Source organism: Oncorhynchus kisutch, linkage group LG3 (genome assembly GCF_002021735.2).
Source record: "Oncorhynchus kisutch isolate 150728-3 linkage group LG3, Okis_V2, whole genome shotgun sequence".
In the NCBI taxonomy this organism is placed as follows: Eukaryota; Metazoa; Chordata; class Actinopteri; order Salmoniformes; family Salmonidae; genus Oncorhynchus; species Oncorhynchus kisutch.
In genome coordinates this window covers 38,150,162-38,289,805 of record NC_034176.2, presented here as the reverse complement: position 1 = coordinate 38,289,805, position 139,644 = coordinate 38,150,162, and the positions used below count along the sequence as shown (strand labels likewise).

At 41.8% G+C, this 139,644-nt stretch overlaps 3 protein-coding genes across 5 annotated transcripts; 2 read left to right on the top strand and 1 right to left on the bottom strand.

Annotated features, from left to right (window-relative positions):
- Positions 1 to 5,829: 5,829 nt before the first annotated feature.
- LOC109872299 (tumor necrosis factor receptor superfamily member 10B) lies at positions 5,830 to 14,657 on the top strand. Of its 2 annotated transcripts, none has more exons than XM_020463490.2 (10): positions 5,830 to 6,130; positions 7,621 to 7,786; positions 7,986 to 8,114; positions 8,283 to 8,394; positions 8,615 to 8,718; positions 8,966 to 9,058; positions 9,316 to 9,356; positions 10,050 to 10,304; positions 11,714 to 11,750; positions 11,907 to 14,657. In XM_020463490.2, the coding sequence occupies exons 1-10, from the start codon at positions 6,089 to 6,091 to the stop codon at positions 12,197 to 12,199; spliced, it is 1,272 nt and encodes a 423-aa protein (XP_020319079.1). In that variant the 5' UTR covers positions 5,830 to 6,088; the 3' UTR covers positions 12,200 to 14,657. The 2 variants fall into 2 exon arrangements, with proteins under 2 accessions (XP_020319079.1, XP_020319087.1); XM_020463498.2 differs by having other exon boundaries at positions 8,615 to 8,706; positions 11,907 to 14,651.
- A 15,224-nt stretch (positions 14,658 to 29,881) lies between these two features.
- LOC109882399 (lysyl oxidase homolog 2B) lies at positions 29,882 to 97,122 on the top strand. Of its 2 annotated transcripts, none has more exons than XM_020474504.2 (14): positions 29,882 to 30,040; positions 38,232 to 38,600; positions 39,072 to 39,247; positions 55,699 to 55,910; positions 74,089 to 74,305; positions 83,809 to 83,992; positions 86,855 to 87,006; positions 88,850 to 89,017; positions 90,093 to 90,258; positions 90,570 to 90,810; positions 91,468 to 91,583; positions 91,994 to 92,130; positions 92,453 to 92,564; positions 95,020 to 97,122. In XM_020474504.2, the coding sequence occupies exons 2-14, from the start codon at positions 38,240 to 38,242 to the stop codon at positions 95,088 to 95,090; spliced, it is 2,313 nt and encodes a 770-aa protein (XP_020330093.1). In that variant the 5' UTR covers positions 29,882 to 30,040; positions 38,232 to 38,239; the 3' UTR covers positions 95,091 to 97,122. The 2 variants fall into 2 exon arrangements, with proteins under 2 accessions (XP_020330093.1, XP_020330088.1); XM_020474499.2 differs by having other exon boundaries at positions 38,199 to 38,600.
- Positions 97,123 to 103,822: 6,700 nt separating this feature from the next.
- Positions 103,823 to 138,994, bottom strand: LOC109882388 (golgin subfamily A member 7). Its single transcript, XM_020474490.2, has 6 exons — positions 138,884 to 138,994; positions 128,065 to 128,190; positions 117,298 to 117,450; positions 110,821 to 110,922; positions 109,598 to 109,655; positions 103,823 to 107,844 (listed from the first exon to the last, which is right to left on the bottom strand). The coding sequence occupies exons 1-5, from the start codon at positions 138,890 to 138,892 to the stop codon at positions 109,614 to 109,616; spliced, it is 432 nt and encodes a 143-aa protein (XP_020330079.1). The 5' UTR covers positions 138,893 to 138,994; the 3' UTR covers positions 103,823 to 107,844; positions 109,598 to 109,613.
- Positions 138,995 to 139,644: the final 650 nt, after the last annotated feature.

Below are 139,644 nucleotides of genomic sequence, written 5' to 3'. Positions count from 1 at the left end.
TATATATATATATATATATACAAACATATATATATGTATGTATATATATGTGTATATATTTTTATGTTTATGTATATATATATATATATATGTTTGTATATATATATATATATACAACATATATATATATATACATATATAAATAGATATAAACAAACACACATATATATATACATAAATATATCCACATACACATATATACATACACATACATACATTTTTTTTTCACCTTTATTTAACCAGGTAGGCTAGTTGAGAACAAGTTCTCATTTGCAACTGCGACCTGGCCAAGATAAAGCGTAGCAGTGTGAGCATACAACAAAGAGTTACACATGGAGTAAACAATCAACAAGTCAATAACACAGTAGAAAACAAAGGGGGGGTCTATATACAATGTGTGCAAAAGGCATGAGGAGGTAGGCAAATAATTACAATTTTGCAGATTAACACTGGAGTGATAAAAGATCAGATGGTCATGTACAGGTAGAGATATTGGTGTGCAGAAGAGCAGAAAAGTAAATAAATAAAAACAGTATGGGGATGAGGTAGGTGAAAAGGGTGGGCTATTTACCAATAGACTATGTACAGCTGCAGCGATCGGTTAGCTGCTCAGATAGCTGATGTTTGAAGTTGGTGAGGGAGATAAAAGTCTCCAACTTCAGCGATTTTTGCAATTCGTTCCAGTCACAGGCAGCAGAGTACTGGAACGAAAGGCGGCCAAATGAGGTGTTGGCTTTAGGGATGATCAGTGAGATACACCTGCTGGAGCGCGTGCTACGGATGGGTGTTGCCATCGTGACCAGTGAGCTGAGATAAGGCGGAGCTTTACCTAGCATAGACTTGTAGATGACCTGTAGCCAGTGGGTCTGGCGACGAATATGTAGCGAGGGCCAGCCAACTAGAGCATACAAGTCGCAGTGGTGGGTGGTATAAGGTGCTTTAGTGACAAAACGGATGGCACTGTGATAGACTGCATCCAGTTTGCTGAGTAGAGTGTTGGAAGCCATTTTGTAGATGACATCGCCGAAGTCGAGGATCGGTAGGATAGTCAGTTTTACTAGGGTAAGCTTGGCAGCTTGAGTGAAGGAGGCTTTGTTGCGGAATAGAAAGCCGACTCTTGATTTGATTTTCGATTGGAGATGTTTGATATGAGTCTGGAAGGAGAGTTTGCAGTCTAGCCAGACACCTAGGTACTTATAGACGTCCACATATTCTAGGTCGGAACCATCCAGGGTGGTGATGCTAGTCGGGCATGCAGGTGCAGGCAGCGACCGGTTGAAAAGCATGCATTTGGTTTTACTAGCATTTAAGAGCAGTTGGAGGCCACGGAAGGAGTGTTGTATGGCATTGAAGCTTGTTTGGAGGTTAGATAGCACAGTGTCCAAAGACGGGCCGAAAGTATATAGAATGGTGTCGTCTGCGTAGAGGTGGATCAGGGAATCGCCCGCAGCAAGAGCAACATCATTGATATACACAGAGAAAAGAGTCGGCCCGAGAATTGAACCCTGTGGCACCCCCATAGAGACTGCCAGAGGACCGGACAGCATGCCCTCCGATTTGACACACTGAACTCTGTCTGCAAAGTAATTGGTGAACCAGGCAAGGCAGTCATCCGAAAAACCGAGGCTACTGAGTCTGCCGATTAAGAATATGGTGATTGACAGAGTCGAAAGCCTTGGCAAGGTCGATGAAGACGGCTGCACAGTACTGTCTTTTATCGATGGCGGTTATGATGTCGTTTAGTACCTTGAGTGTGGCTGAGGTGCACCCGTGACCGGCTCGGAAACCAGATTGCACAGCGGAGAAGGTACGGTGGGATTTGAGATGGTCAGTGACCTGTTTGTTGACTTGGCTTTCGAAGACCTTAGATAGGCAGGGCAGGATGGATATAGGTCTGTAACAGTTTGGGTCCAGGGTGTCTCCCCCTTTGAAGAGGGGGATGACTGCGGCAGCTTTCCAATCCTTGGGGATCTCAGACGAGATGAAAGAGAGGTTGAACAGGCTGGTAATAGGGGTTGCGACAATGGTGGCAGATAGTTTCAGAAATAGAGGGTCCAGATTGTCAAGCCCAGCTGATTTGTACGGGTCCAGGTTTTGCAGCTCTTTCAGAACATCTGCTATCTGGATTTGGGTAAAGGAGAACCTGGAGAGGCTTGGGCGAGGAGCTGCGGGGGGGGCGGAGCTGTTGGCCGAGGTTGAAGTAGCCAGGCGGAAGGCATGGCCAGCCGTTGAGAAATGCTTATTGAAGTTTTCGATAATCATGGATTTATCAGTGGTGACCGTGTTACCTAGCCTCAGTGCAGTGGGCAGCTGGGAGGAGGTGCTCTTGTTCTCCATGGACTTCACAGTGTCCCAGAACTTTTTGGAGTTGGAGCTACAGGATGCAAACTTCTGCCTGAAGAAGCTGGCCTTAGCTTTCCTGACTGACTGCGTGTATTGGTTCCGGACTTCCCTGAACAGTTGCATATCACGGGGACTATTCGATGCTATTGCAGTCCGCCACAGGATGTTTTTGTGCTGGTCGCGGGCAGTCAGGTCTGGGGTGAACCAAGGGCTGTATCTGTTCTTAGTTCTGCATTTTTTGAACGGAGCATGCTTATCTAAAATGGTGAGGAAGTTACTTTTAAAGAATGACCAGGCATCCTCAACTGACGGGATGAGGTCAATGTCCTTCCAGGATACCCGGGCCAGGTCGATTTGAAAGGCCTGCTCACAGAAGTGTTTTAGGGAGCGTTTGACAGTGATGAGGGGTGGTCGTTTGACTGCGGCTCCGTAGCGGATACAGGCAATGAGGCAGTGATCGCTGAGATCCTGGTTGAAGACAGCGGAGGTGTATTTGGAGGGCCAGTTGGTCAGGATGACGTCTATGAGGGTGCCCTTGTTTACAGAGTTAGGGTTGTACCTGGTGGGTTCCTTGATGATTTGTGTGAGATTGAGGGCATCTAGCTTAGGTTGTAGGACTGGCGGGGTGTTAAGCATATCCCAGTTTAGGTCACCTAACAGAACAAACTCTGAAGCTAGATGGGGGGCGATCAATTCACAAATGGTGTCCAGGGCACAGCTGGGAGCTGAGGGGGGTCGGTAGCAGGCGGCAACCGTGAGAGACTTATTTCTGGAGAGAGTAATTTTCAAAATTAGTAGTTCGAACTGTTTGGGTATGGACCTGGAAAGTATGACATTACTTTGCAGGCTATCTCTGCAGTAAACTGCAACTCCTCCCCCTTTGGCAGTTCTATCTTGACGGAAGATGTTATAGTTGGGTATGGAAATCTCTGAATTTTTGGTGGCCTTCCTGAGCCAGGATTCAGACACAGCAAGGACATCAGGGTTAGCAGAGTGTGCTAAAGCAGTGAGTAAGACAAACTTAGGGAGGAGGCTTCTGATGTTGACATGCATGAAACCAAGGCTTTTTCGAACACAGAAGTCAACAAATGAGGGTGCCTGGGGACATGCAGGGCCTGGGTTTACCTCCACATCACCCGCGGAACAGAGAAGGAGTAGTATGAGGGTGCGGCTAAAGGCTATCAAAACTGGTCGCCTAGAGCGTTGGGGACAGAGAATAAGAGGAGCAAGTTTCTGGGCATGGTAGAATATATTCAGGGCATAATGCGCAGACAGGGGTATGGTGGGGTGCGGGTACAGCGGAGGTAAGCCCAGGCACTGGGTGATGATGAGAGAGGTTGTATCTCTGGACATGCTGGTAGTAATGGGTGAGGTCACCGCATGTGTGGGAGGTGGGACAAAGGAGTTATCAGGGGTATGAAGAGTGGAACTAGGGGCTCCATTGTGAACTAAAACAATGATAACTAACCTGAACAACAGTATACAAGGCATATTGACATTTGAGAGAGACATACAGCGAGGCATACAGTAATCACAGGTGTTGAATTGGGAAAGCTAGCTAAAACAGTAGGTGAGACAACAGCTAATCAGCTAGCACAACAACAGCAGGTAAAATGGCGTAGACTAGGCAACGGGGCCAACAGATAAAACAAACAAGCAGAATGGAGTACCGTGATTTATGGACAGTCCAGCGTGCATCAGCTATGTAGCCAAGAGATCAGTGTCCAGGGGGCAGCGGTGGATGGGGAAGGGAAGCTGGACTGGCGAGTGTTATCCAGGTAAAAAAAAAAAAAAAATGACTAAATAGCTTGTAGCTAGTTAGCTGGTTAGCTTCTGGAGGTTCTTGAGTGTGTTCTAAAAATAAATAAAAAATAATAGCGATTCCGTATCACATTGGGTGAGGCAGGTTTCCGGAAGGTATAAACAAATTAAAAGTCAAAAGAGATAGAAAGTAAATATGGGTCCGGTGGGCGTTTGGGACGCGGCGATTCAGGCGGTTAGCAGGCCTGTGCTAACAAGCTAACAGTTTGTAGGCCCGGGCTAGACAAGGTAGCAGTTAGCGGACCGGAGCTGGACAAGCTAGCAGTTAGCAGGCCGAATTAGCAAGCAGGGAGATAGCGAGGGCTAGAGAGTTAGCCTTTGGGGGACGTCGCGATGGGGTGAGTCTGTTTATTCCTCTTCATGCGGTGACATCGATAGACCGGTCGTGGGCCCGGGTATTGTAGCTCAGGAGTATGCTACGGTGGTAGCGCAGGCCGGGCTAGCTTCAAGCTAAGTGGGTGGAAACGCTAGCCAGGGGTAATCATCCGGGGTTGCGGTTTAGCTAGATAGCTAGTTGTGAAGATCCAGCGTATTTGGAAGCTTAGGTTTAGCAAAATGTTTTTAAAGGGATAGCTATGTAAAAAACGAAAAATATGTAAAAAACGAAAAATATGTAAAAAACGAAAAATAAACAAAATATAAACAAAATATACAGGGACACGACACGACAGGACGACTTACTGCTACGCCATCTTGGATCACACACATGTATGTATGTGTGTGTGTCTATATATATATGTGTGTATATGTTTATATGTGTATTTATTTGTATATGTATATTTGTATATATGTATGTGTGTGTCTATATATATATAATCCATCCTCACATAATTATATCTGCAGACAAGGGTGACTGGGTTAGTGTATTTTCACAGTTTACTTTACGGTGGTGTCTTTTTGTTTAAAATGGGTCCGACTACATGTTTGAGGTTCACACTTCCCAACATTCTGTTGTGGGTATGAAACTCCTCTCTTTCGGAGCACATTAGTCAGTTTAAACCTTCTCTTCCTCTCCGGTGACTGTGGCCGTGTCTGCGTGTGAGAGACTAAATCGTGCAGACAACTGATGAGTGTGGCTAGTAATCCCATAAATCTGAGGGATTTTTCCCCAAATAAAACAATATTTGTTATAGTTTGTATCCTCTACAGGGCCGGTGTCCCCTCCGTGGGACGGTTGAGCGTTTGTAAGAATATTTCCCAGGACATAGACTTATCTGATATGGGCACAAAGCATGAAAAATGAAAAGATTATTGCTAATCTACCTGCACTGTCCAATTTACTGTAGCTATTACAGTGAAATAATACCATGCTATTGTTTGAGGAGAGTGCACAGCTATGAACTTGAAAATGTATTAATAAACCAATTAGGCACATTTGGGCAGACTTTTGAACAGAAATACAATGGCTCATTGGATTAGTCTAAAACTTTGCACATACACTGCCATCTAGTGGCCAAAATCTAAATTGTGCCTAAACTGGAATAATATATTGTGGCCTTTCTCTTTTGCATTTCAAAGATGATTATACAAAAAAAAATCTTATTTTACCAGATCTAATGTGTTATGCTCCTACATTAATTTCACATTTCCACTGGTATCAAGATTATGCATATCCTTGCTTCAGGTCCTGAGCTACAGGTAGTTCGATTTGGGTATGTCATTTTAGGCGAACATTTTTTTAAAAGCGTCCGAACCTTGGCTAGAGATGTTTTAATTGGGACTATTTAATCGTTTCCCTAAGGGGCGTAACGGGCACTGCGCCAATCGTCATTTGGAACTTTCTCTTTCGTGAGGAGAGTTGTCTCAAATGAATCTAGCGCTGTTCAACCAAACTAAACCATCGATTCATGGAGGAGTGCTGGTGCCGCTTTTCTGTTTTCTGACACTTCAACTGGGATATATACGCCACCGTTGACATTTTGCGATGTTTGATAAAAGTATGAGCAATATAGGCCTACATTACATGGTAAGTTGTTTCACGCTGTACGGCTGTGACCACATCAATTTGAAGCGTTGTTGTCACAGCACGCGCGCTCTGTCATTACCTCATCAATTAAATTGTGGAGCCTACTAGTAATGTAACTTTTGACTTATTCTAAAATTCGAACTCATGTTCTGACTTAGTCCATGCGCCATTTGTGCGGCCAGAAAGAATGTCGCGTAAACATGCCAATGGAAAAGCCTCATAAAGGTGCGAAATTCCTATGTAGTGCCTGTTGAAGCCGGTGTTTAGTTAGACTAAGGCAGGTGTTCCCAAACTTTATTTAGCTTCGGGGACCGCCTTTTGTGATACGTTAGCAAATACTTCAGGGACCCCCTCATAATATCAGAACACAACTCCTACTTTAGAGTGCGATTTATTTTTTGCATACAAGCAGTTTCTGCAGTGCATGGCCAGACTGAAGAAGTTTCTGCCCTTGGGAAATAACATTTTAAAGGCTTGGCATTAGTGAGAAAATGTTGCAGTTCTAAAGCTAATTTCTTGCAATTCTACACATATTGCCTTGGGCAGAGAGAACATTTAGCAATTTAATGCTAAAATAACTGTATTTATGTTCCAAATAACATTTTGGGAGAATACATAAAACAACAGCCAAACATAATATGATGCAGCATATCTATTGTCACCTTGCCTCTTTTCTACTCTGGAGTGTGCTTGGGTTTTGTTCAGAGAGTTTGTAGGCTGGCCCAGATTTGGACATACTTTACAGGTGAATACAGGTTGCTAAATTGGGTGTGCCCTTGTGACTCAGAGGTTCCAAATAGATTTGTGATGAAATTGCATCACAGCGCTTCTTGTTTGTCTCTAGTTGAGCAATACCAACCTCAAATAGTCGAACCAGATAAAGACCCGTTTCAAAATAGTTGTTGTCTAACTACATACATTGTTGGGACTAATCATTAGGCTTGCTTCACTTGTAGATGAAGTGTTAGTCTACACCTGTTGTTTACGAAGCATGTGACAAATAACATTAGATTTGTAGTTGTTTTTGACAGAGCATCAGTGGCGTGATCATGAATGCAATTATATTGTCCCTGTTATCATACCTAAGCTTTGGCAAGTCTGTCACTTGAAACAAGGAGCTCTGCATGTCCAAAGATGACATTCTTGGATTATTTCCTTTCCCTTCTCTAGTTAGTCATTAATATGGACCTTTTTGAAGATATTCCCTTGAAGGGGAAGTGATTTATTGTCAGGACTACAATGTCATATTGTGAGGAAAGAAAGACCTAGGTTTATGTACCAAATGCTATTCCCTACTTTTGACCAGAGCCCTCTAAAGTAGTGCACTATATGGGGAATAGGGTGCCATTTGAGATTTACACCTCATTTTTACAACAGTAATTTCCTCACCAACTTTGGCTACTTTCCTTCGATGTTATGGGTGTCTAAAGTAAGCTAGGTGAAAACTGGATGACAATGTTTTTCATGTGTGCTTCATCTTTGTCTCTAAGGTTGTCCTCCTAATCTGGGCCCTCAACCCCATGGTGGCAGCTCAGTCTGGCCTTAAATTGACACGGACAGGAGGCAGCGTCAGAAACTTGACACAGCGGGACATCTCATGCCGGGAAAACCTGGAGTACCCACATGACAATATCTGCTGTTTAAACTGCCTAGCTGGTGAGACAAATAGAGATTTAAGATTCAGTCTACTGAGACCAGTGTGTGCTCTTGAAATGGTACACTACTTTGGCCTTGTATTGACCATGGTTATACGACTACAGGAATTCATGTTCAGTGTCAAGTGTCTGCTGTATGGACAGGTAGGTAAGACTCCTGTTTGGATAACCCAGTAACTCTTGTTTCTCTATGGCCTCAGGTACGTATGTCAAAGCGTACTGCACACGTGCCTTGGAGAGAGGAACGTGTGAGGCCTGTGAGTTTGACACATACACTGAACATGGCAACGGACTACGACAGTGCTTAAAGTGCACCACGTGTCACTCAGGTAATTCTGTTGAACAAGTTAGCCCTTTTCAAATTCAACATGATCCATTAGAATGAATGACAAATGAAATGGCTGGGCTCTGATCTATCCCGTGTCTGATTATATATTTTTTTTAAATAAAAATAATTGTGTCTTTAACATTGCAATCTCTGTATGTTCCTCTCACAGATCAGGTGACTACGAAGGCATGCACCATCACTCAGGACAGAGAGTGCCGGTGTAAACCTGGGTCATTCTGTGCCCCTGACCAAGCCTGTGAGGTATGCAAAAAGTGCATAAGGTATGTCCATAGAATATGTTAACATACACGCGGATGCTCTCAAACTAAATCTAGCCTAACCTCCATTTTTACTTCATTAAACTGTTGTGTAGACGTTATTGCACAGTGGTGACTAGCTTTTCTATACATTGCATTTATTCATCGATAAATAAAATCGAATGAAACTAGTTTTAATGTGGCTTTTAAAATGATACTTTGTTGAAACCCCCATTTGTCTCAGATGTGAAGAGAATGAGGTGACGCAGAAGAACTGCACTGCTACGTCCAACACTGTCTGTCAGACCAGACTGCCCGCACCCAGCACCATCCCAGGTACAAGACCAGGTACAGCAGACATCCCCTTGCTGCATGCTCCGTTGTCTCCTGTTTATTACTATGGATTAGGATTTTGTGTGTCAACGCAATAGAATATTATGATTGTTGCGTATATTTTGGGAAATTACTATTTCTGAATTTTAAGGGGCGTTCTGGGATTCAAACAACGACAAATTGTCAACCCTGCCACTTATTTGGTCAACAGCGGATGGATGGGGTTGTGACATTAAACATTTATTTCTCTCTGTTGAAACAGCAGGTGTTGGTGTGATTGTGGTGGGAGTACTGGGTATCACTGCTGCAATTGCTGCTGTCTATTTGAAGAGGCGAAATTGCTGTAAAAGGAGAGGTAAGGTCATCTATATCAAATAAATACCTTTTGCTCTTTCAAAAGTGAAGTATCGGGATGCCTTCCAAATGGCACCCTATTGCCTATGGGGCCTGGTCAAAAGTAGTGCACTATACAGGTAGTAAGGTGCCATCCAGAGGGAACAGAGCCTCAAAGCTCACGTGTCAGCAGTGATGCACTTAAAGCTGTCAACAGAACATGTCAATATTGTACCTGAAATAAAGTGCCCTGTGTGTTTCATACTTCATCTGTTCCAGACTCCCAGAATAATCCCAGTGAGACGCTGAAGATTGAGGTGGTGAGTCAACCGGTCTCATTCCAAAGTTATTTTCACATTCGCGGTGTCAGACTCAATGGGGCTGATCCCGACTTAGGAATTTGTCATTCCTACACATGCCTTTCCTATGCACTTCTCAGTATTTGATATTCAGACTTGCCTTATTCATTCGTGTAACATTCTCTGCAGGTGTGACTACCTTGCGCACTCTGAATACATCTAATTCAACTGCTGAAAAACTCCTACTTGCTGGCCAACAGATTTTCAATGGGGTTTTCAGCCATCCCTTTAAATACAGTGTACCTTTTTCAAATTAGACTTTTGTCGGACAGACTCAAGAGAATACGCATAGAGAGAAATGCGCATGATAAGGGAATTGTGTTACATTTACGCATGCTTAACTCTGGTCTGAATCTAGGCCAATCGGCACTGCATGCTGAATTAGATGAATTCTGATCAAATTGCTCAGACGAGCTGATCGGATTTATTTTTAATTTTACCTTTATTTAACTAGGCAAGTCAGTTAAGAAAAAAATCTTATTTTCAATGACGGCCTAGGAACAGTGGGTTAACTGCCTGTTCAGGGGTAGAACGACAGATTTGTACCTTGTCAGCTCGGGGGTTTGAACTTGTTGTGAAAACATGGCAAAGTACATAAGTGAACAGCAACAAATGTGCCTCATTAGACTACATATAACTTTTCATATCTTGTAGGATGATCAAAACAACAGGTCAATTGAGGAGAGGCAGAACAACCGGAGTGCTGTGCAGGATGACACTCGGCTCCGTCTTTTCCTGGAGCTGACCCAGGAGGTGGGCGCCAACGCCTCCTCAGCCGATGAGGACAATGGACTGGGCGACAGCCTCCACAACACCACCAACTCCTCCCAGTCCAGTTTGTCTGCACTACCCTCATCCTCCCCGCTTTCCAGCCCTTCGGCCAAGAGGCAGCCAGGCGCTGCGGCTACGGTGAGAGCAGCAGCACAGGGCATGCTCATGCGAACCTACCCCTTGTCTTCTCTCAATCTCTTTTCTAACCACATCTGCATTGTTTCTTTAGAACTCCCATCCTATTCTGGATCTGGTCTTACTTTCTGTTCATCTTTATTTTCTCTGCTCAATATACAGTGCATTCTGAAATATTCAGACCCCTTGACTTTTTCCACGTTGTAGCCTTGACTTTTTCCACATTCTAAAATGGATTGCATTTAGTTTTTCCCTCACACAATACCCCATAATGACAAAGTGAAAACAGGTATTTATACATTTTTGCAAATGTATAAAAAGCAATAAAAACAGATGCCTTATTTATATACGTATTCAGGCCCTTTACTATGAGACTCGAAATTGAGCTCAGGTGCATCCTGTTTCCGTTGATCATCCTTGATGTTTCGACAACTTGATTGGAGCCCACCTGTGGTAAGTTCAATTGATTGGAAAGGCACAAAACCTGTCTATACAAGGTCCCACAGATCTGGGTAATTGTACCAAAACAGTTCTGCAGCATTGAAGGTCAGCAAGGACACAGTGGCCTCCATCATTCTTAAATTGAAGATGTTTTAGAACCACCAAGACTCTTCCTAGAGCTGGCCGCCTGGCCAAACTGAGCTATTGGGGGAGAAGGGCCTTTGTCGGGGAGGTGACCAAGAACCCAATGGTCACTCTGACAGAGCTCCAGAGTTCCTCTGTGGAGATGGTTGTCCTTCTGGAAGGTTCTCCCATCTCTGCAGCACTCCATAAATCAGGTAGAGAGGCCAGACGGAAGTCACTCCTCAGTGAAAGGCACGTGACAGTCCAGTTGGACTTTTCCAAAAGGCACCTAAAGGACTCTCAGACCATGAAAAAACAAGATTCTCTGGTCTGATGAAACCAAGTTTGAACTCTTTGGCGTAAAACGTTCGTTCCAAATGCACTGAATTCGTTCCAAATACTGTACTTACTTACTGTTTGAAAGCCACAGTCTGGCTGACGTGTATACAGCATTAGTTCACCCAATTCATAATTACTCTCATGGGCAAATGGACCCCAAACAACTGTGTCCCATTTTGAAGTAGAGCTACTCCCTTTCCACCATCCATCTTGATGAAGACTTACTAGGCAGACAACTTGCTAGGCAGTTTTGACACTTGTTTTTGAAGATTTAATTAACCATTGCTAGTGGCCAGGCCCAAGCACATAAATGTGATTTATAGATGCAAATGCAGGGTCGAGGAAAGGACGGAATAAGGCCAGAGACAAGAAGTCCAGAGCTGTTGTTGAGGTCCTTCCCTCCTGCACAACCCTCCAAGAGCCAAACTTCAGAGCTAGTGCAGGGGCCTCGTTTAGGAGCCTGACTTATGATTTATGACTGACCATGTTTATTTTAATTTGTTTTCTAGGAAGATGTCCTTCTCAGAAAACTTGCTCCTTTGAATGGTGAGTATACCCTCCTATATTTTATGGATTTAGGCTAGTTAACATACTAATATTATTTAGCCTTGTCTATGACCCACTCTGCTCTGCTTGATTAATACAGTACAGCACGGTGTGCTTTGATGTCAGGGCCTTGACTTTTATCTTTTTTATTTTTAGGTGACGAGTCCTTGAAGAAAAGTTTTGAACTTTTTGAAGAGCTGGATGTTTACTACCATAACAGATTCTTCAGGCACATAGGACTCCGTGACAACGCTATAAAAAGCACTGCACACCTTCATCCTGAAGACCGAGTCTATGAACTGTTAAACGTATGGCTGGAAATGGTGGGCATGCAAGCTGACATAAATGACCTAATCAAAGCCTTACTTTATTTGGACCAGAAGTTATCAGCAGAAAATATTATTTCTAAAGCCATTGAAAATGGTTATTATGAATATGCAGTAAATTAATATGCAGAAAATAAAATTGCGTTAGGAAAGTATAAAGACCCCTTCCCCTTTTCCACATTTTGTTACATTACAGCCTTATTATAAAATGGATTAAATACAAATCTTCATCAGTTAACAAACAATCCCATAATGACAAAGCGAAAACGGGTTTTTCGACGTTTTTGCAGATTACTTATTTGCATAAGTATTCAGGCCCTTGCAATTGAGCTCAGGTGCATTCTGTTTCCATTGACCATCCTTGAAATTATTCTACAATTTGATTGGAGTCCACCTGTGGTAAATTCAATTGATTAGACATGATTTGGAAAGGCACACACCTGTCTATATAAGGTCCTACAGTTGACGGTGCATGTCAGAGCAAAAACCAAACCATGAGGTCAAAGGAACTGTCCGTAGAGCTCCGAGGCAGGATTTGGTCAAGGCACAGATCTAGGAAGGGGTACCAAAACATTTCTGCAGTATTGAAGGTCCTCAAGTGGCCTACATCATTCTTAAATGGAAGAAGTTTGGGACCACCAAGACTCTTCCCAGAGCTGGCCGCCCAGCCAAACTGAGCAATCGGGGGAGAAGGGCCTTGGTCAGGGAGGTGACCAAGAACCCAATGGTCACTCTGACAGAGTTCCTCTGTGGAGATGGGAGAACATTCCATAAGGACAATCATCTCTGCAGCACTCCACCAATCAGGCCTTTATGGTAGTGTCCAGCCACTCTTCAATAAAACTCCTGCTTGGAGTTTGCCAAAAGGTACCTAAAGGACTCTGACCATGAGAAACAAGATTTTCTGGTTTGATTAAACCTTGATTGAACTCTTTTACCTAAATTCCAAGCGTCACATCTAGAGGAAACCTGGCACCATCCCTATGGGGGAAAACTTGGTGGCATCATTCTGTGGGGATGTTTTTCAGCGGCAGGAACTGGGAGACTAGTCAGGAATGAGGGGAAAGATGAACGTAGCAAAGTACAGAGAGGTCCTTGATGAAAAGCTGCTCCAGAACGCTGAGTAAAGGGTCTGAATACATGTGATATTTAAAATTATACTTTTGCAACAAGTTCTAAAAACCTGTTTTTTGCTTTGTCATTATGGTGTGTGTGTGTGTGTGTGTGTGTGTGTGTGTGTGTGTGTGAGAGAGAGAGAGAGTTGGTTGAGTGGGGGAAAAACCATTTGAATTGATTTTAGAATAAGGCTGTCATGTAACAATGTGGGAAAAGTCAAGGGGTCTGAATGCACTATGTTCCTGCTTCTAGGGAGTTCTGGGGAAAATACCCAAAATACAGACAGTAGGAGTCATAACTGAGCCGTATATGTGATTTAGTTAAATGATCTCCGGTACTTGCTGCGACAGGCCTATTGTCTGGCTGTTGAATCAGTTCACTGTGCGAAACTGCAGAGGGAATGATAAGTTATGCACATGCTAGCGACTGTAGAGCTCCTGGGTGTTGAGTAAACACTGTCAACTGTAGTAGAAGGGAAGAATATACACTGGATGTAGTCTACTGTGTTGTAGTGGTCAGGACACCATGAAATGCATGGACCATCCTGAATGTATTTTAAACACCAGGGGTGCATCCCAAATGTCACCTTATTCCCTTTATAGTGCACTATGTTTGACCTGGGCTCTGGTCAAAAGTAATGCACTATATATAAATATGGTGCCCCACCAGTGGTGTGTGTCTTTACGATTCAGCATAGAATGTACAACAGTTGTATTTATTTATTTTTTAATTTAAAGGACTGGTAAATGTGTATTTGCCTATAAGGTTGTTTTCTTATGTTGGTCCTGTAGAGACAGATCTATTGATGCTGAATATTCTGTACAAACTATAGACTTTGTTTTGTCATGAAATAATGCTGCCTTGTTTTCCACCATAGTACTGTCTTCACACACTGATAATAAGTCCTATTGCTCCTTAAGCAAATCATGTGTGTTGAGTGATGTCTATCAAACGAAGTAAAGCAACAATGTTTCAGTGTAAGTGATAGATGGCACTGACATTTTGAAAATGAGCAATGTTGCACAGATCTGTGTTCAGAGCAGATAACTCCACCTAGTGGAAACTATGGAAATAATTTTGTCTTCTGCTGTTTAAATGATGATGATCTTATATCCTCAGCCTTTAGTCCTGTACACTGTATTTTGTGATATCCTCCGTAGTATTTATCATGGCTTTCAACTGATGAAATGAGTTAAGTTACTCTCCCAAGACTTGCGTTCATTATTTCAAATACAACTGTCTCTGCATTATGTTCTTGTCATATCTCCTCTGAAGTTTAAAGGTCTTGTCAGTATACCCTTGAGTTGGAGCCAAAGTGCAGTTGCCAATGGCAGTGTCCCTTTTAATTTATAATTTCATATTATTTATGTAGATGTTCTTTACAGTGAATGTTATTTTTTTAAGAACAATACAACAAGTTGGATATTAATGCATCAGTTTTGAAATAAAGGTTTTATATATTTTGTGCTCTTTTCAAAATGTCTCTAACTAGAACCAGATATTGCTAAAATGTTGCTCAAGAATCAATCACATGATGTCACTAAGCTTACTCTTTGTGACATCTTAGCGATATAACATTGATTGTTATTTGGTTGACATGTTCTGTGATGTCATAATTGTGTGTTGTCCAAAATGTCATTCTGTTTCAATACATTGTTAGAAGCAAGACGAGGAGGTAGAGAGGAAGGGTCTCTGCTGCACCTGCACTCGATATGAGGATGGCAAAGAACGCTGGGGCATTTGACCTCAACAGCTGCACCGTCAGAGAGCTCATGCAGCAGACTGGCATTTCCTTGGGCAAGGCCAGGAGACTAGTGTGCTTCAGGAACCACCAACGGAGGTGGGCTCACAGTATAGAGGCTGAGAGGAAGGCCTTAGCAAGGCCATCCCGGAAAGGAAACAGAAATAGGCGTAAAGTGGCTTCTCAGAACAGTACAGCAGGTGGCAGTGGCACACAGCTCCCTACCCATGTGTCTGTAGCTACAGGGCCTGACCCTATCCATGGGTCTGTAGCTACAGGGACTGACCCTATCCATGGGTCTGTAGCTACAGGGACTGACCCTATCCATGGGTCTGTAGCTACAGGGACTGACCCTGTCCATGGGTCTGTAGCTACAGGGACTGACCCTATCCATCTGTCTGTAGCTAGAGGAACTGCGCAGGAGGAGAGCACATCATCCTCACAGAGCAGTAACATCACAGCTAATCATAATCCTGGGGAACTGGGACAAGCAAGCCAAACCACATCTCCAGAGTCCATTACACATAGAGAAAACATCAAGGGTGATGATGAGACACTGGACTTTAGAAACATGGATCTCATCAAACAGAGACAATTGTCTACTGGGGGAGACGGTGTCATCCTAGTCGGCATCAGAACGCCCAGTGGAAGAGTACTTGAGGACAAGGGCACAGGATCCATGCGTGAGGGACACGCTGCAGTACGCACTGCTCCCCGACGCAGTGCTCGCCTGAGACTGAAGAGACTTACACTCTCTCAGAACTCAAAGCTGGTTGAAACAGAGAGAATCATGCTGTCCCTTCATCAGCTTTCAAAACCTCTCAATCACGGTAAAGCAACTCGATTCCAATTACCCATCTTGAAGCCTACAGATTCTGCCCTCCAGAGCAGGGGTGAGTATGCCTGTAGTTTAACTGAAGAGTCTCTACGTGGCTTGGACTTGGACAAGAGGCAAAGTAAGGCCTGTGATGCACTTGACAAGCAGCACTGTGGGAAACATGGACGGTGCCCAGCATCTCCCTGCTTGGCAGATGAAGCAGAGTCTTCTGGAAATACAATGCTTGTAAAAGGATTGGTCGACAACACACAACTGGGGAAGAGGAGGAGAAGCAGCAGGAACAAGTTCAGGAAAGAAAGTGAAAAGGAGGAAATGGAAGAGGAATCTCTCGACTTTTGTGTCATTCAATGATTTTGTGACATTCTTGATTTTGAAAATTATTGTTATAAAATGTTATTTGGAAGCAAGTGGACTGAGACTCATCTTTGGACCGTTTATTCAAGTTGACTTTACTAATGTAGCACACAATTGCTTGTACAGCAAGATACAGTATAATATATATATATTTTTTTTTTACAGTAGAATGCAAAGTTGATTTGTGTCGGGCTACAGTTTGCTATTACACTTGATAATTAACATTTAGTAAATTATCAAAAAAATATATAGTAAACATAACACTATCTACTAGCATAGTAATTTCTAAGTATTAGTAGTATCTGTAAATCTGTAACCTTCATTACTTACAAGTGATGCATTTCAACCACTATATGCTATTAGTAAATCAGTTATTAAGAAGTACATTTTCAAGATGGAGATTTAGGTCTGCTTCTCTTCATTCTCACAACACAATCATCTTAAAGAATGTTACACACAGCCCTCTTCAAATCCATCCACAAGCAGTCTGTATGTAATCGATGTTCAAAAGGGACCACATCCAGCACATTTAGATGTTTATCTTGCTCTTTGAAAAAGTTGTCAAATGTGTCTGTTTTTGATTTTAGAAGAAGGGATGGAACAACTTCAAATTCTTGATGTGTTTGCATTTTATACTTTCTCCACAAACAGTCAGCCAAAGATCTGCCATGATTAATAAGACATCTGCAAACATACTGTACATGGACAATGATACTTTAGGTCCTTTACTCATCTGTTGGAGTGACGTTTCCTTGTCGAGTTTAGGCCCATACTCTTCATGAGTTTCACTTTTGCAGTTCCTAGATTCTTATAAGAGGGCAAACTAGTTCTAGGACCATGGTATTTGAGAGTTTTCCTACTAACATATACAGATGCACGATAACATACACACTATACACACACATACACATGGATTTTGTGCTGTAGATACAGTTGAAGTCAAAAGAGTCATTAAAACAATTTTTTTCAACCACTCCACAAATGTCTTGTTACCAAACTTTTGTTTTGGCAAGTCGGTTAGGGCATCTACTTTGTGCATGACTCAAGTAATTTTTCCAACAATTGTTTAAAAACAGATTATTTCACTTGTAATTCACTGTATCACGATTCCAGTGGGTCAGAAGTTTACATACATTAAGTTGACTGTGCCTTTAAACAGCTTGGAAAATTCCAGAAAATTATGTCATGGCTTTAGAAGCTTCTGATAGGCTAATTTACATCATTTGAGTCAATTGGCGATGTACCTGTGGATGGATTTCAAGGCCTACTTTCAAACTCCGTGCCTCATTGCTTGACATCATGGAAAAATCAAAAGAAATCAGTAAGACCCCAGAAAAATAATTGTAGACCTCCACAAGTCTGGTTCATCCTTGGGAGACATTTCCAAATGCCTGAAGGTACCATGTACATCTGTACAAACAATGTCCGCATGTATAAAAACCACGGGACCACACAGCTGTCATACCGCTCAGGAAGGAGATGCATTCTGTCTCCTAGAGATGAACGTACTTTGGTGTGAAAAGTGCAAATCAATCCCAGAACAACATCAAAGGACCTTGTGAAGATGCTGGAGGAAACAGGTACAAAAGTATCTATATCCACAGTAAAACAAGTATTATATCGACATAACCTGAAGCAAGGAAGAAGCCACTGCTCCAAAACCGCCATAAAAAAGCCAGACTACGGTTTGCAACTCCACATGGGGACCAAGATTGTACATGTTGTAGAAATATCCTCTAGTCTGATGAAACAAAAATAGAACTGTTTGGCCACAATGACCATTGTTATGTTTGGAGGAAAAAGGGGGAGGCTTGCAAGCCGAAGAACACCATCCCAACTGTGGATGGCAGCATCATCTTGTGGGGGTGCTTTGCTGCAGGAGGGACTGGTGCACTTCACAAAATAGATGACATCCTGAGGATGAAAAATTGTGTGGATATATTGAAGCAACATCTCAAGACATCAGTCAGGAAGTTAAAGCTTTGTCGTAAATGGGTCTTCCAAATGGACCATGACCCCAAGCATACTTCCAAAGTTGTGACAAAATGGCTTAAGGACATCAAAGTCAAGGTATTGGAGTGAACATCACAAAGCTTTTCACCCATCTTATTGTGAGAAGCTTGTGGAAGGCTACCCGAAACGTTTGACCCAAGTTAAACAATTTAAAGGCAATGCTACTAAATACTATTTTAGTGGAAGTAAACTTCTGACCCACTGGGAATGTGATGAAAGAAATACAAGCTGAAATAAATAATTCTCTCTCCTATTATTCTGACATTGCACATTCTTAAAATAAAGTGGTGATCCTAACTGACCTAAGACAGGGAATTTTTACTAGGATTAAATGTCAGGAATTGTGAAAAACTGAGTTTTTAAATGTATTTGGCTAAGGTGTATGTAAACTTCAGACTTCAACTGTACGTGGTAGTAGAGTAGGGGCCTGAGGGCACTACACCTAATATGTTGTAAAATCTGTTGTGATTGTATTGTAATGTTTTTTTAAATGTATAACTGCCTTAATTTTGCTGGACCCCAGGAAGAGTAGATGCTGCCTTGGCAGCAGCTAATGGGGATCCATAAGAAATACAAATCGACACATGGATGAGCTGAACTTTGCTTGGAATCCCCAGCTTGCCTCATTTTCACACCAAAATAATACAAGTGTCTGTTCTTCTCATCTTCCTCAATTTTAAAAGCGTTCTTCAGCTCACGTACGTTAGCAAGAAGCAGTGATTCAATTGTGGTATAATTCATATTTTTTTCCTCGTGCATTTTAGCTTCATCTGTTCTGAACTTGACTTGGAATCACCAGCTTGCCTAATCTTCCCATCGAAATGTTATTTTCATCCTCCTTACTGTTAAAAGTGTTATACTTCTCACGTATGTTACCAATGAGCAGTAATGGGCTGTGACTATAATTAGGTTTAGGTATTTCTTCTTCACGTATTACATCTTCCACATATTGGTCTCTATCTTTATCCTTATGTGAATTACCAATTTGATCTGTATTCTCTGGTAAAATACTCATTGGTTTATCATTGTCTTTGGAAGGAAAAATTAAAAGCCAATCTCCAGTAACCAGTCATTTATTTGCTGCTGAATCAGTAATAGCATTTCCAAGAATAGAGAATAATCTGTTGTCTCTACCGTCTTGCCTTTGTGCTGTTGTCTGTGCCCAATAATGTTGATAACGTATTTTGTGCTGCTACCATGTTGTCATGTGATGTTGATACCATACTGTGTTGTCATGTGTTGCTGCCATGCTATGTTGTTGTCTTAGGTTTCTCTTTATGTAGTGTTGTGGTGTCTCTCTTGTCGTGATGTGTGTTTTGTTCTATATTTTTAATCCCAGACCCCGTGCCCGCAGGAGGCAAAAGGCCGTCATTGTAAATAAGAATTTGTTCTTAACTTACTTGCCTAGTTAAATAAAAGTTCAATCAAATGTAACATTGTATTTAGTGTGAGCAGAAATTCTCACTGAACATATCTTTAAACCTGCAGCTGTACAATGAATTAATCCCAAACATGGATGCAGCTGAGATTAGTCAAACTCTATCGGTTCAATGTGATCCTTTTCATCCTCAGACGGTAAAACATCTCCCTTTAAGGGATTTGCTAACTTTGTGTTCAAGCCAGGATACTCCACTTCTGAAACCTTGATTTTCTTTTGTTATCCTCATCCTCCTTTCCTCTGCTTTCCTTTGCTACTAATGTACTGCTGTACCAGTAGTGGTTTCACCCATCTTAGTGACAAGTGGTTCTGTTTTGCTCGCTTCCTCAAAACGTTCATATCCCCACCCTCTCCTGTGTACTCTGTGTCCGTCTCCTGCATTGTATACGGTTTCTCCTCCTATTAACATCTTCCTGTGACTCTTTAGGTACAGTGAAAGAAAGTGTTTCTTCACCTTCACCTTTCCATCCTCAAGATTGGATTCACTAGACATTCTAATGGCCTTTTCAGTTGTAGAAATAATTACTGGAAAGATTTTCTCTTGATGTCTTATTCTTTCTGCTTCATTACCTTCTGATGTTGAAGCAGTGGGAGTGGATTATTCGGTCTCAGTTTCTAGGGGCTTCGTTGCTCTTTCCCATTCAGAACTTTCTGCTGTTACTTCTAAAAATGGGGCACCAGAATCGAAGGATGCAGTTTTAAGTTTCACTGACTGCTGTTTTTATTTTTTATTTTTTATTTCACCTTTATTTAACCAGGTAGGCTAGTTGAGAACAAGTTCTCATTTGCAACTGCGACCTGGCCAAGATAAAGCATAGCAGTGTGAACAGACAACACAGAGTTACACATGGAGTAAACAATTAACAAGTCAATAACACAGTGGAAAAAAAGGGGAGTCTATATACATTGTGTGCAAAAGGCATGAGGAGGTAGGCGAATAATACAATTTTTGCAGATTAACACTTGAGTGATAAATGATCAGATGGACATGTACAGGTAGAGATATTGGTGTGCAAAAGAGAAGAAAAGTAAATAAATAAAAACAGTATGGGGATGAGGTAGGTGAAAATGGGTGGGCTATTTACCAATAGACTATGTACAGCTGCAGCGATCGGTTAGCTGCTCAGATAGCAGATGTTTGAAGTTTGTGAGGGAGATAAAAGTCTCCAACTTCAGCGATTTTTGCAATTCGTTCCAGTCACAGGCAGCAGAGTACTGGAACGAAAGGCGGCCAAATGAGGTGTTGGCTTTAGGGATGATCAGTGAGATACACCTGCTGGAGCGCGTGCTACGGATGGGTGTTGCCATCGTGACCAGTGAACTGAGATAAGGCGGAGCTTTACCTAGCATGGACTTGTAGATGACCTGGAGCCAGTGGGTCTGGCGACGAATATGTAGCGAGGGCCAGCCGACTAGAGCATACAAGTCGCACTGGTGGGTGGTATAAGGTGCTTTAGTGACAAAACGGATGGCACTGTGATAAACTGCATCCAGTTTGCTGAGTAGAGTGTTGGAAGCAATTTTGTAGAGGACATCGCCAAAGTCGAGGATCGGCAGGATAGTCAGTTTTACTAGGGTAAGTTTGGCGGCGTGAGTGAAGGAGGCTTTGTTGCGGAATAGAAAGCCGACTCTTGATTTGATTTTCGATTGGAGATGTTTGATATGAGTCTGGAAGGAGAGTTTACAGTCTAGCCAGACACCTAGGTACTTATAGATGTCCAAATATTCAAGGTCGGAACCATCCAGGGTGGTGATGCTGGTCAGGCGTGCGGGTGCAGGCAGCGAACGGTTGAAAAGCATGCATTTGGTTTTACTAGCGTTTAAGAGCAGTTGGAGGCCACGGAAGGAGTGTTGTATGGCATTGAAGCTCGTTTGGAGGTTAGATAGCACAGTGTCCAAGGACGGGCCGGAAGTATATAGAATGGTGTCGTCTGCGTAGAGGTGGATCAGGGAATCGCCCGCAGCAAGAGCAACATCATTGATATATACAGAGAAAAGAGTCGGCCTGAGAATTGAACCCTGTGGCACCCCCATAGAGACTGCAGAGGACTGGACAGCATGCCCTCCGATTTGACACACTGATCTCTGTCTGCAAAGTAATTGGTGAACCAGGCAAGGCAGTCATCCGAAAAACCGAGGCTACTGAGTCTGCCGATTTAAGAATATGGTGATTGACAGAGTTGAAAGCCTTGGCAAGGTCGATGAAGACGGCTGCACAGTACTGTCTTTTATCGGTGGCGGTTATGATATCGTTTAGTACCTTGAGCGTGGCTGAGGTGCACCCGTGACCGGCTCGGAAACCAGATTGCACAGCGGAGAAGGTACGGTGGGATTTGAGATGGTCAGTGACCTGTTTGTTGACTTGGCTTTCGAAGACCTTAGATAGGCAGGGCAGGATGGATATAGGTCTGTAACAGTTTGGGTCCAGGGTGTCTCCCCCTTTGAAGAGGGGGATGACTGCGGCAGCTTTCCAATCCTTGGGGATCTCAGACGATATGAAAGAGAGGTTGAACAGGCTGGTAATAGGGGTTGCGACAATGGCAGCGGATAGTTTCAGAAATAGAGGGTCCAGATTGTCAAGCCCAGATGATTTGTACGGGTCCAGGTTTTGCAGCTCTTTCAGAACATCTGCTATCTGGATTTGGGTAAAGGAGAACCTGGAGAGGCTTGGGCGAGTAGCTGCCCTTTGTTTTTTCAATATCCTCAACGAGTAATAGAGACACTGGAAGCTTCTTTGTTGATTGTGTCTTTAGTCCTCTTTCTCCTCATCAACATGTTTGTGTACATTATCTCTGTAGAAGTTGAATATTTGTGTATTTCTGTTGATTTTGTACTGGGTAGAAAATTGCCTTGTTGACTTCTCCTGTAGTGTAGTGAAACGTGTAGTTTTGTCCTCCCTCTCTCCCTTATCCTCACATTCTTGTGTTGGTGGAGTTTTTGAAAGCTTGATTTCAGCATCAGGTTGTGGGCTGTCAGGTCCACTAGACATCTCACTGATCGTTCCTGTAGTTGTCATGTAATTTGTCTTGTGTTCATCCCTTTCTCTTATAATTTCAGTTGCCTCTGATATTGGTGTGCTTGTTTCATCCTAATCAGTGGCCAGTGGGATTGTTGTACTCTCCATCTGAAATAAGAAACGGGGCATCGGATTCAACAGAAGCTGTTTCGTCTTTACTGACTGTTGGTGGTTCAGAGTCTTTGTAGGTTGTAACACTAATTCCATAGCTTACTTTTCCTCTAAATTGTGATTGTGTATATCTGTAGATGTTGGATACCTTGCTGTTGATTGCTGCTCTTCATGGACATTTCTGGTTTTGTTGACATATCTGGTAGTGTAGTGACACTTGTTGTGCCTTAGTCTATCTCTATCTTGTATTCCATTTAATCTCTTGTTGGAGTTTCTGAAAACTTAATGTCCTCTTCGGAGATGGGGCTCACACCTCTACTAGATGTTGCACTGACTATTTCAGTTGTTTTCATAGTTCTGGTTGTCACCCTTCTTTTCTTTCATTTCAGTTGCCTTTGATATCAGATACTCGACATGCTTTCATCCCAGTCAGACCATTGGTTTTGTTGTCTTCTCCCTCTCAAAATGTTCTGTGGCTCTACCTAGAACTGGGGAATGAGATTCAACAGAAGCTGTGAGAGCTTCACTGACAGTTGTTGTACGTCTTCTTCCTCAACCTCCTCAATAGTCTCTAATGATGTTTAACCTGTTTCTCCTATTTCACTGTCCTCTGACACAGGTATAGTTTGAGCCTGTTTGTTGGTTTTGGCAGTAATTTCATAGCCCTCTTTTTCTTCTTCATCATGTTTGTCTATCGCTGTAAATGTGGAATACCCAGTACATTGTTTCTCTCCAAATCCATTTCTGGTTAGAAAATGACTTGTTGACATGTGTTGTAAAACGTGCATTTTTGTCCTCTGTCTCTATTTACTCCTTGGAATCCCCAGCTCCTTTTTTTGTGTGGATAGAGTTTCTGGAACTTTGATTTCCACATCAGTTTGTGGGCTCTCAGATTTACTAGACATTCCACTGATCATTCCAATAGTTGTCATGTCATTTGTATTTTCCTCATCCTGTTATTTTATCATTGCAGTTGACTCTGCTATTGGTGTACTTGTTTCATCCCAGTCAGTGGTCAGGGGCATTTTTCTGTACTCTCCATCTGAAAATGAATTTGGGCATCAGATTCAACAGAAACGGTTTGAGCTTCACTGTCTGTTGCTTTACCAAATACACGGTCTACATTGTCCTCTTCAATAATGTCTAGGTCTGTATGGTCTTCTGTTTTTTTCTACATCCTCAGTCGGTCCTTCGAAAAATTGGCTCAACAGAAACAGTGTCATGCTCTATGGAGATTGTATAACGCTACCTTTATGGTCCTCTTTCTCCTCTTCTCCTTCTTTACTAAGAGGCCAACAAATATTATAGTTAAACTCAAATATGCTAATTGATTAAAAAAATATAAATATTTTTGGAAAAACTGTTTAAAAAGGTATAGTCCGTAAATTATATCATAAATAGGACTGGTGGAGTTACAGTATGTCACACATGCAGCTAACAAAAACATGTGGAAATGTCTGCTCTACTCAAAATTATAACCAACTAATTGCAGCATTACAGCAAAAATTGAAGAGGCAAGAGGTCTGATGAGTACAAATGTAAGGAACTTGTCTGTCAGCCCTCCATTAAAGACCAAAATTGACTATAGAAAATTGTAATAAATAAAAAAGTATACAATTTTTGACAGCTGTCCCATATAGATTTCTCAGAATAAGAATAGACTGACGAGTTTCAGAAGAAGGTCTTTGTTTCTGGCCATTTTGAGCCTGTAATCGAACCCACAAATGCTGATGCTCCAGATACTCAACTACTCTAAAGAAGGCCAGTTTTATTGCTTCTTTAATCATAACAATATTTTTCAGCTGTGCTAACATAATTGCGAAAGGATTTTCTAATAATCAATTAGCCTTTTCCAATTATAAACTTGGATTAGCTAACGCAACGTGCAATTGGAACACAGGAGTGATGGTTGCTGATAATGGGCTTCTGCACGCCTATGTAGATAGTCCATAAACAAAATCTGCCGTTTCCAGCTACAATAGTCATTTACAACATTATCAATGTCTACACTGTATTTCTGATCAATTTGATGTTATTTTAATGGACAAAAAATGTGCTCTTCTTTCAAAAACAAGGACTCCAATCTTTTGAACGGTAGTGGATTTTAAATATATATTTACAAAAAAATATATGGGGATTGGAAATGATGCAGACAATTAGAATTACATACACCCCCACAAAATAAAAAGTAGCCAAGATGTATCACCATCTTTAGATAATCCCTGTTCTGTTCAGCAGAAAGAGTTGTGGGTTCTACATAGGTTTTCTCCTCTTTCTCAGCGTTTTCTTCAACATACTTGTCGGACAGAGGTTCAGACCCTCCAGTCCTTTTTTTCTGTGTCGTCCTCAATTTCACTAAAAGCGGTAATTTCATTTGTCATGTGAATTATTTTGTCTTGATCCTGTGTATTATCTCCAATTGCTGCTGATGTTGGTGGACACTCTGTCAAACTAAAAGGATCAGTTGTCACAGGTTCCACATAATTGTCTAAGACTTGTGTTGCAGTCTCTTCCCATAAGTCCTAATGGTTCTGTCAAGTCCTCCAAAATCATCATCAGGTACTTCACTTTCCACAGAAAACTTCTGATTTTCATTTGTTTCTGTCATCCAATTGGATTCATTCCTCTCCTCCTCCTTGGTTGTGTGTTTCTGATTTTTCAGTTCTCCATACACGTTTATCCATTTTACAGGAGTATATCACTTATTTTCTCATGGTGTGCTTTCTGAAATATTTGGTAGACTACATAGTTTATTATGATTTTTGTCCTGATTTTATTCTCATAAATTGCGCAGATGTACAGTACCAGTCAAAAGTTTGGACACACCTACTCATTCAAGGGTTTTCTTTATTTTTAAAACTTTTTTCTACATTGTGGAATAACGGTGAAGACATCAAAACTATGAAATAACACATATGGAATCATGTAGTAACCAAAAAAGTGTTAAACAAATCAAAATATATTTTATATGTAACCCGATTTAGGAAACTAGGCATATGTTGCAAGTCACGGCTTCACAGGATAGCTGTTTGAGCGTTTTTTGGCCGAAATGCCTTCTCGAACACATGAACTTTCATGTGCCTTAATATCAAACTTGTATGACATCTGTAAATACGAAATAAAATTGTTTAATTATGAGCCTAGTTGGTTTAGCCACAGAAAAAGGGAGGAACCTTCCCGCTAGCCATGAATGGCTGAGATAATGAGTGGGCTGGACATGCCAAGAGATGAGTTTGGATTGGTCTGCCATATAGCCCGCATCTGTCTATTGCAGCTGGTGAGTATGTTTAGGTAATCATGTCGAACGCAGCTTTAAAAAAAAAGTATTGCGTAGTAAAGCTGCATAAACCTAATGGCAAGTTAAAGTGTACTGTTAGCTAGCTAATGTTGGCAGGCTGGCTCGCTAGCTAACGCTATGTGTATGCTCTCCACTTTTTGGAGGACCGAGTTTTGAAATCAGTGGAATTGATATGATAGCTAAGGATATGGAGAAAAAACACCACCAGTCTGGGTTACATTGTCAAACTAAGGCAACCATGCATGGCATCAGACAGGAAACGCGTCTTCAGATATTACACATTTTTTATTTTGACAGAAAGGGGTTCAATTTCAAGTGTACTGTTAGCTAGCTAATGTTATGTGTATGATCTTATTCTTCGTATCTCAGACACATTTACTTGACTATTTGTACCCATAGATCTTGGTTGTTTAGCTACCTGCAGATTCATGCAGGGTAGTAATGTCATGAGTTCTGATCTTAACAAAAGACTCCACTCTAATTTTGACAAAGTATTTTCATTTCAAGTTCAAATGTGCTGTTAGCTAATATTTCATGGACACTCTACAATAAAGGCCTGATTGGTGGAGTGCTGCAGAGATGGTTGTCCTTCTGGAAGGTTCTTCCATCTCCATAGAGGAACTCTGTCAGGGTTCTTGGTCACCTCCCTGACCAAGGCCCTTCTCCCCCGATTGTTCAGTTTGGCTGGGCGGCCAGCTCTAGGAAGAGTCTTGGTGGTTCCAAACTTCTTCCATTTAAGAATGACGGAGGCCACTGTGTTCTTGGGGACCTTCAACGCTTCAGAAATGATTTGTTACCCTTCCCCAGATCTGTGCCTCGAAACAATCCTGTCTCGGAGCTCTACGTACAATTCCTTTGACCTCATGGCTTGGTTTTTGCTCTGACATGTACCGTCAACTGTGGGACCTTATTTATATAGACAGGTGTGTGCCTTTCCAAATGACGTCCAATCAATTACAATCGAGTTGTAGAAACATATCAAGTATGATCAATGAAAACAGGATGCACCTGAGCTCAATTTTCGAGTCTCATAACTAAGGGTCTAACTAACTTATTTCTGGTTTTTCTTTTTTATAAATTGGCACAAGTTTTTTCTTTGTCATTATGGAGTATTGTGTGTAGATTGATGAATTATTTATTTATTTAATAAATTTTAGAATTCGGCTGTAAGGTAACATAATGTGGAAAAAGCGAAGGGATCTGAATACTTTCCGGAATGCACCATAGGTGTTTTTGCACACAGAAAGCTACATTAAGCTACCCAAACTTCCTTCACTGCTCCCTCCACATCTTTGCCTTGCACCCTAGACATGTCAAGAACTTAAGTGGTTTGGCAGCATACTATGTTAATACCCTATTCTGTACCTGTCTAGGCACAAGCCAAAACGTATGTCAGTGTGTGGTCTATTAAGACATCTTGCCACGAGATTGAGAAAATTAAGACAAAGCTTAAATTGCAACTTATATCCAGGTCAAGTGAGTTTTTTTCATTTTCGTTCTGTAGCTATAGGCGCGGTGCTGTACTGCTTTCCCCTCACCTGGGGGTAGAATGAACTGCCCTGGATGCTGCTGCATGCTGGTGTCATGATACTGGCTCTGGTCTGCTCTGTCCTGGGGCTCTGTGCTGTGTTTGATTTCCACAACTCCAAAGACATTCCCAACTTCTACTCCTTGGATTGTTATTTGCACTAAAGCACTCTTCACCAGTCAGGTTTAGTATATGTGCCACTGCCAAAGCACACATTAAAATGGCATTATCATAAAACAACTGTGAATTCATATTTGGCCATATTATGACCTACTTGTGTTATGCCTTACTTGGCATCCATGGTGATTGTTAGAATTGTGATGCCATTTTCTATGGCTGTGAGAGGCTGAAATAATGTTTGTTTTGTTTTCCGTGGGTGGTGGCCCTTGTTGGTTTCCTCCTGCCCTGCTCACCCATGCCATTCCACAAGCTGCTACAACGTGATGTCTCCCATCCATGTGTGGATGGGAGACAGCATACTGATACTCAGAATCGTGTCCTGCATCTCAGGGATCAACCAGAAACTCAACCAGAAACTCTTCTTAGCATTGTAAGAGACATTGTTCACTATGTAAGCCCATATTCTTATAGCGTCTCAGATTGCGCTGATCTAGGATCAGGTCCCCCTGTCCATGCAATATTATAAATTGTGATGTAAAAGGCAAAACTGATCCTACTCTGAGACTATGAATATGAGCCTGATTAGGTTTATTTCATATTTTGTGTTAAGGACTTGGAGGAAACAATGTACTGTATACAAATATTTCCAGAATGCACAGACAAAAAAATGAAATTTATTTTAGCTTTATTTAAGGCAAGTCAGTTAAGAACAAATTCTTATTTTCAATGCCTGTTCAGGGGCAGAACGACAGATTTGTACCTTGTCAGCTCAGGGATTTGAACTTGCAACCTTTACTAGTCCAACGCTCTAACCACTAGGCTAAGCTGCCACCCCGATATCTAGCTGTGTTGACAATATTACAAAAATGTTCAAAGTGTAATTCTTCAGAATAACTTCTTTTTCTACAGAAAATGAACTACAAATGGGACACAGCCATATGCCAACCTGCCACCTGAGGCATTGGTAGCCAACTCGTTAGGAGTCTTGATTGTAGCCTTTGGATTGGCCGTTCTGAAGATGCTCTCCAATCAGAAATGGAAGCGACCAGAGCCTACAAGTGAGGACATGAGCTACAGGGTGAGTGCAACAAACCTGATGTCATGTTGCCAAGTCGGATGTCCTGACCAATATATATGATGTGTAATAGACAAATCATATTTTTCCAACACTGCATGCGGATATAGCTGTAACATATTTAATGCTGTTTATATGTACAGTACTGTATTGAAAGACTTGTGAACCAACCCTACTTCCTCTCCAACAGATTCATTATTTGAATGACATTTTAGAAGCTACGTTATATCCCTATTCTATATACAGACTGGGTGAACATTTATTCACTGATGTCTTCAACTCCTTTATGTAATCTTTTGAAACATACTTCAACGTTTCCACATGCAGTCACTGCTTCAAGACAACAGCTGATAGAGAAAAGAGAGGAGGCTTCAAACATGCTCTCACCTGCTAATCGTACTCCGCAAGCTATCCATCACTGTTATCTGCCCTTGCTGGATTCCAATGTTCCCTTAATCAAATGATGAGATGCTGAATGTACTAGCCACTGCCAGGACAGTATTGTAAGCAATAATATATGTCCCAACCAGATTTGTATATTTACAAAAGAGTGGATTTGACATTGCTGCCTTGTTTTTACATGAATAAAACAAATAAATGAATATTATGTACCCAAATAAATGACTGTTTCTGCATTTCTTTGTGACTGCCATTGCTGTTGGGCATGGCATTTAGGCTAGTCTCATCATTAAAGCTAATCTGGGATTTGAGAATCTGTTCAATAATTTATATTGACCATTCAATATGTGGCCATGCAAACGATCAATATGTTGTGTTCTTTTGTGGCAATGAAAACTACAGCTGCTGTGGGCCTATTCAAGAAATACACATTTAACATGATGGCTATATCATTTGCACATGGTGGAGGCAGTTTATCAAGGATCAGTACAAAGAGTAACTGTCAGATGCTGTCGCGGACTAAATGGCCAAACTCATGATAACCAATGTACCAATGTGTCACCAATGTGTCACAAAATCAGAGTTGTTGAGCTGCATTTTGCTGTCCTTGCTGTCGTCCCAGTGTCGCTCCAAATATCCAGGAATTACGGCTATTCCACTTCCAGCGCTCACTGCTCAGGCCATCGGTGAGGTCATTTCAGCAGTGGGCGTAACTGGGCAGATCCACAAGGCATAACTTTTGTCGGAAGCGGCATTGAAATTGCAAGGGGGAGTGAAAGTTTAGAAACCATCCGAAAATCACGTAGCAATCCTAATCCCTGGGGAGTAAAAATATACATTCGTGACTTGGGCATCAGATCAGGCAGCCATATATAGTCTTCAACGGGATCAAGATAATTTTTTGATAATCGTCTGTGGTGAGAGCTTCTTTTGGAAATAACTTGAAAATTGTGTTAATGAAACAGTTACTAAAGGATATTACTGGAAAAATGTGCTTGATATGCTATATGGTCTTTGTGCTTCTTATTAAATTTAAGCAACTTTGGCTACTTGTTCATATATGCCACGTATAACCAAATGCACTCTGATTTCATGTTGATAATGACATTTGGTTGTTAACGGTTTCTATGTCTAGACTTTTGTATTTGTAAAATTGATTGTAGACGATAATGAGAATACATCGCAGTCTGTTTCGCAATGTTCACAAATAAGGATGCAAGCATATTGTGGGAACGCTGATAATATTTATGCCAGGAATGGATAGTTGTGGGATTTGTGAGATGAAAGGTGCACAGTATTCAACCACAGTTTAGTTGAAGTTACTTGGGGCGAGAGAAACAAAATGCCTCTGCTTTTGTGGACACTGATCTTACTGATTTCTCACATGATGATGTGTGATTGCAGTCTCTATAGCCTATAGTGGTTGTGTAATTAGGTTGCAGAGAATGTTAGTTAAATGGCATACCTATGTATTATTACCTGGATGTGCTGTTCTGTGCTATAAATCAATGCCATGTGCCAGGAGTTCTCTGGCTTGATTCTAGTTTACTGTATTGTCCTTGAAGGAACAGTGAATAACTATTCAAGTTGATGGTTTGGTTAACTTTGGTACACATTCTATGAGCTGCCTGTATGTAATGCATTTATAGCGTCTTCTCTCACCATCCCATAGCGCACGATAAGACTCTTTTCAGTGCTTCTATAATTATCCAGTTAGTTCTACACATTATAATGGCCTGAGCACAGGTATTGGGAAGGCTCCAACTCTTTCTGACCTGACATATTGAACCCGGAACCACCACCGTATGACCTAGATGCCCTATGGCGACGAGTCAGTGGAAATTGTGTCTAACATTCTCGAGTGGAAAAATGACTAGTAAAAACTAGTGGCCATTTTTTTTTATGTCTCCGCATAGATTTAATGTTGTCTTTCTTGTGAAAGAAGCGTTCTAGGTGGTTGATGGATGCTGCTGTGTTTAGTTTATCTGCCTGCACATATTGGTTTCCACTGAAGACCAAATGGAGGCAGAGCTTCCTGGATACCTTGCTTTGTTTGGCGGAAGCTAAATGACTTCTGTTTGATCCAAGGGGTCACCATTTCATGGGGTGGGCCATCTTGTACTTTTGAATCTTTACCTTACATTTGCGCTAGGAATGTGTTTTGTGATACTGTACTGCACTCCACTTTGAGCCCTTAAATCTTTGAGTGCTGAAGCAGGATGGAATTTCAATTTAAGATCTGGTCATACATCTTAGATCCCAGATGACATTTGTCATAAAGTACTGTAGCTTCTGTGTGTATCTTATCCATGTGGTTTAATGAAAACATTAGAATGGTTATTAGGCTGTGAGGAGATGCAGACCCTGTGGGCTTGACTTTGTAACGTCTATGTTTTGTAACTTGTGTAACCAACTGCCCACGTTACATTGAAGAAAATAGAAAGATGCTGGAAAATGGAAAGATCCAACCCCCACTGCCAGACATACATAGCCTTTAGTTTACATCACTTGAAAGCCACTATATTGTTGAATTGCTTAATGCCTTGTGTGAAATGTTGCTGCAGTCTTAAAAGGAGTTATGCTTAAAAAAAATCAGGAATCAAGGTAAGACCCAAGTACAGACTGTGTGAAGTAGCAATGTTTATTGCAACGACAGGGACAGGCAAACGACAGGTCAAGGCAGGCAGGGGTCGAATAACAAGTAACAGTCTCAACGTCAACAGTGAAGAGGCGACTCCGGGATGCTGGCTTTCGAGGCAGAGTTGCAAAGAAAAAGCCATATCTCAGACTGGCCAATAAAAATAAAATATTAAGATGGGCAAAAGAGCACAGACACTGGACAGAGGAACTCTGCCTAGAAGGCCAGCATCCCGGAGTCACCTCTTCACTGTTGACGTTGAGACTGGTGTTCTGCGGGTACAATTTAAGGAAGATTCCAGTTGAGGACTTGTGAGGGGTCTGTTTCTCAATCTAGACACTCTAATGTACTTGTCCTCTTGCTCAGTTGTGCACCAGGGCCTCCCACTCCTCTTTCTATTCTGGTTAGGGCCAGTTTGCGCTGTTCTGTGAAAGGAGTAGTACACAGCGTTGTACGAGATCTTCAGTTTCTTGGCAATTTCTTGCATGGAATAGCCTTAATTTCTCACAAGAATAGACTGGCGAGTTTCAGAAAAATGGTTTAAAAAGGTATATTCTTTGTAAATTATATCATAAATAGGACTGGTGGAGTTACAGTATGTCACACATACAGCTAACAAAAACATATGGAAATGTCTGCTCTACTCAAAATTATAACCAACTAATTGCAGCATTACAGCAAAAATTGAAGAGGCAAGAGGTCTGATGAGTACAAATGTAAAGAACTTGTCTGTCAGCCCTCCATTAAAGACCAAAATTGACTATAGAAAATTGTAATAAATAAAAAAGTATACCATTTTAACTTAAGGACCAAGAAATTGACAGCTGTCCCATATAGATTTCTCAGAATAAGAATAGATTTACGAGTTTCAGAAGAAAGTCTTTGTTTCTGGCCATTTTGAGCCTGTAATCGAACCCACAAATGCTAATGCTCAACTACTCTAAAGAAGGCCAGCTTTATTGCTTCTTTAATCAGAACAACAGTTTTCAGCTGTGCTAACATAATTGTAAAAGGGTTTTCTAATGATCAATTAGCCTTTTAAAATGATAAACTTGTATTAGCTAACAGAGCGTGCCATTGGAACATAGGAGTGATGGTTGCTGATAATGGGCCTCTGTACACCTATGTAGATATTCCATAAAAATCTGCCGGTTTCCAGCTACAATAGTCATTTACAACATTATCAATGTCTACACTGTATTTCTGATCAATTTGATGTTATTTTAATGGATAAAAAAATGAGCTTTTCTTTCAAAAACAATTAAATTTCTAAGTGACCCCAAACTTTTGAACGGTAGTGTAAATCAATGTTTTTCTCTGTGACTTCATGCCACATGACATCCTGCCATGATTGACCAGAGCGGAGTAATAGTTTGTTGTTGTTGTTAAGCCGGGTGATTGGCTATGAGTAGACATAGATTTTTTTTAAACACCTCCTCTATGATATGGCATGCTAATACTTTTAGTCTACATTTATTTTCATCCAAACAGCTTTTCTCCAAAGCCTACACTTGGCCACCTGAACTATGGAGCAAATTAAAATACGGGTGCAAACCTATGTTTTTGCACCTCCACTTTTTTAACCAGAAAGTGTACATAATCCATTGGATAATTGGTAAATGTTCACTTGTTTTTTTTTAGCTAGTCTGTATTAAAAATACGATATATACAGTGCAGACCCCTTGACTTTTTCCACATTTTGTTCAGTTACATCAATCTACACACAAAGTAATTTTTGTTATTTAAAATAAATAAATAATCGTTTACATAAGTGTTCAAATCCTTTCCTTTGAGACTCGGAATTGAGCTCAGGTGCAACCTGTTTCAATTGATCATCCTTGAGATGTTTCTACAACTTGATTGGAGTCCACCTGTGGTAAATTCAATTGATTGGACATGATTTGGAAAGGCACACACCTGTCTATATAAGGTCTCACAGTTGGCAGTGCATGTCAGAGCAAAAACCAAGCCATGAGGTTGAAGGAACTACCTAGACTCTTCCTAGAGCTGGCCGCCCGGCCAAACTGAGCAATCGTGGGAGGAGGGCCTTGGTCAGGGAGGTGTCCAAGAACCCGATGATCACTCTGACAGAGCTCCAGAGTTCCTCTGTGGAGATGGGAGAACCTTCCAGAAGGACAACCATCTCTGCAGCACTCTACCAATCAGGCCTTTATGGTAGAGTGACCAGACGGAAGCCACTCCACAGTAAAAGGCACATGACAGCCTGCTTGGAGTTTGCAAAAAGGCACCTAAAGGACTCTCAGACCATGAGAAACAAGATGCTCTGGTCTGATGAAACCAAGACTGAACTCTTTGGCCTGAATTCCAAGCGTCACGTCTGGAGAAAACCTGGCACCATCCCTACGGTGAAGCATGGTGGTGGCAGCATCATGCCGGGGCGATGTTTTTCAGTGGCAGGGACTGGGAGACTAGTCAGGATCGAGGGAAAGATGAATGGAGCAAAGTGCAGAGAGATCATTGATGAAAACCTGTCCAGAGCACTCAGGACCTCAAACTGGGGTGAAGGTTCACCTTCCAACAGGACAATAACCCTAAGCACACAGCCAAGACAACGCAGGAGTGGCTTTGGGACAGGTCTCTGAATGTCCATGAGTGGCCCAGCCAGAGCTCGGACTTGAATCCAATCAAACATCTCTGGAGAGACCTGAAAATAGCTGTGCAGTGACGCTCCCTATCCATCCTGACAGAGAGGATCTGCAGAGAAGAATGGGAGAATCTCCCCAAATACAGGTCTGCCATGCTTGTAGCGTCATGCCCAAGAAGAGTCGAGGCTGTAATCACTGCCAAAGGTGCTTCAACAAAGTACTGAGTAAAGGGTCTGAATACTTATGTAAATGTGATATTTTCTGGCTTTATTTTTAATACATTTGCCAAAATATAAAAAATAATGGGATATTGTGTGTAGATTGATGAGGGAAAAAAACAATTTAATACATTTTAGAATAAGGCTGAAATGTAACAAAATGTTGAAATAGTCATATAAATCTACGTAACTGAAGGGATTTGGTCCAATTTAGCAGAGTAAGAGTACAAGTACAGTCCACAGAGAGAACTAGAAAAGTACTAGTTCCTCCCAAAAACGTTAATTGCAGTGGGGTAAATCAGGGTCACACGGAGTGATTCTTGGTAGTCTTAAACAAATCTACTTTGAAACATAAGTATACAATTGTTTTCTTAGCAAAGAGCATTTTCTCAAGCAAGTATTTTGCTAGGATGTCTTGATGTGGTTTCAGTGGAGAGGGGAAACTTGATAATTTGCTGCTATTGGCAGAGAGGTTTCGAAGTCTTTTCTTATTGGTCTATTAACTCATTTACTGCATGGTGTCACCATGGAAGGCCAAAATTCCCTCCCACCAAAACAAGCTGAAATTTCTGTCGGTCTTTTCAAATAGCTCTTATACTAAAGGGGCATTATTATCATGTTCACAATTTTACAGTAAGTTTAAAATCACATGTGCCGAATACAACAGGTGTAGTAGACCTTACAGTGAAATGCTTACTTACGAGCCCCTAACCAACAATGCAGTTAAAAAAATACGGATAAGAATAAGAAATACAAGTATTTAAAGAGCAGCAGTAAAATAACAGTAACGAGACTATATACAGGAGGTTACCGGTACAGAGTCAATGTGCAGGGGCACCGGTTAGTTGAGGTAATATGTACATGTAGGTAGAGGATTTAAAGTGACAATGCATAGATGATAACAACAGCAGAGAGTAGCAGTGATGTAAAAGAGGAGGGGGGGGGGGGGGGGTGCAAATAGGCTCAGTAGCCATTTGATTAGGTGTTCAGGAGTCTTGTGGCTTGGGGGTAGAAGCTGTTTAGAAGCCTCTTGGACCGAGACTTGGCGTTCCGGTACCGCTTGCCATGTAGTAGCAGAGAACAGTCTATGACTAGGGTGGCTGGAGGTTTTTTAAACAATTATTTGGGCCTTCCTCTGACACTGCCTGGTATAGAGGTCCTGGATGGCAGGAAGCTTGGCCCCAGTTGCGGTCGGAGACCGAGCAGTTGCCATACCAGGCAGTGATACAACAAGTCAGGGTGCTCTTGATGGTGCAGCTGTAGAACCTTTTGAGGATCTGAGGACCCATGCCAAATCTTTTCAGTCTCCTGAGGGGGAATAGGTTTTGTCGTGCCCTCTTCACGACTGTCTTGCAGTGCTTGGACCATGTTAGTTTGTTGGTGATGTGGACACCAAGGAACTTGAAGCTCTCAACCTGCTCCACTGCAGCCCCGTCGATGAGAATGGGGGCGTGCTCGGTCCTCTTTTTCCTGTAGTCCACAATCATCTCCTTTGTCTTAATCACGTTTAGGGAGAGGTTGTTGTCCTGACACCACACGGCCAGGTCTCTGACCTCCTCACCATAGGCTGTGTTTTCATTGTCAGTGATCATGCAAACACTGTTGTGTCATCGGCAAACTTAATGATGGTGTTGGAGTCGTGCCTGGCCGTGCAGTCATGAGTGAACAGGGAGTACAGGAGGAGACTGAGCACTCACCCCTGAGGGGCACCTGTGTTGAGTATTAGCTTGGCAGATGTGTTTTTACCTACCCTTACCACCTGGGGGCGGCCCATCAGGAAGTCCAGGATTCAGTTGCAGAGGGAGGTGTTTATTCCCAGGGTCCTTAGCTTATTGATAAGCTTGGAGGACACTTTTGTGTTGAACGCTGAGCTGTAGTCAATAAATAACATTCTCACATAGGTGTTCCTTTTGTTCAAGTGGGAAAGGGCAGTGTGGAGTGCAATAGAAATGGCATCATCTGTGGATCTTTTGGGGCGGTATGCCAATTGGAGTGGGTCTAGGGTTTCTGGGATATTGGTGTTGATGTGAACCATGACCAGCCTTTCAAAGCACCTCATGGCTAGAGATGTGAGTGCTACAGGTCGGTAGTCATTTAGGGGGGTTACCTTAGTGTTCTTGGGCACAGGCACTATGGTGGTCTGCTTAAAACATGTTGGCATTACAGATACGGACAGGGAGAGGTTGAAAATGTCAGTGAAGACACTTGCTAGTTGATCAGCGCATGCTAGCAGTATACGTCCTGGTCATCCGTCTGGCCCTGCAGCCTTGTGAATATTGACCTGTTTAAAGGTCTTACTCACATTGGCTGTGGAGAGCGTGATCACACAGTCTTCCAGGACAGCTGGTGCTCTCATGCATGTTTAAGTGTTATTTGCCTCGAAGCGAGCATAGAAGTAGTATAGCTCGTCTGGTAGGCTCGTGTCACTGGGCAGCTCTCGGCTGTGCTTCTCTTTGTTGTCTGTAATGGTTTGCAAGCCCTGCCACATCTGACGAGCGTCAGAGCTGGTGCAGTACGATTCGATCTTAGTCCTGTATTGACGCTTTGCCTGTTTGATGGTTCGTCGGAGTGCATTGCAGGATTTCTTATAAGCTTCAGGGTTAGAGTCCCACTCCTTGAAATCGTCAGCTCTGGCCTTTCGCTCGGTGCGGTTGTTGCCTTTAATCCATGGCTTCTGGTTGGGGTATGTACGTATGGTCACTGTGGGGATGACGTTATCAATGCACTTATTGATGAAGCCAATGACTGATGTGGTGTACTCCTCAATGCCATCGGAGGAATACAAGAACATATTCCAGTCTGTGCTGGCAAAACAGTCCTGTAGCTTAGCATCTGCTTCAACTGACCACTTTTTTTATTGATCTAGTCACTGGTGCTTCCTGCTTTAATTTTTGCTTGTAAGCAGTAGTTAGGAGGATATAATTATGGTCAGATTTGCCAAATGGAGGGAGAGGGAGAGCTTTGTCTGTATCTCTGTGTGTGGAGTAAAGGTGGTCCACACACATAGTGTGGAAATATATATAAAACACAGCACAATCCAGTTTTTGATTGCAATGGGCCTTTAAGTACATGTAATGCGTTACTTGTAGCGCGTCACTAACCCACCTCCGCTTGTTAGCTTTAAAAGTGGTTAGTAGCTGTGACTGCTTGCTGACAGTGAATGCCGAGCTATTCAGAGGCTAAATACACTGCAAGCATAATTTTACCTGGTTCCTTTGAAGCAATTGTAATGACAGTCCACCACAACACACCCGAGTGTCTCCTGATTAGCAAGGGGTAGTCTGTGTTTAATTTCATTGCGTTTTTAAAAACACAGTTTGAGATCATTGTGAGTGGATTTTGCCAGTGGTTTGAGTGGTGAATTGGACTTTCTGGGAAAATGTTGTCCGAGATTGCAACAGTAACCAAGAGGGGCTTAGAGAAGGGTCAATTGGCGTTACTGTAATTCTTTGAATGTAGGTGAAGCACTTGCTGCCCTTGTTAATCTCCTTTGCTGCAATCCTGAATTCCAAACCCCCAGGCAGTCTCCCTGTGAAAAACCATATGACAAAGTAGCCAAAGGAATTTTAAATGGGTAATGTTATTTTCCTCATCTCTGCCTACTCTCCCATAGATAACCTCTTCTGTCTACTGTCTGACTTGACAGACACCACCATGCTGGCCGCCTGGTCGCTCCCCTGCTGCTTCACCATCCTGTTGGGCCTGTTAGAACTGTGCCGGGCCCAGTACGAACACCTAGGCTACCCACACGGCTATCCACAGGGCTACCCAGAGCCTGAGCAGGAGCAGTACAGTGCCCCGGAGCTGCCACCTGACACACCCAGGATACAGCTGCGTTTGGCAGGGGACAAGCGCAAGCACAACGAGGGGCGCGTGGAGGTTTTCTATGATGGCGAGTGGGGCACAGTCTGTGATGATGACTTCTCCATCCATTCTGCCCAGGTGGTGTGCAGGGAGTTGGGCTACCTGGAGGCTGTCTCCTGGTTTCCGTCCTCTAAATATGGGAAAGGAGAGGGTAAGATGTCCGTTATTGCACTTCAAACCTTTATATGTGTAATGATAAGGGGAAATAATTGACTATTTTAAGGGATGTTTTTTTATTGGCCAGGATTAACCAATTTTCCCAGTGAAACTTTTCAATAGGCCATTTGGATTTATGTTTATTCTGACATATTTCACTGACAGGCCGGCTTTTCCATGAATAAATGCTGGATGTTTTGGATTACCGGTAGTGCTCTTTGTCAACGTTCTGACTCAACTTTTACCGAAATGAACAAGGCACATCTGTAGCTTAGATCGGTTAGAGATAAGGTAGCCAGTGTACAATCTCAGCAGCATATTTGCTGTCAGTGTCCAGTCCACTTTTCCAAAGTCGCTTGGCTGTTTGACCACGCTAGCTACAACTGGTCAGGTGAAAGAAAGATTTATCCCTACAGAGTTATTTTTGATATATCCACAGTGTGTTCAGAATCCTGATGTTTTTCAGGACGCATCTGGTTTGACAATGTCCAGTGCACTGGAAAAGAGAAGACCCTGGCACTGTGCACCTCCAACGGGATTGGTGTGTCCGACTGCAAGCACACAGAGGACGTAGGTGTGGTGTGCAGCGACAAAAGGATCCCCGGATTTAAATTCATCAACACCATGGCCAATAATGTGCAGGTAAACAATCTACCTTCTATAAAGCCTGCCTTAGTTAGACACAAAGGGGTGGGTTCCTAGACACAGATTAAGGCTAATCCTAGTCAGAAAAAGGACTAGGTTTAATCTGTGTTCAGGAAACGGCCCCATAGACACTTGACTTTGGTTGACGTTGTTGACTGACATTTTTACACTGGGCCAGAACATTTGGTTCCTGACTGCTCCTCAGAGAAATCCCTCACAGCTGGTTTTATTGAGCTGTTCTGTGCAGAGTGAAGACACACATTTTGACAGCATCTAAGTATTACGTACATGTGGCTTTCAAAAAAAGTGAATAGTCAAGCCAAAACTAAATTGTGAACCCAAAATGATGACTTTACAGTCATGTGCACTAGCCCACGTGAAGTTTTTCAAAGAAAGTGAGGCTACTGGTAACTAACTAAATAAGTAATCATAGGTCTTGCACTCACAACTGTCAGTGTAATACTGCTGGGCTCTTAAAGGCTTCATTGCGCACCTCATGGAAGTATGTCCTACAAGCCTACAGCTAATTGCAGAGTGTTATCTTGCTGTTCTGCTCACTCTGCAGGCCCTCGAGTTCACATACCAATCTTATGAGGGGAGTGCAGACCAGAGCTCTGAGTTTCAGCTCAAACCACAAGTTTCCATTTTTAAAATGTCTCTGAAATCAAGTGATGACAGACAGCACTTTAGAGTAACAGCTGGATGCCTCAGGGTGATTCTGGGGTTTTTTGTGCATTGAAAAATATGCACATCCAACATCCAAATATTCACATCAGGTGCAGGACAGAAGAACAGATCAAAGAAAAAAGAAATGTCCTTAACTCTGGCATGCTCACTTGGTGATTTAATCAGAAGCATTTTTTGTGGGGGGGGGGGGGGGTCTTAACTGACTTGCCTACTTAGAGGTTAAATAATAAAACAAAAACAACAGCAGCTGCATAGTCTTAGCCTGGCCTACTATGTGCCCTGTCCCTCTGGCCAAGGTAAACGAAGAGGTAACATAGTGTATTTATAGTCCATTTGTTTGTCAGAAAATGTAAATGGGATCAAATTTGGTTTATTTTCAAACTTGGGCTGACTAGGCTACCTAGACTTTTTCAATCCAAAATCATTAACTGGAATTAGTCAATAAACACAATAGCTGACATAGACTGTGAGATCATTTTGAATTAGGCTTACAGTTGTTTAGGGCCGGACTACACGATGCAAACCTACATAAATCAAGCTCAGCCGTGTGAGTTTTATTGTCTAATCATGTTGCTTTCTCTGTGTTTGTAGTAATAAACAATTAACAAGTTTGACAGAATTTTCATCCTCCCCAAGGCCAGGAGTTTTTCTAGGAGTTTTTTTTTTAACCATGTGACCTGATTAAAAAAATCTGGTTCTATCATATCCCATATTAAACCTTCTTACAACAGATTAATCACGTCATACCGTATAAGGTTTTACCTGGTGAGGTTACCAGATAAGGAAGAACTACGGGCCCCAGACGTTTTTGTCCGCCACACCACTCTGGGACCTGTGATGCCACCTCTGATAGAGATAATAATGATCCAGAGAGCAGTGCTGTAGAGTACAAGACGTATAGACTCAGCCCTTTGTGATCTCTCCAGCTGTGATATTTACTGAGAGAATATCAGACTCAGCTTTTCCATTCACTAAGACATGGGGCATGTGTGGCTAGCTCCACACAGAAGCTCTGTGAAACACAGCCAGGCTTAGGCAAAGCCCTCCACACAGATTCCAAATGGCATCCTATTCCCTATGTAGTGTATTATTTTTGACCAGGACTCATAGGGCTCTGTTCAAAAGTAGTGCACTGTGTTGGGAATAGGATGCCATTTGGGGTGCAAACACAGCCTTAATGGAGACTTTACCTTTTAATCTGGAAATGGTCATCTGGTGGTGACTCACAGCTGCAGGTTGAGGTTACACTGGTGTGCGTCCCAAATTGCACTTTGTAGTTAATACGGTGCCATTTGGGACATACATTGTCTAATGTTAGCGATGAGGACAGACTAGTGTGGTTCTGTGGTGGGGGATGATGAGAGAGGTATGGGGATTCAAATTAGGGGCTTTGGCTGAGAACATTTCCGCCCACATTTTAGAGTTTAGAGCAGTGTTCACCAACCTTTTCTGAGTCAAGATCACTTTCCGATTCAAAATGCAAGCCGAGATCTACCGCTCAGATTTTTTTTAAACATGACTTAAAAAACTTAAACCTATGCCACGTTAACCTATTAAAAACAGTTCTGAAGCAATGAGGTTTTTGCAGTAGGTAGGCTATAGGCCCAATACATTATCACTGCATATTGGCTATGGTATAATTGCCCTGCCAATGTTGTTCTTCTCAGACCATTTTGTTATTATATTTAAAAAAAAATGTAGGTATATGATCACACTGGTAATAGAGAATTTGTTGTATTACTTGTGAGGCACAATCATTTGTATTGTTTTATTTGACTGGACTGATGGCCTGCATCTGATGGTCAGTCTGAGAGGAGGGAGGGAAGGAGGGAGAGAGAGAGCAGCGATGAGGCTGCCTCTCACCCAACTCACCGTCCCTCCGCTCTCCCTCCCTTCGCTGAGAAAAGTCTTCCAGTTGATGGCGAAACTCAAGTCGCACTGCATTATTCTGCCTCATGCACCAATTCATGTTGTGTCTCCTATGACCAGACAAAGTTAAATATTCCTCGTGTTAAAAAAAGACACAAGCTGCTAATAATTACACAAGCTTATCGAAAGAATTTACTATACACCAGGCTGCATCACATCCGGCTGTGATTGAGTCCCATAGGGCGCCGCACAATTTGCCCAGCGTCGTCCTGCTTATACGTGTTTTAAAAAGTGTTGACAGTGCTGAATAACAATGTAGACATGAATTACTCTTAAAAACAGCGGCTCTTTGCTGTATTCATTGGGTCTGTCTCTAGTCATGGTTTTAAACGTTTCGAAATCTCACAGTATCAACTTCACTGTGTGCTGGAGGAAACTGTGCCGACACGGAGATCTGAGCTATCTGATTGGCCAGTGGTAGGCCTATAGGTGCGCTTGATTTTCTCTTTGGGTCTGCCGGGTACGCAGAGTTCTACCTTCAGACACATCATATGGTTAAAAATGGGAACACTTCACCTTCCCTGTGCTAGGGCTGCTGAATCAAGGGCAACTACTGCCAACAATGTGAAACAAATATTAAAAAAATGGAAAGGCTTTGTCGGTGGGGGTTTTACAGAAATGTTTGGTGATCGAGTAGGAATGCCTTGGCGATCGACCGGTTGGTGACCACTGGTTTAGAGACACTGTTGCTCTTTCATCGTGGGGCACATGCAATGTCTTAACGACAATAGCTGGCAAGTCAACCACAAAGAAAATGTTTCAAGGAGTTAGAGAGGTGAAACCGGAATCTTGTACGCAGTGCCTTTGGGGGCCCAACGCGAGATTGGGAGCCCCCCCCAAATTGCAGGCAAACCGTTTTAGTGTCCCCCTCTTGGCAGTGGATTTTTTTGTTTTGTTGTGGTGCTCTGTTTTTTTTCCAGGAATTCTAAAAATTTAGTTTAAAAGCAACATTTCCACAATTCTTCACATTTTGCAATGGGGCAGAGAAACATTTGAAGTTTTAAAACTAATTTCCTGCAATTCTACACATTTTGCCATGGGGTGGCGAGATTTTTTTTGCAGTATTAAATCTAATTTCCTGCAGTTCTACACATTTTGACATTATTTATGCCATATTCACATGATATCTGTGTGAGAGTTACTAATAAAATCCCATGGAGGTCAGGGTACCTGAACACATTCCCTGCATGTCCGGTCAGAAATTTGGTGATGATTAGGTGTAGATAGCAGCCGTTTTAATTTTCCGTCCTCATGATGCCATCTGTTTTGTGAGGTGCACCAGTCCCTCCTGCAGCAGAGCACCCTCACAACATGATGCTGCCATCCCCGTGCTTCACAGTTGGGATGGTATTCTTCGGCTTGCAAGCCTCCTCCTTTTCCTCCAATCATAACAATGGTCATTATGGCCAAACAGTTTTATTTTTGTTTCATCAGACCAGAGGCCATTTCTCTAAAAAGTACGATATTTGTCCCCATGTGCAGTTGCAAACCGTAGTCTGAGCGGCCTTTCAGGTTATGTTGATATAGGACTCATTTTACTGTGGCTATAGATACTTTTGTACCTGTTTCCTCCAGCATCTTCACAAGGTCCTTTGCTGTTGTTCTGGGATTGATTTACACTTTTCGCACACAAAGTAAGTACATCTCTAGGCGACAGAACGCGTCTTCTTCCTGAGCGGTATAACGGCTGCGTGGTTCCATGGAGTTTATAATAGCGTACTATTGTTTGTACAGATGAACGTGGTACCTTCAGGTGTTTGGAAATTGCTCCCAAGGATGAGCCAGACCTGTAGAGGTCTACAATGTTTTTCTGAGGTCTTGGCTGATTTCTTTAGATTTTCCCATGATGTCAAGCAAAGAGGCACTAAGTTTGAAGGTAGGCCTTGAAATACATCCATAGGTACCAATTGACTCAAATAATGTCAATTAGCCTATCAGAAACTTATACAACCATGACATAATTTTCTGGAATTTTCCAAGCTGTTTAAAGGCACAATCAACTTAGTGTATGTGGGGCGGCAGGGTAGCCTAGTGGTTAGAGTGTTGGGCTAGTAACCGAAACGTTGCAAGTTTGAGTCCCCGAGCTGACAAGGTACAAATCTGTCGTTCTGCCCCTGAAATAAGTGAAGGTAAAAAATTATGTGAACTTCTGACCCACTGGAATTGTGAAATATTCTATCTGTAAACAGTTGTTGGAAAAATTACTTGTGTCATGCAAAAAGTAGATGTCTTAACCGACTTGCCAAAACGATAGTTTGTTAACAATACATTTGTGTAGTGGTTGAAAAATGAGTTTTAATGACTCCAACCTAAGTGTAGGTAAACTTCCGACTTGAAATGTAAGTATTGAATCTTCTTGAAATGTAATAAGCTGCAGACCATACTATTTACCGATAGAGTTTTAATCCCCCCAAAATTGTATCTGTCTATTTACCACTGCAAATGCTGGTTTACCACCACAGACTGCACTCAACCAGCTGTATAGGGCCATAAGCAAAGAATAAAATGCACACCCAGAGGTGTTGCTTCTCATTGGCTGGTGATTTTAATGCAGGGAAACTGAAATCCGTTTTACCTCATTTTTACCAGCATGTCACCTGTTCATCTACAGGCGACAACTCATCTTTACTCCACACACAGAAACGCATACAAGGCTCTCCCTAGCCCTCCTTTTGTCAAATCTGACCATAACTCTATCCTCTTGATACCTGCTTACAAGCTAAACTCAAAAAGGAAGTACCAGTTACGCGGTCAATACAGAAATGGTCCAATGAATCACAGCCGCAAACTGCCCAGTGATGCGAGCCAACTAGACAAGCTCAATGCCTTCTAGGCTCGCTTCGAGGCAAGCATCACTGAACCATGCATAAGAGCAACAGCTGTTTCAGACAACTGTGTGATCTTGCTCTTCATAGCTGATTGTCCGGTCCTCTGGCAGTCTCTATGGGCTATGGGGGTGCCACAGGGTTAAATTCTCGGGCCGACTCTTCTCTCTGTATATATCGATGATGTTGCTCTTGCTGCGGGCGATTCCCTGATCCACCTCTACGCAGACGACACTATTCTGTATACTTCTGGCCCTTCCTTAGACACTGTGCTATCTAACCTCCAAACGAGCTTCAATGCCATACAACACTCCTTCCGTGGCCTCCAACTGCTCTTAAACGCTAGTAAAACCAAATGCAGGCTTTTCAACCGTTCGCTGCCTGCACCCGCACGCCCGACTAGCATCACCACCCTGGATGGTTCCGACCTAGAATATGTGGACATCTATAAGTACCTAGGTGTCTGGCTAGACTGTAAACTCTCCTTCCAGACTCATATCAAACATCTCCAATCCAAAATCAAATCTAGAATCGGCTTTCCATTTCGCAACACAGCCTCCTTCACTCACGCTGCCAAACTTAACCTAGTAAAACTGACTATCCTACCAATCCTCGACTTCGGCGATGTCATCTACAAAATGGCTTCCAATACTCTACTCAGCAAACTGGATGCAGTTTATCACAGTGCCATCTGCTATGTTAATAAAGCACCTTATACCACCCACCACTGCGACCTGTATGCTCTAATCGGCTGGCCCTCGCTACATATTTGTCACCAGACCCACTGGCTCCAGGTCATCTACAAGTCCATGCTAGGTAAAGCTCCGCCTTATCTCAGTTCACTGGTCACGATGGCAACACCCACCCGTAGCACGCGCTCCAGCAGGTGTATCTCACTGATCATCCCTAAAGCCAACACCTCATTCGGCCGCCTTTCCTTCCAATTCTCTGCTGCCTGTGACTGGAACGAATTGCAAAAATCGTTGAAGTTGGAGACTTTTATCTCCCTCACCAACTTTAAACATCTGCTATCTGAGCAGCTAACCGATCGCTGCAGCTGTACATAGTCCATCAGTAAATAGCCCACCCAATTTACCTACCTCATCCCCATACTGTTTTTATTTATTTACTTTTCTGCACTTTTGCACACCAGTATCTCTACCTGCACATGACCATCTGATCATTTATCACTCCAGTGTTAATCTGCTAAATTGTAATTATTCGCCTACTTTTTTTCCCTACTGTGTTATTGACTTGTTTATTGTTTACTCCATGTGTAACTCTGTGTTGCTGTCTGTTCACCTTGCTATGCTTCATCTTGGCCAGGTCACAGTTGTAAATGAGAACTTGTTCTCAACTAGCCTACCTGGTTAAATAAAGGTAAAATAAAAAAATGTGAGTAATGCCTTTGACCAGGTTAACATTCACAAGGCCACAGGGCTAGATGGATTACCAGGACGCGTACTCAGAGCATGCGTTGACCAGCTGGAAAGTGTCTTCACTGACATTTTCCACCTCTCCCTGACCCAGTCTGTAATAGCTACATTTTCCAAGCAGACCACCATAGTCACTGTGCCCAAGAAAGCTAAGGTAACCTGTCTAAATTAGTTTCGCCCCGTAGCACTCACATCTGTAGCCATGAAATGCGTTTAAAGGCTGTTCATGGCTCACATCAACACCCAGACACTGGACCCACTCCAATTCGCATACCACCCCAACAGATCCACAGATAATGCAATCTTTATTGCACTCCACATTACCCTCTCCCACCTGGACAAGAGGAGCACCTATGTAAGAATGCTGTTATTTGACCACAGCTCAGCATTCAACACCATAGTGCCCCCCAAGCTCATCACTAGATTCAGGACCCTGGGACTGAACACCTCTGCAACTGAATCCTCAGCTTCCTGATGGGTCCGATCCCAGATGGTGAGAGTAGGCAACAACACACCTGCCACGCTGACCCTCAACACGGGGGCCCTTCAGGTGCGTGATTAGTCCCTTCTTGTACTCCCTGTTCACCCACTACTACGTGGCCGCGCACGACTCCAACACCATCATTACGTTTGCTGACGACACGATGGTGGTAGGCCTGATGACTGAGACTGCCAGGACAACAACCTCTCTGCAAGACAAAGAAGCATGTGACAAATAACATTTGATTTGATCCAGTGCTCCTCTGAGAAGTCACTGTTTGCTTTCCGTTAAGACTTATTAAATAGGAATCCATTTTCTGTTTATTTTCCATTTATCATACACAATTATTTTCAGCTATAGTCACAGCTATATACTTTGGGGACAGTATATAAAGATTAGTGCCATAAAAACTCCTGTCCTACTCCATAATCCTTCGGAATGTATCCTCTCACTGCCGTTCAGCTTTTACTGTAGATGATTTAGAGGTGGAGTTTGTGTTTGTGGGGATGTCTGACCTGTGATCAAGCACATGCATTACATTCTGCTCCAACCAGATTTAACATTGAACATTCCTCTGTGTTTATGAAAGGTCATTCTTGGCTATGTACATTTCCTAGCTGGCTTACCATTGGGCTGCATTTATCAATGCAGACTTTATGTACACACCAATGTGTTCTGTTGCAGTAGCAATTTAGGAAACATTTGAGATGCATTCATTGCCTGCACTCTGCATCCGACATGGAACAAACAGGGTACTGTGGGCTACTAGAAGCTAGAAGGAATACAGCCTGAAAGAAGTGTATTCTTGGTTGTTCAAATATGTGGGCTCAATTGAACGTCAGCTATTGAAACATCCCCCGGAGAGGTGGTTGATTGAGGTTTATTGAAGGAAGTAATATATAGTAAAAGTAAGGTGTGATGGTGGTTCATAAATGAGTATTTTTGTTGTAGTTAGATGATTTATGTGGTAACATGCCTTGAAACAACCTTGTTCTACTTCAATGTATTTACTTCCATTTGTTTTTGCTCCTTTGGTTTGGAGGAATCTCCTACCATGCATCTCCTCCTACATGAGCTGGGGCTGGGAAGCTGGGAGGCTAGGTGGAGGCAGGGCTACTGTGGCAGACAGGTCAAATCTGTCCTAATGTTAATTGGGATTGAATGCTATATTATTTCTCTCCCCTTGTCTCTATCTGTCCTGTCTGTCCTGTCTGTCCTGTCTGTCCTGTCTGTCCTGTCTGTCTGTCTGTCTGTCTGTCTGTCTGTCTGTCTGTCTGTCTGTCTGTCTGTCTGTCTGTCTGTCTGTCTGTCTGTCTGGTCTGGTCTGGTCTGGTCTGGTCTGGTCTGGTCTGGTCTGTCCAACTGACCGACCGACTCACTCACTCAATACAAAGTCTCTGTTTCTCCCAAAGCAATAGTTTCCATCTTCCTTACCTCAGTTTTTCCCCTCAGGCTTAAGCTCAAACCATTCACTTTTTCCTCTGTAAACCTCTGGCCATGTCATCATAGTAGGGTTCTGTAAAGTGTAATGTCAAGCCTAATAGGAATGGCACTATGAACTTGACTAACTTGAAAAAGTCATTTGACATTTGAATTTGAACAACTGAATTAACTTCTCACATAACTGATGGGTAGCTCTCTGGCCACGTAACAACAATGAAATGTCTACACCCCAGTGCACTGCATTACCCACAATACAATTCAACTGAATAGGATGTTTAGTTTATCCTCTGAAATACACAGTCTAAAATGTAGCCCTTAGTCTCTTACAACTCATAGCTGTGGAAATCAAGATTCATTTTTACAGTCAATGTGTGAGTTTGTGCCAGTGTGGCACAAACCATGAACTTCTGTGTCTAATTTATAAATGCCACAAGGTAATAGTTAAGGACATTTTCTTCCAATTGAAGTAGTTTATCTATGATTTATCTCAGATTCAACTACAAATAATAATTGCCTTATATCTTTCGGCCAAATAAGTCAAACTGTAGTTTTTCAGGATTTGTAAGTTTTGTGGAACATCTGTTTCCACTTTGTCAACAAAGGCGCTTTTAATGTTTTCTAAGGAGCATGAACAAGTGAAACAGAGACGTGAGGTAAATTGTCTGCACTGCCACATCATAAACACTGTTTCTGGAAAGAACAAATCATCTATTTGTGTTGTGGCTCACAGAATAATCAGCACCCAACAGTGCTGGTCTGGTCAGCACAGCACATGTGATCTTGAAACAGATGCAGTAAGCCCAGGGAGGGGAAAACTTGATCCTAGGAAGTCACTTTAGCTCAATACTGTTGTGATGTTCTAGAGAAATGATTTGTTCTCTCACTTGGAATGTCTATGTAACCCCGTTTCACAAGGATATTTGGTGATTTCTGTAAGAAGTCAATGGAGTTCAGGGTCTCTATTGGAACCATGTGCTGCAGGCTCCATTGCCATTGTTTTTGCTGGCATTGGCACTGTGTTTTGGTGGAGGCTTGAGGTTACAGTCTGGCCTGAGATGATGAGAAGTAGGATAATTGAAGATTACACACTAAGTCACACCATTGTCTAATTGCTCCAAACGGACATCCTTGCCATAAAGAGTATTGCGCCTCAGTACTGTGAGTGCAAGTGACACTTGAATCTGAATGTTTGCATTCGTTTTCCCTCATGTTTCATTGGCATGTCTTATTGGTTTCAGTTGCATTTCAAATGCATATTTCAGTTCATTTCTCAAGGGCAACAAACATCATTGTGGATGTGACATTTTAGAACTAATGCCCCAAGCTCACTTTCTAGTGTATAATTCCGGGAATGGACTATTGTAGCCTACATAATAAACCCTCACAAATACTGCAATTGTCAGTTTTAGCCCTTGTGGGGATATTATTGCTCTCCGGTTGGAGCTTCTCACTGGGCACAGATGTCAATTCAATGTCTATTCCACGTTAGTTCAATGTAATTTCATTGAAGTGACGTGGAAACAACGTTGATTCAACCAGTGTGTGCAGAGTGGGTTGGCTGATTCTTCTGTCCTGTGGTCAATGCGTAAGATAGCTCTAAATCATTCTGACACCAGAAAATAAGTTGAAAGACTCATGGCAGTTACATTCTGTTCAAATCCAAGCCCGTAGGGTTAGAATGACACACTCAGTCTGGTCTCATTCCAAGCGACCTCATTGAACTTGTTTAGTTGAATGACATATTCTCTTCAACTACCAATGGTAGGCCTACAAATGCACTGCATTGATTTCATGGAGCAGTCAGGAGCGAAAGAGAATCACAGCTCAATGAGCTTTCCTGAAAGATGATATTTGATTGACAAACTAAAAGTTGATGAGACATTCTTTTCTCATTTACATTATAATTAATTGTCATTATGTTGCTACTGTGCCTTGCAAAAGTATTTATCCCCCTTGGTGTTTTTTCTATTTTGTAGCATTACAACCTGCAATTTAAATGTTTTTGGGGGGGATTTCATGTAATGGACATACACAAAATAGTCCAAATTGGTGAAGTGAAATTTAAAAAATAACTTGTTTAAAAAAATTCTTAAATGGAAAATTGGTGTGTGCAAATGTATTCACTCCCTTTGCTATGAAGCCTCTAAATAAGATCTGGTGCAACCAATTACCTTCAGAAGTCACATAATTAGTTTTAAAAAGTCCACCTGTGTGCAATCTAAGTGTCACATGATCTGTCACATGATCTCAGTATATATACCTGTTCTGAAAGGCCCCAGAGTCTGCAACACCACTAAGCAAGGGGCACCACCAAGCAAGCAGCACCATGAAGACCAATGAGCTCTCCAAACAGGTCAGGGACAAAGTTGTGGAGAAGTACAGATCAGGGTTGGGTTATAAAAAATTGTCAAACTTTGAACATCCCACAGAGCACCATTAAATCCATTATTATAAAATGTAAAGAATATGGCACCACAACAAACTTGCCAAGAGAGGCCCACCCACCAAAACTCACAGACCAGGCAAGGAGGGCATTTATCAGAGAGGCAACAAAGAGACCAAAGATAACCCTGAAGGAGCTGCAAAGCTCCACAGTGGAGATTGGAGGATCTGTCCATAGGATCACTAAGTTGTACACTGCACAGAGCTGAAATTTACAGAAGAGAGGCCAGAAAAAAAGCCATTGCTTAAAGAAAAAAATAAACAAATACATTTGGTGTTCACCAAAAGGCATGTGGGAGACTCCCCAAACATATGGAAGAAGGTACTCTGGTACTCTCCGCTATGTCGGGTGCAAAACCAACACCTCTCATCACCCCGAGATGAGAGGTGTTTTTCATCGGCAGGGCCTGGGAAACTGGTCAGATTTGAATGAATGATAGATGGTTACATGCAGGGAAATGCTTGAGGGAAACCTGTTTCAGTCCTCCAGAGATTTGAGACTGGGACAGAGGTTCACCTTCCAGCAGGACAATGTTAGCCCTTGTGATGCCAGGTGTTTTTCATCGGCAGGGCATACTGCTAAAGCAACACAAGTGGTTTAAGGGAAATCATTTAAATGTAATGTAATGGCCTAGTCAAAGCCCAGACCTCAATCCAATTGAGGATCTGTGGTATGACTTAAAGATTGTTGTACACCAGCGGAACCCATCCAACTTGAAGGAGCTGGAGCAGTTTTGCCTTGAAGAATGGGCAAAAATACCCGTGGCTAGATGTGCCAAGCTTATAGAGACATATCCCAAGAGACTTGCAGCTGAGATTGCTGCAAAAGGGGGCTCTACAAAGTATTGGCTTTGGGGGGTGAATAGTTATGCATCCTCAAGTTTTCTGTTTTTTTTTTGTCTTATTTCTTGTTTGTTTCCCAATAAAACATATTTTGCATCTTCAAAGTGGTAGGCATGTTGTGTAAATGATACAACCCCCCCACCAAAAAAATCTATTTTAATTCCAGGTTGTAAGGCAACAACATAGGACAAATGTGAAGGGGGTGAAGACTTTCACAAGCCACTGTATATAGACATCATAGATGAACTAATTGATTCTGGATGATAGCAACAATGAGACAGCCAGAGAGAGGGGCCACTAGCTTCCTCTCCTTTGGTCCTCTCTCTACCTCCTCACAAAGACGTATCCCACTAATGGCTTTTCCATCTGCTGCATCCCCCCCCCTGCTGCCAATTTCTGGAAACATAGAAACAGGCCACATATGTTAGAAGTATCTCACCGGCTGCTGTTTTTCTGCTGTGCTTTTCTACCACACCACCGCTGCAATCAACAGGCATTTATTTTCTAGACATTTGAATGAGGCACAGAGGAAAGTGCAGTCTTGAACTCTAAACAGGAAGTCAATCATTAAAGGGGTTGGGTACCCAATAGCAAGGAGGGAAGGTGGAGGTTGGGTTGCCATGTTAGTTTCAGTTAGTGAAACAAGTTCACTCCTTTCTTTCACAGCAAAACAAATGAAAGAGGAGGGGTATTCAGAATAATATTTTGATGACTGGCTTCTATGTAAGACTGTTAGGTTTAAGTACAGCTTGAGAGACTGCTTCATCCGTACAGGTAAATCCTGTATGTTAGCGTTATTAGCCAGTGATAGTGTTTGTCTTGGCCAGTATAAGTCTGTTGGGAGGAAATTGTATTTTTATTCTATCATGCCTGTCAGAGCAGTTGTATCTTCTGTCTGTGTATTCATCTCTGTAATATGTTTTGGAGTCAGGTCATTCTATGATTGTTAAGTACTATACCTGTTCACTATTAATGTAAAGTTCTGGAGGAGGTGATAAGTCTGTTATCTGCGAGAATCCTGCTTGAAGGTCACTATGGGCCCTGGTTAAAAGCAACTGCACTACATGGGGAAATAGCGGGCCATTTGGGAGGCAACCTTGGTTGCTTTTAACCAGGGATAATCTAAAACAGACAAGGTCGCGATCACCACAGTTTCCTCAATTATCATGTCGTCATGTCACAGGGTTGGAACCCCCAGATAGATTTACATCCTCAGCATGCTGCATCTCTTCGCTCCACTCACTGGTTAAATCCTATCACTGCCGAGATCCCAGCAAATATCGGCTTTTCATTTATCTGACTTTCTTTTATATGCATGTCCAGCCCTTATATTTAACCTTACAATGAAGTGTTTTACTATGTTCTTTTCAGGACAACCATGGCTACAAGTAGAATGTGAAACAATTTGAGATAAAGAGTTGCATTCATTCGTTTTATTGACAAATGTGAATTAAAAAATTAAGTCCTCCAAAGCAAGAACCTGATCAAATGAATTTATATGAATGATGTAAGTACATCAAGTACATGGAAATTAATCTCCACATAGTCAGTGACAACTTTGTGACAGCAACGATGTGAGCTTATTACAGTATTATAGACACTACAGTGGCGGTCGGGTGCTGTTTAAGATTAGGGAGGATTTTCTTTTTATGAGCATGGTTTTTATATTAACATTGATAGGTTTAGATACTCAACTTTTCGCTATACCCATCATGAGGCTGCTACAACCTAGCCTACGAATGAAAGTTTGTGGACACCTGCTCGTCGAACATCTCATTCCAAAATCATGGGTATTAATATGGAGTTGTTCCCCCTTTGCTGCTATAACAGCTTCCACTCTTCTGGGAGTGGAACTAGATGTTGGAACATTTCTGCAGGGACTTGCTTCCATTCAGCCACTAGCATTAGTGAGGTCGGGCACTGATGTTAAGCGATTAGGCCTGGCTCGCAATAGGCATTCCAATTCATCCCAAAGGTGTTTGATGGGGTTGAGGTGAGGGCTCTCGTTGCTGTGCAGCAATGCTCCCCATCCAACCACGCTCCCCATCCAACCTGACAGAGCTTGAGAGGATCTGCAGAGAAGAATGGACAGTTGTGCCAAGCTTGTAGCGTCATACCCAAGAAGACTCCAGGCTGTAATCGCTGCCAAACGGGCTTCAACAAAGTACTGAGTAAAGGGTCTAAATACTTATGTAAATGTGATATTTCAGTTTTTTATGTTTAATACATTTGCAAACATGGGGTATCGTGTGTAGATTGATGATTGATGATGGGAAAAAATCTATGTAATCCATTTTAGAATAAGGCTGTAACATAACAAAATGTGGAAAAAGTCAAGGAGTCAGAATACTTTCCAAATGCACTTTATGCTTAAATATTTATTCTATTCTACTGAGCCATTTACTTTATGCTCCTATGCTCCTATTTACTTTATGCTCCTATGCTCCTATTTACTTTATGCTCCTATGCTCCTATTTACTTTATGCTCCTATTATAATGTTTTCTTATTTCTTATTGTTGTAGAATTGTTGAGAAAGAACCTGTAAGTAAGCATTACGTTGGACGGTGTATACCATGTGTATCCTGTACATACGACTAATAAAACATGAAACTCGAAACTGTCCTGGGATTTCCTATGATCTTCTATGTAGAAGAAGAACCCCTTACCGTTTAGCAATTATTGTGAACCTTGTGAGCATCGTAGAGCAAAACATGTCACCTGTGTGTTCATGAGAGTCTTAGATTTTCATAGATAGTCAAATAGTTTGTAGCTCAAAACATTCTACAGAGGTTTTTGTAAAAAAAAGTCCTGGCCCCGGGTCCCTTCAGGATCCACCCTTGTCTCACAAACATCGCTTTAGCTCAGCCCCCATTAATAACACAGACTAATGGTTGGTACTGTATCAATGGTTGCAGATTAAATTGAAAATAGACAAATCCAATGATACAACCCAGAAGTCTGAAGCTTAAACACACAAGGTTTTAAAGGGGTTAGAAGTCCAAAACACACCAGCACTATGGTGGGACTGTTGGAGTTAATGTGGTCGTCTTTGGAAAAAAACAGTCGAGGAAAGAGTAGACTGATCTTTTTCAGTTTCTCTGTGGTTCGGTGGCATCTGAACATTTCTGTGGAATGATGTCGATGACATTTCAGGAAAACCTTTCCATGGAGATGTAACTGGCCCTATGGGCCCTGGTCAAAAGTAGTACACTACATTGGGAATAGGGTTCCATTTGAGACACAAGCCAGTGGCTTTAGGTCTGAGAAGACAGGACCTGGGTTTGATTTGTGTCTCAGCCAGACCTTTCTCAGCCTATCCGCTAAGAAAAGACAAATATCCATCAGACAGTACTTCTCTCCTCTCCTCTGTTGCCCATGGCTTACACAGTCACATAGCGCAGGAATGTGGGTTGGGGTTTTGGAAGAGAGGCTGTTTATTCAAACCCCCCAACAGGCATCACAGAGGAAGGTCTCCAAGTAACTTTTTGACACAGACAGACATGTAGACAGATATACGCTGCCTTTGAAATGATACAGTATTGATCTGGTAATGCTTGCAGGAGAAGAGAGAAACACCTCAGGCAAGTCAGCATGTCACTCTCACCACAGATGGTTCAATAAGTGGAACAATATTCAAATCTTATTTCTTGTAATATTACAGTAAATGGAAGATCTTTGGTGGAGAGTTGCCATTGATTTTTACAACCAATCATAATGCTTTGTGGGTGTTTTTCTCTATCTAGAACAAAAAATGAATCTGCACACTGGTAAAATGCTACGGAAGTGTTTAATAGGCCAACGTTTTGACCCCAGACTGGGCTTTCGTCACCTACCAGCATCTTTCCAGTGACACCCTTTAAAATTGATAGAAAGTGTTGTATGAGTTGCCATGGTCACTCCTTTGATTTCCTTGTTGCCAAGCAGTTGCAGTTACAGCTGGGTCTGAGCTGTCATTAATTAGGTGATGGGATTGTAAAAAGGTTTGGGTATACTGTAGAGGCTTTACGAGGGAATGCAATTAGTGTCGAGGGGTGGTCGATGCCTTCGGTATACGATTATGTAACAAGGGAAAACGGCCAAATGTACTCACATGTGGAGTGGTTATTTTGAAGATGATATGGAAAAGACCATAGAGTAACAGAGGGCCATAGAGGACCACAGGGGAAGAGACCTATAATTTATAATGACTTACATTTTTACAATACAGATGCCTCTTGGTCTATGAATGTGAAATTAACCCTACCGCCTATTAACGTATCTGATATGCTCAATACCTTGCTCATTCAATCACTGAAAGCCATAGCAGAGATATTGTATTAGCTGACACTCATATACTCAAATATGCACGTTTTTGTTCACAGAGTTTAAACATTCAGGTGGAGGACGTGCGAATCCGGGCCATTCTGTCGTCATACCGCAAGCGCATCCCAGTGACGGAGGGCTACGTGGAGGTGAAGGACGGGGGGAAGTGGAAGCAGATCTGTGATGTGGAGTGGACCAAGCACAACAGCAGAGTCATCTGTGGCATGTTCGGTTTCCCCACAGAGAGGAAGTACAATGCCAGAGTCTACAAGTGAGTGAGAGCTGGGACTTTCCTTAACTGAATCCTCTTTGTCCCCTTTGGGACTTAAGGCCACAATGAGCTCCCTCTGTTTCTTCCTGTCCTTGGCTAAAGGGATGGGAGTGTAGAGATTAATACTGTATTCGTCTCTATGGATGGGGCGTGGCAGCAGCAGCAGTGTCCATTATATTGGAGTGTTATGGAGCAGGACAACTGTACGTATAAGTAAGTATGCCTTGTCCGAGCCAGAATGGCCCATCTCCTGTTTCTGTAGCGTGAGGCCACCTTATGTACCAGTACATCCCCTGGACAGGACGCTACTGTACATACTGTATGTTTTTCTTGTAAAATGCTTATTATGTCAACTTGAGAGACCTTGTTTTGATCAAGCACGGGCCTTTATTCATCTTCAGACATGTATGTATTAAGGCTGGGGCGGTCAATGTATAATTTACACTTACTCTCCCAGTTACTCTCCTAGGCCCAGTGCAACCAAGCAGTAACAGACCCATACCTCATGTTAGTCAAGATTAATTATTGGTACACGACATAGAAACCTTGACTCTTAAGCTCTCCACTCACTTCACTACGTTATTTAGCACGTGTCCGTGCGCTTGGGTGGAATCGAATATTTTGGAGCAACGCGCACCTTTTTGTAACATGATACACTACTACATGACCAAAAAGTATATGGACACCTGCTCGTCAACCATCTCATTCCAAAATCATGGGCATTAATATGGAGTAAGTCCCCCCTTTGCTGCTATAACAGCCTCCACTCTTCTGAGAAGGCTTTCCACTAGATGTTAGAACATTTCTGCGGGGACTTGCTTCCATTCAGCCACAAGAGCATTAGTGAGGTCAGACACTGATGATGGGCGATTAGGCCTGGCTCGCAGTCTGCATTCCAATTCATCCCAAAGGTGTTCGATGGAGTTGAGGTCAGGGCTCTGTGCAGGCCAGTCAAGTTCTTCCACACCGATCTCGAAAAAACAATTTCTGTATGGACCTGACTTTGTGCACAGGAGCATTGTCATGTTGAAACAGGAAAGGGTCTTCCCCAAACTATTGCCACAAAGTTGGAAGCATAGAATCATCTAGAATTCATTGTATGCTGTAGCGTTAAGATTTCCCTTCACTATAACTAAGGGGCCTAGCCTGAACCATGAAAAACAGTCCCAGACCATTTTTCATCCACCAAACTTTACAGTTGGCACAATGCATTGGGGCAAGTAGCGTTCTCCTGGCATCCGCCAAACCCAGATTCGTCTATCGGACTGCCAGATGGTGAAGCGTGATTCATCACTACAGAGAACACATTTCCAATGGAGGTGAGCGTTACACCACTCCAGCCGACGCTTGGCATTGCGCATGGTAATCTTAGGCTTATGTGAGGCTGCTCGGCCATGGAAACCCATTTCACGAATCTCCCGACGAACAGTTATTGTGCTGACATTGCTTTTGAGGCAGTTTGTAACTCGGTAGTGAGTGTGAGAGGATTTTTATGCGCTACGTGCTTCAGCACTCGGTGGTCCCGTTCTGTGTGCTTGTGTGGCCTACTACTTCACGGCTGATCCGTTGTTGCTCCTAGACATTTCCACTTTACAATAATAGCACTTACAGTGGACTGGGGCAGCTCTAGCAGGGCAGAGATTTGACGAACTGACCTCTGCGTAGAGGTGGAACAGAGAATCACCAGTAGCAAGAGCGACATCATTGATGTATACAGAGAAGAGAGTCATCCCGAGAATTGAACCCTGTGGCACCCCCATAGAGACTGCCAGAGGTCTGGACAACAGGCCCTCCGATTTGACACACTGAACTCTATCAGAGAAGTAGTTGGTCAACCAGGCGAGGCAATCATTTGAGAAACCAAGGCTGTCGAGTCTGCCAATAAGAATGTGGTGATTGACAGAGTCGAAAGTCTTGGCCACTTCGATGAATACGGCTGCACAGTAATTTCTCTTATCGATGGCAGTTATGATGTTGTTTAGGACCTTGAGCGTGGCTGAGGTGCACCCATGACCAGCTCTGAAACCAGATTTCATAGGAGAGAAGGTAAGGTGGGATTCGAAATGGTCGGTAATCTGTTTGTTAACAGGGCTTTTAAAGACTTTAGAAACACAGGGTAGGATAGATATAATAGGTCTGTAGCAGTTTGGGTCTAGAGTGTCACTCCCTTTGAAGAGGGGATGACCGCAGCAGCTTTCCAATCGTTGGGAATCTCAGACGATAGGAAAGAGAGGTTGAACAGGCTAGTAATAGGTGTTGCAACAATTCCGGCAGATAATTTTTGAAAGATAGGGTCCAGATTGTCTTGCCTGGCTGATTTGTAGGGGTCCAGATTTTGCAGCTCTTTCAGAACATCAGCTATCTGAATTTGGATGAAGGAGAAATGGTGGGGGCTTTGGCGGGTTGCTGTGGAGGGTGCCGGGCAGTTGACCGGGGTAGGGGTAGCCAGTTGGAAAGCATGGCCAGCCGTAGAGAAATGCTTATTGAAATTCTCAATTATAGTGGATTTATCGGTGGTAACAGTGTTTCGTAGCCTCAGAGCAGTGGGCAGCTGGGAGGAGGTGCTCTCTCTCCATGGACTTTACAGTGTCCCAGAACTTTTTTGAGTTTGTACTACAGGATGCAAATTTCTGTTTGAAAAAGCTAGCCTTAGCTTTCCTAACTGCCTCTGTATATTGGTTCCTAACTTCCCTGAAAAGTTGCATATCACGGGGGCTATTCGATGCTGATGCAGAACACAACAGGATGTTTTTGTGCTGGTCAAGGGCAGACAGCTCTGGAGTGAACCAAGGACTATATCTATTCCAGGTTAAAAAAAAATTGAATGGGGCATTCTTATTTAAGATGGTGAGGAAGGCACTTTTTAAGAATAACCAGGCATCCTCTACTGACGGGATGAGGTAAGTGTCTTTCCAGTATACCCCGGCCCAGTCGATTAGAAAGGACTGCTCGCAGAAGTGTTTTAGCGATCGTTTGACAGCAATGAGGGGTGGTCGTTTGGTCGCAGACCCATTACGGATGCAGGCAATGAGGCAGTGATTGCTGAGATCTTGATTGAAAACAGCAGAGGTGTATTTGGAGGGCGAGTTAGTTAGGATGATATCTATGAGGGTGCCTGTGTTTACGGAGTTGGGGTTGTACCTGCTAGGTTCATTGATCATTTGTGTGAGATTGAGGGCATCAAGCTTAGATTGTAGGATGGCCGGGATGTTAAAGCATGTCCCGGTTTAGGTCACTTAGTAGCTCGAGCTCAAAAGATAGATGGGGGGCAATCAATTCACATATGGTGTCGAGGGCACAGCTGGGGGCAGAGGGTGGTCTATAGCAAGCGGCAACAATGAGAGACTTGTTTCTGGAATGGTGAATTTTTAGAAGTAGAAGCTCAAATTGTTTGGGTACAGACCTGTATAGTAAGACAGAACTCTGTGGGCTATCTTTGCAGTAGATTGCAATACCGCCCCCTTTAGCAGTTCTATCTTGGCAGAAAATGTTATAGTTAGGGATAGAGATTTCAGGGTTTTTGGTGGTTTTCCTAAGCCGGGATTCAGACACGGCTAAGACATCCGGGTTGGCAGAGTGTGCTAAAGCAGTGAGTAAAACAAACTTAGGGAGTAGGCTGCTAATGTTAACATGCATGAAACCAAGACTTTTACGGTTACTGAAGTCAACAAATGAGAGCACCTGGGGAGGAGGAGTGAAGCTAGGCATTGCAGGACCTGGATTAACCTCTACATCACCAGAGGAACAGAGGAGAAGTAGGATAAGTGTACGGCTAAAGGCGAACTGGCCCTCTAGCACGTTCGGAACAGAGAGTAAAAGGAGCAGGTTTCTGGGAACGATAGCATAGATTCAAGGCATAGTGTACAGACAAAGGTAGGGTAGGATGTGAGTACATTGGAGGTAAACCTAGGCATTGAGTAATGAGAGAGATATAGTCTCTAGAGACGTTTAAACCAGGTGATGTCATCGCATATGTAGGAGGTGGAACAACATGGTTGATTAAGGCATATTGAGCAGGGCTAGAGGCTCTACAGTGAAATAAGACAGTAATCACTAACCAGGAGAGTAATGGATGAGGCATAGTAGTCAAGTGAACATATGGGTCCAGTGAGTGGTTGGGCTGGTTGGGGACATGGCGATTCAGACAGTTAGCAAGCCGGTGCTAACAAGCTAGCAGTTAGTAGGCCGGGGTTAACAAGCTAGCAGTTAGCAGACCGGGGCAAGCAAGCTAGCAATTAGCAGACCGGGTCAAGCAAGCTAACAGTTAGCAGACCGGTGCTAGCAAGCTAGCAGTTAGTAGACTGGGGCTATTAAGTTAGCAGAAGGGCCTTTGGCAGACGTCAGGATGGAGGTACAGTGGGGCAAAAAAGTTTTTAGTCAGCCATCAATTGTGCAAGTTCTCCCACTTAAAGAGATGAGAGAGGCCTGTAATTTTCATCATATGTACACTTCAACTATGACAGACAAAATGAGAAAAAGAAATCCTGAAAATCACATTGTAGGATTTTTTATGAATTTATTTACAAATTATGGTGGAAAATAAGTATTTGGTCAATAACAAAAGTTTATCTCAATACTTGTTATAGACCCTTTGTTGGCAATGACAGAGGTCAAACGTTTTCTGTAAGTCTTCACAAGGTTTTCACACACTGTATTTTGGCCCATTCCTCCATGCAGATCTCCTCTATAGCAGTGATGTTTTGGGGCTGTTGCTGGGCAACACAGACTTTCAACTCCCTCCAAAGATTTTCTATGGGGTTGAGATCTGGAGACTGGCTAGGCCACTCCAGGACCTTTTAAATGCTTCTTATGAAGCCACTCCTTCGTTGCCCGGGCAGTGTGTTTGGGATCATTGTCATGCTGAAAGACCCAGCCACGTTTCATCTTCAATGCCCTTGCTGATGGAGGGAGGTTTTCACTCAAAATCTCACGATACATGGCCCCATTCATTCTTTCATTTACATGGATCAGTCGTCCTGGTCCCTTTGCAGAAAAACAGCCCCAAAGCATGATGTTTCCACCCCCATGCTTCACAGTAGGTGAGTGTTTACCAAAAAGTTCTATTTTGGTTTCATCTGACCATATGACATTCTCCCAATCTTCTTCTGGATCATCCAAATGCTCTCTAGCAAACTTCAGACGGGCCTGGACATGTACTGGCTTAAGCAGGGGGACACGTCTGGCACTGCAGGATTTGAGTCCCTGGCGCCGTAGTGTGTTACTGATGGTAGGCTTTGTTACTTTGGTCCCAGCTCTCTGCAGGTTATTCACTTGTGATCATTTTGACCCCACGGGGTGAGATCTGCCAGATCGAGGGAGATTATCAGTGGTCTTGTATGTCTTCCATTTCCTAATAATTGCTCCCACAGTTGATTTCTTCAAACCAAGCTGCTTACCTATTGCAGATTCAGTCTTCCCAGCCTGGTGCAGGTCTACAATTTTGTTTCTGGTGTCCTTTGACAGCTCTTTGGTCTTGGCCATAGTGGAGTTTGGAGTGTGACTGTTTGAGGTTGTGGACAGGTGTCTTTTATACTGATAACAAATTCAAACAGGTGCCATTAATACAGGTAACAAGTGGAGGACAGAGGAGCCTCTTAAAGAAGAAGTAACAGGTCTGTGAGAGCCAGAAATCTTGCTTGTTTGTAGGTGACCAAATACTTATTTTCCACCATAATTTGCAAATAAATTCATAAAAAATCCTAAAAGAAAAAATCCTCATTTTGTCTGTCATAGTTGAAGTGTACCTATGATGAAAATTACAGGCCTCTCTCGTCTTTTTAAGTGGGAGAACTTGCACAATTGGTGGCTGACTAAATACTTTTTTGCCCCACTGTATGTCTGTTTTTGCCTCTTCGTGCGATGACGTCGATAGACCAGTCGTGAATTCGTAGGGTTCCAAGTAGCTCTAGGTAGCTAGCAGGCCGCGGTTAGCAGAATGGGCATGTTGGAATCCTCGGGCAGATTATGTTGGTATTCCAGTCGTAGAGGATCGGCGGGGTTCCGTGCCCCGTACCAGCAGTATAAGGGATCTGGATATCGTAGCCCAGGAATGGGCTTCGCTGGTAGCCCAGGAGCCCTAGCCAGGCTAGCTCAGGCTAATTGGTGCTTGCTCCGGGATGGAAATGCTAGCCAGGAGTAGTCACCCGGGATTGCGGTTAGCTAGTTGCTAAGATCCAGATGAAAATGTTCAGAGTTTGCGGTAGATCCGGGGATATGGAGCAAAAACAATAGGTCCATTATGCTCTGAACATTTTCGAGAGCAAGCACCAAAGTCGAGAGCTTTCCAAGCTAAAGGTTAGCTGATAACCGCTAGCAGTGGTTTGCTAACTGATAGCTGGTAGCTAGTTAGCTGGCTAGTTTCAGTTGAGGGATTCCAGATCCGAAGTAAATAGAAATACTTTAAAAAAAAACAGATCCACGCCACATTGGGTGAGGTGGGTTGCAGGAGAGTATTTAGAAGTTGAGGTTTAGGAAAATGTTTTAAAAAGATATTCGAAGGAAAAGATATAAAAAGATATATACAAGGGACACGACAGACAAAGACGTCTGACTGCTACGCCATCTCGGATTTAGATTAATGTGTTATCAGTGTGCTTCATATAATAGCAGAACCAAATGACTTGTATTGCAGTTGATATTATATAAAAATGATATTGTGCAAGTGATCAACGCTGTTTGAGATTCTGCACAGAATCGACCTATGCATGCTATCTTGAAAATGCAGCTTTATATGATTACACAAGATGAAATGTATAGTTACAGTAACCTCAAAATGTGTCCATGGAAGTGTTACTCATTTTAAGGTTGAATGTTACATTAGTTTATAAAATAGCCTTAACTTGAGGTTATTTACTGTATTACAAAAGTAATATTCAATTGTGTTTGGTTAAAAACGCAACTAAATATCAACATTTAGAGGAGATGTTTTATAACTGCTTTATAGTTCCATCTGAGCCACTGGTTTAATCCCATTCTTTAACTTTTATTTTTGGTTGAGTTTGAGAGGTGCACATTACATAAAGTTTGATTTGATTTAGTCCTATTCTTTAATTTAGATTTTTGGTTGAGATGGAGACGTGAATCCAACATATCAATTATTAAATTGTAGACAAACTAGAGTTAAACCTATCGAAGCAGAAGATACATCTTCTTCAAATTTTGATATTTGGTTGCATTGACAACCAAACACAATTCACTACTAAATATCATTACATTTGAAATCAACCAGAGCTTGAAACCCTAGGCCAATTCAATTTTTTGCTGAATTCCGGGTTGAAATTAAACAATAGCTGTTGATGACTTTACAAATTATATATAGGCCTAAATAGCAGAATTGATAACACATTATTGATAAAGGATGGTCACATTTAATTTCCTCTGTTAAACCTACCATTTGGAGTAACTTAGATAGTGAATCTATTTTGTTTTTAAACCTGTTTGGGATAGGGGGCAGCATTTTCACTTTGGATGAAATGTGTGCCCAGAGTAAACTGCCTCCTACTCAGTCCCAGAGGCTAATATATGCATATCATTAGTAGTATTGGATAGAAAACACTCTGAAGTTTCTACAACTGTTTGAATGATGTCTGTGAGTATAACAGAACTCATATGGCAGGCAAAAACCTGAGAAGAACCCAACCAGGAAGTGGGAAATCTGAGGTTTGTAGTTTTTCAAAGCTTGGCCTACCAAATACACAGTGTCTATGGGGTCAAGTTGCACTTCCTAAGGCTTCCACTAGATGTCAACCATCTTTAGAAACTTGTTTCAGGCTTCTGCTATAAAGGAGGGGGGAATGGGAGCTGAATGAGTCAGTGGTCTGGCAGAGTGTCTCAGGCTCGTGACGCACGGTCCCGACAGAGTGAGCTCTCGTTCCAGTGCTTTTCTACAGACAATGGAATTCTCCGGTTGGAACATTATTGACGTTTTATGTTAAAAACATCCTAAAGATTGATTCCATACATCGTTAGAGATGTTTCTACGAGCTGCAATGGAACTTTTCTAGTTTTTGTCTGGACGTAGTGCTTGCGCCTCCTGAAGATGGATCACTGGGTTTAATACGCTAACAACAAGTGGCTATTTGGACATAAATTATGGACTTTATGGAACAAATCAGTCATTTATTGTCGAACTGGGATTCCTGTGAGTGCATTCTGATGAAGATCATCAAAGGTAAGTGAATATTTATTATGTTATTTCTAACTTCTGTTGACTCCAACATGGCGGATATTTCTTTGGCTGGATTGGGCTCTGAGCTCCGTACTCAGATTATGCTTTTTCCGTAATAAAAAAAAAAAATCTGACACAGCGGTTGCATTAAGGAGAAGTCTATCTTTAATTCTGTGAATAACACTTGTATCTTTTATCAATGTTTATTATGAGTATTTCTGGGATTTGATGTGGCTATTTGCAAAATATGTTTTGGAATCAAAACATTTACTTAACGTAACGCGCCAATGTAAACTGAGATTTTTGGAAATAAATATGCACGTTATCGAACAAAACATTGAGTAACATGATGTCCTATGAGTGTCATCTGATGAAGATCATCAAAGATCATCAAAGGTTAGTGATTCATTTTATCTATATTCTGCTTTTTGTGACTCCTATCTTTGGCTGGAAAAATGGCTGTGTGTTGTTGTGACTTGGCTCTGACCTAACATAATCATATGTTGTGCTTTCGCTGTAAAGCCTTTTTTAAATCGGACATGGTGGGTAGATTAACAAGAAGTTTATCTTTCATTTGCTGTATTGAATTTTGCACACATTCCACAGAATTTTGCATTTCAGTGGAATGTTGTCGAGGGGTTCCGCTAGTGAAACGCCTGCGCTAGAAAGGTTAACAATCAATTTCACGATAGCACATTGGTAATAGTTACTGACAAAGATCATCGCTGAGCTGGGCTTGGTGTAAACCCTGGATGGGAGACCAAAGGGTAGCTGTAGATAGATCAATGCTCCAGTAGGAGATGCTGCCCAGACTGCTTTTTTTCTAATTGTGGATATAACATTGAAGATCTGACGTTGTTTTAAAGATGCACTATGCTGAAATTGCTCCGCCATTTCCTGGTTGCTACAATTCTAGTAGTTTATGTGACAAAACAAGGAAGTATAGTGTAGATAATCATTGTACCATTTTAACCACTTTAACCACACATATATTTTCCATAACCAAAAATATTATATTTTCAGCTGTTTGAAGCTGGTTTACAAAACAGGAAGTATAAGACTTAACAACAAAAAAACTAAGAACGAGGAGCATAAAAATAGCGCACATAGAACAGATCTAACGCTTCTAAAAAGTTATATATTGCAGCTTTAAAGGTACAAATTAAACATATTTTGTACAAAGTTTGTCTATGTTGAAATGTGGTTACCATGATGACATAATCCTTTGATTTAAATTTTACCCTCAAAACCACTTTGATTACTTTTTTCAAATCCAATGTATTTTCCACATGACAATATGTTGACAAAATATGTTGAAACAACGTTGATTCAACCAGTTTGTGGCCAGTGGGATGTAATGAAAGTTTAGATTTGTTTTTACTTTACCTCATTTTGTGCCTGCCAGTTGGCTGTAGGCTACTCCGCTAGCAGCTTGCTGGCTAGCTGGCTAAAAACAGCAAGCAAGCCAACCTTTTAGCTTCTCACATCTCCCCCATGTGAAACAATCCGCTGTGTAGTTCAATAATATGCCGTGGCAAGTATTCTTATACTTGTGTATAAGAATGTAACCAGTGTAACCTACAACATTAATCTTTGACTACAGTGCGACACAACCGTTCCACACGACCGTGTTTCTGCGCATGAGCTTGGCTAGCTAACATCGCCAGGACATCGCCTACAAGTGTGATCATGGATTTCTACTGGAGAAGCAGTTTCTAGGCATCTTCATGATAAACCATCTTTGTTGGGACCCTGGGGCTGAACACCTCGCTCTGCAACAGGATCCTGGACTTCCTGATGGGCCAACCCCAGGTGGTGAGGATAAGCAACAACACCTCCACCACGCACTGATCCCCAACACGCAGGCCCCCCAAGAGGATGTGCTTAGTCCCTTTCTGTACTCTCTGTTTAAACACTACTACATGGCCACGCACGACTCCAACACCATCATCAAGTTTGCTGACTACACGACGTTAGTAGGCCTGATCACTGACAGCAATGATGCATCCTACAGGGAGGAGGTCAGAGAATGGTTCCAGCATCTCCCTCGACTGCAAGGCCCTACAGAGGGTGGTGAGGACGGCCCAGTACATCCCTAGGGCTAAGCTCCCTGCCATCCAGGACATTTATATCAGGCAGTGTATGAGGAAGACCCGGAAAATTGCCAAAGACTACAGCCGAACCCAGCAATGTACTGTTGTCTCCACTACCATCTGGAAAAAGGTACAGGAGCATCAGGTCTCGGACCAACAAGCTCAGAGACAGCCTCTATCTTCACTACATTAGACTGCTGAATAGCTAACCAATGGCTGCTCACCCCCCATCCATCGTCTAGCTGCATTTACTCAATCTGCACTGACTTTATGCACACTCTCAGGTCTCTATCCACACACACTGTCACTCTCTCTCACACACACGCATGCGCACGCACACACGCACACATAGCGCACACACAAACACACACTCACACACTTACACACACCTTAGAGGATGCTGGTGTGGGCTCATTATAGGAGGAAGGGCTCATTATAATGGCTGGAATGGAATAAATTGAATGGTATCAAACACATCAAAACATATAGAAACCAGATGTTTGACTCCGTTCCATGAATTCCATTTCAGCCATTACATTGAGCCCGTCCTCCTATAGCTCCTCCTATAGCGCCTCGATGCTGCTACTATTTATTATTACTTGTCCGGCTGCCTAGTCACTTTTTACCCCTGCCTACATGTATGGGTATATTACCTCAACTTACACCATATCCCTGCACATTGGCCTTGTACAGTATATAGCTTACATTTTTGTGTGTTTTATTTCTCATGTGCTTTTATTTTTATCTGATCTAGTGTTGTTTCCATGTTTCTTTTAAAGATCCTATTTCTATTTGGTACCTCTGATATTGAGGCAGGGAAGGGGGAATGATTTGTAGAGGGGTTCTTCTGGGTGGAAGCGACCAATGAGTGGGTTTCCCTGTGGTTCATGCTTTTTATTTTATACCCATGGGCTTACCAACACTAAATATAACAATTACATTTTAGATTAAAAGAATGGTAACACTAGCTATTATCATCAAAATGAAACTCTGCATACAAATGAGACACACACAGCAAATGTATCTAACTTAGTGACAACCGATGTGACATATTCAAAACACTACTATCAGAGCTTATTTCAGTGTGAAGACCAAGATTTTGTTGTCATACTGTATATTGTTTGCATGTACTCAAACAAGAAAGGAACACCAATGCAAGTTTTATATGTCAACATGAATCAATACATGACAAACAGCATACTGTAAGTGTAACAGTATAGACTTTACACCCGTCCCCTCGCCCCGACCTGGGCGCGAACCAGGGACGCTCTGCACACATCAACAGTCACCCTCGAAGCATCGTTACCCATCGCTCCACAAAAGCCGCGGCCCTTGCAGAGCAAGGGGAACCACTACTTCAAGGTCTGAGAGCAAGTGACGTCACCGATTGAAACGCTACTAGCGCGCACCACCGCTAACTAGCTAGCAATTTCACATCGGCTACATAAGCGCACATACATTAAATATGCAAACATACAGTAAATATATTTTGCATATGCAAAGGAAGAAAAATAGTCCTATTTGTACTACTGTACTGTACAGTATGTTAGATCAATTGTACGGAATAGATAAAGAAACTGTCAAAATACAGTAAAATCACAATCATGGGGCAAGAAACAAATACTGTTGTTTGGTCCCGCCACAGATTTTCATCAACATCACACGCGATATTCTCCATGGCCAGACAGTGGGGGAAATATCTTCTGGCATGACGCATCCACCCTTGACAGGACTCTGCTGGAATGTCACCACAGGCCTCCTCCATTGCCTGGAGAAGGGCCATACCTTAATGGGGTTTGCGACCATACACCTTCCACGCCATGCTGAAAACAACTCCTCAATGGGGTTGAGAATTGGCAATATGGTGGGAGATAAAGAATTGTAAACCTGGGATAGGCATGGAAGCAGTTGCTGACCTGAGTAGCCCGATGGAAACGTATTTTGTCCCAAATTAGAACATACATTTGCTGCTCAGCATCACCTGGCACTCTCTGCTCTGGGTGAAAAAGATTGACATGTACTGTAAGGTGTTCAGGAAATTAAGGAGATGGGCAGTGTTCTATAGTCCACCGCATGGCGGTGGATGACCCCATTTGAGGCTCATGGCTGCGCATATGGTGACATTTCCCCCGCAGTGGCCAGGTACAGTGCATTAGGAAAGTATTCATTTCCCTTGACTTTTTCCTCATTTTGTTACGTTACAGCCCTCATAAATCTACACACAATTCCCCATAGTGACAAAGCGAAAACAGGTTTTAGAAATGCAAATGTCAAAAAACAGAAATCCCAAATGTTTCTCCATGAGCTCAAAAGGGAATGAGGTATCATGAATAAAGGCAAATCACCTGGTTGTGACGGTATTCCTCCTGAGGTCTGTTGAGTTCTACTGTTACTTCAAATGATTAATACAGCCGTTCACAAAGGTTCATTTGGAAGGGATGTAAGTACAGCACTAATTTGGCTTTTATTTCAAAAAAGCTAAGGACACCTCCCAGTGCTCTCACTGTTGCCCTCTGTATTTGATAAACACAGATATTAAACTATTTTCAAAAATGATGTTGTCCCGTCTTGAAACGTACTTACCCAAATGGGTAGATCTGGACCGAAGGGGGTTTGTTAAAAAAACGATTATCCTCAGATAAACTCTGTCGTTTATTTCATATCTTACATGCTTCGTCAGAAACCAAATCTCCTTGGGCAGTTCTATCTCTCGACGAAGAAAAAGCTTTTCATAGACTAGAATGGCCATATCTTTGGGCATTTTTGGAACATATGGGAATTTCTGTAGTTGCATGCTTCCCTTGTTACAAAATGTATATGACAAGGATAAAATTAACAAACTTGCAGATGGGAAAATACATGGGACCATCCATAACAAATTTTAAATGGTATTTTCAGGCACTAGCATTTCATCCCATCCTAAATTGGTTTAGACATGATTCTTCAGTCCCCTGGCTGAGTATAGAAAGATATGGCGTCTCCTATTGCCCTGGAAGAGGTGGTCTTCACTGATATATCCCTTAAACAATGTAAACTATGCTTTTGTCCTACTATTGCGCACACAATTTAAATTTGATGCAAATCAAAATGTCATGCCCATACTCCTTTCACAATAACCCCTTGCGATCTGGAGGGTGGCCTTTTGCATCGCCCCCAATGGTGTCCAAATATGGAATCCGTACCCTTGCCGATGGTGGTGGGTGACTGACCAGCAACCCTAGTTGCTAGGGCAGATTGTGGGTACAGTCCATGTTTTATAAACATATACTGTAATTTGAAATGGATAATGCACCTGTAAGCCCCCCAACAAAAAATAACAAAACAAATAACAATTAAATAAGAGTTCTCTCATAGTGGAAATTATGAACCTATGTGGTTTCTTTCACACCCAAATATGCTACTGAAACTTTAGGCCATTATTCACCAAACGTACAACTCACCAGAACGTTAACCTTCTTACCCTCTCGCTGTGGATAATTTTTTTTATTATTATTGGTGCTCCACTTTATCGGATAGAGAACATATTTGCCTTAATCAGTGGTGTAAAGTACTTAAGTAAAAATACGTTAAAGTACTACTTAAGTCGTTTTTTGTGGTATCTACTTTACTTTACTATTTATATTTTTGCCAACTTTACTTTTACTTCACTACATTCCTAAAGAAAATAAAGTACTTTATACATTTTCCCTGAAACCAAAAAGTGCTTGTTACATTTCGACAGGAAATTGGTCCAATTCACACACTTATCAAGAGAACATCACAGGTCATCCCTACTCACTCTGACCTGGCGGATTGAAACATATATCTCGAGCTTAAACAAGACGGATTTTGATGGGGATTTACTTTTAATGCTAATTATATTTCCGCGGGACGCGGACATCAACTCTAGGGGGTTAATACAGAGCAATAATACAAAAACATCCTGTATTCTGCTTCACATCACACAATCTCTTAGAATTTACAGTTTTTCTCAATACTACAAAAAAAATTTAAACAATGTTGTCGATTTTCAAAACAGAGTCTGCACGACACACAAATTTCTGGCCTTTTGCAAAACATTAAATGCTTGTCCAAAATGATGTTGCCTTCTCAAAACAGAAATACATTCATCAAAACGATATTATACAGTCAAAATTGCAGATAGTGTACATTCATCAAAAGAACATGTCTGCCTTCAAAATGATTAATGCAACGATACTTATCTCTTGAGTCCTAGCAGACAAAACAGTAAGATAGTCTGTCTCTAAAAAATCTCAGTAAATCAATACATTTTCGTTGCAGTCACTAAATCATGATGATCAAAATTGGAAAAACAACTATCTAAAGGTGCTGAATTATGGGCAAGTACTCTCCTTTTATGCATACTTCACCAAACAATTTCATACACATTAAATCAAATATTATTTCTGCTTTTAAAAATCTTTTCTTTTTAAAATCACATTGTGTGAAGGATTCATTTATCGGCGTCATCACAATAGTAATAAGGAAAGATGAATACAATGGAGGACGTGAGGAACGCAACTAATATGAGTGCATAGGCCTCAATCCACACCAAAGCAAAGCTCCATAATGGAGGGTCACAATGTCGAAGATGATGACTTAGAAGTAACCCAACTTCATTCTCTACATCTCTGAATGTCTGCAATATTGTAAAAAAAAATCATGAAAATCATCAACCATTGCCTAGATGACATTTGTATTTAAAGTCATTTTCTTGCCTTACAACCTGACCTTAAGATATGCAAGTCAGGTACTAAAGCAAGAACATTTCTGAAATTCTGTAAATGTATTTGATCATAGGTGTTCTGCTATAGAAAATTGCTTGTACGCGATTGAGAAAAACTGTAAATGACCTTCCCCCCCTTTGTATATATACTGTGTATACCGGATCAGTGCATTCCTTAAAGTAGTCGTAATGGGGTACTGACTTGGCTGGGGAAAGATCTAACTCTTACATACACGTGGAAACCTGCAGAGGAATAGCCAGCGGTTATTAATCACTCAAACCTTAGCTCTCGCCTCTAGATCTGAAGCAATCTTGAATATACTGTCTCGGGAGGGGTAGAGAAGGAGAGAAGTTTCCTCTTAAGTAGACACAGCACAGCAGCTCCCTACTTTCCATCTCTCCCGGCCTGCACCTGGTTTAAACCCATGAAACATGCAGATTGTTTTTATAGTCTGGCATTTGGTCTAGGCGGTGGCACACAGCCAATGTCTACAGTTATTTCATAATCCAAACTTTGCCTCTGCTCAAATGCCTCTGTATGCCCTCTAGTTTAACGTAGCATATTCCAAATCATTTGGAGGTCATAAGGGTTGAGTACACATCTTCCAGATGCATGTCATCCGTGCTGTGGTATGTTTCATTTAAAAAATGCATCTTTCAAAATAGATGATAGCACCTGCAAACTTTCAAGCTGATGAAAAGTACACCGTAAAGGAGTTACTGTAATCTAAATACAGTATCAAAGTGAGTACTGTGTAATGACATACAGTACAATACAGTAGAATTGACTGTATTGTACTGTAAAAAAAGTAAATGCTACCATAATCATAATACATTAATGAATGGATGAATTAATTAATTAAATTCATTGGGGGGACATTTCACAGTATTTCACCTGAATTACATGGGGATTGGTGCAAGCGGGTTTGGCTGCTAGGTAATGTGCTTACACATTACATCATATCAATTTTAGATCCTTTGATCCTTAGATCCTTTGAACTACCTTTGAACTTCTAGAAGCCGTAACAAAGGCTTTTAAACTGGCAGCAACAGCAGTGCAAAAGAGACCAAAAGGACATGACAAAATACTTAAGCAATAAATATTTAAAACTTGCTGCCATTCCAATCTGGCCCTTATATTTTAGAAATTGATGGTTCATTATAACCACATATGAGTTAAATTGGTACAGACTCACACTAACAGTTGCAACAAGGCATGCCTCAAAATATAATAATGGTATTGTTGTTTCTGGCTCATTATCATATTTCGAGGTGTGCCTTATAAGAGGCGTGCATTGACTAGTGGTCCAAAAAAAATGTAAAAAAAGACGGTATTGTACTGGATTCTGTAGGGTGGAGATACAGAACCAAAACATTTCTGCAGCATTGAAGGTTCCCAAGAACACAGTGGCCTCCATCATTCTTAAATGGAAGAAGTTTGGAACCACCAAGACTCTTCTTAGTACTGGTCGCCAGGCCAAACTCAGCAATCAGGGGAGAAGGGCTTTCATCAGGGGGGTGACCAAGAACCCGCTGGTCACTCTGACAGAGCACCAGAGTTCCTCTGTGGAGATAGGAGAACCTTCCAGAAAGATAACCATCTCTGCAGCACTTCACCAATCAGGCCTTTATGATAGAGGGGCCAGACGGAAGCCACTCCTCAGTAAAAGGCACATGACAGCCTGCTTGGAGCCAAAAAGCACCTAAGGACTATCAGACCTTGAGAAACAAGATTCTCTGGTCTGATGAAACCAAGATTGAACTCTTTGGCCTGAATGCCAAGTGTCAAGTCTTGAGGAAACCTGGCACTATCCCTACGGTGTAGCATGGTGGTGGCAGCATCATGGGGATGCTCTGGCTGTGGGGATGTTTTTCAGTGCCAGGGACTGGGAGACTAGTCAGGATCGAGGGAAAGATTAATGGAGCAAAAAGCAGAAAGATCCTTGATGGAAACCTGCTCCAGAGTGCTCAGAACTCTGAATGTCCATCAGTGGCCCAGCCAGAGCCCGGACTTGAACCCGATCGAACATCACTGAAGAGACTTGAAAATAGCTGTGCAGCGATGCTCCCCATCTAACCTGACAGAGCTTGAGAGGATCTCCAGAGAAGAATGGGAGAAACTTCCCAAATACATGTGCATGAAGCTTGTTGCGTCATACCCAAGAAGTCTCTAGGCAGGAATCACTGCCAAAGGTGCTTCAACAAAGTACTGAGTTAAGGGTCTGAATACCTATGTAAATGTGAAATTTCAGTTGTTTTTAGTTTTTTTAAATCCATTTTGGAATAAGGCTGTATCATAACAAAATGTGGAAAAAGTCAAGGGGTCTGAACACTTTCCTTTTATTTGTGGAAATTCTTTGGAACAGATTTCGTAGATTAAAATCACTTGGAGCTGATTTGCTTGTGCTTTTGAAGTCATTTATGTCCAATAATTAAAACTAATATATTTAAAAACAAAACGTGTTTTTCTTGTTGCTTAGAATAAAATCACTGCCATTTGGGGAACCCTGATTTACAGTATGCTGCAGTATAATGCTTTCTCAGTATTTTATTGTTGATAATACCCCACATTACTGTGTAAATTACAGTTTTCCATTAAAGCGTAGCAATAGATCACTGTTCCAAAACAAACATGCGATTGCTTTTTCGGTCCTTTTCCCCCCGAAGTTCTATTTTTCCATCCTACACTCACAACTTCTGTATGTCCCCCGCAGTCTCAATGGCTTAGAACGCTGGCTTTGGATGGGTTCCAGACAGTGAGCGGCAATATTCTTTATCCAGGTTCCAAATGAAAAACCAATGCCGTGTGCGTGTCTCCTCCTCTTTAATCTGCTTTCATGTACACCTCTCAGACATGTGATATAGACGCAGGATGAGCACACGCTGTTATGCCCTAAACGTTCATTAAACACTTTGGTTGGCTAACTATTAAAAAGGAAAGGAATGGATTAACATCCATACAGGCCTGGAAGACCTCAATTAACCTCACGTGTTGTTCACATCCCAGACTAAACATGCACATCTGTATCCTAATACTGAACCCTTTGTCATCGGATATGCCTTGTTATTTACCCACTGGCTCACTATATACAGTTATGTTTGCTGCTGTAGTGTATAGGTGTTAGGGAAAAAGGGATAGCAGCCTTGTGTACAAAATGTTGTTATTTGACTATGTGTTCCCTGTGTTCTCAGGATGTTTGCTCGCAGGAGAAAGCCCTCTTACTGGGATTACTCTGTCAACTGCACTGGAAACGAGGCCCACGTGTCAAGCTGCAAGCTGGGCCATGCCGTGGCAGCAAAGGCCAATACCACCTGTGGTGGGGGCACGCCCGTGGTGGTCAGCTGTGTGCCAGGAAGAGCCTTCTCCCCAACCCCCATGACAGGCTTCAGGAAGGCCTTTAGACAAGAGGTAGGCACCACATACATTTATTTTTATTCTATTGGTTGCAATCATTTTGTATAATAATTTAAATTGGAAAAACTCTACGTTTTGAACCTGGCATTGTTTTATGTATTAGTTCATAAACCCTGTGCCATGGAATCGGCACATCGAAAATCTCTTCCCAAATATTTTGCAACCTGTATGGCACAGCTGGCAATTTTTGGGTTCTTAAATTAAACCGGTATACTTATTTATTTGTCACAATTTTCTTTCACCAATTTTGATCTTTAATGTAGGGCCGACATACAAGTTCCTTATGTTCTCTCCCTTCCACTTGCTTCTTCCATTTTTGCGGTAATGCTGCAATCAGTTGGTTATAATTTTGGATATAGCAGACATTTACATATATGTTTGTTAGCTGCATGTGTGACAACTTCACCAGTCCTATTTATAATACCATTAACAAATATTATGCCATTTTCCCCCCTCAAAATAATGTTAAAAAAATAATAATCTAATTATATATTTGAGTTTAGTCATAATATTTGTTGTAATATTCATCTGTCTGGTGGATTAAAATAAAATGTCAAACTAGGTTTATATGACTTGTTTAAAAAAATAGTGATATTCTGGAGATGATTTAATTTTCAAATAACCAAAGTGAGATGTTGTAATCTGAATAAAGGGAAAAGGCCAGTTTTGCCAGCACGGAGTTACTAAACCACTGCATTCTTTCTATAGAAATGTAATCACAACACCGGATATAGCCAGACCTATTGACTTGACTGGGGATACCTGTTCTAGTGATCTATTTCTATTATTCAGTCAGATTTCTGCTGTGCCACTGCTGGGCTATGGCAAATAAAACATACAGTAGATAGGAGAAATACTGTAGCTGTGTGGGTCGAACTATATTCTGTCAATATGAGTGTGTTAATTTATCGCTGATCTGAATAATCCTGTGAGAGATCGATGGACAATGTAGTTTTCTGAGGCGCATTACTAAAAAACACTGACACTCAGAAACACTTTAGCTACTTGGCTTTGTTAAGCCCATCTGCAGTTTTGTATGTTTACTGTCAAGTGATTCATCATCATGGACTCAGGATCTGTGGGAAGGAGATAATTCATGCTGGTCTAATGAAAACATCTTGTGGGAATCCCACGTCTATTTTGCACATCCAAGTGCTGTACAGATGTAGGATCTTAATTTGCACTAACTATTTTGACTCAACACATAAGCTGCTGCTACTGTTTATTATCCATCCTGTTGCCTAGTCACTTTACCCTTACCTACAGTATATGTACATTACCTTCTATATTTTTCTCTCTGCATTGTTGGTAAGTAAGCATTTCACTGTTAGTCTACACCTGTTGTTTACGACTAGTGTGAATTTGAATTTGATCACCTTGTTGCAAGAGAACTTTAAAGCAATGCAAGAAATGTCAAACTTGTAGTGTATTGGAGGTTTAAAAAGCTTCTGAAGTTTGTCATTTCCACTTTGAAATTTCAGACTTGATTTTCCTTTACGAAAAATGTATCAAAATGTCCATTAATTTTAATCCACATAATAATTCACATTTCCTGTTGCTGCAGAAATATTTTCCTGCTGTAGCAAATTGGCTCAAATTAAGATCTTACATTAGAATGCATGCCTGCCTGCTCTGTCACTTTCCACATCTCAGTGTTTTGTAGCGAGCTGTGCATAACCAGAGACATCCCATAGGGTGTGTCCCAAATGGCACCCATTACCCTATATGGTGCATTAATTTTCACCAGAGCCTAATGGGCCCTGGTAAAAGGTAGTGGATTATAAAGGGAATAGGTGGCGATTTGGGACGCAGTATATTACCATTATACATGTTTAGCTCTGCCTCAAGGCTGTCCAGATCCAGAGTACATTTCACAACAGCTTTATCTAATAGCTGAACCAAATGACCGGGATTGCAGTTGAAATTACATTAAAAGTACATTGTGCAAGTGATCAATGCTGCTTGATATTCTGAACAAATTATTAAAACAATTGTGAAGATATCCACAGACCTGCGACGACCGATGCACGCTGTCTTGAACATGCAGCTTTATATGATTACATAGGAAGAAATGTATAGTTACAGTAACCTCAAAATGTGATCATGAAAGTGTTACTCATTTAAAGGTTGAATGTTGCATTAGTTTGTAAGATAGCCTTAACTTTAGGCTTTTTACTGTATTTCAAAAGTAATATTTAATATCAACATTTAAAGGAGATGTGCATTCGTAAAGTATTCAGATCTCTTGACTTTTTCCACATTTTGTTACGTTAGACTTATTTAAAAAAAATATATATATATATATTTTTAAATGTCCTCATCAATCAATTTCCTCAAACAGGTTTTTCGAAATGTTTGCAAACATATTACAAATAGGGCCTCCCGAGTGGCGCAGTGGTTAAGGGCGCTGTACTGCAGCGCCAGCTGTGCCATCAGAGACTCTGGGTTCGTGCCCAGGCTCTGTCGTAACCGGCTGCGACCGGGAGGTCTGTGGGGCAACGCACAATTGGCCTAGCCTCGTCTGGGTTAGGGAAGGCTTGGCCGGTAGGGATATCCTTGTCTCATCGCGCACCAGCGACTCCTGTTGCTGGTGTGCAGTGCGCCCTAACCAAGGTTGCCAGGTGCACAGTGTTTCCTCCGACGCATTGGTGCGGCAGGCTTCCCGTTTGGATGCGCGCTGTGTTAAGAAGCAGTGCGGCTTGGTTGGGTTGTGTATCGGAGGACGCATGACTTTCAACCTTCGTCTCTCCCGAGCCCGTACGGGAGTTGTAGCGATGAGACAAGATAGTAGCTACTAACAATTGGATACCACGAAATTGGGGAGAAAAAGGGGTTTAAAAAAAAGTATTCAGACCCTTTGCTATGAGACTCGAAATTGAGCTTAGGTGCATCCTGTTTCCATTGATCATCCTTGAGATGTTTCTACAACCTAATTGGAGTCCACCTTTGGTAAATTCAATTGATTGAACATTATATGGAAAGGCACACACCTGTCTATATACAGTGCCTTGCGAAAGTATTCGGCCCCCTTGAACTTTGCGACCTTTTGCCACATTTCAGGCTTCAAACATAAAGATATAAAACTGTATTTTTTTGTGAAGAATAAACAACAAGTGGGACACAATCATGAAGTGGAACGACATTTATTGGATATTTCAAACTTTTTAACAAATCAAAAACTGAAAAATTGGGCGTGCAAAATTATTCAGCCCCCTTAAGTTAATACTTTGTAGCGCCACCTTTTGCTGCGATTACAGCTGTAAGTCGCTTGGGGTATGTCTCTATCAGTTTTGGACATCGAGAGACCCATTCCTCCTTGCAAAACAGCTCGAGCTCAGTGAGGTTGGATGGAGAGCATTTGTGAACAGCAGTTTTCAGTTCTTTCCACAGATTCTCGATTGGATTCAGGTCTGGACTTTGACTTGGCCATTCTAACACATGTTTATTTTTTAACCATTCCATTGTAGATTTTGCTTTATGTTTTGGATCATTGTCTTGTTGGAAGACAAATCTCCATCCCAGTCTCAGGTCTTTTGCAGACTCCATCAGGTTTTCTTCCAGAATGGTCCTGTATTTGGCTCCATCCATCTTCCCATCAATTTTAACCATCTTCCCTGTTCCTGCTGAAGAAAAGCAGGCCCAAACCATGATGCTGCCACCACCATGTTTGACAGTGGGGATGGTGTGTTCAGGGTGATGGGCTGTGTTGCTTTTACGCCAAACATAACGTTTTGCATTGTTGCCAAAAAGTTCAATTTTGGTTTCATCTGACCAGAGCACCTTCTTCCACATGTTTGGTGTGTCTCCCAGGTGGCTTGTGGCAAACTTTAAACAACACTTTGTATGGATATCTTTAAGAAATGGCTTTCTTCTTGCCACTCTTCCATAAAGGCCAGATTTGTGCAATATACGACTGATTGTTGTCCTATGGACAGAGTCTCCCACCTCAGCTGTAGATCTCTGCAGTTCATCCAGAGTGATCATGGGCCTCTTGGCTGCATCTCTGATCAGTCTTCTCCTTGTATGAGCTGAAAGTTTAGAGGGACGGCCAGGTCTTGGTAGATTTGCAGTGGTCTGATACTGCACAGTGCTCCTTGGGATGTTTAAAGCTTGGGAAATCTTTTTGTATCCAAATCCGGCTTTAAACTTCTTCACAACAGTATCTCGGACCTGCCTGGTGTGTTCCTTGTTCTTCATGATGCTCTCTGCGCTTTTAACGGACCTCTGAGACTATCACAGTGCAGGTGCATTTATACGGAGACTTGATTACACACAGGTGGATTGTATTTATCATCATTAGTCATTTAGGTCAACATTGGATCATTCAGAGATCCTCACTGAACTTCTGGAGAGAGTTTGCTGCACTGAAAGTAAAGGGGCTGAATAATTTTCAGTTCAGTTCAGTTTTTGATTTGTTAAAAAAGTTTGAAATATCCAATAAATGTCGTTCCACTTCATGATTGTGTCCCACTTGTTGTTGATTCTTCTCAAAAAAATACAGTTTTATATCTTTATGTTTGAAGCCTGAAATGTGGCAAAAGGTCGCAAAGTTCAAGGGGGCCGAATACTTTCGCAAGGCACTGTATGTTCCCACAGTCGACAGTCAGAGCAAAAACCAAGCCATGAGGTCGAAGGAATTGAGCTCCGAGACAGGATTGTGTTGAGGAACAGATCTGGGGAGAGGTACGAAACATTTCTACAGCATTAAAGTTCCCCAAGAACACAGTGGCCCCCATTATTCTTCAATGGAAGAAGTTTGGAACAACCAAGACTCTTCCTAGAGCTGTCCGCCTAGCCAAACTAAGCAAACGGGGGAGAAGGGCCTTGGTCAGGGAGGTGATCAAGAACCCCATGGTCACTCTGACGGAGCTCCAGAGTTCCTCTGTGGAGATGGGAGAACCTTCCAGAAGGACAACCATTTCTGCAGTACTAAAGGCCAATCAGGCCTTTATGGTAGAGTGGCCAGACGGAAGCCACTCCTCAGTAAAAGGCACATGACAGCCCGCTTGGAGTTTGCCGAAAGGAACCTGAAAGATTCTCAGAAACAAGATTGTCTGGTCTGATGAAACCAAGATTGAACTCTTTGGCCTCAATGCCCAGTGTCACGTCTGGAGGAAACCTAGCACCATCCCTACGGTGAAGCATGGTGGTGGCTGCATCATGCTGTGGGTTTGTTTTTCAGCGGCAGGGAAATGGGAAACTAGTCAGGATCAAGGAAAGATGAACGGAGCAAAAAGAGATCCTTCATGAAAACCTACTCCAGAGCGCTCAGGACCTCAGGCTGGGGTGAAGGTTCACCTTCCAACAGGACAATGACCTTAAGCACACAGCCAAGACAATACAGGAGTGGCGTTGGGACATGTCTCTGAATGTCCTTGAGTGGGCCAGCCAGAGCCCGGATATAACATCTCTGGAGAGACCTGAAAATAGCTGTGCAGTGGCACTCCCCATCCTACCTGGCAGAGCTTGAAAGGATCTGCAGAGAATAATGGGATAAACTCCCCAAATGCCAAGCTTGTACTGTCATACACTAGAAGACTCGAGGCTGTATTTGCGGCCAAATTTGCTTCAACAAAGTATTGAGTAAAGGGTCTGAATACTTATGTAAATGTGATGACTAATGATGACTAATGTCACGGATCCCTCCGGAACTTTCATCACGCACACCTGTCTCCTATTCCCACTGATTAGTATTTGTATATATGTGCCTTTTGGTTTCCATGGTCTTGTCGATTATTGTTACAATGGCCGTTGGTGCGTGTGAGTACCTGTGCTGTGTTTTTTGTGTTTCCATTAGATAGATAGCTAACAGTACGCTTTAACTATGAATGAAAAATACTTTCTTACAAAATTAGAAATGTGTAATATCTGAAAATGAGGCTAGCTGGACTATCTTACCCGTATACATGGATGGATGTTTCTCCCTCTCTGTCATGGATGCCATGGTTGCCTTAGTTTGAAGATGTAATCCAAAGATTGGTGTTTTATACAGGTGTTCGTTTTTCAACTCTGCATATTTGCATTCAAATGCCAGAATCTTCTCCATCTCCTAAGCTATCATACTCTAATTCCACTGTGCATTCCACTGATTTCAAAACTCAGTCCTCCAGAAAGTGGAGAGCAACAGCTTTGCAGTTCTACTACGTTATATCTTTCAACAAGCTGTGTTAGAAAGGATTACCTACACATACTGACTAGCTCATGTTATAGACAGAAGCATGCTACATGGCAGACCAATCCGAACTCATCTCTCGGCATGTCCAGCCCACCCATTATCTCAGCCAATCATGTACTTTTCTGTGGCTAAACCAACTAGGCTCGTAATTTAACAATTTTATTTGTATTTATAGATGGCATACACGTGTGTTATTACGGCACATGAAAGTTCACATGTTCCAGAAGGCATTTCTGCCCAAAAAATGCATTTTGATGAAAAAAAAACCTGTTACGTTCAAATGGCTCTCCTGTGAAGTAGTGACGTGCGACATAAGTCTAGTTTCCTGAAATGAGTCGCATATGGCCGACCGGTGGCTTCAAAGCCTCTCAATGGCCAATATATAGCAATAGCAATCCAGGGTTTATATACCTCACTGGTTGTTAAACGGTAGTGACGAATGTGTTGATATAATGGTAAAAATGTCCAAATTCAGCTTTTAACAACCAGAAAATCTCAAAAAAAGGTTATGCAAGCCAACACATTAGGCGATAATTAAGAGAAGTGATTGTGTCAAGCGAAATTATATCAAACGTTTTACCCTTGCAATATTAATATGTACAGTCACATTCACCGTGATTGTCTGAAGCGAGCTATAGAGTTCCCAGCTTGCGAAGCCTCATTGCAATTGGTTATTCCCCATCATTTGCAACAATGTCATTGACCGTCATCACTATCTTTCCTTTGCTGTACCTCAAACTGTTGTGATTACCAGGTGAAATAAACATTTATGAGTTGATTTTACTCCTGGCTCAGAGTTTGTCTGGGCAGTGTCTTAGCATCACCCTAAAACCTACTCAGAGTGTTTTTTGTTTTAACTTCTTATGGCTGGTGGGCAGTATTGAGTAGCTTGGATGAATAAGGTGCCCAGTGTAAACTGCCTGCTACTCAGACCCAGAAGCTAAGATATGCAGATTATTAGTAGATTTGGATAGAAAACACTCTGAAGTTTCTAAAACTGTTTGAATGATGTCTGAGTAGAACAGAACTCATATGGCAGGCAAAAACCTGAGAAAAAAAGAGAGTTAGCTGCATTCCTTTTCCTTTCTAAAGACAAAGGAATTGTCCGGTTGGAATATTATTGAAGATTTATGTTAAAAACATCATAAAGATTGAATCTATACATCGTTTGACATGTTTCTACGAACTGTAATGGAACTGTACCTGCACCTCATGAATTTGGATTTGTGAACTAAACATGCGAACAAAAATGAGGTATTTGGACATAAATGATGGACTTTATCGAACAAAATAAACATTTATTGTGGAACTGGGATTCCTGGGAGTGCATTCTGATGAAGATCATCAAAGGTAAGTGAATATTTATAATACTATTTCTGACTTCTGTTGACTTCACAACATGGCGGGTTTTCTGTATGGCTTGTTTTGGTCTCTGAGTGCTGTACTCAGATTATTGCATGGTGTGCTTTTACCGTAAAGCTTTTTTGAAATCTGACACAGCGGTTGCATTAAGGAGAAGTATATCTTTAATTCCATGTATAACATTTGTATTTTCATCAACATTTATGATGAGTATTTCTGTAAATTGATGTGGCTCTCTGCAAAATCACCGGATGTTTTGGAAGCAAAACATTACTGAACATAACGCGCCAATGTAAACTGAGATTTTTGGATATAAATATGAACTTTATCGAACAAAACATACATGTATTGTGTAACATGAAGTCCTATGAGTGTCATCTACTGAAGATCATCAAAGGTTAGTGATACATTTTTATCTCTATTTCTGCTTTTTGTGACTCCTCTCTGGCTGGAAAAATGGCTGTGTTTTTATGTGACTAGGTGCTGACCTAACATAATCATATGGTGTGCTTTCGCTGTAAAGCCTTGTTGACATCGGACACTGTGGTGGGATTAACAACAAGTTTATCTTCAAAATGGTGTATAATACTTGTATGTTTGAGGAATTTTAATTATGAAATTTCTGTTGTTTGAATTTGGCGTCCTGCACTTTCACTGGCTGTTGTCAAATCGATCCTGTTAACGGGATTTCAGCCGTAAGAAGTTTTAAAACCGGTTTTAATAGTCTGTGACAAATATCAAAGATAAACAGCACTGGGTTTGGTTAAAACTCTCTTTGGGAGACCAAAGGGTAGCTGTAGATAGATACATTCTCCAGTAGGAGGTGCTGCCCAGTCTATTTTTCTGATAGTGGATATAATGTTGATGATCTGACGTTGTTTTAAAGGTACGAATTCAACTTATTTTATACAAGGTTTGTCTATGCTGAAATTTGGTTACCATGATGACATAATCCTATGGTTGAAATGTCACCCTCAAAACCACAGTTTACATTGATTACTTTTTCCAAATCAATCCAATGTATTTTCTACGTAGATTCCACGTCACAATATATTGACAAATGATGGTGAAAGCATTATTTTTACACTGAAGTATTAGGATCCTGAACTAGTTGAGGCAGAAGCCTTGAGGCAGAATAAGACTTCGCTGTGATGCCAGAGTTGTTTGGGCACACTGCTAATATGGCACACTGCTAATAAGCTAACTCTCTAAATTTGAGAATGCTATTCCTGTCCCTGCTTTGGTTCAAATTGTCAATCCCATTTTCAAAACCATATTTCCCTCTTTCCCTGCCACAGGTTCACCTAAGAAATATTCAGGCATCACTCAAATACTTACTGCTTTCAAATATGTAAACATTCTATGATGGCTTTGGTATTTTATGTTTTTCAGATACCTATTTAGAATAGTATATGTATACTGGGAATAAACATAGGTTATAGTTTCCTTTTTTGGTATGGGAACACAAACCACAAATCAGTGTCAATCCCAAACTGCATGCAAACACTTATGCATTGCTGTCTGTAATTACAAATCGGAGTAAATAAGATACGGTTATGTTACTAATGTGTCCACTTCCAATTTGCCAAAACTGTAAATGGGAGTAACATGTACCACTGTGTAAACTTGGAGCCACCCAGTCTGTAGCCTCACAGCCCTCACTCAATCGTTATTCTAGCTTCTCAGAAACTCTGGGAAAGAGCCAATTCAAAAGGGAGTTTTGTAACTCTTTATAGATGGCAACCTCTAGACAGTTATTTATTTCTCTATAAGGAATCATTCATTTATGGAAAGTTGAACTCTGTATTTCTGCTTTTTGGACCAGTAAGGTCTACTTACTGTACCTTCTGTTGTCTTTCATATTTCAATATGTGTTCATGTGACTTAATGCATATGCCTTGCTTTGGGTGTTCGAATAACTCAGCCTACTATGAGTCTGATCTCCCTCTTGTTCCTGCAGCAAACGTTGGTGCGTCTGCGAGGTGGGGCCATCGTAGGGGAAGGTCGTGTGGAGGTGCTAAAGAACGGCGAGTGGGGAACCATCTGTGATGATAATTGGAGCCTCTTGTCAGCCACGGTGGTGTGTCGAGAGCTGGGCTTCGGGAGTGCCAAGGAGGCCCTGTCTGGTGGTCGGCTTGGACAGGGTAGGGATTGGAACTCAGTCCTACTTACAATAACAGTGCCAATCACAACATTACATCTGGCCAAGTACATGATGGGCATTCCAACATATTGGTCAGACTAGCAGTGGACTGGGCTGAAGATGAAGTTGACTATTATAATGTTTGATCTATGTAAAAGGTCTTGAATAGATTAAAAACACACCTTTGTTATTACATAGGTCATCAAAATCAGATTAGAGGTCATGCAAGTTTGTCTGGTAATTTTTAGAGTAGCTGTCCAAGAGTATTGGGTTTGTTTCACCATTTTCAATCAACAGTCAATCAAACAACATTGGCCTAACTGCGCAAAGTCTGAGTAGATATCTGAGATAACCACTTGAATTCCTGGAATACAAAGAAACATCTACATGAACAGCTTCATTGTGTACTGTAGCTTTAGAACTACATGTGTTCACCAAATTTTGCAAAGGGAAAATGTCCAAAAGATCTAACAGTCTGTAATACTATCCCTTATTTGCCGACTTTTTGAGCCGTCACTAACCCTGACCTGAAAAACAGGAAGTCTGCTGGAGGACCGGATCAGGCTGGGTTATAGAAATGGAATGGATCAGTTAAACCTGTTATTTGTTCTCTGCAGTTCGGAGCCCATATTCATAAAGCTTCACAGGGTAGCAGTGCTGATCTAGGATAAGTTTGGCCTTTTGGATCATAATGACTGAGATAACATGAAAAGGGGGGACCTGTTCCTCGATCAGCATTCCTACTCTGATTCTTTGTGAATACAGGCTCACTGAGTCACAGTGAGCTGAACAATGCAAGGCCATACTTGCCATATTCCAGGACTGTAATTGAAAGGCTGTAGTGAAGAGAAATACTATATTTAAAGAGTACATCATGTATCCACTCCCTTATTCTAGACCTCGTCTTTCCCTCCAGGGACATGGGCCCTGCCAAAACGAGGACATACTATTTACTGACCAGTTTTCTCTCACTCAGTGTTACCTGCGGGGATATTAGTTACCATGGATGTTTTTTTTCTGCAGAGGCAGACCAATAACGGAGGCCCATATACAGTAGGTATCGCTGACTCACAGTCAAAATTAGGTAACTGTAATCGTTAACATCGGCAGGGCTGTAGTGGAGCGGGTCGAGAGTTTCACGCTCCTTAGTGTCCACATCACCATCGAACTATCATGGTCCAAACACACCAAGACAGTCGTGAAGAGGGCACAACAAAACCTTTTCCCCCTCAGGCCTCAGGGGACTGAAAAGATTTGGCATGGGTCCCCAGATCCTCAAAGTTCTACAGCTTCACCATTGAGAGCATCCTGACCGGTTACATCACTGCCTGGTATGGCAACTGCTCGGCATCTGGCCGTAAGGCGCTACAGAGGGTAGTGCGTACGGCCCAGTACATCACTGGGGCCAAACTTCCTGCCATCCAGGATTTATATAATAGGCAGTGTCAGAGGAAAGCCCATAAAATTGTCAGAGAATCCAGTCACCCAAGTCATAGACTGTTTTCTCTGCTACCGCACGGCAAGCGGTACCAGAGTGCCAAGTCTGGGACCAAAAGGCTCCTTAACAGCTTCTACCCCCAAGCCATAAGTCTGCTGAACAACTAATCAAATGCCCACTGGACTATGTACATCATCCCTCACCCCCCCATTTGTTTTGCACACTTCCACAACCCACTGTTTATTATCTATGCATAGTCACTTCACCCCTACCTACTTGTACAAATGACCAAATGAACTGACCTGTACCCCCGCACACTGACTTGGTACTGGTACTCCCTGTATATAGCCTCGTTATTGTTGTTTTATTGTGTTACTTTAGTAACACAGGGCTTGTATAAGCAAGCATTTCACGGTAAGGTCTACACTTGTTGTATTCGGCGTATGTGACAAAGTTTGATTTGATTTAAATGTGTCTTTAAATAATTCACCTATTTTCAGTGAGGCTGAAGTGAAGGGCCATGCTCTACCAACTGAGCTACACGGGACACTATAACAGGGTTGAAAGGAATTGCACACTGCTGTTTTCCGAATAGGTACAGCTATTATTAATTTTATCTCTGAGCTAGTCCACACAGGCATGAGACTGAAAAAAGGAGTAGTAAATTACAGAATAATGGCACATTATGGAACATGGAAACAGCCGATGGGCTAAGTTTCAAATGGCACCCTATCCCTTACATAGTCCCTACCTTGACGAAGAGTAGTACACTATATTGTTGCTGTCTGATGAAAACCTCTTATCTCCAAAACAGGAACTTTTCAAAACATACAATTTTCCCATTAACAAACATTTCTGAAAAATTTGGAGTTTCTTTTTATAGATTTTTTGGGGTCCTGGAGTCCTGACATGTTCAGTGTTCATTGAAGGGAGTTACTGCTTATGTATAAAAGTAAATTAAATCGGCAAACATTTTATTACAAGGTTTTCATCAGACAGTGACGATATGGGTGCCATTTGAGAAGCATCCAGAGAGAATTCTGGACTGGCTGTTCCTTTTGGAAAAAATATTTTCCCCACATGATTTACTCCTGTCAAGGAGAAAGGAACACCATCTCTGTATCTAAGGCCTCCAGGAAAATAAGTTACAGAAAGACACATCTTAATAGCAGACCAGCTAGAACAGACATGAAAACATCCTCTTTGACCTTCAATAATGAAACTCCCATGAGCTTGTTGACTGAAACACCAAGTCTTGGACTTAGATTCACCACAGTTCCATTTACCTGTCAACGTGGAACCACCCCGTTTTTTTGGCCACACGCAACTGTTGTTTTAGCTTCCCTGAACATCTGGGAAAGAGTCAACTCCAAGAGTCTCTGCCCCATCTCTTACCAGTATTATTCTCCTTTGTGTGTTTCCCAGGCATGGGCCCAGTCCATATGAATGAGATTGAGTGCTCTGGCTTTGAGAAGTCCATCACAGAGTGCTTCTTCAACAAAGAGTCGCTGGGCTGCAGCCATGAGGAGGATGCAGCCGTGAGGTGTAACGTCCCAGCAATGGGTTTCCAGGAGAGGGTGAGTGTCTGTGTGCTTGTGTCTGTGTGCGTGTGTGTTAGCCTGTGCTCTTTACCTGACTATCTTTAACGGAGACTTTACAATGGGGAGAACAAGTATTTGATACACTGCCGATCTTGCAGGTTTTCCTACTTACAAAGCATGTAGAGGTCTGTCATTTTTATCATAGGTACACTTCAACTGTGAGAGACGGAATCTAAAACAAAAATCCTGAAAATCACATTGAATGATTTTTAAGTAATTCATTTGCATTTTATTGCTTGACCGAAGTATTTGATACATCAGAAATGCAGAACTTAATATTTGGTACAGAAACCTTTGTTTGCAATTACAGAGATAATATGTTTCCTGTAGTTCTTGACCAGGTTTGCACACAATGCAGCAGGGATTTTGGCCCACTCCTCCATACAGACCTTCTCCAGATCCTTCAGGTTTCGGGGCTGTCACTGGGCAATACGGACTTTCAGCTCCCTCCAAAGATTTTCTATTGGGTTCAGGTCTGGAGACTGGCTAGGCCACTCCAGGACCTTGAGATGCTTCTTACGGAGCCACTCCTTAGTTGCCCTGGCTGTGTGTTTTGGGTCGTTGTCATGCTGGAAGACCCAGCCACGACCCATCTTCAATGCTCTTACTGAGGGAAGGAGGTTGTTGGCCAAGATCTTGCGATACATGTCCCCATCCATCCTCCCCTAAATACGGTGCAGTCGTCCTGTCCCCTTTGCAGAAAAGCATCCCCAAAGAACGATGTTTCCACCTCCATGCTTCACAGTTGGGATGGTGTTCTTGGGGTTGTACTCATCCTTCTTCTTCCTCCAAACACAGCGAGTGGAATTTAGACCAAAAAGCTCTATTTTTGTCTCATCAGACCACATGACCTTCTCCCATTCCTCCTTTGGATCATCCAGATGGTCATTGGCAAACTTCAGACAGGCCTGGACATGCGCTGGCTTGAGCAGGGGGACCTTGCGTGGGCTGCAGGATTTTAATCCATGACGGCGTAGTGTGTTACTAATGGTTTTCTTTGAGACTGATCCCAGCTCTCTTTAGGTCATTAACCAGGTCCTGCCGTGTAGTTCTGGGCTGATCACTCACCTTCCTCATGATCATTGATGCCCCACGCGGGGAGATCTTGCATGGAGCCCCAGACCGAGGGTGATTGACCATCATCTTGAACTTCTTACATTTTCTAATAATTGCGCCAACAGTTGTTACCTTCTCACCAAGCTGCTTGCCTATTGTCCTGTAGCCCATCCCAGCCTTGTGCAGGTCTACAATTTTATCCCTGATGTCCTTACACAGCTCTCTGGTCTTGGCCATTGTGGAGAGGTTGGAGTCTGTGGACAGGTGTCTTTTATACAGGTAACGAGTTCAAACAGGTGCAGTTAATACAGGTAATGAGTGGAGAACAGGAGGGCTTCTTAAAGAAAAACTAACAGGTCTGTGAGAGACGGAATTCTTACTGGTTGGTAGGTGATCAAATACTTATGTCATGCAATGAAATGCAAATTAATTACTTCGAAATCATACAATGTGATTTTCTGGATTTTTGTTTTAGATTCCGTCTCTCACAGTTGAAGTGTACCTATGCTAAAAATTACAGACCTCTACATGCTTTGTAAGTAGGACAACCTGCAAAATCGGCAGTGTATCATATACTTGTTCTCCCCACTGTATGTGCTGTTCTCATCACTATAGTCAATAAGATTGAACATTTTCCTACAGTACATTTCTTTCTTTCATAACATATAAACATTGTATAGTGCAGTAATGGACAAAGTAGTATTCCTATTGCTGCTATCTGTGTGTTTGTAGCTAAATACCTCTCATGTGTCTCTCTGTGCAGCTGCGTCTGAGTGGGGGACGTAACCCAAACGAGGGGCGTGTGGAGGTGCTGGTGGAGAGGAACGGCTCCCAGGCATGGGGTACGGTGTGCAGTGATGGCTGGGGCACCATCGAGGCTATGGTCGTGTGCAGACAGCTTGACCTCGGCTTCGCCAGCAATGCCTTCCAGGTGAGAAACGTTTTTTTGAAATGTCTATTTATTGAACCTTTATTTATACAGGTAAATCAATTAAGAACAAAGTCCTAATTTTGACGACCTGTCCGAACGTGCAGCAGTGCTCTCCGCAGCATTACAGCACTGTACAGAAACCCTACTGAAAAAAGGTCATCAGGCTGTTGTGAATCAAAAGAATTCCTTGGCCCCCATACCATGTAATCTGTCCTTTTGACATCAATTCTGTTCCAAATGACAGCTTTCCCAAATTAGGGCCCTCATTCAGTCTTCTAAAACTGTGTGTGTATGTCTCTAGTTGCTAAGGGTGACAAATACCTCCTCTGGTGTTGTAGGACCGTCATCTCTTAACTGTTTGCACCTGAGAAGCATTACACAGACCTTCCCATCAGACAACAGTATTTGTTGTGTCAAATGGATTTTTACTAGACTGCTTGATAACAGTAATAGTGGGTTTGGGAAATCTCTGTAAACCTTGGAATGGTGGAAATGATGGTTGCTATAGAACAGAGATTTATGAGGAATGATTACTGTTACTCCTGAATTACAATATAACACAACGTATGAATACAATTAGACCTTGTCTACTTTGTAGTCTGTAGTTGGTTTTAATGTTTGTGATGGCTACACTTCAGGGATAAATGAACAGTGCCACTAATGCATAGCTAGAGAGATAATGAACAGGTTGCCCCCTCTTGTGGTAAAAAAAAATATATATATATATTTATATTTAAAAAAAAGTTGTTAATTTAGGGGGTAGATCAGCTTTAATGTTGCAGATAGATACCAACCCTCTTGTGGTTGGTAGAAAAACTGCTTTGCCCATACAGTATGTCTTGCTATCCTCCTTGAATCCATAGTGAATGTGAATACTACCGGTACATTTTTCAACTCATTTACACTTACTGGTATCTACCTACATGTACTGTTGAATTATCCAACTACTTATTTGAACATATACATATAATAATATATTAGCATAGCAAACACAACCTATGACAAAATTCCACAAATTCTCTGTCTGATCTCAATCACTCAATGACTGCCATCATGCTGTGTTCCTGTCCTGTAGGAGACATGGTACTGGCCAGGGGAGGTGAGTGCTGACCCTGTGGTGATGAGTGGAGTGCGATGTTCTGGCACTGAGATGTCCCTTTCCCAGTGCCTGCACCATGGACCTCATCTTACCTGTCCTAAAGGAGGGGGACGCAATGCTGCTGGAGTCTCCTGCTCAGAGAGTAAGAGGGAACTCATACTGTCTTTTCCTCACAGTCGTCTGCCTGGACTAGATGTCTTGCATTGAAAGAGGATGATTGCTTGCATGCTAAAACATGCATTTGTCCCGCCTGGCCTACTATGACTTAATGGCTATTATAAGCATCCTTCAGGCTCATCCTACCTGCAATCTCATCTTTCAATCTTGTGAGTGCGGATCTGTAACATTGTAATTTCCGTAGTCAGCAGGACGACACGTTACAGTAAATTGTGAGGATAAAGTATGGTCTGATTTCGAACCTGTAACCGCCACAACTCCCTGCTCTCCCCTCAGCTGCCCCTGACCTGGTGCTGAACCCCCAGATAGTGGAGCAGACCACCTATATGGAGGACAGGCCCATGTTCATGCTGCAGTGTGCCTATGAGGAGAACTGCCTATCCACCACCTCCAGTGAGACCCCTGCCAGCTCTCACCGCCGCCTGCTGCGCTTCTCCTCCCAGATCCACAACAACGGACAGTCTGACTTCCGTCCCAAGGCTGAACGCCACTCCTGGGTGTGGCATGACTGCCACAGGCAAGTAGCTCCATGGATTTTCCTGTCTGTTTGTCTGTCTGTGAAATTGTACGATCAATTTCCTTTTTTTGTTGTTGTTTAAATTGGTGATTTATTAACCTCACAGTTGTGTCGCTCGACAGGATTGGTTATTTTAACACTGTTTGGAAATAACTGTCGGAAGCAACAACAAAAAACGATATGTTTAGAGAAAGTTCCACTGAACGTTTTCCATTTCCATAAGTTCTCTGCCCTGTAATTGACCATGGACTGAAATGTCTCAGATGTTTGTGGTCAAGGCATTGGATGAACTGTGCAATGTTGGCAGCTTCACACAGTCACCAGCTCTGCACACATCAAACCCTTGGTGTATCCTCAGGTGGCCAAGACATGACAGCATGCAGTGGCGCTCCAATCAGCCTTCTGCCAACGGCCCTGTGGGATTATACATAGAATCACTAAATATATACCATTTTTAAAATACATTTTTTATTTTCGGTTTCTTTGGCCTTGGTGCCATGTGTTTCAACAGTGTCTCGAGCTCTTGTATAAAAACCTATCTGCTTCAGAGAGAATATACTAGGCACCTCACTGTGATTGCACTGTGATTGCACTGCGATTGCACTGCGATTGCAAACTAGAGGTTAGTTGAATAAACGTGTCTCTCTCTGTGTCCAGCCATTATCACAGCATGGAGGTGTTCACCCACTACGACCTGCTCAGTCTCAACGGCACCAAGGTGGCAGAGGGACACAAGGCCAGCTTCTGTTTGGAGGACACCGAATGTGAAGAGGGTAAGAGCCTGGAGGGTGCCATTTGCATCCCAAATGGCACCCTATTCCCCAGTGCACTACTTTTGACCGAGGCCATGCAACTTCCCCATTCATGCCACCCTCCGGCAACCTTTGACCCTTTTTTACACTATTATACCAACCTGAACCAAACTGCGTCGTTCCTTTCAGCCTGGTTCCAGTAACTATGGCAGATGTGTAAATAGGCATTCTCAGTAGGTTTGGCTACGCTCTGTTCAGCTCAGTAGTGTGGAAAGCCCTCGTCTACTCGGTGTTCCTCACTCCAAGCGGAACATAATACAGCCTATATCCATCCAACTCTGAGCAATAGCCCAACTGTCACTCACAAAAGCATCCATCATGCAAAAGTATGTGGTTACCTGTTTGTCTTTGATTGATTATAACTTTGGCAGGTATTGAGAAAAGATATGAGTGTGCCAACTTTGGGGAACAAGGCATCACTGTGGGCTGCTGGGATACGTACAGACATGATATTGACTGCCAGTGGATCGACATCACAGACATTAAGCCCGGAGATTACATATTCCAGGTAAGTGACTTTGCTGGTTACATGCTGTAAACTCCCAAATGGCAACCTATTCCCCATATAGTGCACTACTCTTGATAGGGCTCTGGTCAAAAGTAGTGCACTATAGGGAATAGGGTGCCATTTTGGCCGTAACCAAAGTCATGCCACCACTATTATTCTATGTTATCGATTGAGGTTTTCATGTAGTATGCAAACTATGTATTTTGTTAGTTGTAGAGTTGGATTGGCTTCCTCGTCATCTCCATGTTGGACTAGTTGTCTCTGCCAGACACTTTTTAGATTGTCAATATGGCCACTCACAGCATTTGCCTCTGTCCCACAGGTTGTTATTAACCCTAACTATGAGGTGCCTGAGTCCGACTACTCCAATAACTTCATGAAGTGCAGATGCAGATACGACGGCCACCGTATATGGATGTACAGCTGTCATAATGGTGAGGCAATGGTGCACCAAGCATTGGTAGAGCGACTGTTTTACATCAGACATTCTGTGTTACTGCATTGTTCCACCACCCTGCTTGAATTAAAAGATCATTTCACTCATAAATGAAAGTTAGATGTTTTCAGAAGTAGACTAATGTCAAGATATATTGACCCAGCTATATGCCATTCATTTTTGGTGGAGGCATACGCAGTTGTTGGATCTACACAACTGCTGTCGTGGGTGTTATGTATGTTACTGTATGTTGTAATGGTTTACGACAGTGTGCTGCTTTACGTATGAATGGGTTGTCAGAATGAGTGGCACATGTCATAAAATGTCAGAGTGATGTATTCAGTCCTCTACTGTAAAACAACCTGGCCCTGAACGGCGAAAAGTGCACCTTTACAGCTCCGGCCGTTGAGTTTGTGGGAGTCCGCCCACTCATGTCGAACATTGAAGTCGTCCACTGCATCCCAGAATCTACCTCAGCCTCTCAGGTGGCCTCATTCTTGGTCATGACAGCCTTGTACCTCCGGTTTCTGCCCCACTACTCTCAGACCACAGCGCCCCTTCGCCAGCTCCTCAAGAAGGACGAGCCATGGGCCTGAACACGGGCCTGCTCAGACGCGGTCCGCTCACTGAAGAGCCAGCTCACCACAGCCCCAGTCTTAGCTCACTTTGACCCCGTCTGCCCCACCATTGCCACCTGTGATTCCTCAGCTGGAGCACTAGGAGCTGTCCTCTCACAGCTGCAGAATGGCATTGAGAGGCCCATCGCCTTTGCTTTGAGGGCTCTGAGCCCCACTAAGTAACGGTACTCTGTGGTCGAACGAGAAGCACTGGCCTGTGCTTGTCGTGCGAAAAGTGGTACCTCTACCTATACGTCCGGCTGTTCACGCTCCGAACTGACCACCAGTCTCTCACGACGCTACTGTGAGCCTCAGGAACTGGCCACAAGCCACTTCGGCTGCACAGATGGGTCAACCACCAAGTTCTCTCTGGGGAGGGATAACATGGTTGCAGACCTCCTCTGACACTCCATTGACACTCCTACTCTGATTGTCTTGCCAGACGACAAAACAGAGCTCGTACAAATGCCCTACGCTCCCCTTCAGCCAGCCGTGTCAGGAACTGAGAACTGAACTGGAGGAACTGAAGCAAGCATCGGAACAGGACCTCACACTGTCTACCCTGCACACCTACATACGCACTGGATGGCCAGCACGTGTGCCGGAAGAGCTGGTGCCTTTTGCCAGGGTGAAGCACAAACCTTCTTGCTGGGAAGACGTCTGTGGCTCTCGAGGGTTGTGCATTGTGGTCCCGAGTAGCCTGCATGCGTGTGTTCTATCCATAGCCCACAAAGGTCACTTGGGCATAGTGAAGGTGTCGAGACCTTGTGGGGTGGCCAGGCATCGACCACGACATTGAAGGGATTGTGCTGCATGCCTCCTCAGTGGGAAAATCCCCCCCCCCCCCCCCCCCCCTCCTGCAGCCTCTCGCATGGTCTCCTCGCCCCTAGACATCTGTTGCGAGATCCATGGGCACACAGTCCCTCACCATCAGCGCTTCCTGGTGGTGGAGTATGAACTCAGTGGCCAGAAGTGCTTCCTGTCGGAACTGTCACAGCACAGGCCATCATGGACATCCTAGACAGCCTGTTCACAAGGTGGGGCCTACCCCTCACCCTCACCAAGGACAATGGGCTCCAACTAACTGATCTCTCATGCTTGGTCGTGAGATGGAACTGCCACTGGACAGACTCAGAACACAGAGCGTAGCAGCACCGGCGACTAGGCACATCCAAGCAAAGCAGGCAGGTACCAAAGAACAATGAAACAGGGTTTCAACAAGGCAAACAGAGACACCACCTGATGGACCTCCACTACTACCACCTGAGTCCCAGCCTCTGTGGGCTCCCGAAGGGCCAGAGCCACAAGAGGTGTCGGCTGAAGAACGGCCTATGAGGGGCACGAACTTGCCCCGCTCATCTGGAGAGCTACTTAACCTCCATTCCCTCTTAGGCTCCATTCGGTGTCTTCGCCAACCTCCAGGTTAATGGACTGAAGTGTCTAGTTTGGAGAGTCGTTGTTTATCTCTTCCGTTTAAGGGTTAGTGTTTCTTTCTTACAGGTATCACTCTAGGTTCTATGGACATTTTTCGGGGGTATTATGTCTGGTACAATGTGCTGTACATCAGAGTGTGGGTTGTTATGGTTTAAGACCGTGTGCTGCTTTACGTATAAATGGGTTGTCAGAATGAGTGGCACATGTCATAAAACGTACAATGTGAAACCGCGCAGATGTGCGTTCTTTTACAGCTAACCTAGATATAACAGTGGGACTTGCTTTCATCTTTAGACGTCTGACGAACTTTGGTTTGAAAGGGTAATGCGTTAAGAGTGTTGTGACATTTGGAATTGTGTGTGAACATTGTGTGTGAACATTTGTCTCCTTTCCTGTGTCCAGGTGGTTCGTTAAGCACTGAGACTGAGGAGTCCTTCCCTGGGCTACTGAACAACCAGGTTATACACAGATAAAAGGATGAAAGAGGAGAACAGAATCATCACCACCACAGAGAGACTGCCAAAAAGCCCCCAAACCCCTCTCTCTCTCCCCCTGTCTCTCCCTCCCAGTCAGCAGTCCAGGATAACTATTTTATTGTGTTGCCAATACATGCCTACAGCTGTTATGAACCCTACTAGTGGGGTGTGTCAGTGTATGGACAGCACTCATTGGTTATGCCTAAAGAAGCAACCCACTGCCCACCTCTTTCAGACACCCCCTCTCCTTCTTTAGGCAGACCATTTGATGTATCCTCCCAAAACCAGGTAGCCTCTCCCAGTCCCAGCTCTCTGGTTGAGGTCAATACGGGACTGAGAGTTTCTCTGTCACGCTTGGGTTAGAGACATGCAATGTACATCCCCACTGCTCCCCACTAGAGGTGATGATGAGACTCATATGGCACCCTATTCCCTATATAGTGCACTATGTTTGGGCCCTGGACAAAATTAGTGCATTATAAAAGGGAATTCTGCCGCACTTTCTTTTTTTAATATGATAAAAACGTTAATTCAAAAGGTCATTTTCCCGGAGTTTGGATATCTCTGACAAATAATTATCTCTCTTGGACTATGAACAAAGGCATTTTTGGGAACACTACAGACTTTATTGATCATTAGCTAATAATAGTTTGTAATGGCTTTATGCAGTAGGTGCCTCATGTAGGCTACTCTCTGAGTAGCTTAATGAAGATGCTTATTGAGGATACAGTACAGTACAATACCATAATAGGATGCAATAACTAACTGCCCGTAAGTGCATTGCTGTTGGGAAATGTTTAACAAACAGTCTTATTCCAAGAGATGTCATGTGCCTTTTTTCTCACTTAGAATTGTGCAGCAAGTTGATTTAATAATTTATTCGATTTCCTCTTCCTTGGGAGATTTAGACAACATCATTTTGAAGTGCAGGGTTGTTACCCTCACCAATCTTTTCAGCTGTGGTACAGGGTACTCCCTCAGATGTCATCAGTATGCTCAACATGCTCTATTTGAAGTTATTCTGTGGCGTTCTCTCACTCTGACATCTGTAATAAACCCAGTACCAGTCCCAAGTGCCTGAAAAGTTCCTTTTCCATTGTATAAACTGTGACCAAATAGCAGACATTAGTCTGCTCCACACCACAACAGAGTGGTGGTGGTACGGTAGTTAAAATGGAGGGATACAACTAATCCCCCTCAGTGCCTTATAGTGAGAAAAAAATTTTTTTTTTTGTTTCCTTTTCGACATTCATGAACAATCTCATATTTTCCAGCAAACATCATAAGTAACTTATTGTTGTAAAAGTCAGGGATTTTAAATCGATTTTTTTCTTTTTTTTTCTTTTACAATAATGTGTGTGCGAGTGTCTCATTATTTTATTGTACTTTTTATAAATGGTGCTACCCAACTGTCATCCTCTGTTTTATGAGGGTACAGTACAGTGACAGCAGAATCGCTAAAGTATGTTATGTATGCTAACTGTATACTTGATTGGAGTGTTTAAATCCATAATTTGCTTTGTTAACTATATTAAAGGTAAGATTTAATGAGCAAACAAATCTAAGTTGTCAGTTGTATTTTCAGATCTATACATTTAAATTAGGCCTAATGCCACCTTCATTACACATGTCAGGGGGCGGCAGGCTAGAGAGCCGAGCCAGCAACTGGAGGGTTGCCAGTTTGAATCCTGGGACCAACGGGAAAAATCCCCCAGTTTTTTGGTGCATATTTGTTATGCATTTTGTTGTAGAGAATTCCAGCTAATACTAGCTAGCAACTTACTGTGTCTGGGGGGGGGGGGGGGGGGGGAATGCAATTTTGTGCTGTTTCTATCAGGTACATTGTTCAAAATATTATATTGTATATTGTAATTGTTATTTTATTTTTTGTTAACTACATTGCCCAGTGGACAAGCACCAAACCAGCGTGCGTCACGTGCAGAGTTGGATGGTGAACAGTGCATTGCATGACGTGCAATTTTGTGCTGTTTATCAGAATAAAGCTCCATGACTGGTGCTACAAGTTGCAGCTCGTGTCGATGATTGATTGTACACAACGCAAGAAGAGTACTGTTACAGTGGTGCCGTGACCGTTCTTCTGGATCGGATCATCTGTCGCTGTATTTCCATCCCAGAACTTCGCCGTGATTGCCGTTGAAGAATCCAATAAGACGTTGCTGGTGCAGTTTATGGCGATATCGCATTTTGCCACAGGAGGGCGCTACTGCAGCGTTTTAATTATCGAAATTGATGATTTCTCTGGCTGAGACTCCACAGATAAACGATATAACTTTTGTGTTATTTGTTTATTTGCAATTCTAACGTATATCTGATATAAGTAGGGTGAGTTTTACCAGTGTACTAGATATAGGTTAGATTTTGACATGAGGTTAAAAAATATATATACTTTGCTATTTAAATTTGTTATTAGTGTGTTGATTTCCCATTGTTAAAATGGAAGGTGTTGGGAGAGGTAGGGGTTTCCTAACATTTAATCTGTCACCATCTGTTGGTAGGGGTTCAGCCAAAATTCCAGTTTATTCTACACCTATGCCTAAACTGGAGGGTTTTAATGATAGTTTCATAGCAGACATAGTACAGCAGATTGGTCATTCCATTGGGGAGAACATTTCCTCCTGTTTGGGGTCAAATGCAATTCTTGGACATGTTGGGGACAATGTTATGGGGAATGCATGCAGCTCTAGGGGTATGGATGTGTCAGGCCTGAACCTGGTATTGAAGTCATATCAGGGAACCGGTGTACTTTCGGGGGGATGGCTCTGAAAAGTGCACAGTGCATGAGTGGGAGGATATAGTCATGGTTTACATGCGTAAGAGGGGCGTATCTGTGATGGACCAAGCAGTTGAGGTTATGGGAAGGGCCCGCGATGTTGTTAAAGTGGGCATACGCAGAAATCCCTCCGTTGATTTATCTAAAGGCTCGAGTCCCATCTCTGACATACATTCTGACCAAAGCAAAGCTTGATGCTTGTGAACAGAGATGGGTCGCCAAGCTGGCACCGTACGAGTTTGACATCAAGGACATCCCTGGAAAAATAAATGTTGTTGCAGATGCTTTGAGCAGAGAGCCCTTCGTACGACCCATTGCACTCCATCGCCTGACAAGGGTCCCATACGAGACCTTACTAGCTGAAGCTAACGCTGTGCGCACAGACAGTGCAAGATGTGTTTCGCTGGTCCAGCCACCCTTTTGACAAAGCCTCTGACTCTGAAGAAGTGGTCATTAGCTGTCAGACTACTGTTGACCCCCCCATCTGGTGCTTTATCAAGACATGAAGTTGCAGCTGTTCTTCATTCACACAGATGCTGGGTGGGTGAAGTGGGCTCACATGCACTGCTGTTGCCACAGCTTCCACAGGCTGTTATACCATCAGAGCAGACCGATGTTGATGTTCTGCCACACAACCTACTACTATGAGTAAGCAGCGTGATGACAACGTGATCAGCAGAGTCATCTTCTTTGTGGAGAGGGGGAGAAGACCATCCCGGAGAGAGCGTGCCCATGTGAGTGTTGAGGTTGTGTGTCTTCTCAGAAGTTGGGACAAGTTGACCATGAAGATGTGTGTACTGTATCGTGTTTCGAAGAATGTGGTTACAAAGTGGAAAACGTATCTGTATGTGGTTCCAGCCTCCGTAAAAGCAATGGTGTTGAAGGGTGTCCATGATGAAGCTGGCCACCAGGGCCAACAGAGAACAGTCTACCTGACAAGACAGAGGTTATTCTGGCATGGCCTGGAGAGGAAGGTAAAAGCTTATGTGAAGTGCTGCAGGAGATGCGTGGTGAGCAAGACCCCTGATCCGGAAGCAAGAGCTCCTCTTGAGAGCATAATAACAACTGAGCCTCTTGAACTAGTGTGCATAGACTTCTGGTCTGCAGAAGATTCTTCAAACAAGTCCTTGGATGTGCTCGTTGTTACTGACCACTTTTCCAAATTGGCTCATACCTTCTTGTGTCCGAGCCAGTCAGTAGCTCATCAGTTGTGGAACAACTATTTCTGTGTCTACGGGATGCCTCGCCTATACACTCAGACCAAGAAGCCAACTTTGAGGGCGCTTTAATAGCCGAACTGTTGAGTGTTGCAGGTGTTCAGAAGTCTCACACAGTACCATCCGAAGGGGAACGGGTCCTGCGAAAGGATGAATATGACGTTGGGAAATGGGCCCTGCCGACGAGAGCAAGGCACAGATGGCCTCAGGCGCTGAAGTCACTCACGTTTGCGTGCAATTGTACAATCCACGAGACCACAGGCCCTTTCCTGCTAATGTTTGGGAGGACGCCAAGACTGCCTGTTGACATAGTCTTTGGCTCTGTCATAGAGAACCCAGAAGTTGTCGACTATGACCAGTTTGTTCAGTCTTTGAGGAGAGATCTGAAAGCCATGAATGCAGCACAGGCATCTGCAGCGAAGCAGTTGAAGAGGCATGCTGACCTTTGACAGAAGAGTCAGAGGAGCACCAGTGGAGATTGGGGATCGAGTATTGCTGGCTAACAAGGGGGAGCGAGGAAAGCGGAAGCTCGTTGACCGTTGGGAGGATACTGTCTACCTTGTCACTGGATTGAATGCTGTCAAGTCACACTTTAAAGATTCAGAACAGCACTGGACAGGAGAAGCCGGTACATTGCAACCTGATAATGCCAGTCAACTTTCTTCCTCTTCCCCATGCTGCCGTTGATGATGGAACAGACATGTCTGGATTAACAGAGTCTGTGGACATGAATGACAGCCTTGTGGTCTCAGCTGCCATGGACACTGCAGTGGATGATGATGCTGAGTACAGAACAAATGTGTGGGTGTCGGAGTTGCCTTCTGAAGGAACAGGTGACACAAGCCTGGAGGGTGATGTGCGATCCTTGGATGCTCAGGATATTCCACCTTTGGATTCTGTGGATGATATACTGCAGCTGGAAGGTCTGCCTCGATCAGAGAGTCTTCAAGAATCTGACCGAGACCGTAACAGTGTAGTGAGTGAGCTAATTGACCAGTCTGCTTACGATATCCGTCCTGACCTACCAAACGCAGACCATTCCTTACCTGATCAGTTACGCACTGACTGTGTTGACAGACCCACTATTGCAACAGTACAGGTCAAGGGCAGGAAGACTATTTAAATCAGTGTCAAGACTGATTGAGATGATGAATCCGCAGAAAGTTCACTCTTGAAGGTTAAATATTTGAATAGAGGGTCAATGGTATTGACATCTTTTATTTGTTTTGCTTTTACATCATTGTGACCGTGATCAGAGGTTGCAGGATGGTAATGTGACGGATATGATAGAGTCTCTTATGGTCGTTTACTTGCATGTTTTAAAGTCACTGAGTGTACTTAACATGTAACAGGCATGTTTACCTATGAGGGCTAAGGGGATTGATCCACCACTTTTTCACTCTAATTCTCATGGAGAATAGTCTAATGACTGGAATATTTAGTGACTGTTTTAAAGCAAGGTCTGCATCCTCGATATACACAGCTTTACCTTTTAGTTTTCTCTATTAGGTATAAAAATATATCTATAGTTGATTTTTTCTCCCTCTGGATTATTCGGTACATATGTTGTGTCTTTGTTCCTGATATGTTTGCACAGTGCAGTTTGGTATTTTTATTTGTTTAGTTTGCAAGTGGAATTCAGTAGGGGGGAGTGTAACAAGGTGGTGATTCCCCTTGCCACTTTATTGTTAAGCCAATGGGTTTTTGGTTATAGTTTTGTCTTGCCTTCACCTACTCAACATGGCATCTTATTGGCTGGTTTGCGTAGCTTGCTTACCAGGGAGGATATTTCATTAGAATCGTCCCAGTGAACAAGCACCAAACCAGCGGTAATTTGTTGGTTGCAAAAGCACTGCACTGTCAAAAGTGATTTCTATACTCCCAAGTGATGATTTAAATGTACAATTTATATCAATTTGTTTGTAAATGTTATTCGAACATCACACATAAGATGCAGCGTTTTTTGGTGTATTTTGTACAGTGCATCACGTGCAGAGTTGGATGGTGAACTGTGCATTGCATGACGTGCAATTTTGTGCTGTTTCTATCAGAATAAAGCTCCATGACTGGTGCTACAAGTTGGAGTTCGTGTCGATGATTGTACACAACGCAAGAAGAGTACTGTTACATTTACACACACACTACAGTTTGTTCTTCATTGCTCTGCTGACGTTCCTATCACTCCTACAGTATGGCCAAGGGATGTCCTTTAACATCTACATTGCAGTAGTTCAACAGGAGTGACATTTTTTTTCTGTGTGGCATCAGCAACATTCTCACAACTAATTTAATTCTATCATGTATGTATCCATGCCTTTTGTTAGGGAATTATGCATTGTGCTATACCTAAAGAGGTGAGCAATACAGTTACTCTACATTTACATTCGCAAGTGCCATGCCCTATCAACTGAACCACAACGGACATAATAGTCCTTAAGGCAAATGTCAGAATGAGTTTGAAGTACTACAATAGTTTGACTTTCTGCACTAAAACAGCTTTGTAAGAGCATTGTATGCACTTAAATTGGAGCTGTTCACTTGGGTAACTGGTGTTCAGTGAAAACTAGAGATGGACTTCCTGTTGTCATTGGTTGGAGTAAATCCAGGCCTCATTGCTCTTTGTTTGGACTGTCTCCTGTGCTAATGTAAGCAGCCCTGTATTACTCAGCAGCAGGACTAATAAGGTTAATCGCCAGCAGCCGCATGGCTGCTGTTAAGAAGACTGTGAAGCAGCTTTTCTGGTTAAGACAAATGCTCCAGGTCTAAAGCAGAGCCTGTGTACCGAATGGCACCCTATTGCACATATAGTAGACTACCTTTGACAAGAGCAGTATGGGCCCTGGTCAAAGTTGCCTAGTGCACTATAAAGGGAATAGGGTGCCATTTGGGACACACATATAGATGTAGCAGCTAGCCTCAGCAATTCATAGCCTGCTACCCTGGAAGATGGGATTCATCCAGGACCATCAATTACACACCTAACACCCCCTCTGACACTTTTAGTTTTTAGTCCTCCAGACTGATTAGATGTTAGAGGCGCAGGCAGGCGACATATCCAAGTGGTTGTTTAATCCCTTACCATCTACCAAGACCACCCATTACCCTGATGTACTGTAGCTAGTCTCTCTATTAATCCACGTCTTCCCACCAGGGCGGATAATGGTAGCAAGAGCCATCTGAAGACCGGAAACCCCAAACCAGAATGTCTCCACCAAGTAAATACACACACTAGACATGCACGCAACAACCACACGTTTGTGACACACACACACACACACAAAAAAAGTCTGGCTTGTTTTGCAACCAGGGAGGAAGGACCACCTACCGTGCTGTGCCACCAGAAGGGGGAATGTCACAGGTAACTTGAGACGGAGTTCAGTGGGTAACGACAGACATTCGGTTGACTAGACACACTTGGGCCAGGGAAAATCTCCTTCTGCTCTATGAGGTAACAAAGAGCTGCATTCATGTGATAAAAGGTTAATTATGCGAGGCTTGGCTGAATAGATTCTGTGCGTGCTAAAACTGAAGGGGATGGTTCAGCAGTCTCTTTCTCAGGCTCAGCCTGAGAGAGGACAGGGAACCAGAACAGGTGATTGGGTCTAATTTCTCTTACGGTCAAGAGTAACCTCAGAGTTCATGGGAAAGTCCTATCTCTGTGCCAGCATCCTAAATGGCACCCTATTCCCTATGTAGTGCAGTACATTTGACCAGAGCATAGGCTTACATAGAAAATAGGGTGCCATTTGGGAAGCTGACTGTGTCCCTTTGTCCAATCTTACTCGAAATTGCTTCACCTCCTTAGTTATACCCAGAATGACTTTTCTGGGAATATTTAGTTTAACGGTGAGAAATACTACTACTTTCTGGGAGATTTAGTCAGGCTGGTCCTCCTCTATAAATCTTGTGGACAAGAGAATATATTACCTGGAACTGAAAGCAGCTTTCTGGGAAGTCCTGTTTTTCAAGCCCCTAAATTGCAACTTTTCCCTCTAAAAAAAACCACTCTGACCAGACATCAGTACACACACACACAGGCTGTGTGAAACCAGTGCTTGTGCATCCATGCTACTATTGGATTGATGAAGAGGGCCAATCTCAGTCGAATGTACTGTCCTAAAAGAAGACGTGAATATGTACATTTACAGATATCATTTCTATTACAGATTATCATACAGTTCGTGTACAAATTGAAGTTGCAACATTCATTTTTGGACGTATTAATTCATAATATGTACCCATTGATTCTTGAAGAGTATAACTAATAAATATCTCATGAACTTAGTTCAACTGTCGTACCCCATCAGAACCCAAAATATAAGCTTTTACTCCAAGTTTGTAAATGTAAACACTGCACATGTTTAAAACTATACTTTTGATGTTATGAATTGTCAATCCTTTAAGATTTTTTTTATTTATTCAACCTTTATTTAACTAGGAAAGTCAGTTAAGAACAAATCCTTATTTACAATGACGGCCTAGGAACAGTGGGTTAACTGCCTTGTTCAGGGGCAGAACGATAGATGTTCACCTTGTCAGCTCAGGGATTCAATTTAGCAACCTTTCGGTTACTGGCCCAACGCTCTAACCACTATAGCTCTGTCTATGAATTTGAGCTTTTTACTGAAACAGTGGTGGGGAACACACTTTGTTATTGTTTCAACTGTGGAATTGCCCCTTTAAGCTAAAACATCCAAATGATTTTCTGCATCATCCAGAAGTGTAGAAGAAGTATACGTTTTGATTTATTATGATACAATTCACAAGTTAAGAAACAGTTTGCATTTGAACCAACAAAAAAAAAACATATAAAAAGGTATACTAATTTATCAAATTAATGAGTTTAATATTAAAAAGGCCAAATTAAATACATTTTCATTTTGCTCAACATTGCCATTTTCAGAATACATTGAAATAATATTTACAATATATGAGAATAAGTCATCTGACTTTCATTATAACCTACCTCAAAATGTTCCATAAAATCTATAGTTGGACATTTCTGTAGTGTTACATTATCTGTAATATAGCACTAACAGATTTCAGTCAGACAGAAAAAACTCAGCATTTAACATTCAAAACACATTATGAAATGGATGTAATTCCATGGAGCAATGTCAAATTTAACCAATTACTTATAAACTAGATGACTGACAAGGAGCTGTTTTGAAGCCACCACACCTCCATCTTGACACCCCAACCATGGTAAAAAAAATATTTTGGAAGCTGTAGAAAAGTCCAAATTAGTTTTAGCCACATTTATTCCATTACAGACTCCGTAAAGCATACTTTAAAATTACATTATGTAAGCTAAACATAAAAAATAATTATGAAACATACAAATATATACAGTACCAGAGAAAAGTTTGGACACACCTACACATTCAAGGGTTTTTCTTTATTTTGACTATTTTCTACATTGTAGAATAATAGTGAAAACATCAAAACTATGAAATAACACATATGGCAGTAACCAAAAAAGTGTTAAACAAATCAAAATATATTTTAGATTTCAAAGTAGCCACACACAAAGTAGTCAATTTGGAAAATGTCAATCTTTGACAATGTCTTTAAGTGCAGTCGTAAAAACCACCAAGCGCTATTATGGAACTGGCTCCCATGAGGACCTCCACAGGAAGGGAAGACCCTGAGTTAACTCTGCTGCAGAGGATAAGTTCATTAGAGTTACCAGCCTCAGAAATTGCAGCCCAAATAAATGCTTCACTGAGTTCAAGTAACAGACATGTCAACATTAACTGTTCAGAGGAGACTCTGTGAATCAGGCCTTCATGGTCAAATTGCTGCAAAGAAACCACTACTAAAGGAAACCAATAATAAGAAGACTTGCTTGGCCCAAGAAACATGAGCAATGGATATTAGACCGGTGGAAATTTGTCCTTTGGTCTGATGAGTCCAAATTTGAGATTTTTGGTTCCAACTGCCTTCTTTGTGAGACGCAGAGTAGGTGAACGGATGATCTCCGTATGTGTGGATCCCACCATGAAGAATGGGGGAGGAGGTGTGATGGTGCTTTTCTGGTGACACTGTCAGTGATTTATTTAGAATTCAAGGCACACTTAAAGCAGCGATACACCAACTCATCTGGTTTGCACTTAGTGGGACTATCATTTGTTTTTCAATAGGACAATGACCCAACACACCTCCAGGCTGTGTAAGGGCTATTTGACCAAGAAGGAAAGTGATGCATCAGATGACCTGACCTCCACAAATCACCTGACCACAACCCAATTGAGATGGTTTGGGATGAGTTGCAACCAACAAGTGCTCAGCATTTGTGGGAACTCCTTCAAGACTGTTGGAAAAGCATTCCAGGTGAAGCTGGTTGAGAGTATGCAAAGCTGCCATCAAGGTGGCTACTTTGAGAATCTCAAATATAAAATATATTTTGATTTACATAATTCCATATGTGTTATTTAATGGTTTTGATGTCTTCACTATTATTCTACAATGTAGAAAATAGTAAAAAAATAATGAAAAACCCTTGAGAGAGTAGGTGTGTCCAAACTTTTGACCGGTACTGTATATATAAAAACATTTGTCAAAGTATAATATAAAGTTCTAATGCTACCGTCCCCACTACAATAAAAAAATACTTAAATACATGTAATTTTGTCTTCGATACATTTAATTGAAAACAGCTTCTTCTGAGGAGTGCCACTATGGCCGACCTTTGGCTTCAAAGCCTTTCATTGGCCAATACACCAATACATCAGCAATCCAGGGTTTATATTAATCATTGTATTTAACCCACGTATTGTCAATGTTTATCTATATCATCACCAAAAGTTAACAATCTAATGTCCTTCATTCATACAATTGATCGCTACAAAAACAAAGAAATCAAGAAGTTGAGGTTGTTTAGGAATCGTCTTCGATTTTTAACATGCTTGCTGCCGAAAATAAAGCGAGCAAAAGTTAGGATAAGCTAAATAAGATGGCTGCTAAAATAGTATGCTAAGATACACTTGACCTGAACCGACTGAGCTGACAGAGGCAATCTTCACAGAAACTACAGGCACTGGAGACAAACAAGAGCACTTCTCGGCCTAACGCTTCACTTGAAGGCAATCAAATGTGCTTACATAGCTAGACATAGCCTACCCACACACATACAAACAAGTCAATCAACGCACGGCAAAATGAACAGTAGTCACCAAACAAACACTGTGCACGGCACATTTACGTTTTACAAAAGGACCATCTGAGCATTGACGCAACATGCAAGAAGAATGCAAGCATAATTTGGGCCATTTGGTTTTGTAAAGCAAGCGATCTCTGTACAGGCAAAAGTAAACAGACTTAAGATGCAGTAAGTAAATGATTATAAATACAGAGATAGGAAATACATTTTTAGAAGATTAGGGGTCTGGGGATGTATTACAGAAAACAACCTAACTGTCAAATCGTATCTTATTTCACTTTAGAGGGGCCTTTAGGATTTGAATGTGTAATACAGCCCCAGCATCATATACTGTACATGCGTTAGTTGAGTGGAGTATAGAACAGTGTGAGGGAGTCGAGTACAGGGGAGATTGTAGAGACGCAGTAGTCAGAAAGTAGATGTGGATCCTGGATGGGAGCCAGGAGGGCTGGTATGATGTTCTGCAGGCTAAAGTTTCAGGTGGTCCTCAGTCTGGAGGTGCGGTGGTGGTCCCACCTACCCAGGACCAGGGGCCTCATTTATCAACCGTGCGTACATTTCTCACTAAATTCTGCCGTACGGGGGGATGCTAGGATTTGCATGCACAACTAAATTATTGGGATTCATCAAACTACTGCACACAACATATACGAACGTTTTTGTTACCTTTTATGGTAATAAAAACACCCTCATTTGATGTATGATTTGGAGATGTTGGAACTGGGCCATGACAGATTCTAAAAGAAAGTGCAATGGCCAATTTTATCACTTTTATGTAGAGCTGAGGGCAGAATACTTACCTTTTTCAAACAAAAAATGCATGCCGCCTATAGAGATTGCCAAACACTGGTAGCACATTCTGAAAGTTTGATTTCCTATTCGAACAGCTCAAAAGTAAATGCTACAACACACTTCTATGGAAAATACTAATTCCTGTTCAATATTTTGAAGTAGATGATGTTTCTATCTGTTTCTATCTCCTGCCTTGGCATAGGCTCTGAATTGAAATAGGCTATGATGTGGCAATACTGTATCCTACACACTGTCAAATTTAAATAGGCTACCGGTCTATTTACTTTTGATCCTCTTTCCGCCAACGCCGCTAAGAGTGGAAAAGGAGAGACATGTCCTGCTATATGATTATAATTTAGGCTTTTATAATACAAGTAAAAGAGACGCATTAGGCTACATGCTACTATGTGATCTCCTTACCAACGGCAAATGCATCTGCTCTATCATTAGGCCTTTATGATTTTATTAGCCTACCATTATTATAATTCTTGTGCATCAAACACCTATATTTTTTCTCAAAATAACAATATTTGCTTGCGATACATGTTGATCTACCACTAGAAGTTGTGCGTACGGCTGGTCTGAGATTTCCGTGGAGATAAGCACACTTTCCCTTCAAGTTCAAAATGGACAAATACCCACATTCGAGGGAAAACTGGCATACGCAAGGTTTAGACTATTTTTTTGTGTGAACGCACCTTTGATAAATGAGGCCCCAGGTGATGCTGAGCAGAGCCAGAACCAGATAGAACCAGCCCCTCAAGAGCTCTTGTCCAGTCAGTCTGGGATCTGCCAAAAGTGAGAAGGTCAGTGAGAAAAAAACACCCTTAAACAGCAGGAATATTATTATTTTTTAAGACAAAACGGCAGCCAGTATGATGCAGATAAACTTTAGTGACGTTTTTAGTGAAGCCATAGTTTATTTTTGGGGATCTGCCAAAGAAATGTCACAGTTAGCTAGCTACTCATCTCTATGGCTCTAAACACCCACCATCATACATCACCGTGCTCAACAATGTGCACTAGTTACTACCTGACTGTATCATCAAGTTCTGTTATATCAAAGCTATTCAGTCATTTCAAAGTTGTTCTTCAGAGAAAACATGTATCTTTATTTTAAATATCATAAACCCTTTCACATATTCACAATTGACAGCATTTATTCTCTCCAAAGACTAATGAATTGAAGGTCAAGATAGTCCAGGTGCCCGCTCTCTTAAGCAGTGCCAATCAGTGTGCTGGCAGGTTGGCACCCGGAAGAACCAGTACAACACACAGTGCATTGGTCCTGCTCCTGAATAGTGAGCACTGTGGTGGAGGAGCATAGGGAGATAGACTTGGCACCGCCGTCTGTTAATGACTCATTTTGAAACCATTAACTGCTGAACGCCTGTTTTCCTACACTGCGGTCTAGTGCAATTACACCAGAGGACCATTCATCACACACTTCACCCCGAACAGTGAAATTCCACAACAGGTCCGCTGAGGTCCGCCATCGGGGCCTTCTGCTCTGCTATGTAAGGAAGAGCATGCAGCAGAGTAGCGGGACAATGCTATCGCAACACTTCACATTGGGCCTTTCCAGTGGGCCTGCTGCACGGACGGAAGGACAGATTGCCTAAAAGACCATGGCAACAGTCCAACGGACTTCTCTCAACAGCTACTTATAAAAGAGCAGTTTACATTCCTCACAAATACATGTATAGAGGTGCCCGTCAGGAATTTCTAATGAAAATAATAACCCATGTATGCACTTTGTTCCACCAGGCCAGAGCTGAACCAGCACTTGATGAACAACTAGGGCCATGTTCTTCAGCAGATCCATTAAAGAATTGTTGCTCTCTCTTCATGTAGAACATTATCAGAGACAGTTTGGGTTTGGCGTGACTGAAATGTCTGTTGAAAAACACCAGGTTGAGACATTGTCATTAAGAGTTCGCAAACAGTTTCGCAGCGTGACACTTGTTGTTGAAAATAGTTGATCTTAAATGGGGGAAATGATGTTCTTTGTCATATGCAATAACCTACACAAGGCGGACAGATGTGCTTGATTGAGGCGAATAGATTCATGACACATGTAGTCCTCTTGAAATACATTGGGAGAAAAACCCTGTGCTGTCTGCCAGTACATTTTAATTAACTCTCCGATGTTCGAAACCCATAACGGAGAGGCGTGATACTGTAGAGAGCATGGTAGATGGGAACTGCACAGCATGAGAGTAAATACAAATTGCTGTGGGACAATGACTTGGTCTCAATGATTTTCGTAACAGCATGGGGTGAAACCAAGAAGAATATAAATTTCAGTCTTGGAAAGCAAGAGCAGCCATATTTCAATTCAATAACATGCCACATCTATCCATCATTAGATTAAAGAAATTGCTCTCACGCACTCACTACTCAAATACTTATAGATTTCACCCTTTGAGCAGTTTTTTTGCTCCAGAGTAATTTGGAAAGTAATACAGAACGGCCATGAATACGAGGCATATGCAATCTGTTGTACACATCCTGTGTGACATGACCGTGTCTTGAAACTCACCATAGTACTGTAGATTTTATCTGCCCAGGCTCCTGTCTTCAAAGATGGTTACTTCAACCTTGATCATGTTTAGTTAAAGGCAATGCAGAATTCCTCTAAAATATGACATCTACAGAGGCATACTGCTGTGAGTAAAGCACTTGGGCAGCAATAGTCAAAACATCAAATCAGACACTCAAAAATGCAGACATTACTTGTTCAGGTGCATTGAGAAGACATGGGGGGAAACAGGGCAGGTGTGACATTCCTGTCAATCTCCACTCTGCTATCACAGCCGCTCCCAGGCCAAAATCAGCAGCTCTGCAGTGCTGGAGAAATAATCCAGGAGGTCGCCATAAAACCAAGGTCTGCTTTCCAAATGACACCCTATTCCCTAAATAGTGCACTACTTTTGACCAGAGCCCCATACGGTGCCATTTGGGATGCAGACAATGAAATCATTCAGGAGGTCCTCAGCTGTAAACGATTTCAGTCATATTTCACTGCCTGCTCCAGCCCTCAGTACAATTCATTTTGGATGTTGAGTCAGTCACTCAGGCTGCACCCCATACACTTGGAGAACGTAGACCATTTCTGCACCCTCTGATTTTGAGCAGATGAAATTGATTAAATATAACTTTTATCTGGTATTATTACAGGGTACCACTGTGAGCTGCCCAGACTCCTGGTTTCCATTTACAGGCAGGGGTTCGAGAGGGGAGCACACCACACAGAGCCCTGGGTAATGCGTCCCAAATGGCACCCTAATCCCTATGGGGTTCTGGTCAAAAGTAGCGCACTGTAATGGGAATAGGGTGCCATTTGGGATGCACATGTGGAAACACCAAATACCAACACGGTCACACACCAGCAGCAGGTCAATGTGAAACTTCATTGTTCTAACTAGTACTACACAGCACACATCAACATGGAGCTAGCCCAGCCCTGACTTAAATATACATCAGCCTGCATGACGAAACCTAAGAAACGCATAAAGGAAATATCACTGAAAAAAAGCACAACACTTATTTTCTGATCTTCTAATTCTAAATATAGTACCTTGTTTATCCCGTGAACGTAGCACATATTGAGGCTGCATTCCAAAGGCACACTATTCCCAATATATAGTGCACTACTTTACAAAGTAGTGCCCTTCAAAGGGTGCCATTTTGGATGAAAGTCTGAGTTACCTTTCTAGACACGTTACTTTAATGGCTATCACACTGCTTTCTGAAGAAGGATACAACTCGGAGGCCTCTCTCAATAGGGTCAGTGAGGAGCAGACCTCGTGGAGCATAGATCTTATCATTCTGCTCCTGGATGAACTTAGCAATCTTCTTCAAAACCTGAAAAGAGACAATAAGAATAAAAAACTTTTTCAGTTTTCCAACTTACCTTGTCATACATAGTTTTGGTTGAATATACATAGTTTGGTTCCTCTCTAGGTTTCTTCCTAGGTTTTGGACTTTCTAGGGAGTTTTTCCTAGCCACCGTGCTTCTACACCTGCATTGCTTGCTGTTTGGGGTTTTAGGCTGGGTTTCTGTACAGCACTTTGAGATATCAGCTGATGTACGAAGGGCTATATAAATACATTTGATTTGATTTAGCAGAAGGGCCTTTGGGGGACGTCGCGATGGAGGCAAGTCTGTTTTCGCCTCCTCGTGCGGTGACGTCAATAGACCAGTCGTGGATTACTAGGGTTCCAAGTAGCTCTAGATAGCTAGCAGGCCGCGGTTAGCAGAATGGGCCTTCCGCGGACGTCGCGCCTGAGGGGCCTGTTGGAATCCTCGGGCAGATTATGACGGTATTCCAGTCGTAGAGGATCGGTGGGGTTCCGTGCCCAGTACCGGCAGTAGAAGGGGTCCGGATATTGTAGCCCAGGAGTGGGCTTTGGTGGTAGCCCAGGAGCCCAAGCCGGGCTAGCTTCAGGCTAATTGGTGCTTGCTCCGGGATGGAAACGCTAGCCAGGAGTAGTCACCCGGGATTGCAGTTAGCTAGATCGAAGATCCAGATGAAAAGGTTCAGAGTTTGCGGTAGGAATCCGGGGATATGGAGAGAAAAATAGGTCCATTATGCTCTGGTTTGAGTCACATTGTACGAACTGTCGAGAGCTTTCCAAGCTAAAGGTTAGCTGATAACCGCTAGCAGTGGTTTGCTGACTGATAGCTGGTAGCTAGTTAGCTGGCTAGCTTCAGTTGAGGGATTCCAGATCCGAAGTAAATAGAAATACTTTAGGAAAAAACCAGATCCACTCCACATTGGGTGAAGCGGGTTGCAGGAGAGTATTTAGAAGTTGAGTTTTAGGAAAATATTTAAAACGATATGCGAAGAAAAATATATAAAAATATATATACAAGGGACACGACAGGACAAAGACGTCTAACTGCTACGCCATCTTGGAAACAATTTACAGCTCAGATTTTCTCCCCATCATAATCAAGGTGGTAAATAACAGTGGTTTCCTTGAACAGAAGAGAATTTGAGCTTTGCAAAAATGGCAGAAGTATTACTCTACTCGTAATATTTAACTAATTTGTTTTTGCCATAGGAAAAAAGCAACTGCAGCTCGTATTTGCGGACCACAACGGCAACATAGATGAATGAATAACAGCGCACATGGGAAACAGAGCTTCTAATGTGATTAAAGCAAAAATAGCCTACATGAAAGTAAGAGAGTAAACATGGTCTCTAGTTGAGGTATCCTGGCTTTGCATCAGTTCAAAAGATTGACAAGTGACGGAAGTGACCGCCAGGGATCTGTGTGGGAGAGCTGGGCAGATCAGCTCAATCAGACCGCACAAATGAAAGATGCAATCCTCTCATTGTCAGAATTGACATGACACATACTTCATGCATGCTTATGATTGGACAAAAAAATGAAAAGGAGCTTCATGTCAAATTAATGCCCATTATTCTGACGTGGAATTTTCGTTGACTAAAATGAAAAGTAATTTGCAATACTTTGTTTTTTTCCGGGGCATCTCGTCTCTTCATCATTATAGTTTTAATAAGGAAAAATAGGTGGTTGACGTATTTTTCGTCCTAAAAAAGTGTTGATGTAATTAACACTGGCACAAATCAGGAGGAAGGAGAGATTAATGGGATATAACACGTATTTCTTATTGGGGTGCACGGCAAGGCACTGGAGTGACGAACCACTCTTGCTGCCTCCGCCTGGCCGGCTCCCCTCTTTCCCCTGTGATTCTCTGCTGCTGACCCTATTACGTGGGCTGAATCACTGGCTTACTAGTGCTCTTTCATGCTGTTCCTAGGAGGGGTGCATCACGTCGTACCAAGCTTTTTTCCGTTACACTCGACTTGAGTGGGTTTAGTCACTGACGTGATCTTCTCTTCCTGTCCGGTTATGTTCTCCCTCAGGCTCGTGCGGTCAAGAAGATATTCATGGGCTATACTCAGCCTTGTCTCAGGGTAGTAAGTTGGTGGTCTGTTGATATCCCTCTAGTGGTGTGGGGGCTGTACTTTGGTAAAGTTGGTGGGGTTATATCCTGCCTGGTTGGCCCTGTCCGGGGTATCGTCTTACAGGGCCACAGTGTCCCCTCACCCCTCCTGTCTCAGCCCCCAGTATCTATGCTGCAATAGTCTATGTGCAGGGGGGGGCTAGGGTCAGTCTGTCCTATCTGGTGAAACTCTACTGTCTTATCTGTTGTCCTGTGTGAACTTAAGTATGCACCCTCTCTCTATGCTGATCCAGTTTCTGCTGTTTTGCCTGTGGCTATGGAACCCTGACCTGTTCACCAGATGTGCTAACGTGCTACCTTGTCGTGCTGCTGCTCCAGTTTCAACTGTTCTGCCTGCGGCTATGGAACCCTGACCTGTTAGCCGGACGTGCTACCTTGTCCCGGAACGGCTGTTTTCGACCCTCTCTCTCTCTCTCTCCCTCCTTCTCTCACCCTACTGCACCTGCGGTCTCGACCTCTGAATGCTCGGCTATGAAAAGCCAACTGACATTTACTCCTGAGGTGCTCACCTGTTGTACCCTCTACAACCACTGTGACTATTATTTGACCCTGCTGGTCATCTATGAACATTTGAACATCTTGAAGAACGATCTGGTTTTAATGGCCATGTACTCTTATAATCTCCACCCAGCACAGCCAGAAGAAGACTGGCCACTCCTCAGAGCCTGGTTCCTCTCTAGGTTTCTTCCTAGGTTCCTGCCTTTCTAGGGAGTTTTTCCTAGCCAACGTGCTTCTACATCTGCATTGCTTGCTGTTTGGGGTTTTAGACTGGGTTCCTGTATAAGCAGTTTGTGACATCAGCTGATGTAAAAAGGGCTTTATAAATACTTTTGATTTCATATGACTCCCACGAGGAGCCTAAGTCAATGCATCACAGGAATAAATAAATTCCTATATGGTTGTGCAGTGGTCCGTCCTGTAAAAATTGCAGCGTAGTGCATCACAGCTTGCGTGGTGCCGCAGAATTCTATGGAACGTTATTTAAGTGCCAACCACTGGTGCCATTAATGTTATTGCTAGTTTGACCACCAGAGGGCATCTTTGAGAAGCATTTTATAGCCTTCAATAGTGGCTGTACTAGAGAATTTTAAACATTTTTTTGTAAGAACATACTATATGGTACTGATTTTAAGAAATGTTGCTTAATTCATTTGATTTATATTATGGTGTTTCTATTCCAAGAAAAACCTCTGTGTTTCCGTAAAGATGATATGGAAAATATGGTGCTGTACAAAGTGACGGTCAGGAGTAGGCTACAGTGCTGGGCTACTTAGCTAAAGAATCCCCGCGTCGTGCGGGCACGCGGGAGACCGGGGTTCAATTCCCCGACAGGGAGGAAGTAGGCTGTCCTTCTAAATAAGAATTTGTTCTTAACTGATTCCATATGTGTTATTTCATAGTTGTGATGTATTCACTATTATTCTACAATGTAGAAATAAAATAAAAACCTGGAATGAGTAGGTGTGTCCAAACTTTTGACTGGTACTTGCTTAATTAATTTGCTTAATATTATGGTGCTTATATTCAAGGAAAACTAAAAACCCTCTGGGTTTCCGTTAGGATGAAACGGAAAATATGGCGCTGTACAACGTGACGGTCGGGAGTAGGCTACACAGTCCCGGGCTATTTAGCTAAAGAATCCCTGTGTCGTGCGCGGGCTTGTGGGAGGCCAGGGTTCAATACCACGATGGGGAGGAAGGAGTAGGCTGTCTAGTTAAATAAAGGTTACACTAAGAGCATAACATTTCTACACCATAATTTGTGTCTAACCAAATAACACCTACACCACTTTTAACAGCACATTACTCAACACTAGTGAGACTCATGTCGCCTATGGCAGACCTACACTATATCGAAAAATATGACGTGACACTCCGCCAATAATTACACATACATTGGAGGATTCTAATAATGGGCTATTATAATACTGTACACGGTGTCCAGGTCAGGATAACCAAAACATTTCTTTATTAAAGACTATCAGAAAGAATGTTGGTACTTAATGGAATGATGAGATATATGTTCTTCCTCTCTGTTTTTGTTTAATTATTTCACTGCCATACTGTGTTCGATCTTGTCTAGCCATCTTGTCTAGCCATCTTGTCTAGCCATCTTGTCTAGCCATCTTGTCTCAAGAGGACCACAATGGAAATAAGTCCCAGACTCTATTGTGTGTTATCCTCAATTATTTTATTCATGTGCATGTATGGCTTTTTCAAGTTTTATGTGTGCTTATTTTTTTAAATGGTCGAATTAATAAACTAAACTATTTATTTTGATCCAAAGCAATGAATGAGTGAGTCAATCAGCTTTATGTAGGTGCCGGCCATCAACTTGATAATATATAATTATATTTTGGAGGTTATTTCGAAAGTGAGCAATTGTAATCTGAATAAAGGCCAAAAAAATATTTGTAAGGCCAAAATAATATTTGTAAAGGCCAAAACATTTATTTCTATATTTAGAGGGAGAGAAACGCTGGGCCAATTGTGCACCGCCCTATGGGACTCCCAATCACGGTCGTATGTGATACATAATAATAATGCTACTTAACTTGGAACGTAACTTAGAAATACATTTGACAATAGAATTCTCCCCCTACCCTCCATCTAGGCAAGTCTATTGTCCAGTTACTTGCTAGAATAGCGGGAACGTTTCCCTAGTCAGCGCCATTATTAATGCATTGCCCCTTAAAGTGTTGCTCTGTGCTACCCAGTATGGCGGGGTGGGGGTCCACCCACCCTCCCTCCTCCTCCTCCTCCTCTGTTCCCCATGGGCAGTCTGTCTTCTGTGCGTGGCTCTGCAGCCCATCCCTTGCCCTCGTGCCTTGAACCTCGTGCAATTTCAGTGGATACAGCTGGAGAACTGCAAGGCAATCCCATTGTGTGCCCTCGGGAGCCATGACAGATATATATTGTCCTGCCAATAACAGGGTTAATAATATATCTGTGAGAATATCCAAGGGGCTTTTATATCATTCTAAATTTTTCAATCAATTTGTTTAAAAAATATATATATTTTGGAGATTATTTCATTTTCAAATAATGTAAAATGAGCGAGAAAAAGGCCATTCTTGAACATGGGGTGAGACATTGCTACTAATTTCTAAATAAAGCCAGTTTGTTATTTAGAATTATTTATTTCTGTTTTTAGAGGAAGAGAAACCAAAAACCTAGTCATCTCATCGGTCTCCCAGTCGAGGCCGGCATGGGTATTGAACCAGCATCTGTAGCAAGACAGCTTGCACTGCCTTAGACCGTAGTACAACAACAGTTTTAGTAAGTAATACTGAAGTCGTGCACAATTATCAGTTTCTATTTAGGTTTTTGTCGCCCTTTCATTGTCAGAGACACAGAAGGACCCAAAAGCATAATTAGTGCTCTAACTCCCCTTTGCGCTGGTCTGGAGCAATGAAGTGGTGACGCATGGTACCGTACTAAACCACAAATGACCTCTAAGTACCGCAGCATAATCACAAAACTTTTAGTTGAGCAACCACTGTATGTGCCAACCGGTAGAGCTGGATCTGAAAAAATGCTTTTGTGTAGTAACAGTATACTCACTCTAAATGTTAAAATCACATATTAGATTATGTATATATCTGCTTGTATGGGCGCTATTGTTAGAGCTGTACTGCTCTCTGCCATTTTAACTCTGCCATTAATCATATTAATATCAATACCTCACATCTCATTTCAACTTCCATGAAATGTGATCACTGTACTAGTTTGTGTTCCCCCTTACTAATTCTAAATTACTAACTTGCAACATGAAAGCTAAACCCATTGACCAAATATCTTGATGGATTACATGACAGTAATAGAGGCCTTCAATATGGGATCAAAACGCACTTATAATATCAAGCAATTTCTGAGGGGGCATTTCTTTCTGACTCCAGAAAATGGCTGCTGACTGGCTTACAATCTATTCTAGAGTGTTGGTCCACAATATAATTCAGAGAATTCCAAAGCATTCCTTGGGTGTATTTTTGTACAACACATTGGCTTTACCTAGTCAGCACTAGCTTTGTAGTCAGCACATATTAAGTTGTGTAGAGTTACATAATTCCAGTATGTTTCCCCAAATTCCCAGAAATCCTGCTTGGAGCATTCTGCATTTGCTGCTTATTCTCTTCTGATTCCAGGAATCTTCCAACCAGGATTTTGGGAAAACCTGGGAATTTTGAGAAAGTTAAGAGAATTTTGCAACCCTAGTTGTGTGGATTAGTGAAGGTCTCTCACCTTCTCGTAGTGTGTCTCCATACAGAGGAAGATTGTGTAGGCTGTGAGGCAGGCCAAACAGCCCTCCAGATACGACGAGCCTCCCAGCTTCTCTGCCTCAGCATACAGGTTGTTCAGCGTCCTCACCGTCTCCTCAAACTGCTGCTTGTCAATCTGAAACACGGGACCAATCAAGTTGTGTCTCAAATAGCACCCTATTTCCAATATAGTGCGCTACTTTTGAACAGGTCAAAAGTTGTGTACTTTATAGAGGGAATAGGGGCGCCATTTGAAAAGCAACCCAAGTAAAATCAAAAACTGTTTCTGAGGATGATACACATGGTGAGATCTAAAGAAAGGCAATCAAGATAGAAAAATACATCACATAGTTACTATTTTAGATGATCAAATGGAGTGTTAGATATCTAACAAATGGAAAGTTAATTATACATTCTTTTCATCCTTTTCATCCTCTGTATAAATGATGAGTGGTTTGATTCGAATTGTGTTTTTAATCAGAGAATGCTGCATCTCTCTCCACTTTTGGCAAAATAATTAGGAAGGCTTGGTCGTGTGCTCACCGCATGTTTTCACTTTATACCGCAGCAGGAGACACCAAAACCTCTAGTGAGGAATCTGACTGTCTCTCCTTATCTACTGGCAGAGACTAGCTAGTAAAAAAACAACTTTCCCAGTGTTTCCATCAATCTGGTGATGTTAGCTCTAGTGTTGCCGATATGAGAGATGCAATGTGGCTCTGACAGAGTTGGAACTAAGGGCTGGCTAACACTAACATTCACTCATCACGTCAGGTCAGGCCTGCTCCACTGAGGAGAGGCCAAGGGCCGTTGGACCACTGGAAGTAATGAAGGGTGTTTTGACTGAGTGTTGGCGTGAGTCTCCATTCTGGTCTCCTCAGCAGGCCTAATGGAGTGAGACTGCATCCCAAATGGCACCTTATATAGGAGTACTACTTTTGACCAGGGCCCATCGAGCTCTATTCAAAAGTAGTGCACTTTATAGGGAATGGGGTACCATTTGGGACACAGTCTGAGAGAGCGGACTGCAGACCAGACCAGATGAAGGGAGCAGCCAGGCCTTCTGTGCCTCTGAACAGCCTCCAAGTTATGCTCCCATGTGCCCAAGGAATGTAACAACAAGCTCCAACAGATCAGTGGTCTTAGGCATGTTTGGTGCCCGCCGTGAGGAGTCTTTGTTATCCCACTAATTTCCCCATCTGAAGGCTGGGATTCAAACCACATTTCTCCTTCGTCTGAGCATTTTTCCATTACGTTAGATGCTGTGATTTTAAAAGTGTGGATGTGCACTTTAGGAAGTATGTGCTACGCTAGTAGTATTAGACGATAGATTAATCGTGCCATGTCACCCACCATCTCAGATTGTTCTGAAATGGTTTCTGTAGTTAAAATAATATTGCAGGAATGTTTCTAAATAAGCTAATTGGCCATTTCAATTAAATAAATAGTATAGTACCCAACATTCGATTCGGAACAAATCCAAGTGGCTTGGAGTATTGTTTAGTGAGACTATGTAATATATTCTCAGTAAATTTCTTGATGTCACCCCGTTTAAAGAAATTAGCAATTGAAGTAGCCATTGAAATTTGCCATTGCATTTTTCCTCAAAGATTAGTGTGAAAGTACCAGGCTTTGACCACAAGATATCGCTGTTCCTGCTACTGCCACACACTTTTATCCATTTTGTTGGTCTCTTGTGTTTATCAAATGGATCATAACATTTTCTTTGCAAATTTGGGTTGAAAACCAATAGCTTTTGCTCATGATGAAAATATATTATGTGGTCATCCTCACAAGTCAAGTCAGTCTTCCATGAAAACAATTTAGTTTGTCCTTCTCTTAGCAACCTAATGCTTTAATCCAGCTCTCCTTGAATAGTTCAACAAGTGGCAGCTCTCTGAAAGGGCTTTCCATATGGTGCAATTCTCATATAAGGCCAAATATTTCCTGGAGAAATGGGCAGTTACTAAATATTGTGACTACCCTAATACAAAAATACAATTAGAAACCATTTCATGGTAGTCTTGTGTTTTGTTTTTATACATGTTGTGTGATAAGTGACATTTAACATTAGACCCAACCCAATACCATTACAACACTGTGTGTGTTTGTGACTTTTACAATTGAAGACCCATCGAAACCATTCGAACTGCTGTAGTCTAATGGTTTGCTTGCTCACCAGGAATGGTCTAACTCAGGGAAGCGCAACTTTGATAGAGGGGACACAAAAGATTGGAACTTGTCATGAAGGCCTACAGTTTTACAGCTACAATTCAAAATGTTGGCCACATTGTTGAGATTTTTTGTTGTTGCAGTTTTTAATATGATATGAGTGAGATAGTCAATTGTTAGTCAATGGAACACCCGCCCAATCCGTAATTCGACCATGATTACTAGAAGTTTAGATAACTGGCCGTCAGACTAATTTACCAATCTAAAAAAATAAATTGTTGACATGGGTTGATTGAGTGACTGTCAGTGACTGACATAAGAGAAAAACTGTTGGATGCACAACCAAATTTCAAAATTGCACCTAACGCTCAACAATTGGTCCACGGGCCGCCAGTTGCCCATCCCTGGTCTTACTAATCCCAAACTTTTTCAAAGGGGAATACACAACACATACAGGGGCCATTTCCTGGACACAGATTTAGCCTAAGAGAAGAATAAAGTGAATTATTTTCATTGTGGACTGGCTTGAATTGTGAGGATAACCACACAATTTATTTCCATCATAAACAGAAACTATTGGTTTTCTACCCAAAGTTACAAAGAAAATTGTGATTAATTTAATAAAAGAGAGCAGAAAAATAACAAAAGTATAAACACAACATGCAACAATTTCAAAAGATTTTCCTGAGCTACAGCTCATATAAAGGAAATCAGTCAATTGAAATAAATTCATTAGGCCCTAATGTTGTGGACTTTACACGACTGAGGATACAGATATGCATCTGCTGGTCACAGATACCTATTGGTGGGAACTGGAACATGCTATCGTACACGTTGATCCAGAGCATCTCAAACATGCTCAATTGGTGACATGTCTGGTGAGTATGCAGGCCATACTCACCAGACATGTCACCAATTGAGCATGTTTTCAGCTTTCAGGAATTGTGTACGACAATAACGGGCCTCAGGATCACATCACCGTATCTCTGTGCATTCAAATTGCCATCGATAAAATACAATTGTGTTTGTTGTCCGTAGCTTATGCCTGCCCATAACATAACCCCACCATGGGGCACTCTGTTGACATCAGCAAACCGCTCTTCCACACAAGACAATACACTCTGTCTGACATCTGCTCGGTACAGTTGAAACCAAGATTAATCCGTAAAGAGCAAACTTCTCCAGCGTGCCAGAGGCCATTGGAGGTGAGCATTTGCCCACTGAAGTCGGTTATGGTACCGAACTGCAGTCAGGTAAAGACCCTGGTGAGGATGAGGAGCACGCAGATGAGCTTCGCTGAGATGGTTTCTGACAGTTGTGCAGAAGTTCTTTGGTTGTGCAAACCCACAGTTTCATTAGCTGTCCTGGTGTTTGGTCTCAGAAGATCCCACAGGTGAAGAAGCTGGATGTGGAGGTCCTGGGCTAACGTGGTTACAGTTGGTCTGAGGATGTGAGGCCAGTTGGATGTACTGCCAAATTCTCTAAAACAACACTTATAGCGGCTTATGGTAGAGAAATTAACATTAAATTATCTGGCAACAGCTCTGGTGAACATTCCTGCAGTCAGCATGCCAATTGCACACTCCCTCAAAACTTGTCCCCAGCACAAGGTGCATGCTGTTTAATCAGCTTCTTGATATGCCACACCTGTCAGGTGGCTGGATTATCTTGGCAAAGGAGAAATGCTCACTAACAGAGGTTTTTATATGTCACCTTTATTTAACCAGGTAGGCAAGTTGAGAACAAGTTCTCATTTACAATTGCTACCTGGCCAAAGCAGTTTGACACATAAAACAACAACACAGAGTTACACATGGAGTAAAACAAACATACAGTCAATAATACAGTAGAAAAATAAGTCTGTATACAATGTGAGCAAATGAGGTGAGATAAGGGAGGAAAAGGCACAAAAAAAAGGCCATGGTGGCAAAGTAAATACACTATAGCAAGTAAAACACTGGCATGGTAGATTTGCAGTGGCAGAATGTGCAAGGTAGAGATAGAAAAAATGGGGTGCAAAGGAGCAAAATAAATGAATACAGTAGGGGGAGAGGTAGTTGTTTGAGCTAAATTATAGATGGGCTATGTACAGGTGCAGTAATCTGTGAGCTGCTCTGACAGCTGGTGCTTAAAGCTAGTGAGGAAGATAAGTGTTTCCAGTTTCAGAGATTTTTGTAGTTCGTTCCAGTCATTGGCAGCAGAGAACTGGAAGGAGAGGCAGCCAAATGAAGAATTGGTTTTGGGGGTGACCAGAGAGATATACTTGCTGGAGCGCATGCTACAGGTGGGCCAGCCAAAGAGAGCGTACAGGTCGCAGTGGTGGGTAGTATATGGGGCTTTGGTGACAAAACGGATGGCACTGTGATAGACTGCATCGAATTTATTGAGTAGGGTATTGGAGGCTATTTTGTAAATGACATCGCCAAAGTCGATGATCGGTAGGATTGTCAGTTTTACAAGGGTATGTTTGCAGCATGAGTGAAGGATGCTTTGTTGCAAAATAGGAAGCCAATTCTAGATTTAACTTAGGATTGGAGATGTTTGACGTGAGTCTGGAAGGAGAGTTTACAGTCTAACCAGACACCTAGGTATTTGTAGTTGCCCACATATTCTAAGTCAGAACTATCCAGAGTAGTGACGCTGGACGGGCGGGCAGGTGCAGGAAGCGATCAGTTCAAGAGCATGCATTTAGTTTGACTTGTATTTAAGAGCAATTGGAGGCCACGGAAGGAGAGTTGTATGGCATTGAAGCTCACCTGGAGGGTTGTTAACTTGTTATGGCTGCAATCCCACTAACGGGATAAGTGTCATAAACAACCGCTGGATAGCATAGCGCTACATTCAATAAATATTACTACAAATATTTATATTCATGAAATCACAAGTGCAATATAGGAAAACACAGCTTAGCCTTTTGTTAATCCACCTGTCGTGTGAGATTTTAAAATTATGCTCTACATCGAAAGCAATCCAAGTGGTTGTGTAAATGTATCGATCGCACGACAAAACATTAAGTACACTTAGCATCAGGAAGCTTTAATTAATCGTTTACCTTTGATGATCTTCAGATGTTTTCACTCACGAGACTGTTGCACAACAAATGTTCCTTTTGTTCTATAAAGATTATTTTTATATCCAAAATACCTCAGTTTGTTTGTCGCGTTATGTTCATAAATCCACAGGAAAGAGCGGTCACGACAACGTAGACGAAAATTCCAAATAGTTTCCATAATGTCCACAGAAACATGTAAAAGTTTTTCTTATAATCAATCCTCAGGTTGTTTTTAAAATATATAATCGATAATATATCAACCGCAAATGTCTTTCACAGTAGGAGAGGGAAAAGCAATACCTATCCAAACTCTGTTGCGTGAGCAAAACTCATGTGACCACTTGACGCGATGTTATCGTTCTGGCTCATTTTTCAAAATAAATGCCTGAAACTATGCTGAAGACTGTTGACACCTTGAGGAAGTGATAGGAAAAGGAATCTGGTTCATATCCCTTTAAATCCAGCAAAGGGAGGCTATGGAACATGGAGTTTTCAAAATAGAAGCCACTTCCTGTTTTGATTTTCCTCAGGGTTTCGCCTGCAATATCAGTTCTGTTATACTCACAGACAATATTTTGACAGTTTTGGAAACTTTAGAGTGTTTTCTATCCAATACAAATACAAATATGCATATATTAGCAACTGAGACTGAGGAGCTGGCCGTTTACAATGGGCACCTTTTCATCCAAGCTACTCAATACTGCCCCTGCAGCCATAAAAAGTTAACACAGTGTCCAAAGAAGGGCCAGAAGTATACAGAATGGTGTCGTCTGCGTAGAGGTGGATCAGAGACTCACCAGCAGCAAGAGCGACATCATTGATGTGTACAAAGAAGAGAGTCGGTCCAAGAATTGAACCATATGGCATCCCCATAGAGACTGTCAGAGGCCCGGACAGCAGGCCCTCCGATTTGACACACTGAACTCTATCAGAGAAGTAGTTGGTAAACCAGGCGAGGCAATCATTTGAGAAACCAAGGCTGTCGAGTCTGCCGATGAGGATGTGGTGATTGACAGAGTCGAAAGCCTTGGCCAGGTCAATGAATACGGCTGCACAGTATTGTTTCTTATCGATGGCAGTTAAGATATCGTTTAGGACCTTGAGCGTGGCTGAGGTGCACCCATGACCAGCTCTGAAACCAGAAACCAGCATAGCGGAGAAGGTATGGTGGGATTCTAAATGGTCGGTAATCTGTTTATTGACTTGGCTTTTAGAAAGGCAGGGTAGGATAGATAGAGGTCTGTAGCAGTTTGGGTCAAGAGTGTCCCCCCTTTGAAGAGGGGGATGACCGCAGCTGCTTTCCAATCTTTGGGAATCTCAGACGACACGAAAGAGAGGTTGAACAGGCTAGTAATAGGGGTGGCAACAATTTCGGCAGATGATTTTAGAAAGAAAAGGTCCAGATTGTCTAGCCCGGCTGATTTGTAGGGGTCCAGTTTTTGCAGCTCTTTCAGAACATCAGCTGACTGGATTTGGGAGAAGGAGAAATGGGGAAGGCTTGGGCGAGTTGCTGTGGGGGGGTGCAGTGCTGTTGACCGGGGTAGAGGTAGCCAGGTGGAAAGCATGGCCAGCCGTAGAAAAATGCTTCTTGAAATTCTCAATTATAGTGGATTTATCGGTGGTAACAGTGTTTCCTATCTTCAGTGCAGTGGGCAGCTGAGAGGAGGTGTTCTTATTCTCCATGGAATTTACAGTGTCCCAGAACTTTTTTGAGTTTGTGTTGCAGGAAGCAAATTTCTGCTTGAAAAAGCTAACTGCCTGTGTATATTGGATTGTAGCTTCCATGAAAAGTTGCATATCACGGGGGCTGTTCGATGCTAATGCAGAAAGCCATAGGATGTTTTTGTGGTGGTTAGAGGTAAACAAACTTGTGCACAAAATTAGATAAATAAGCTTTTTGTGCATATGGAACATTTCTGGGATCTTTTATTTCAGTTCATGAAACATGGGACCAATGCTTAACATGATGCGTTTATATTTTTGATCCGTGTAGATAAAACGGTGTGGCAATAGCAGGAACAGTGGCATCTAGAGGGGGCAAAACTGGTACTTTCACACTTATTTATGAAATGAAAGCTACTTCAAATTCACTGAGAATACATTACATATTATGAATAAACAATCCTCCAAGCCGCAGCTTCATACTACTTGTCAAATATAATGTAATGATATTGTATACATATATATTTTTTAAATGTAACCTTTGTTTAACTAGGCAAGTCAGTTAAGAAGAAATTCTTATTTACAATGACGGCCTACACCAGCCAAAGCCCTATGGGACTCCCAATCACGGCCGGTTGTGATACAGCCTGGATTCAAACCAGGGTGTCTGTAGTGACGCCTATAGCACTGAGATGCAGTGGCTTAGACCACTGCGCCACTCGAGAGCCCATCATTTAATATTATGTGAATCCTATAAGTTAAAAGGACCTATTTGGGTGCAATCAATTAGCTTAATGTAATCAGAGATCAAACTATATTTCAACAAAATAACTACAGAAACGATTTCAGAAGATTCTGAGATGATGGGTGTCAAAATCCTCTTTCTTGTGCTTTTTGTGATGGGATGACCCAGATACCATCTTAAACAACTTATTTAGCCTACTTTGCATCAAGAAATCTACTGTAGATCTGTGAATTCGAAGAAGGGGGAAAAAAAGGGAAAGGTCAACATGTGCAAATTGGAAGTGGAGGAAATTTGACAGCATTATCAATTTATTTCACTGTCCCTGGCAGGTCTGGCTAGCTATCTGCCAAATACAATGAACAATTTTTCAGACATTTTCTTCTACCTAAACTTAAGATAGAAAAAGAACATGTAAAAATGTATAATAACAACTAAATAACCTGAAAAAGAGGTCAAATCATCAACACAATGTGCTGCCCCATGATCTATTCCAGCTAAAGAGCAACATGAATCCAAAGTTGAATAAAATTAAGTATTTTATTAAATTGATGAACGAGGTATTTTGTCACTCCTGAGATTTGAAAAAGAAAGAAAATAAAATCTTGACAAGGTGAAATAAATATGACTGTATAAAAAAGAGCAAGCTCACTTAAAATGTTTGGCAGTACATTGCCTATGATATACTATGCTAGCAAGGGGATGGGAGAAATGTTGGAAAGGTTTTTTATGATGAGGCACTGTAGCTGTGGGTGGACTCCCTAAGGAGTAGCACGATTTATTTCTTCAGCAGTGGTATGTGTAGTGCATCCTACAGGAAAACAAGTGTGCCAAAGAGAGACCACCCAATCAAGAGGGAAGTGCCATTAAACCCAAAAGCTGTGTTGTAAAGCTACTCTTTTCATGTGACACATGAATGTCAACCCCCCCATTTTGCTAGCAGCACATTTTTTATGTGGGCATGGAACAGGTGGAGGCAGTTTTCCTCATGGACCTGTTTCATTCCATTCCCTGGATCATTACCAAACACTGTTTTTTAAACCAGTCACTGCTCTCAAGCATAACAGGATAAAGGGTAAATACTAGATCAGTGAAAGTGTATTGGAGTCGTCAGCTGCACTTGATGTTTTCTGCTCCTAGCCTTCTGCTAACCCCACACAGCTCTAACTGATAGGAGATGAGAGATTCTGAAAGAATTCAGACCCATTGACTTTTTCCACATTTTCAGCATTATTCTAAAATGGATTACATCATTTTCCTCCCTCATCAATCTACCCACAACACACAATAACGACAAAGCGAAAACAGGTTTTTAAACATTTTAACAAATGTATTAAAAATAAGAAAGCATTCAGACCCTTTGCAATGAGATTGGAGTCCACTTGTGATAAATTCAATTAATTGGACATAACTTGGAAAGGCACACACCTGTCTATTTACAGTGCATGTCAGAGCAAAAACCAAGCCATGAAGTCGAAGGAATTTTGTCGAGGCACAGATCTGGGGAAGGGTACCAACAAAATTCTGCAGCATTGAAGATCCAAGAATACAGTGGCCTCCATCAATCTAAAATGGAAGACGTTTGGAACCACCGAGACTCTCCTAGAGCTGTCGGCCCGGCACCACTGAGCAATCAGGAGAGAAGGGTCTTTGTCAGGGAGGTGACCAAGAACCCAATGGTCACTCTGATAGAGCTTCAGAGTTCCTCTGTGGAGATGGGAGAACCTTCCAGAAGGACAACCATCTCTGCAGCACTCCCCAAATAGGCCTTTATGGTAGAGTGACCAGACGGAAGCCACTCCTCAGTAAAAGTCACATGATAGCCAGCTTGGAGCTTGCCAAAAAGCACCTAAAGGAATCTCAGACCTTGAGAAACAAGATTCTCTGTTCTGATGAAAACAATATTGAACTCCTTGGCGTGAATGCCAAGTGTCACTTCTGGAGGAAACCTGGCACCATCCCTACAGTGAAGCATGGTGGTGGCAGCATCATGCTGTGGAGATGTTTTTCAGCGGCAGGGATTGGGAGACTAGTCAGAATTGAGGGAAAGATGAACAGAGCAAAGTACAGCGAGATCCTTGATGAAAACCTGCTCCAAAGCACTCAGGACCTCAGACTATTGGGGAAGGTTCACTTTCCAACAGGACAACGACCCTAAGCACACAGCCAAGACAAGGACCTCAGACTAGGGGGAAGGTTCACTTTCCAACAGGACAACGACCCTAAGCACACAGCCAAGACAACGCAGGAGTGGCTTTGGGACAAGTCCTTGAGTGGCCGAGCCAAAGCCCGGACATGAACCGGATCGAACATCTCTGGAGAGACCTAAAATATCTTTACAGTGACTCTCCCCAACCAACCTGACAGAGCTTGAGAGGATCTGCAGAGATGAATGGGAGAAACTCCCCAAATACAGGTGTGCTAAGCTTGTAGCGTCATACCAGAGAAGACTCGAGGCTATAATTGCTGCTGACAATACTTATGTAAATGTGATAGCAGTTTTTTATTTTTAATACATTTGCTTTGTCATTATGGGGTATCGTGTGTAGATTGATGAGAAAAAAAAACAATTTAATACATTTTAGAATAAGGCTGTAATGTAACAAAATGTGGAAAAAGTCAAGAGGTCTGAATACCTTCCAAATGCACGGTATATGTGCAGGAGCTGGACACAGGAAAGAATCATGTTATACTTCCAGGGCTCTACGCTGACCGTTTTTACAAGGTGCACGTACATTTTTCAATATAGGCGCACACAAATAAATTTGGAGCACAATGAGGTATTGAAGATAAAATCCTTACTTTTTCTAGGCGCACTGGTGCTCCTAAATAGCAAGATCAGCACAGCAAATTAGATCAGCACAACAAATTATTTTGGTGCATATGCGAGTAAAATTGTCACACTGTAGAGCCCTGATGTCGGTCTGATCTATCAAATAGATCTCGCAAGAAGGCTTTGCAGATAAGGGAGAGTGCTGATTTAGGATCAGGTCCTGCCTATCCATGCAATCTTATTCATTGTTATCTAAAAAAGGACAAACAGATCCTAAATCTGCACTCCTACTCTGAGACACTATGCATATATGCTCAGATCACAGTGTTATCAGAGTGCTTTAGCGTACCCTGGTCTCCAGTTCAGAAGGGAACTTGGTCTGAAACTGGCAGACAGTGCCATTGGTGTAGTCTCTCTGGATGAACACTTTGGCAGCGATAGCCGCCTGCTGCCTCATATCCTGCAAGCTGTGAGTCTGGAAGGAAGGAGAGGGAAAATGGGCTTTAGGCTAGTTGAAGAGCTCAATGAGGATTTAACAAAAAATGTATTCATGTTTAGGCCTAGATCGCATACATAGATGACATAGCCAAGATGTGCACACCAGACAATTTGAATTTCTACGACAAAAATATATATATTTGCCTATTAGCCAAATCTATTCAACATCTGTTGGCATGAAGTAGCTAGAACAAACTACCATATCAACAAGCATAATTCATTTGTTTAACCGAGAGCCCTATTCTGTCACTTTTACCCCTACCTACATGTACATATTACCTCAATTACCTTGTACCCCTGCATATTGACTTGGTACCAGTACTCCTTGTATATAGCCTCATTACTGTTATTTTATTGTGTTACTATTTACCTTTCCCCTCCCCCTTACTTTTTAACTCATGTGACAAATACAATTTGATTGATTTGTAAATAATATAAAATGGCTGCCATTTTACTGAAAAACAGATTGCAGTAGGGAGTGGACTCTATGGCTGCCCTGCAGCTTGTTTTATATTAGACAGGAATACTGATAGATAATGAATGCTGACAAATGGAGGACTGTTGAAAACAAAAACGTGTAACCTATTAATCACAAATTAGACTTGGCAATGCTTAAACACCAGTATAAGGAAACAAATGACATGGAACACCACCCTATTATCTGATCCAACAAGAAGGCAATGAATTAGGACGGCTAACGTTAATCATTCATAACTTTAACATGTTTCATAATGGAAACCACAACCAGACTGGGAGACCATCAACCTAAATGACCCCCAGCGGAGTGGGAGGGATGGCTTGCATTCCAACTGGCACCCTATTCCCTTTATAGTGCCTGCTTTTGACCAGAGCCCAATGGACCATGATAAAAAGTAGTGCACTACATAGGGAATGGGGTGCCATTTGGGACAAAGACTCTGAATAATGATTAGCCTACAGTGTGCTGTGCTAAAATGATATACTTTGTGAGGTCCTTCATAAACCACACTGTATCTTCAGTAGTGTCTCAGACTACTGTAGCATAAAGGCATTTCTATGTAAAAAATAAAATAAATAAAAAAAGTTTTAAAAACTTGACCAGTAACATGAGAAGTTCATAGGAACACGTCAGATTGTGTCAAATGAAAGCTAAAAGTCTATATTTTTTTCGATATAGAGGCATATAAATATTTCTCAAGCATTTTCCATCCTAAATATTAGAAATGGCAACTGCTTTGATTTCTGTTCAAACAGATGAAAAATAGGGCTTAAAACAAACGGCTAGCAGAAAAGGGGCTTTAAAAGGTATTAGCAATACATCAAAACACAATAGTGTGTTGAAGTAAAGACCATGCCAACATTTTTATTTTGTTTTGCAGAAAAAAAGTGCCTTCTGTAAGTTCAAGAAATATTTCCTAATGTCTTGTCATTCTGTTACCAAAAACCCACATATCTTGAAGATATTTTCTAATCTCTCCCTCATGACAAGGGAGGATAATGAAAGTTCACAGAAGTACTAAGTAAAGGTAGCCTACCATTTAGTAATAGGGTTTTTACTGATAAATCATAAACCAGATTGTTCTTCTCTCCAGTTAATGTCACCTCTCCATGAGTCCCCGCTCTTTCCATTTACTGTAACAGCCCTCTCACCTACTGAGCACCGACTGAAGCCGGATGTCCACAGACGTTGAAAAGTTGTTGAAATTTGGCCAATCCAAATCTGAACCAACCATAAACATCTGTTTCACAGCTTTGGACAGCACAGTTCAGTAAAGAAAAGTTGAGTAGAGGTCAGTACAATACAATACTAACGTTGACACAATATCAGAATTTTGACTTCGATACCGATACCATATTTAGTATCACGATACTCAATACCAAAATTTAGTATCGTGAAAAAAATAAGGCGTATTAGCTAAATTCACAGAATGGCACTTGATCCAGACGGATCTTTTGAGTTCAATATAACTACGTTAGACATTTTTTATGTATGAATGTATGCATTAATGAATCAATTGTACAAATCATACAATCAATTTGACTTAGGCTTTTTATCAACCTAACTACATATCATAATGGTAATAATTCATTTAAAAAGGTAAATCTCTAGTCTATTGATAAACTGGGTAAATCAAAATGTAGCCTAGGTCTATTCACAATACAGGTGAATGCATATTTAATAGGAGTGTGTGCATGCAAAAACGCCATTCATTTTCCTATAGGCTTTGACCAACGAACCATAGCACAGTTATTGCCTACAAAAATACGTCATTACTATTTCTCTCTGTTTGAGGATTGAGCAAAGAGGATCTTGACTGGGAGAGACATGAGGTGGGAAGAAGAAGTGAATAAATAAAGTTTATGGTGACGATCAGCTTTGAAATCAGCAATATTTTGAAATCAGCAATATTTTGTGTTAACAAAGTACTAGAGTATTGAATTGATGTTAGCTTCAGCTGTAAGCTAGCAAGGAAAGTTGGCCTACAAAGCTGGAAGCCACCGGTATCTTCTTGCATTGTAAAGTGGTCTAGCCTGTGATGGACATTGTCTTGTGAACAGTTATGAACAGTTGCAACATTTCTATATGCTGTTTTGCATTATTCAAGTGTGATGCAGCCCAGACTGCCAGTGAGTGAAGTGGTTCCTCAGGACAGGCTAGAGCTAGCAATAGGTAAGCGGAGCAAGCGCGGAGGTCTCGCGCTACAAGGCGACATCGGCTGCGCTGATAGACAGACTTGATCCTATTTCAATCAGTAGATGACGTGAGACATTTGACAGAAGTACCGAACTGTTTTTTAGGTTCTAGAATTGAAAAAGTACAGAAGTTTCGGTATACCATGCAACACTATGCTGTACAGAGTAGAATAAAGTATCATTTATTGTATTGTACTCTACTGAACTATACTCTGCTGTGATGTCCAAACTTGTGAAATACTGACGTCTATTATTGGTACAGATTTGGTCCAGTCCCATCAAATTTGGTCTTGTTTGGGGCAGTGCTCATTAGAATAATAGCCATTGTGTGGAATAACAACCAAACATGCAAAGGAGGATATTACATTCTTCTACCTATTCAGGATATCTCACTATGAAGAGAATGACATTCATAATTATGCATTTCTCTATAGTACAGATCAGGGACCCATGATGTTACCAGGTGTTGATCCACTTCATTTACTGTAGTTCCATTAAACAAAAGAGGTTTCAAACTCAAGGTGTCATATAATAGCTGACACCCCATTCTTTCTGCAGACATCTTTCAATCTTAATTCTGAGTATTAATTAAGTAATTCATTTGAAGTATTAATAAATGAACCGTTTATGGAATATGTGATCACATAAAAAACTGGGAGTTATTTACAGTCATTTAGTTACCAAACTTGATATCTGCATTGTTCTTAGAATGTGTTTTTGTGAAATTGTCAGTGGAACTTGTTAAAAGTAGTCCTTGTGCATATGGTTGTATGGTTTAACTTTGTAATCAATGGTTTTGTTTGGCATACTTTTAAAGTAAAAGACCTGAGTATGAGCGACAATTTGATAACGTGGAATTGCCCTACATTCACTACAACTTTGTTTTGTACTGATGAAATGTCCTCAAAATTACATAAACTTCATATGATGTGTGAGCGCCCTGCAGTTAAATGCTGCTAGGACAAAGTTACATAATAAATGTTAAGGAGCATGAATGTAAATATTTAATGCTTTGCATCTACAATATTACTTAACGCTGACAGTTTCCTCAATCTCTCAGTCAATCAGAGGTGATTACTGCTGTCAGGCAGCACTGCCGCAAAAAAAAAATGTTGGCTCACTCTCTCCCAATTCGCCAGTGGATACAGTAACTATTAAAAGTCATAACAGAATTAATGACAACGATAATGAATGGAGTAAGTCAAGGAACAATTGAGGCCTAGACAAATACACTTACTGTGTAAAGAATCATCTCAGATAAAGCCCAACACATATACACACACACGTGTGTGTGTGTGTGTGTGTGTGTGTGTGTGTGTGTGTGTGTGTGTGTGTGTGTGTGTGTGTGTGTATGTGTATATATATATATATATATATAAACTTTTGACCAGCAGTCTTTGATATATACAGTGGGGCAAAAAAGTTTTTAGTCAGCCACCAATTGTGGAAGTTCTCCCACTTAAAAAGATGAGAGGCCTGTAATTTTCATCATATGTACACTTCAACTATGACTGACAAAATGAGAGAGAAAAAAAATCCAGAAAAATCACATTGTAGGATTTTTTCAATTTTGTTTCTGGGGTCCTTTGACAGCTCTTTGGTCTTGGCCATAGTTTGGAGTGTGACTGTTTGAGGTTGTGGACACGTGTCTTTTATACTGATAACAAGTGCCATTAATACAGGTAACGAGTGGAGGACAAAGGAGCCTCTTAAAGAAGACGTTACAGGTCTGTGAGAGCCAGAAATCTTGCTTGTTTGTAGGTGACCAAATACTTATTTTCCACCATAATTTGCAAATAAATTCATTAAAAATCCTACAATATGATTTTCTGGATTTTTTTTCTCTCAATTTGTCAGTCATAGTTGAAGTGTACCTATGACGAAAATGACAGGCCTCTCTCATCTTTTTAAGTGGGAGAACTTGCACAATTGGTGGCTGACTAAATACTTTTTTGCCCCACTGTATATATCAAAGACTGCTGGTCAAAAGTTTTAGAACACCTACTCATTCAAGGGTTTTACTTTATTTTTACTATTTTCTACATTGTAGAATAATAGTGAAGACGTCAAAACTATGAAATAACATATATGGACTCATGTAGTAACCAAAGAAATGTGTTAAACAAATCTAAATATACTTTATATTATATTATATATATTTGAGATTATTCCAATAGCCACCCTTTGCCTTGACAGCTTTGTACACTCTTGGCATTCTCTCAACCAGCTTCATGAGGTAGTCACCTGGAATGCATGTCAATTAACAGTTGTGCCTTAGGGCTATCTTCTGTATACCACCCCTACCTTGTCATCACAACACAACTGATTGGCTCAAATGCATTGGCTCAAAGTAAAGAAATTCCACGAATTAACTTTAACAAGCCAAAGGGTGGCTACTTTGAATGATCTCAACAGTAAAATATATTTTGATTTGTTTAACACTTTTTTTGTTACGACATGATTCCATGTGTTATTTCATAGTTTTGATGTCTTCACTATTATTCTACAATGTAGAAAATTGTCAAAATAAAGAAAACCCTTGTAATGTGTAGGTGTGTCCAAACGTTTGACTGGAACTGTATACATGCATGCATGTATGTACAGTGGCAAGAAAAAGTATGTGAACCCTTTGGAATTACCTGAATTTCTGCATAAATTTATCATAAAATGTTATCTGATCTTCATCTAGGTCACAACAATAGACAAACACAGTCTGCTTAAACTAATAACACAAACAATTATACGTTTTCATGTCTTTATTGAACACACTGTGTAAAACAGTCACAGTGCAGGGTGGGAAAAGTATGTGAACCCTTGGATTTAATAACTGGCTGACAATTTTGGACCATTCATATTTACAAAACCGTTTTAGTTCAGCAATATTTTTGAGATGTCTGGTGTGAACTGCTCTCTCTGGGTCATGCCACAGCATCTCAAATTGGGTTGAGGTCAGGACTGACTGGGCCACTCCAGAAGGCGTATATTCTTCTGTTGAAGCCATTCTGTTGTTGATTTACTTCACTTCTGTGTTTTGGGTCATTGTCCTGTTGCATCACCAAACTTCTGTTGAGCTTCAATTGGAGGTCAGATAGCCTAACATTCCCCTGCAAAATGTCTTGATGAACTTGGGAATTCATTTTTCCGACGATGATAGCAAGCTGTCCAGGCCCTGAGGCAGCAAAGCAGCTCCAAACCATGAAGCTCCCTCCACCATACTTTACAGTTGGGATGAGGTTTTGATGTTGGGGTGCTATGCCTTTCTCTCCACACAGTGTTGTGTGTTATTTCCAAACAACTCAACTGTAGTTTAATCTGTCCACGGGATATTTTGCCAGTAGCGCTGCGGAACATCCAGGTGCACTTTTGCAAACTTCAGACGTGCAGCAATGTTTTTCTTGGACAGCAGAGGCTTCTTCCCTGGTGTTCTCCCATTAACACCATTCTTGTTTAGTGTTTTACGTATCGTAGACTCGTCAACAGAGAAGTTAGTATGTTCCAGAGATTTCTGTAAATCTTTAGCTGACACTCTAGGATTCTTAATGTCATTGAGCATTCTGCGCTGTGCTTTTGCAGTACTCTTTGCAGGACGGCCACTCCTAAGGAGAGTAGCAACAGTGCTGAACTTTGTCCATTTATAGACAATTTGTTTTACCGTGGACTGATGAAAATCAAGGCTTTTAGAGATACTTTTGTAAACTTTTACAGCTTTATGCAATTCAACAATTCTTAATCTTAGGTCTTCTGACATCTCTTTAGTTCAAGGCATGGTTCACATCAGGCAATGCTTCTTGTGAATAGCAAACCCACATTTTGTGAGTGTTTTTTATAGGGCAAAGCAGCTCTAACCAACATCTCCAATCTCGTCTCATTGATTCGACTCCAATTAGCTTTTGGAAAAGTAATTAGCCTAGGGGTTCACATACTTTTTCCAACCTTCACTGTGGATGTTTAATTGATTTATTCAATATAGACTAGAAAAATACAACAATTTGTGTGTTATTAGTTTAAGCACACTGTTTGTCTATTGTTGTGACTTAGATGAAGATCAGATCAAATTTGATGACAAATTTATGAAGGAAACCAGGTAATTCCAAAGGGTTCACATACATACATATAAACAGTGGAAAGGAAAATTATGCATATCCATTTTTATGTTTTTTACTTTCTTTGCATTTAGGCCCAAGGGGAAGGGGTGGTATGGGTTGGGTTTTCTGTAGTCACTGGGGGGGTTGGCAAGCAACCTTGGATGTTTAGGCGGATGGGGGACTTAGGGGAATCTAAGTGGAGGTGGGTGGGCAGATATATATGGGGGGGTAGGGAGTGACAAGACAACCAACCTGTTTTGCTAGGCGGGGTGGGAAGGGGTGAAAAACATGGTTTCTGGGGGGAGCTGGGGGTGGAGGCCCTTTTTGTTTATGTTTCTTTACACACAAAGTTTATTATCACAAATCCTATGTGATCAATATGATAATTTCTCTGTATTTTTTATTGTATTTATTTATTCTTTTGAGTGGCAGCCCACAGGGGCATGTTATATGAACTGAATATGTGAATTGGTATGAATGTTGTACCTGTCACACTCCAACAAAAAATGACAAAACTCATTTTAAAAACTTGGTCACCATGTTTAATATTTTACGGCTATTAGATGCATAATCCATCATTACGCCAAGCTGTTTTAACAGTGGTCTCTGGCTGCTTCCCAGACAACACTAAAAGATATCATCAACTCTAATCTGACATGTTTATCTAGCTATGTTATTGGGATTTATCTAAGCAATGATGTTCTGTCTAATTGGTGGGAGAGTATAGGAGCTATAGCCATTTCAGGGTTATTTTTGTCTGAAGGAAAAATCTATTCACATAACATGCCAGAGAAGAGTAAAAGAATGTATGCACTCACTACTGCAAGTCGCTCTGGATAAGATCGTCTGCTAAATGACTCAAATGTAAATAGTTACACGTATTGGCTAATAGTCCCATGGTCGGTCGGTCAGTCGGTCCGTCCAGTGCTCGCTCTCTCTCTCTCTTGCTCTCTCTCTCTCGCGCTCTCTCTCGCACTCTCTCTCTCTCTCGCGCTCTCTCTCTCTCGCTCTCTCTCTCTCTCGCTCTCTCTCTCTCCTAACATTTTAAACAACCAGCACCAATAGCTTAGATGTTTTTTGTTTTCAACATTGCATTCTGAAAATAGTCTCACTCTCATGAAATACTTAACTAATTAGCTAGCATAGCTATCTGAATAGTGTTATTGTGAAGTACACAGACAGATAAGGGACATTTTTATAACTCCTTCTTAGAGTTTTGATAGCTAAAGTAAGTGAACACAATCAAATCCACAATTACATTTCTACTCTCATATGCTGACTTGTCTACCCTACAACCATCTACACAAGGTGGGCCAATAAGTTACTGCCATTGCATTGTAATAAGTGAATAGCGTTAGTTATATTACATTAAGTGTTATAATATTAGCCATTAGTTATAATAGTTATGAGGGGGAAACCTATTCAACTTCCAGATAAAAAATACTTGAATGAGGGAATGTGTTATTAATGGATCAGATTTAAAAGTGGAACTGACAATGTTTTAGCAACAATACATTTTTATTAAATCTGTTCATATGTACCCCCAGGAAGAATATTAATTATTTGGTATTTTTGTTACATTATCTGACAAGCGAGTACTTAGATATGGTCATTTTCACATTTTCATAGAATGTTACAAATTAACGTATAGTAAGGCATGTGAAAATTCTATAGCAATACACAGTGGGAAAGCGGCAGTGCATTTGGACAATTAATAGACACTGCAGTAAATAAAACCTAATAAAAAACATCCGTCTCGTCAAGGGTTGAAGTCTATGCAGACCGGTGAGCCATACCCAATCAGAGCTAGAGTAGGTTTATATGCAAGTATACCATTTGCCACACGGCCCTGCCATCATTCACATTGAACTGGACTGTGTGTTTACAGGCAGTAGCAATAGTGTGACTTTAAACAACTAGAACTCATTCGTCAAAAGCCACAAAATTCACCTGAATGGACTTCTGCAAATATGTATATACCACGAGAGTCCTCTTGGATTTGGGAACTTCACAGTCCTATTGATCAAACAACCGTGAACAAGTAGGCTCTCTACCCCTCAGTTGCCTACGCACATCAACAACAAGATCAACAACTAATTCTAGCCAGAGCAAGATGAGCTAAAAATCGAACAAGGGAACATTAGATAAACCCTTTCAAACTTTTTCAGCTAGTTGGCCGTCAAAATTGCAATGATAAACGACGGGGAATAGTAGCCTGCTCATCCTTCTGCAGCTTGCCTGCCAATGCATGCTTGTCCCAACCCACGTTTTCACAACTGAATAGGAACTTGCCTGCCTGTCCGCTCATTTGATCAATGACAAATACGTTTGATTTACAACTAAGAGATATGCTAACTGTGGATAACAGTTGTTCAAATTCAGCATAGCTAGCTAGCAAAGCAATTCAATTCACATTTCTTGCTAGCTAACCAAAGGACACCTGCATTTCTAGCTGTAGCCACCAAAAAACGACGAGGGGAAAGGGTCAGTCACTCACCCACTCCTCCAATGACATGACATCCTCCCAGCTGATAGCTAGCTAACGTGTTTCTAACTTGCTAAATAAATAACTAGCCACATAAGTAGACACGCTAGCTCAGAGGTGTCAAACTCAATCAGCACACTGGCCATATATAGCCTACTTGTTGTTTTTTAAACATGCAACCTAAACTGGCCATTGTTTTAGTAGAAAAAATATGTCAATTTATAATGTCCACTTATGTACATAGGAAGCTGTATATAGCATTTTAACATATTAAAACAAAATAGGCCAATATTTGTCCAGACTTCGCTTGCTGCTTTGCTTGCAATGTGCATACTATGCTGCGACCCTAATCAAAAAGGATTTAATAACTTTAAATTAAAAAATTAAAAAACGATCTATAGGTTATTGTAACACTTACACTTAAAACATGTTCACCTGTGCGGTTGAATGCATCTTTGCTGTATTGTGCACTCAAAATGTATTGTAGTTAAATTGCCAGCCTAGGCTACTGCTCAAATGTTGCTGTAATATGTCTACACGTTTCTCCTTTACACGGTGATTTGTAGCAGGTTGTCTGTCGCTTAAGGGTCCTATTCAGCCGGTTGGCCTTGTGTTTGACACATGTGCTAGACTATTAGCCACGTTATGACTGACTTATGATCATTGCTCTTGCTAGTTTGATTGTATTGACATTCCTAGCCTTAGTGACAGTGGACCGTTTTTGTTACTCAAAATATTGAGTACATTTTTTATTGAAACAGTGCATCCCGAATGGGTGTAGGCAGCAAACAATGTAACAGGCCAGCTATGATTTAAAACCTGATAGCAATATTTTTTTGGACTACCAAGAAATGAATTGGTGAATTACGTGAATCATCCATTGAATTGCATCCATCTATTCTGCTATTCTGACAACAATGCCTTACTGTACGTCATTGAATTTTGTCAAATATAACCTATTTTTGAAACATCTTATACAATTGGTTTGTACAAAGTAGTTAAACGCTGTCAGTTCCACTGTAAAGAAGCACTAGCAATGTCATTATCTATCTAACGTTAACTCAGAAGCAAAACGACGTTTCTCAATCTGCTTCACACATTCGTTAGAAAAATAACACCAAACACGAGTTGGCTAATATAATTTAATACAATTACAATTCTAAGTTTAATCATATCAAAGACAAACAACCCACCATTCTTTAGCTGTATAATGTTAGCTATTATCATTTCGATAGGCTTGCTAGCTAACGTTAACTACTAACTTAGCCGAGTTAGCTAACAAGCTAGTTAACAGTTAGTCAGGGGTAAAGACGATATCCATTTGAATTAGCAAATGTGTAACTATTATACTATTCAGATGACGAAAGTGTATTGTTACAGACTGCTGGGGGGTATTTATGATTAAAACTGATCACAAAATCCCTTACCTCAGCCATGTTGACAGCTCTCTGTTTACCTTCCGCTAGCTCTAAACTGAGTACAGCAACTAATGTGTCCGGATACAAGTTGTCCAATTCACGAGGTTCCGTAGCAGCAAACTGCAATGCACTCTGTAGGAATAACGAACAAAAAATCTATAATTTGCTATCACACTTATAGATAGAGTTTATGAATCTTAGATATACAGTGCCCATTATTGGATAAATGAAACAGATGTTGAGTTAATTTTCTACTTTTCCAACTAGCTTTGGTCCATGGCATCGCGAAATACGTCCTACACCAGAGCTACTCTCAAACCAACGATGTATATAGGCCTAAACCCTGATCTTGATGCTCATTCTTGGTCATTGAGAGGGTTTGAAGCCATCGGTCGCCCATATTGGCACTGCCCAGTAGACGTCTGTAAAACAAAAAATAAATAAAAACGAATGTAGACAGTAAAAAACCGCTGTGCTATTTGTCTGTATAACCAAATAGCGATGTCTCTCAACTCTAATCTAATAGACACAATCTAATTCGAGAGATTAAGAGCATGGGGGTTTTAGTCTATGATGAGAAAATTGAGGACTCATTCTAGTCATTAGCAAGTTAATTTTTTTATCTGATAGGCATGAAGAATTTCCATGGTGGATTAGTGTTACAGCTTTTTGTGCCAATACAACCATGTGAAGGTGTGAAAAATATTGCATTAACATTACCTACCCCCACCATTACACATTTTATTGCACCCTTTACCAGGCTGTGAGTT

Excerpts from the sequence above, each read along its gene's own strand:
- LOC109882388 (XM_020474490.2), bottom strand. Across the intron at positions 117,451-128,064 it reads CTTCTGAACTGGAGACCAGG|ATTGACAAGCAGCAGTTTGA; the intron begins GTACGCTAAAGC and ends CCCGTGTTTCAG. Across the intron at positions 110,923-117,297 it reads TGGAGACACACTACGAGAAG|GTTTTGAAGAAGATTGCTAA; the intron begins GTGAGAGACCTT and ends GTCTCTTTTCAG.
- LOC109882399 (XM_020474504.2), top strand. The coding sequence starts at position 38,240 with ATGCTGGCCGCCTGGTCGCTCCCCTGCTGCTTCACCATCCTGTTGGGC. Across the intron at positions 55,911-74,088 it reads TACAATGCCAGAGTCTACAA|GATGTTTGCTCGCAGGAGAA; the intron begins GTGAGTGAGAGC and ends CTGTGTTCTCAG. Across the intron at positions 87,007-88,849 it reads CAATGGGTTTCCAGGAGAGG|CTGCGTCTGAGTGGGGGACG; the intron begins GTGAGTGTCTGT and ends CTCTCTGTGCAG.
- LOC109872299 (XM_020463490.2), top strand. The coding sequence starts at position 6,089 with ATGTTTGATAAAAGTATGAGCAATATAGGCCTACATTACATG. Across the intron at positions 8,115-8,282 it reads GTGCACCACGTGTCACTCAG|ATCAGGTGACTACGAAGGCA; the intron begins GTAATTCTGTTG and ends TTCCTCTCACAG. Across the intron at positions 8,719-8,965 it reads CATCCCAGGTACAAGACCAG|CAGGTGTTGGTGTGATTGTG; the intron begins GTACAGCAGACA and ends CTGTTGAAACAG.